The sequence below is a fragment of the Malurus melanocephalus genome, unplaced genomic scaffold (assembly GCF_030028575.1).
Source record: "Malurus melanocephalus ecotype Western Australia unplaced genomic scaffold, MMel_1.1 scaffold_223, whole genome shotgun sequence".
Classification (NCBI taxonomy): Eukaryota; Metazoa; Chordata; class Aves; order Passeriformes; family Maluridae; genus Malurus; species Malurus melanocephalus.
Window position 1 is genome coordinate 1011464 of NW_026623455.1, and position 104793 is coordinate 1116256.

General features: G+C 34.9%; 1 protein-coding gene across 1 annotated transcript; it reads right to left on the minus strand.

Annotated features, from left to right (window-relative positions):
- Positions 1–29166: 29166 nt before the first annotated feature.
- On the minus strand, positions 29167–92879 carry CDH19 (cadherin 19). The gene is made up of 12 exons (XM_057374312.1): positions 92745–92879; positions 64913–65139; positions 61339–61633; positions 55154–55273; positions 54347–54511; positions 53200–53384; positions 51791–52048; positions 49342–49474; positions 43453–43574; positions 35210–35327; positions 32995–33246; positions 29167–30579 (listed from the first exon to the last, which is right to left on the minus strand). Exons 2-12 carry the CDS (start codon positions 65108–65110, stop codon positions 30086–30088), a joined length of 2340 nt encoding a protein of 779 aa, XP_057230295.1. The 5' UTR covers positions 65111–65139; positions 92745–92879; the 3' UTR covers positions 29167–30085.
- Between the last annotated feature and the right edge of the window lie 11914 nt (positions 92880–104793).

Below are 104793 nucleotides of genomic sequence, written 5' to 3' on the forward strand. Positions count from 1 at the left end.
CTCTGGCTAGGAAAAAAATGTGCTCCCCCTTGTTTTGAATTTGGCTKATCCAGTAGGCCTGCAAATTCAGTTTAGATTTGGTTTTGATTTTTTCCCTCCCATCTTAGTGTCTATCTTTTGTCTTCTTTCATTTGGTGCTGTTAATTCAAGTGACCCCAGAATGTACAAAATGAGATGTATTTATGCTGTCTGTATTATAGCTTGTCTTTGTATATGTATGTGTAATCAAATATATTTATTTCGAAATTCAAGGATTTAAAAAAGTGTTTATCCATAAATACCCTAACACTTAATTTAATTTTTTGAAAATATCTCTCACCCATATTAAAATATCAGAACCATATTTTCTAAAGCATCTTAGAAATTTCTTTGTACAAAAAATATGCCTTATTATTTTACAGAATGCAAGAACAAATTCATGAAAGCAAGGAAATGTAAAACGTCGTGTTTTGTAGAACAGCAAAAATTGAATAGAAAGAAATGCATAAAATAGTTTTTCATAGTGAGGAAAAAAGTCAATTAATTATAAAATTCAACATAATTTAATCTAATCTTTTTATCAGGCTCATTCTGTCATGTACTCTGGTTTTGACTCCCCCAAACTATGCAAAAGGAACCTTGTTTCATGAAAATAAATTTAATGTATTTTATAATAGTTAACACAGTAAGTTGTTGGTCTCAGATGAAGGAGTTTAATAATTAAAACAATAAATATTTTTCAGCCTTTCAAAATAAAGATCCTGCTGGCAATGTAAAATTATTTTTAAGTGGTATTATTTATTTTTAATAACAAATACAAATGCTGTACTGACATTTTCAACATTACTATCAATCTCCATTAAAGTTGTTTTGAGTGGTTTGAACTTTATAATTAGACAGGATGATTGCATTTTCAATGAAATGAGATTGTATGCTTTCTTGACAAGCTTCCATGGGTTAAGTTTAAAAAGATGGAAGTATTTTCTTTCTGTTAAAGAACACAAATTAAAATATAAGAAAATTATGTAACATAGATAAAAATAGAAATAGATTTTTGATAAATTTCTTAAGAAACATATTTAAAAGTTTAAATTTGTGTTCTCTTAACTGAATTTACTTACATATAAAATATTTTAAAGTAGAGATTCACATTCTTTGACACATATTTCATAAGATGTATCTGTAGCATCTGTTATCCAGATTTACTTGATAAATACAGCATTCYGCATTTCTATACATATATTTCACCCTGAATACGGCAGATATAGTGCATACACTGGTAATAGAACCTCTTTGTTTGGTCAGGAMAGTTTCAGCATGTACCACCTGTTATGTTATCACCTAGGCAGGTTAAATATCAGTCAGACAWCTTGTTATGTAATGATGTGCCCATGGGCTGGTAGGCACACAGGTCTGGTTATGTGGCAAAAAGGGCTAAAAATACTTACATTCATTTTAGTGCTACAMATAATTAACAATCATTATTAACAAACTGAGCCCAGTACTTCAAGTTCACTGTGTGTTTTTGACAAACCATGTAACAACAATCTTGGAAAGGGCTTCTGTATCTTTTTAAGGAAGGTTTGCATGGTAAGTATTCATTAATCTAATATTCCAAAATTAATAATATTTTTTCTTATTTTAAAAAATATTCCATTACATTTTCTGTTAATTAGGAACAACGGATGCAAAAAGCAGATCTGAATGACTAGATACATCTTTGCAAAACCCTAGGAAGCAACAACAAAGTATTCTGGACATGTTATTGTTGTACCTATGCAATTAGTTCCACTTAAAATAATTATGCTGCAGCATTTCTGTTCTGTAAAAGCACAAAGGGCTCTCAGCTGAGATTAATCTCTTCTTTTGATAGAGAATCTGCAAACATATAGACATTGCACGTACTTCACGGACATGAAGCCAGTCTCATTGACAAAAAAATATATGCGGGAATCAACAATGGGAACTAAGTTCATAGAAAATATGTCTTTAAGTGAGACCTTGTAGCAATGTTCCAAACTCCAATTTCCAGATTCATACCACACCGAGGGGAGATTTTGGGCAATAACAACTCACCCTCCTAGATTTTAGAGAAAACAAAAGGGATCTCTTGCCTGCTGGGTGATATGATTTGGACTTCGACGATGTTGTTAAGATCTTATCTTGTGTGCATGAAAAACAGTAAATCAATGGTTCAGCCAGGAATAGGAGACAGATTTATAGACTGCTGTCTTTACCTTCTAAATTATAGTGTGATGTYCATGCAAGAGAGTGAAAAATAATATTTTCATTAGCATAGATTATATAGCCTGCGGGCTCAGATGTTTGTTTCTGTAACCTACTGGGGTATCTATAAGATTTTTGCTATAATTAACTTTGATTTCCGTGAAAATTGAAGGTATTCAGTTTTGCAAGAATGAAACTTGAAAAATAAATCTATAGGTTACATGTGACATAAATCAACATTGCTCCTGTAGAACCGTCTTGATTTCTAGCAACCAAAATACATTCTTCTGAAAGTTCCTTAGAAGTTAGAAGCACCTACTAACTTAATGAAGTAAGTTAAATTAATAAAAAATTACCCAGTTTAAATATTTATAATTTATTTGGGTAAAAGTACATTTTGGAGAAAAAAGTTTAGTATGGTCACTTAAAATATGTATTTATATCACCAAAATAAAGCTCTTAAATTTGAACACTGCATGTTTAATATATTTTTAAAATACATTATATTCTCTCATGATCAATTGAAATAATTAAACCAAAAAACTTAGAAAAGCCTTAAAAATTTTTATAAATTAGAGGAGGTATATCACTTTTTCTATTCTTTCAATAGCACTGAAGTTCAAATGAAAAAATATACTGAATTCCTATAATTTTGTTTCTGATTTGTTATTTCTTTTCCTTTCTTCATCTACTTTAAGACCTTCAACTATAGAACTTGAAGTTATCTTAACGAGATTTAATTTTATTCTTAAAATGTATTTCCCAGGCTGTTCCCTATAGATATCAAACACAGTTGAACCTTTCTAGAGGAGGTAATTTTCTTCAAATGTCAAACTTTAATGAAGAATCAAGATATTCCATTTTCTCTGTAGTCCTGTAACCCATATATTTGTCTAGAGGTTAGTGAATGTCTTAAAAGTAGGTCTCAGTCTGCAYAACAATACTTTTACAAAGGGCCTGAAGGTGACATGCTGCGAAAGTCTGATTTCTAAAACATGTGTCCATAGATTTTTGTATCTTCTTTTTTAGTGTTATTATTTACTTGCTGGGTTTTTTTGTTTGTTGGGGTTTTTGAACACAAAAAAAAACCCTCTCTATTATCTACCACAGAAAAAAGATAATGAATAGTGTGCTGTGGAAATGATACAAATGGATTCCATGGACAGGCAGTAGGTAAGGTAACTGCTAGACATAAGAATTTAATGGCAATCAGCCCAAAGCTGAAGCGTTGCTCTTCTTGGCAAAGATTAACCCTTGGTCCTTGGGCTTTGTTTCAGACTCATGGCACTGAGGATCTGTGTACATGGCARAGAGAGTTCTCCGAAAATGACTTATGCCCCAACTGTGGTGAAGAGGGAATATAGCTGGTGAAATCTGGAGTTTTGAATGATGAGACCTTTGCTGCAGCACTGGAAGAACCACCAGTGCCCTGAGTGAAAGACATCTCCTCAGTCCTATTGACCGTGTAAGAGAGAGCTCAGAGGGCTGGCCTGACACAGGTATTTTACTGAACAAGCCAATGAAAGGAAAAGAGCATGGAGAAGTGCAGCTAAATCTAGTTTACCTATTCTGATGATTCCCGAGTACTAAAAGATTATTTTTTTCCTTTACTGATATTTTTTCTCTTGCCTATTGAGTTAATTATCTTAAAACTGCAACTGAAAATGTTTTTGAAAGAGACATGAAAAGCTAAGACATAAACATTTTTGCAACACATTTTAGTCAATAAAACACACTTTGATTATTTTTAAAGTTTTTTTTTTATTTTTTTTCTTTTTTGACCAGTTGAATCCAGCTTCACACAACACACAATTCCATTTTTTCCCATTTTCTCACAGCTCTCTGACAAGTGTTGAAACACTTCTGTCCATCATTTCTTGATGACACGAAGCAGCAGTTACAAGTTTCAAGTTATAATAATAACAACATAAAATATGCCAAAATAAAGATTGTCAGAAAAATATTATGCAACTAACATTGCAGTTACAAGCAAGTTTGTTTTCATAAGCAGGCTTCCCTAGCTTCAAAAGAGTTAAAATGCTGGCATGGGTTCATAAACTAAATGTAGGAAATTGTTTCTAAGGAGCTGGTAATGAATAAAGCTTTTAAAATAACCAGATTATTAACAAATATGCCACATTATGATTATTATTAATATCATTRTTATTACTATTATCTCTTGGAGACACAGTCTTTTCCAGCCTGAGRCACACAGTAATAAAAGATATAGCAAGAAGAAATATCTACTTTTCCATTTTGCATTCTGGTACYTTTTCAGCATTTTTTTAACATGATAGAAGTGTTCAAAAGCTCAAGAACAAAYCCTCAGAATGTGAGATGGGGTCTAGAAAGGGCTGTGAGGAGTCAGGATGGGTCAGCAATTCCAGACACTGCAAAGACTCTTAATTTTACTGCACACCATATTCCATGAAGAGTTTCAGCTTCTGAAGTAATCCAGAACTATGCACGGGGGAAGTGTGGTTTAATGCTCCAGAATCCATCCTGCTGAAGGGTTGTGCACTTTGTGCCGTTAATCTGAACTAGAGTAGATTTACTGAACCATCCCACCATGTGTAAATTAAATGTATATGTCTGAGGGAGTGTTCACATCATAATTACAGAATCTGTAGCATAAGACATGGGAAGCAGCAATATAATTTTAATAATCATACATTTCACCATTTCAGATAGAAGAAAAACACTATACTGATACCAAATGTTTCAAAACCATATATATAGTGCTATATATTTATCTAGATAATTATCTGTGCTTCTTTACTGTTTTAAAATGGCTATTTCTTTAAATATTTCAATCCATTTTTATTTTACAAAGTAAAAGAAAACTAATTGCCCTATAATTTAAACAAATATGTCTCTAGGCACTGTTTCTGTGCTCCTTCTCTGGAGAAAAATCTTTAAATTYCCAAGAAATAATAATTTGCTATAACTGTCCATAATTAAAATATAAAAATAGCTAAAAATGCTCCATTACCATCAAAAAAAACATGGAAATATTGAAATTCAGACATGGAAAAGCATGGATGAAGATGAGAAAATATGATATATGCTTTTAATTTATCCTCAACAAATCTCACRTGCTTTGTTAAAAAGTGTTAGATAGGTAGTATATTAAATTATTATTTGAAAATATTAAATAAAAAATAYTCAAAATCTTTCTCCTCCTTTAAAAAAAGCCTAGAAAAATGTCAGAATACTTGTTTCTGATGTCAACAATTATACTAAAAACAAAAACAAAAAAAGAACCAAGATAGATAACAGTTGCTGTTTCTCTATTTAGTCAAAATATTGTCCTTATATCCCCAAAAATCATTAAGGATGCCTTTATAAAAAGGAAAAACATAGACAATTTTTGTAATAAAGGATTTATTCATGAGAAAATATTTCTGTATATATGTACATGAATCATCCCTAACAATATAAGATTWTTWTTTTTTAYGGCCTTAGCTGGACATCATCTGCTCATTAATTCAGATTAAAAAATGGGAGTTCATGGTGTTATGTTTGAGSATGACATATCTAGGACAAATTTGAAAACCATAGTATTACCAACAATGTAGGCATATGTTAAGTGCTAAGAAGGTTGAACTTCCCCATTTCAGGGATAGCATAGGTCATAAATCCATCCAGACAAATAATGAAAAATAAGATTTTTCTCTAGGTACGTACACTCATTTTTGTTGTCTGTCTGCCATCAAAAAATATGGAAATATTAATGGAAAAATACAAAAGATGCTRCTCTAGTTTAATGTAGCCTAGTAACAAAACTTCTTTTGATTTTATTTGGGCTGTTGTCTATGACAAATATAATAAATATAATTTAATGTATAACATATTTTATTACAAAGGGTATACTGCAGATGCATCAAGTACATTAAAATACAGCAAAAATAAATTTCCTGTTTCTTTGTCTTGGTTTAGGCTTTACAAGTATTCTGAAAACTTAAAATGCAGTTGTAATTTTCTTCATCATAGAAGCAGATATCTTTCACATGTCTTGCAGCCTACCCAGTCTGTAGTCCTGAGTAAACAGCCTTGGATTCTGATGCAATTTCTGGGGAAGATCAATTACCTTGAAACAAAAGAAATAAAGGCCAGTCTCTTTACTCTAAGCATAATCTACCATGGACAAATACCTGTAATCAGAGGTAAATCCTAAACAAAGTTAAAACCTTGTTARCTCAGGTTATCAAGTCAATACCTAGGCAAACCTGGCACCTGTAAGTCCATGGGCCTGGAAAGATGCTCCCACAAAGGATAAGGGAGTTGGCTAATGTAATTTCATGGCAACTTTCAATAAGATTTGAATGATCATGGTGAATGGGAGAGTTTCCTAATATGTCAAGGATCAAGGATATCAATTTGAGTTTTGAGATATCTAAAAAATGTCCTATGAGTTTGGCTTATCCCATAGGTTTAATTTATACACTTAACAACATATGAGATCTTGTTTATGTTCCAAGTGTCAGTCTTATTTTTATAGTTTAGATAGGCTGGAATGGGTTATCTAATTTTAACTTGTTGCTGCAGATCCTCAGATCCTGAAAGGTCAGTGTGGATTTCATAAAGAATGCAAATTTATACCAGTTCAGACAATAGCCCATTGGCAATAAAACCTCTACTTTCCTTGTGTGTCTATATCCTGCTGAGTGAAGAAGGTTAACTTGTCATTGCCTGGATCATTAACTTTTTGGAGAGAGATTTTTGAATGCTCTCATACATAAATTTACATGGCAAGATGAACTTCTCAACTCCATAAAGTAGACATTTCAGAATCTCCCAAGGATAGCATTTGGAAATCAGCATTTTGATAAGCCGATTTTTTTTTTTTTTCAGAATGTAATTTTGAAATGGCACTGAAACACTATTACTGAGRTACAGGGATGATGGATGCATGAGGTAAATGGAGAAGAAAAAGTTCTCTTTGTTTTCTTCTTGAAAAGGATCACATTCCCCACAGATAAATTTGTTTAACATRTGTGGAGCGACAAACAGCTACAAATAGTTGCTACTTTTTCTTTAAAGTCTGCTTTGAAATACAAGTGTAATGAAAAAAAAGAATGAACTCCTACCATGACTATTTTGTTTGTATTCAAATAATGTCATAGAAATTCAATGCAACTGTATACTGTCATAATTTTTCCACATTTCACCTACTCTATCCTACTGTTATCTGCTGTCCTGTAAACTTCAACAGCACTATGCATCTGCAGCTACATGCACCAGCTTTTTGACAGCAATTAAAATTGGCATGTAGAGGCATTCTGAGATGAAATCTCATAATTGACAGACTGAGACACTAGCCAAAGGGGTATTCATTTGGGTAATCCCTGGGCTGAAACACTGCTGGTCTGTCAGSCTCTGAAATTATTGGCAATCTCATAGACTGTATCTAGCAGCTGAGAGGAAGCTGTGCCAACTGGTGGCAGGCTTCAATAGGTTTAGAAACGCCATCAGTGTAATTGTCATCTTTAACACTGAAAAGTGCTTATATGCCATTGTGATAAGTGTGATAGGAACTGTGTAAATAGAAAAGAGCCAGCAGAGTCTTGGAAAAGCATTCTGCATTTRCTATCCCCCGCTGCTTTGAACTGCCTGCAAACAGAAACTTTAAAACAGCAGACAAATATCACATCCCATCGAGAACAAAGCATTATGAGAATGACCTCAGTGAATTTCTCTGATGCCTTTTGCTACATGGCAACACGGGGAGGAGGCCAAGTGCTGGCAGTTCTCTGGATCAGACAGCTGCAGGATGGKACTGTGTCTCTATTCCTGACATTGAGAGAGCCAAAAAGCGTGAGGGACAGATAAACACTTACTGGAGTGTTTTGAGCTATTGATAGTTTGCTTTATTCAGGGGAGGACAAAAAATCCACCATATTCTCAAAGCTTTAAGTACTTCAGCACAAGGGCCTTCAATCTAGCTCAGAAGTCTTTAAGTCATGACTCTTTAAGTCATGCTGCACAGTGTGAAGCTCATAAAATTTTTAGGTGTGTTTTGTTGGGTTTTTTTAACAACCAACCAGGCACCTCTACGGTTTTTCATTTTACAGGACAGTTGTATGCTGATGAATGGAAAACAATTGCTTAACCATCACCTAAAAGCCTGCAAATGCTGAGGCAAGATGTTAGAAAAAGTACGGATAATTATGAACTCATTTCATTGTTCAGTACCATAGCACTGAATAGAAAAAAGACAAGAGAGAAATRGGTGAAAGTTATTCTCTAGCAAAATGTCTGGGAAAAATCCTTAGTGTATTACCTATTTATTTAAAAACAGACAAATTAGAAACAAAGGAAAGAAAACTAATTCTGAATTGTTGAAAAAGTAATTGCTTTCCTGCTTTTTCTGAATAACACATACACACACTTGTACACACAGAGAGGAACACTATCATCTTTCAAACAGAATTATGTATAATGCTTGTCAGCCTCTCTTGCCCTAGTGCTTTACTTGTTGAGAGGTCAACTCAGTTGTGTTGCATGAAATTTCATTTTAGGGAAAATACTGTTACTTTTTCTTGGTTTATAGTATGGGGATTTTTTTCCGTCTAAGATGCAAAGTTTCATTTGTTGTGTGTAATATATTGGTCAGCACATATATGCTAAGTACATTCAAATGAAGAGATTTTTTAATATGTTAAAATTTCAGGAGAATTTTAAAAGTATTCTCCTTTGTGCACAGTTTATCCAAGGATTATGGGCTCACATCAGTAAAGATAATTAGGCACCCGCTATGTCACTGTTGGCCTGTATGTACACAGTCCCCATTCAAGTGTTGCCGTCTGTCACAAACCTGATTTCGGAAAGCATTTAAGTCTTTTGCATGGCATTTCCTGAGGTACCTGTAGCTCTGCTTCCAGGCAAGCTTGACATTTGTATCTCAGGCTCAAGAGAGTATTTGTTCTTATAAGTGGATCTGCTCATGCCTGCTGAATCTGGCCCTGTCCAGATTGCAGCAGGAACTAATACCTCCTTTCACAGAGACATGTTCAAAGAGCCATGGATTAAAGGAAGAGGCATTCAGCCCAGCTGGAACTAGAACTATGCTGAATTTGCTACTCTGGCACCTCAAATAGCCTCTAGAAAAGTGTGATAAAAATCCAGGCAAAGGGCCCCAAGCAGATAAAAATCCAGACTGAAATTAGGTAATTCCATTAAGAGATGCTAGAGATTCCTTAGAGTAGAATTAGAATGAGCCAAGGGTGATGCCACAGCTTTGAGAGGAGACTCCTCTGTCCGAGGAGCTACAGGGCTRTATTTGTGTGGACTCTGCTCTGCCAAGCCATGGTGGTTCAGTAGSTGGCACAGTTTGACAATCTGGCTGTGAGACCGGGCTGGCAAACACCATCTCCATGTGAAGTCAGTGAAGCACAACCAACATTTTCATCTAGAAGAGGAACCCCCATGTGTTCAACCTGCACAAAGTCTTCACACATCCACATCTTTAAGGAGATGAATATGCTGAAATCCTCCACAGATCAGAAGGTGGGAGTTCCTTTCCAGATGGGCGAAAAAAGAGGGTAAATTGGGACAGCATGTGTTTTTATTAGTGAAAAATAACAAAGAAAAGCACATTTTCTTATTSACTTCCTGTACAGGAGAATGGCCTTACAAAAATACCTAATACATTACTTACAAATTTACATTATTAAAGTAAAAAACGTATTTCTTCCTGGAGTATTTTCTGCTCTGCTAAGAGAAGGATGAATAATGAGTATTTGAAACACATGCATGATGACTGTAGCACAGGGCATACAAAGAACTGTTAGCAAGATTGCAGATAGCAGCAGAGTCTTTTCAGATCYCTTTGATTAGTAAAGTGAAGCTTTTCCTTTGTACACATAATGTTCCACCATGTATTTACACGATAAACGGAGATGAATCAACATCTTATCTCTAATGGAGATTAAARCATCTCATTCATAAAATAACAACTCAGAAGCATCTGCTTACACATCCTTATTTAGACAATATGAAGCACAATTTGGTGTCTTGTGGAAATGTAGCACATGCAAAATAGCACCAGTGGCATTCCCATATTTTACAGACTTACATAAAAGCATAATGTGTTACTGCACAACAMCCAAATTATTCTAATGCAACCACAAGTAAATATGTTTTTTTTCAGTGTTTCTCTAAGATTATAGTTACTTTGCACTTCATGCAAATAGGGCTAATGAGATTCACTAGATTACTAACATTTTCTTCTAATTTCAGAAGTAATTGCCATCAACCACTTAGTGTAGATTGGTCATTTGGTGAATATGCAAATGGTGATTTTCATTTGCATTCACTTTTAGAAAGTTCCTGAAATATTTAGGTTTTATTTGTAGTGAACAAATAAAAGAGCTGGAGTTTCAATTTTCCACAGGAAAAGGCTTTTATAAGAATAAACCCACAAATTGCACTGCACTATTCTTGGCCCGTCTTGGATGCTGTTAGCTTACTGGTATTGGTCAAGTTAAATGCCACTGTTTGGCCATAAAATATACTCAGTGGAAAGCCAGAAACCCAGTATAGTGTTTGAAATTTTTATTCATTTCTCTCAGTACAAACATAATCACCTATACACTCAGAGGAAGGTTGTGTTGTAGGTAGTCTAACCAGCATGCAGAAAACCTKAATGAATTTGTGCCAAGCAAAGATTCATTAACCAAAAATAAATACAAGCTCTATTCATTTAAAGGTATTCTGATCTCACTATGCCGTTTCTTTTTCTGCAAAGGCAGTTGTTTTTCAGTTAGATATTTCTCAGCAGTGCAGACAAGCTCTGATCGTCTAATGAAAATTTTGTAGAATTATTTGCACAGTATTTTCTGCTAATGATCTGAAAAGCCCAAAAAGTGCCATAGACAGAATATAATTTTTGAGTGCATTTTATTCTAATTGTCTACCACCTGTTTTCCACTCTTTATTAACTTTTAATAGACTTTTAGGAAAATGCCTAATAGGATTCTCTTAAGAAAAAAATATTCAAATATAATTTAATTAGCACAATGAAGCATGTGTCCTTGTGTGTTCTGAACAATGAAATCATAGAAATATGATAAAATGGTTTGAGTTGGATGGGACCTTAAAGATTATCTAGTTTCAACCACTCAGCAATGGCCGCTTTCCACTAGACCAGGTTGCTCAACGTCTTGTCTAACCTGGCCTTGAAAACTTCTAAGGATGGAAATCCCCAACTTCCCTGGGCGTATCTAATCTAAACCAACCTTCTCTGGTTTGAAGCTTCTACCTCTTGTCCTATCACTGCACAACCTTTAAAAAGTCCCTCTCCATCACTCTTTTAGGCCTATTTAGGTGCTGGAAGGYTGCTGTAAGGTCTTCCCAGAGCTTTTTCTTCTCCAGACCCAACTCTCCCAGCCTGTCTTCATAGAAGTACTCCAGTCCTCTGATCATCTTCRTGGCTCTTCTCTGCACCCACTCCAAAAGGTGAAGTTCCACAATTTTCTTATGCTGCAGGCCCCAGGACTGAATGCAACACTGTAGGCAGGGTCTCACCAGAGCAGAGTAGAGGGGCAGAATCACCTTGTCCTGCTGCTCATGCTACTTTTGATGCAGCCAGGCTGCAGTTAGAGGTTTCTGGGCTGCAAACACACGTTGCCAGCTGATCTCAAGCTTCTTGTCAACCAAGACCCCCATATTCATTTCCTCAGGGCTCTTCTGGATCCATTCTACAGGCTGTATTTGTACTTAGGAGTGCTCCAAACCAGGTGCAGGATCTTTGACTTTGCTGAGCCTCATGAGGTTTGCACATGCCCATCCCTCAAGCCTGTCAGGCATCTTTTCCCCCACAGCTCAGTGTTGTCAGCATAGGTATCAAGGGTACACTCAATCCCACTGTCCATGTCACTGACAAAGATGTTAAATGGTCCCAGTACCAATACTGGGATTGGTATTGCCCCTGGGCAATCATCCATCACTGGTCCCCACTTGGACATTGAGCTATTTACTGCAATTTTTGAGTGCAACCATCTAGCCAATTCCTTATCCACTGAGTAGTTCATCCACCTAAATCATGTCTCTCCAGTCTGGAAACAAAGATGATGTGCAGGATAGTGTCAAATTCTTTGCACAAGTCCAGGCAGATGGCATTGGTCACTCTTTCCTCATCTACCAACATTATAACCCTGTCATAGAAGACATCCAAAATTAACAGTCACAATTTTCCCTTGGTGAAGCCGTGTTGGCTATCAACAACATTCTAATTTTTTCAGTTTTCARGATGATCTGCCCCATGATCATGAATTTCCCCATGATCTGCCTGAGGTGAGACCGATCAGTTTGTGGTTTCCCCATCTTCCTTATTTCCCTTTTWAAAGATRAGGGTTATGTTTCTCTTTTTCCTGTCAGTAGGAACTTCACTATACTGTCGTGACTTCTCAAATATGATGGATAGTTACTTAATTGCTTCATCCACTGGTTCCCTCAGGGTCCATGGATGCATTTCATCAAGTGCCAGGGACACATCTCATCAGCTCCCATGGACCTGTGTACCTTCGTAAATTTTTAAATGAACTCAAACTAGTTCTCCATCTACAGTCAACAATGGTCATTAATTTTCCTAGCCCCTGCCTTACCGTCTTCAGTTTGGACAGTGTGGCTGGAACAAATGCTGGTGAAGACCAGAAGTAGCAAATAAATCACTGATTACCTCAGCTTTCATCATATACCAGGGTAGTTAGGTCTCCCATTTCCTTTCAGAGATAGTCCATGTTATCCCTAGTTTTTCTTTCATTACCAGCATACCTACAGAAGCTTTCCTTGYTGCTCTTGATGTCCCTGTCCAAATTTAATTCTTTCCAGGCTTTAGCTTTCCTAATCTGATCCCTGGCTATTCAGACAATTTCTCTGTATTCTTCACAGGTTACTTGTCTTTTCTTCCGTCCTCTGTAGGCTTCCTTTTTGTGTGCTTGAGTTCATCCAGGATGTGTTGGTTCATCCACGCAGATCTGCCAGGTTTTTTTGTGCAACTTCCATATTTTAGGGATTCATCATTCTTGAGCTTGCATAAGCTTGAATCTTAACTGGCATTCTGGGGYCTCTCTTCCCTTAATAAACTTGTTTTCTTCACAAACAAACAAAAGGTATATCATAAAAGGATGAAATACCCTGGATTACAAAGGTCAGTCGTCTCCTCTGAATTCCCAATACCCAAAACTTGATTGCTATCCATTTTCTCACACACTGCAGCACATATAGTATAAATACAGTCTTGAAATACTGTATAAAACTAACCGCATCTGAAGAATGTAGAGAACTGTTCAGTTGGTTTTGTACATTTTTTTTTCCTTTAAATGTTTTTCAGCAGTTACTCTTAAGATTTATCTTTGTAAGATATGCCTTTAAGTAAGTAAAAGGCTGAATTAAATATATATTGAAGACACACATTTCTCAGGTGTACTCTTAGAGAGATCCKAATCAATTTCTCCCCTTGCAAACCAAGAGGAATTCCTGAGGAAAACCGTAATGATTATCTAATAAAAGAATATGTGAAACAACCAAGAAAAAAAAATTAAGCCTCTTCTGTAATGTAGTTTACTTTGTAAACCCTGCTATGTTTTAACTTGGATAGAAAGAGATGAGTGAGATAACCTAGAAGAATTAAATGCTTCAACATGGCTTAGTATTTAATGGAGGCAAAAAAATAAAAAGAATAAAGATGAAAAGAAAATTGGAAGATCAGTTTTATGTGAGCAATAAACAGCAATGTTTTTTGAAATATCAGCTCAGAAAAGAAAGAATAATAAATAGCAAGAACATCTACGTTAATAAGAACAGTGGTTAACCAAGATGATTATAGTATTTTGCAAATTGTTTTCCATCACTTCCTTCCCTTTATATCTTAGAMTAAAAACCTATAATCTTTTGCCAGTAGATGAGAAAACAACAATTTTAAGCTCTTTGACGCAAAACTGGTTGATATAAAAACCAGCACTATTCCGAGTGAGGATGAGAAATTACATGACTGCATTTTATGATGTTAAGGTCATTCAGGGAACATATGCAGTTACCATATATAATTGGGTGGGAAAAAACAAAATTATGCAGGCATAGAATACAATTAAATCTTCTTGATATTACTGTTATTATTTTCCAAARAAATTCTCTGTTGAATGTTGATCTGTGCTGGATCTGGTTGTTTTTAATTTTTTTTTTTTTTTGCAATACAATGCAATCTGACATTCATGATACCAATGCACCTTGTTGATGAGTATCTTTTTTCTGAACTTTATGGTAATTAAAACCTATGGCAGTCATTTCAGGAAAACTGTAAACAAATAATTGAAACTAATTGACTTTGTTAAAATTGACAGTCAGGATGAAGTAAAGTAAATGAATATGACTTTTGTTAAATCATAGGAGGTTGCTGAATCTCTCATTCTAGGCTTCATCTGCACTAAAGTTTTGAAGTTATTAAATCATATTTCATCCATATCTGGTGACCCCATAACAGCTGAGGAGATGATTATCTACAATACCTACATTTCTTTGCCGTTATTTCCATTCTCAAACAAATAGAACACAGTTTGGACAATTTCTCTGTTATCTGGTGTTTTAGGGAGACAATATTGTGGACTATAACTCATCTTGAAATTTTCTGATTATATTATTATTGCATCTATTCATGTTGCTTTGCTTTGTGTGCTTGTTTTGTTTTCCTGTGACCACTACATATTGCATATCTTAATCTCAGAAGTTAGAATATGTCTTTCTAGAAATCAATTGCCCTGGGTTTCATAGTGATTAAGCCAATAGTGAATTGCTGAGTTGAGTAAATACATTGTCTAAGCGATTCAGGATGAAAGACACTTCCATATTCCATAATAAATTTAGAAGAGAGACCAGTTTAATTCCTAGTATATTTTAAAAAAGTCAAAATACTTAGTCTAGAGATTTTCTAATTTTGGAAGTGTTCCATTTGACAGAAATAAGTTGTTTATTTATTTGACAGACACAGCTGTAATGAACACTTAATGGTCCTGAGAAATTCACAGGGATTTCTGTGAAATTTGCTGAGATTTTGGTAAGAAGGCTGGTTTGGGAAGGGTGGTAAGGAAGAAAGGTAAGAAGGGCAGACTGCTGAGCTGACTCCTGCATTACACATGTACAGACCCAGCTACTCGTGTCTGCAGGACAGTTCAGAGGGTTCTCAAGCATCTTGTACTGCAGGAGAAAGATACTTGCAGCTGTGGCATGAAAAGATATAACTTTAGAGAAAGCCTGGKTAATTAGTAAATTTTCATATGATGGACAAAAAATTGCAACCAGGATTGGGGATTTCTCATATGCTATGGTTTYCTTTTGTCAGAGCTATGATGCTCTGATGTATTTCCCATGTGACATATCAAGTGATAGGCTTATTGCAAGGCTGAATCTTTATGGGGAGTGTTGCGTTTGTTTCCAGTTCAGCTGGAAAGCCATTAATACAAATTACCTAACATTTTCTAACATTTTTTAGCTGTTAATGTCTTTTAGCTGCAAGTAACTGCCTCAGAACATCTGAACTAAATGGAAGATATGTAATCAAGAGCCTCTGATTCATTAAAAAATGCAGGAACTTCAGCACAAGCACTTTAAATAATTTTTCAAAGGTCACCTCACAAACCAGGAAGATCCAGAACCAAAACCCAATTCTGCTTACAAATCTGTTTCCTTTTGTAAGGGAATAGATTTTTCTTTTTATGTTCTTTCCTGGCAAAGTAGCATACTAGTCATTAATTTTAAATAAAAGATAAAATCTTTATGTCTCTTCACACTGTGGTACAAAAGAAAACATTAATAAAATACAATCTAGAAAGGAAGCATAACATTAGGAGCAATACTTCAGCTACAGAGTCTTCCTTGATCTTCAACATTAGATTAGTGTTCTTTCTAATCTTTTACTTCCTTTTTTTTTTTTTCCCTGACTTTTAAAAATTCTAAATTTCAAGAGTTTGGGGATTTGGTCTCTTGAGTCTAACAAAGAGGAACAATTCCATTAATAATACTAAACTTCTAGCCTTCTACTCAAAACCAATTTTAGTTTAGATTTAAGTTTTCCTACCAATAAATCACACCCATGTGGTTTTCTCAGTTTTTATTCAGTCATCCCCTGGAGAAAGAATATATGCTGAAATTTGAAATAAATTCAGTGTTTATTCATTTGTTGGTTTGGCTTCTGAGTCCTTGTTTGCTTGCTTTTGTTTCCAGTGAAACTGGGACATGGATGCGTTTTTTTGGAATCCGATCATAGTTGAATTGCTGTAAAGGAAACAAGATAACAACTCCTATTAAAAAAAAATTTAAAAAGAGATGTTTTAATAATTGACTTATGCCTAACTTCATTTTGAAAACAGAACATCAGTGAAAATTAAATAATGGAAAACCAATGGAAAACCAGAAAAGATTGTGTAACTATGACTATTACCTCAACTATGCTCTCTTCCTTCTATAGATTTTTGAAATATTCCCATACAGATATTTGGTTTCTGAAGGCTGGATRTATTACCTTCAAAACTATGTTTGAGGCTGAGTTTATCCACACTGGCTGAACAGAAATAATCCTTAAAAGACAGACTTGGGGAATAAAAAATAAAATCTAGGCCTGGATAAAAGGAAAAGACCATTCCTAACAGGGCATATCACCAAAAGACTCATAAGATACAACTAACAGTTTGTCTTCTTCCCAGATGTCCTTGCATGTAGGTAGCAAATGTTTCTGGATTTTTTAATCTGTGTTGATATGTGAAGTCCTTGGAGCAGATATGATCGTTTGGATCACAATTTCCTTTCTCCTAAGTGCAAAAGGAACTCAGTCACGACTGGCTCTCTAGGAGCTATGACAATGCATTTCAAAATACATTTATAAAATTAAAATGTATCCCTACACATGTATCATAAAACTGGTTCTGCAGAGAGCACACTTTACTGCACAAGAATTGTGAGCAGAATATTGAAAATAATGCCAAATACAGAATAAAACCCACAGCTCTGTAAATKAAACACATAATTCCTTTTCTTGAAAAGAGGAAAAAATAGTGTGTGCTCAAGTTTAATATGGTAGGTGAAAATTAATTGATTCTGAAAATAAGAAGATAAAGTTTTCCTAGTTATTTTTGACATTATATTTTCCTAGTTTATTTATTTCTCAAATAGTTAATGTATTTTCTGTTACAGGGTAATTTTAGTGATGCCAATCAAGATATCTTTAGAGTAATAGCTACTATTGCTTACAAGTGTCAGATGTTTCATTGTAAACCAGGAGAGAAAAATGCCAACAAACAACAAGCCAACAAGTAACACCCACCACCACTCACTCCCAGAAAAAAAACAAAAAACCCTCTCTGCCCTCATTATTTGTGATTGTGGATAGACAAAAAGTGGAGCACTTCAAAATAGACAATTTTAATAGAAGCCACTATTTGAAATGAAAAGTGAACATTGGCAAGCCTTCCATCAAATTAATTATCTGAAATTTGTAAATAAATTTCTGGAAACTTCCCAAGTTCTCTGTAATTTAGTGATGTCACTTGGTTCTCATGTTTACAATTTGATGCTAAAAATTTCTTGCCAACCTGAATTTGGAAGCTAGCCTATGAAATCAATGCCTTTATAAATGACTGGAAAAACATTTCAATGAATGACAAGTTCAAGCTAATAATTTTCTATCTTTGAAATCCCAGATAATTTTCTATGATTCTGTTAAACTCGGAATATGACGCTTCACCAAGTTAAAAGCTACAGAAAATTATATTGTAAATGTACCATTTTTAAATGTAGTTTGTATCATTTTAACCTATTCTTGAGTAAAATGATAAAATAAATTAATTGATGTAAGATTGATAAAGATTTTCCATTTGCCAAGATATATCAGAAAAAAGAATAATAAACCCAGGGTTTTACAAAATATTTTGAATTCACCAATGAATTTAAAAGAAATGTATTCTGTTCTATACAAAGCAGTAAAATATTACTTGACCTATTTTACAGGTAGAAAAATCAATCCAGATTGTCTCAAATTTGCTAGTATTCCAGAGGTTTGAATGTTGGCCTGATTAAGATTCTGCTGTGAGACATAGAACATGGGGCATAAACAAAAGGTAAAATCCTAGAATTACTAATTCTGGAAACCAGATATTTCWCTTGTGGAGAGGAAAAAAGGGGAAACCCAGAATCCCCTGCCAATGGTAGATACAGCAGTACATGTCAGTGCCAAATTATGTGAATCTCAGGAGGAGTTGTCTACATAACAATAATCTTCCTGAAAAAAAATCATTCAAAGACATAGCAAAGTGAAAAGTTAAGAGTGAGATGTAAAAACATGTTACAAAATCTTTGAGCCAGAGAAGCTATTGCTAAACTGAAAAAAAAAACAAAAAAACCAAATTTCACTGCTTTGACAGCTGATTCCTAGAAATGGATGTTAATATATAACAGAACAAAAGTATATTTTAAAAGCAATACCAATTGAAATGATAAGACAACAGCTGAGGAGGAAGTTAATACTAAAAGAAATGTTTGAAARGTTAGAATATATGGAAGAGAAGCAAACCAGAAAAACCAGTATTATAGACTAAACTAGCCTGTTTTTTCTCTGGGCTCATGTTGGACTCCCAGCATACCTGACAAACTCAAATCAGTGTGGTGACMTTGCCTCAAATGTTCATTAGGAAGACRTATATATATGCACATACATATGGTGCTGATACAATAGTTGTAAAATATCTTACTTCAGAATCCTCGACTAGGAAGAGTAATAAAAAATGGAACTGAATGAGCAAGTGGCATCAGCTATGATAGATGGCGTCACATCCTGAACAACTAGAATTTCTCATTCTTACTTGATGCCAGCTCTCTGCCCTGGGACACCAGCCAAGAAGCTGATGGTCAATAGATCCTTCGTGTAAAATAAGTTAARGGGAGAGATACGAACTGCATAGGGCTTTCTATCAGAACTGCCTTATGCAGCAATTTTGAATATATGGGAAATTTTTCATTTCCCTTGCACAGACAGCATAGACAAAGCTTATCATGCTTTAGGGCAGTTCAGTCTGGAACCATGTGTTTTTCTGGCTGTCAGTTTCACTTTTTGAACCTAAGGTTTGGAAACTTTAGATTAATAATCTAGCCTAATTTACCATCAGCCAAGCAAACAACTCTGCAGGCAGTGAGGTTATGCTGAAAACCATGAAATTTTAGACAGTCTGAGGTCAAAGACTAAATTACCTGTGCCCTTTCTTGGTGGKCAAAACACTGCATGCAAAATGAGCAAATCTCACTCTATTTGAGAAACAGYTCTAACTGTGTTCATGTAGCAATGTTTTTCTTTTAAAACACACACATAGATACCTATCCCCATCATACAGAAAGTGGGTTTCTTCTGCCTCACCCTCCCCACAAACAAATATCCCTAATATGAAGCCTGTCATTTTATAGGATGAGTCTAGTTACAAGCTGTTGCTGCATGCCCCATAGTGCTGTGGGAATGAACATCTGCTTTCCCTAGGGGCCAYGCTGCTGAGAGTGAGGTGTCTTGTGTAAGTTCTGACCTCATTACCAATGAGGAGGATGAAATGGGTGCTCTTTGCCTTTCCAAAGCTCTGCCTTCTTTAAGGGAATGCTGGTTGTTTCATCTGCAGTTCCCTTTCCTGGCCTCTGACTTTCCTACAGAAGCCACTGCAGTCCCAGAACAGCAGGAGACCCATCATGGTGGAGAAACAAAGAAAGCTCAGTCCATAACCCTTTACACTATTTCCTTYTTTTATTCTTTTATAAGAATTATTGCTTTATTCTTAGAGATCTTTTCATACAATGTTCTCTCTTTGTCTGGTTTCTCAATTTCTGCAGTATTTCAAAGCTCTTCATTTATAGCAATAACATTTATTCTTTGGCTGGTATTGCTTATTTTTTATTCTTTATATTTATAACAATAATAATGTCAAAACAAAACTAACATCTGCTCAGCTGCAGTAAATTATCTGTGCAGAGTAAAAATAGCTGAAGTTTATTTTGTRAAGTGAATGCTTTCAGGCTGTAGTATGCCTGACATGAGTACTGCTCAAAGGCAGAATTTAATCTTCATGTCTGGTTTAGAGTGCTCAACCTACTCTCCCATAATTTCCAGCAATTTTTGGYCCYGAGTTTCTATAAGTCTTACACGAGCAACTAATTAGAAAACAGAGCACCACTTGAAGAAGCAAGTGATTTACAATGAAAGGTCTACTTTTGCAATTTGCTGTGTTATTGGATATCACTAAAATAGCTAACCCACAAAATACTGATGCCTGTTCCCCTGAGAAGCTGCTCATTTGAATTTGACCCCTAATAGTATAATAATCCTCACAGAATAGGTCAGGATGACGCTAATATTAGAGTACCTCTCTACAGAGAAGTGCAGGCAGGTAGTTGTAGATATGCCAAGGCAGCCACATGTAATCCAGTTGTGATTCCAATGGTGCACAGTGGAGCTGCCTTTAGAAAAAATTAGCACAATTTCTTTCTAATAAGGTTTGTTTACATTCTTAAATGATAATATGGCTTCTATATCTACTGCTAGCTGGCATGTGGACAGTTCAGGGGATGGTGGGAATATTCGCATGATGCTCTGCATATGTTTATTCATGCACACAGGCACATGAACCAGGGTGACAGGAGCAGAACACCTCCAGTGCAGAATCCTAGTTGTGCCACACTCCTTTTGCCACCTTCCTGGTAAGTATCTCCTACAGCAGAGCTCCATGACTCTTTTGCTGCATTGGGTACAACTTTTCATAGCAATTTTGGTGAACTCATCAGACATTCCTGGTGCCTTTCACAGAAACCCTTATTGTCTATGAATATAGCAAAGTAAATAATTTTCAGCTGTTGAAGGACAGAAATCAATATCCAGACTAACAATTTGTTTTTGTAGTTAGATTTACTATGACTATACTTTTAGGAATTGGASGTAAAAAATCTCATGGGGCAGAAAGATGTTTTACTTACAATGGGCTAGATAAGGAGGGGGAGGAAAGAGGATGTTAGTTTTGATATTCTATAATAAAATTGAAGTTATGGTMATTTTTGAGACAAAATATCACAGCTGCACAGAATGACCTTGAATTATATATGTTTTAAGAGGTCTACAATATATTCATGCCTAYCTCAAGAAGAGCATTAAATATTTTAGCATATCATATACAGAAGAGCAACAAAAATATTTATCATTTTTCTCCTCTCCTCTCACAGCTAAACCTGTAAAGGTAAGCCACAAATAAACCTGATTTGTTTAACAGTGGACATTGCATTAACAGTTAYGTGTCATTTGATAGAAAAATCACTTGGAAAGGAAAATAACTGAAATATTAACATTTGAAAGCCTTGTGTGAGTCTCAGAAATGAATCTGAAATGAAATTAATCCTTTAAGAAAGAATTAGGATTATTTGCAGAATTGGTTTATGAGAAGATGAAAAAGAGGATGTAGAATAAAAACATTTTATGTGAGAATAGTGTATTTCTAACCAAAGCGTTCACTGATAAATGACATAAACTTATTAAAACCTAGAATTAAAAATCCCATCCTGTTGCCACTGAAAAGTTAATCACAGTGTGAAGCTAATCCTGGATATCAGGATTTTCCCACCAGTAAGCTCCACAGTATATAATGCAGACCCTACTSTAGCACATCTATGCTTTACATGCTAAGACTTGAACCCATATGAGCCATMTTAAGTTAAAAAATAAATAAATAAAAAGAAAGAAATAAAATGAAAAAAGAACCACAATAATCAGCATTTAAGTTAATATAGGAGCATGGAAGGATGTATATAATCATCTACTTAGTGGAAGCTGCTTGTGCAGTAATTCTCAATAAGCWCTGGATCTTCAGGTCTTCAGTAAAGCAAGAAGAAATCACTGCTTAAATAGATGAAAAAGCTATTTTCTGCCATCATCATAAAAATAAATAAATATATAAATGAGGCCAGCAGACYTAGCTATATTTCATTGGGATTGTTTCAATAACTTTGCAAAATAAATTCAGTAGATGGAAGCTATCAACACCACAAATACTGTACCACAACAACAAAGATGTGTTACAGTAGTAATTCAAAAATCAAGAACTTAGTCCCACTGCTTGACTCCAATGTTGGAAACCCACTAGATAAATTATAAAGTCCTTAGTGAAGTTTTTAGGCTAGTCCAGAAATGCAAAATAACATTGATATAAAGGTATTGGGCAAACATTTTCCAAATTTTCAATAATACAATATTGCGTAAAACTGCTTAGTACTAAAGCATGTGAGTATAGTTTTAAAGAGCCACTGTGTTTCTACAGACACACAGAATTTCCAGCAGTGCAACTATTTAGTGACCTTCTTCACATCCATTAGTCTAAACAAACCTGCATGAAACATAATCACCAGTAAATAGCTCCACACTTAAAAAAAATCCTCTATAAATATCCCCAAAATGGCACAATAATAAGCACTTTTTAAGTATGGATTCTCAGTGTATGGGTGATTAGTTATTCCAGCTGAGAATCCTCTCTAAGTAAAAAGAAAAATACCTTCTAAGAAAATCAGTAGACACTTGTCTATTTTCCACTTGTTTTGCATAAGACAAGGTTAAGTACGCATTAGGGCTTCAGAATATCAGTTTCAGGTGGTAAGAATTTAGTGCATGTGTTGTAAATTGGATAATTAGCTTCTTTTTAATTAGCTGTTTTGATGAGGAAACATGCATAGTCAAAAAAGGCATCTGAGACCAGAAGAAGGAAGTTTTTGAAAGCTATAATGTCAGATTGTGTTGGACTGTTGCCTGGAACATGCTCAAAGATTAGCCTGAGCACTCGGAGTGTAAATAGCATTGAAGAAAATAGTTTTTCTGTCAGAAGAGTATGTTTTTCTTTCTTTACTCTGTTGCCACATATGTACTTTTGAAAGCTCAAAGGATRGATCAAGCTACAGTGTCATTTTAAAAAAAATCACAGAGGAAAGAAAATTGATCTATCTCAGATTGAACTCTAAAGATTACCATTTCATGTCTTTCCAAACTGAGTTTTTCCTGGTTTCTCTGTCTTTATGTTTTGTTATTGAAGATGACTTATGAGTTTATTTTCTTATTTTGGTTTTGAGATGCATGACATTTGTTTTCTCTCTTGTCCTCCCACGTTCTTCTCTGTGGTACAGGTTGCTGGGCTTCCCTTCGACGACTATGGGAGATAGAGGTAAACAGGTGGAAATACAAAAAATCCTTTCGGTATGCTTAGGTTGAAACTAACTTCTTTGGGTATGCCAGCTTCTGAAAAATAGCAGGGAATATTAAATTYCCAGGAAGTAAGAAGCAATAAAGCATATGAGAATTGCCTAACTGTGATCAAACAAAGAGATAAGCACGAACTGTTGAGATTGGGATAATGTTATTTATTTAAGGATACAGAGTTTGTATGCTTTCTCTGCCTACAGATGCATAATACTATTCAAACTTCTTAAATAATAATAANAAAAAAAAAAAAAAAAAAAAAAAAAAAAAAAAAAAAAAAAAAAAAAAAAGCAGATTTTTGGGTGGTTGAAATCCACTACAAGAAGCAATGGAACTTCTGTCCTTTTTTTTTCATTTCTGTGTGCAAACTGACATAAAGATTTCCTTATCTTTTCCTAAAACATTGCCTGTACACAAGGAGCACTCATTCTTAGGCACTGTTAAACTGCCTCACTTCTAATGTGAAATTATTATCTAATACATGAAAAGTTAATAATACTAAAAACCAAAGGAATATGAGGTCAKATCATTTGTGTTTACCAATCCTGATTACATCTTTGAACATTTTTCCCATTTACAACTCCTTAGTAAGGATTACAAAAATGCTTCCCACCACACTATCAGAAACTAAAGATCTGCAGGAAAATATTTGTAACRTGCCAATACAAGAGAACAAGGTAATGGAAATTATCTTTGATGTTCCAGGTCTCTGCAATAGCAGGAATGTTCTTAGGTGTCTCTAAGGGTATTTTGTGTCCTATAAAGGGAAAATACAGGTCAAAATTCTTCTTTTATTACAGTTTAAGTTGTAGAGCTCCCAGTATGTTCCATTTCTGATTGTCTTTCAAACTGCATTCCACAATGATAAGTCTACCTGCTTGCTGAGTTTTTGGTTTTCTCCTGGCTTTTCCCTTTTTTTTTTTTTTTTTTTTTTCATCTTTTAAAGGTGTACATTAAAGAAACATCAAGAAAATGCTCAGAGCAAAAAGTGCACACTTGTCAGAATCCTACAAGCCGGTAGATCAATAAGGAGGAGAAACTTGGAAAGCTAAAATTGTTCTGTATGATCTTTGGAGAAAACCAATAYAGAAGGCATGTCAGGAACAGTTAATTTATGTCCTGGATAATGCAAAAKAAAATTAGAAAGGGGATACAAACAGAATTTAATTTTTCAGTGCCCAGAAATATTACTTGTTTCCATTTACCGGGGTTTTTAGTTCTAACTTAATATATCAACTATAGTAATAGCCTGCAAACCTCTGCTTTATCCTTAAGGGATGAATGAAGTCTCCAGAGAGCTCTGCTACAACAAATAYTTGGTGCATTTGGCTGTCCCTACAATGGCTTGCATTACAAAGGTCTTTTCTCGGATAGAAAAAAAAGCAAACAAGAAAACATCAGCCAAGTGGATTCTTCTTTGAATTTTTGCTGTTCCAAAGTTTTGCAGGTTTTGATTTGCAGAAGCAATCACTTTGTGGATCTTTTTCAGGAGACCACTTCTCTAATCACCAGGTTCTTGTTGTCTCTACCAGTCTCCAATAATAAAGGAAAATAAATATTTCAATCCTCTTGCAATAAATCTTGAAGACTACTTGTGGTGGTTGGTTGGTTGGTTGGTTGGTTGGTTGGTTGGTTGGTTGGTTGGTTGGTTGGTTGGTTGGTTGGTTGGTTGGTTGGTTGGTTGGTTGGAGTTTTTTTTTTAGTGAATCTGAAAAAGCAGATCTGGAGTTTGTTTAGTGAATCCAAACCATCTGTCACATAGCAACAGTTAGCAGAAGATTAATGAATTTTCTGCTGTGCAAGGGATCTATGAATCAATTTACACGGTGAACAATTAGGAATTTCTTATTACACATATGCTCTGAAGAAATAACAAGGATGAAAACACATTTCTACAAATACTTAAAATTATACTCATTCTAAYATTGTTTAATTTTTCTCTGGTCGTGCAGACCAACAGAAAGGTAAGGTGTATCCTCACCTCCTTTCAGGGCAATTCCTCTGTCAGAAATACCTGAAATTTTAGGAGACAGTTAATTCCTAGGTTCTGAATGTGTTTTCCCTTTGAAAACCTTCCAGTGATGGTAGACATGTAGGTAGCAACTATGGAGATATTACTGTTTGTGAACAGTTTAATGTCAACGCAGGGGCCAGGACCTGTCAGCTGTTCTCTGGATTTATCTTGGCCTGAGTGAAGATATGTTATTGCTTGTTTAACCATAAGGAATTACCTAATGGTCAGGCAATTATTATCTGATTTGTTTCAGCTTTGCTTAGCCTACTAATTGTGTGGTGTAACAATAATTATATTTGTATTTTCATGTTTAATTATTTGAAAGTAATTTTTTGTAGAATGAACCTATGATCTCCGAATAAAATCTAGCATATAATAATAGTACAAAACAAGAAGAGGCCTTGAAAGTGTTGTCCCAGGATGCTGTCATTGGAACAGGATGCTGCAAGGTGCAAACAGAATCTAAATAATAAGTAAAATGTATGGRGAATTAAGAGACTTTGATATCCTCTTCCAGCTTCTGCTATTTGAGAGTTTTGTGATTGTTTCTAATTTTATGTATTAATTTTTGCTCTTAGTGTCATATATCTAGCTGCCTTTGCTGACAGACATCTTATATAGTCATACATATTTCTGACTGATGTTATCTATTTGCWCTGGGTACAGTGTTTCATACTGATRTTAGCAATCTCTCCATATTCATGTTTTATCCTTCTGTGCTCTACAGTTAAATGTTACTATTAAATATTGAATTATCTGTATGAGACGGAAGGCTGATATAGAACTACAAATGAAGAATTTATCTTTTTTCAAATACAAAAGCAACCAAATTATTGTTTTCAAATGTGTCAATATTTTTTAAAATCAACATTAGTTTTATTTTCCTTTTTTAAGACAAATTTACCAATTTTCTGGTAGAAGAATGTTAAACATTTGATTAATAGCTACTGGGTTTTTTTTCATAAAATATGTATTCTATTCGTTTGTAATCTGGATCAAGGGTGAAATTTCTTTTTTTTTTCCAGAACGTAAAATCACATGAACTACTTCAGCTTCTGCTCCTTAAAGAGTATATATTAGATCTGACTTTCAAGCATATAATACGCACTGTCTTCTTAATTTTTTTTTCTCTCATCTAGTAATTAAGAACAAGTGTTAAAACAACCAGTTTTACAGTGCTGATTTTGAAAGCAAAACTATGAGTATAATGAAAATACCTATAAGAAAATGCAGTAGAAAAATTATGTGATTTAAAGACTAAGATTATCCTCAGTAGTATGCAGGATTTCTTTTCAGTGTTATGATAATAAAAACCCTCATCAGGTTATATAAAGTGACTTGATTAAATTCTGATTTGAAACCTTTTATTTTGGCTTAATTGATAAACAAAATGTACTTTTCCAGTCGCAGCAATGAGTATGAAGCKGCAATATGCTATCAAGTGGGTTTTWTAAAATGTCAGATATCTGAATGTTAAGATTTATTATATATGCATAGTCTTTTTCCTTGGCTTTTAAATAATAAAACAAAAACCACAACACTCTGAATCCATGTGAGTGAGACTGAAACAGAAAACYAATCTTTTGTCTGATATTTCACCAATTCTTCACCTCTCTCTTCACCAGGTCATGGAAAAAGACGTATGAAGGAATATCTCTTCAAAGCATTMATATAGAAAAGTAGTATTTGTGATCATACTTCCTTTGACCAGTGAATAAACTYTTTTTATATTCCCTTGGGCAGGTCATGAAGAGCTGAATATTTATTTATCATCTGTCACCATACTCACACTCTTCAGTTCGGCCAATAACTTAGGGAATCCTACCTACCCATCAAATTTGAAAAGATAAAGATAATGGAGGATTTCATTGTCAAAACCATGCCACAAGTTAATAGATTTCATCATCAGAAACTCTGACTTATAGTTTATCCTTTATTACTTTCATGTTACTGATGACTGTGATGTCCCTTGTATGGTAAATTTTGCTTACTTAGGATGTTTACWTCCTTCAAATAAGAAGATAATTCTAAAAAAAACCCTTTTTCTATGCATTGTTCAGCTAAGAAGTGTGAAGTTACTGGGTATGTTCAATGGTTCTTTTCTCACATATGGAAACAAATTGATAAGGTTGACTTAGATTGAATATTAGGAACCCAATAAGGTGTGGCCCAGTAACAGCTAAGAATAACTTCTCACTCCAGGGCAAAACTTCCGTTTTCACTACTATGCAAAGATGATCTAAGGCTTTTTTTAGCTTAAGATCTTTTAAGATCCATTGCAGGCCATTATTCTTTTTCACATAGAATTTTTTGACAATGATATGTAGTGTTTACAAAAACTACGTGTTAGTGGGATGTACTAGATACAAAAAGTATTTATTGTTAAAATGCTTCACAGTAAAGAGAAAATTATAAATGCAAATATGGTTGAGTGTTCAGGGCTGTTTCCTCCCATAAATGGACAAAATCTCTGGATTGAGAAAGGATCAGACACTGTTATCCTTTTTGTACTAAATACAACCTGAAAGCACAAAGAATTCTCTTAAAGCCACTGGCACCATCTGTGAAATAAGGATTTGTTTAGGGTATAACCCACATAAATCTATAGACCTAATCCTAAACATGTAGTTTTCACTATTGTCAACAACCAGCAGTGTACAGTTGTTTTTCTCTAGTCGTCTCCATGGAGCAAATTATTAATATGTAAAATATTATCTTAAAAAAGAGGAATTTTGCCACATCTGTTTGAAAGCCATTGGAGTAAAAGGTTAGAATCATTAATAAAATGTTTTTACTTATGCATCTTTTAAAGCTATGTTGTAGCTTCTCATTCACACTGGCATCCCAGCATGAGACTGGCAAGAATATTTTTTTTCTTATGAAGCAGGTGCTGCTTCATCTGYTCCTGGTTGCATGGCCACTCTGCCTCCTTACCCCCTCCCCATAATTTTCCAGCTATGAATATAATTAATAATGTTTCTGTCCTTACCAGACCTCACAATGGAAATGTCTCCTGATTTTCAAACTCCTCCATGTTTTATTTTTAGGTACCAGGAATTTAAACTCTCTGTTTTCCACTTATCCTACATACCTAGGTTTTCTTCAGTGATGAGCAGCTGTAGTAAACATTGTGAAATTTGTTTGCTGCATGCCTTTTTTGATTGTTTGTTGGGGCTGATTTATTGTTTGTTTCTTTCCCGACTCTGTCATTCAGTTGCACTTACCTAAAACCTTACTTTAAAAAGTAAAAAAAAAAAAAAAAAAAAAAAAAAAAAAAAAAAAAAAAAAAAAAAAAAAAAAAAAAAAAAAAAAAAAAAAAAAGCAGAAAGAAATATGTTGCATAATTTGGTTTATCCAGATGCCAGCTTTAGGTGATTGAGTCAGTTGATTACAGGATGCAATTTCTGTAAAATGAGTATCCAATGAAAGAGAGGTGAATAAAATGAAGGTGGGTTGCTTTGACCAAACAGATGATTTTGAAGACATTTGATGAACTCAGTTCCAAAATTGCTGCTGGGTAATGTCAGAAGTAARGAAATATTCTGAGACAGCTTTATATTTGTTATGGAATAGTTAGGAAAAATACAGTGTGAAATTAATTTTGAAATCTTACTTGAGTCTTGCAGAATGATTCAGGATCATTTTCAAAGTGGATTAACATTTAAAACATTTTATTATCTTATTATCTAATGTCGTACATAAAGTTTTATAACCATCAGTTTARCATTTTAAAGATTCTTAATATTGTTATAATAAAACTGACTACTGCAGCTAATTTTATATTCCATAATAAAAAAATAAATCTGTGCTGGTAAATCAGTCATCCTTTAAACTCTTAATAAAAGGCAAAATGTCTGTATTTGGACAGCATTTTGTTCTAAGTGCAGTAATATATAATGTGGTCGATTGCAGTATTTAAGTTAAATATTGATTCTTTTTCCTATCTTATTTGCTAAATTAAGTATTGGTTTACACATTTTCCAMTAGCTTCATTAAAAACTAAAATGGCAGCAAATACTTGCTGATGTTGTAATGAGTTTTTATTTTTATACTGATAGGAAAAGACATTTGTTTTAGTTTTATCATTCTAAGAACAATAAATAGATAATTTTGTGAGCACTTCTGACAATGGTATTAGAATATCTAGGGTCTACTTTTCACACAATTATATTTATATAATGAAGCATTATACAAATATGCGTGTTTAACTTTGGTTAATGTGTGTATTGAACTGCAACAGCAAAAGTCTGTCAACTTTGGAAACTGTTTAAAGCTTATGGATGACAGAATGTTTACAACATCCATTTATGGCTTCTACTCCTCCTTTGTTGCAGATCTGTATTTCAGTATCCAGAAGAGAACCCAGATATCCAAAGCAGCACAGCATTCAAACAGCTTGATAATCACAAGGTTTTCAAACGAGAACCTCCACTCCTTCATGTCATAACACCCCTGGTGTRATTTTTCAAAAGATTTCCACATCCAAGACTTTCTATATTAAAACCCTTGGGGTCTTATWTTTCACGTTCATATGTGGGATGATCTCTTTTGTAAAAATCCACGGTTGCGTTTGGTTGCTGAGACTTAGGGAAATAAAAAAAAAAAACAAAGAGTGCCTAATCCCCCACACTTCTGTGGGAAGTGTACATTCCAGCAAGCTGTTTGAAGTGAGGTCCCCAGTCTGCAAGGTAGTCATAATTCTGATCCATGTCTGAAGAGTTTGAACCCAGCGAGCTGAGGGATCCTGCCAAAGAGCCGGTCCCCTCGAACGCGTAGGTCTGGAGTGAGTCATAGGGAGGAACACTTGGATCTGTATTTGCTTCTTCGAGCTTTTCTGAAATGAATTGCCTGAAGATTGCACTGTCTGGGCCGACCTGCAGAGACTGTCTGTAGAGGCTCTGGATTTCAGAGACCACCTTCTTCCGAGGTTTGTGCGTTCTCATGACAGCGCGTGTCCTCAGTGCTGAAATATCAAAGGCTTCCGTGTCCTCCTCGCCACCYCCTTCGTCATCGTAACTGACAATGTTCTCTCTGAATTCTTCCACCTTCTCTGAAAAGGGAGGCTTCTTTTTCTTTTGCTGCCTTATCGCTACAATTGCCAGAATGAACACTGACAAAATAAAAAGAACAGAAGAGAAGGGAAAAGGGAAAAATTAAACAGAACTGGAGACTTTGAATGTACTTGGAAAGATTTAAAAAATCTCTACTTATCTTAGTATCAATGCTGTTGCAAAGTGAAGCTATCTTTGCAAATTTATAGAGCTGTAATTTTTATGGATTTTATGGCATTGAGATGAGCAATGGGTGTGTTGGGAAAATGGCTACAAAGGGGCTTATAAAAAAGGTGGATGAAATGGAGCAGTTCTTTTGGTAGATACAAGTTTGAAACTGATGGAAACACAGGTTATGCTTTTTGAAAGTGCCTTTTTTATTACATAATATATCCATTTCACATTCAGAATTTAAATTCTTAATCTCTAACAGTCTCTCTGATAAAAGACCCAGGAAGACCAAATGAAAAATGAGACAATGAGCAAGACATCCTCCTCACATGGCTGAATCATTCAGTTTTACAGACTATGCAGAATGGTGTTCAACTATTTCTGTTATGCTAGTTTGCAAATTTGAAGATTCTCACTAAGTTCTGTGTCATTTTACTGTCAAGGCCTATGAATGAGATGATCTTTTTTCTTTCATAGGTAAAAGCTTTAAAAAAAWTATTTTRAATTACTATTTTTTAATCCTACATAATGTCATTTTAACTGAGGATCCCTTTGAATTAATCTATTAATTTCACAGAGATTAATTATTTCAGAATTAACTATATCTTGTTGCRGTTCTATTAAATACGTATTTTGTGGACTGTAGTTTTTTTTTTACTCAGGACACAAAATGATACAATTATCAACAATTACAGGATTTTACCTAACTTAAGAATATGAGGAACTGGAAGTAGACCTCTTTTCTACCTCTTTAAAACTAACTATTCAATTTTGTTGGGAGATACCAACACAAAACTTTAAAACAGTGGAAACAAGAATTTCTACAATATATTCATAAAACCCAGATGGTTTAAACTTTCCAAACTCTTTTTTCATGGTGAACTCATCTAATGCTACACATAACACTTGAAAATTATTTTCCAGAGACAAATGACAAACCCAYATGTAGAACATTTCATTATTTAGTTTTAAATAATCACAAATATCGATTCAAAGATTTAACTAATTTAAAATGTTTGTTTGTAAAGAGTGTAGTAGTAGAGTATTTTTTTTTCTTTTGGACTAGTATATATATATATATATATATATATATATATCTATCCTTGCTTTGACTTGTGTGATATGAATAGGCCCAGTAGGTGCCCTGGATTTATTCCACCAGGAGAGAGAAGCTCTCTGCAAACCCTTGATGAGTAATTCCCTCTGTGGCCTGGACAATGCAATGGTGGTTTGCCTGATCCTCAGTCCCTGAAGTGGATAACACAATGTGAACATGTTCAGGCACCCTGCAACAATCAACCAAAACTTGAAATGCATAATGACCTGTAAGCTTAAACTGACTAAAAGGCATAAGGCAGGTCTAAAGACAGACTCAAATAAGGTGACTCTGGAAGTGCAGGCAAGCCTAGAAACAATAAATTCAATTTTGTGTGTTCCTGTGTCCTCTGTTGGAATCCAGGACATGCATGTAGGGAAACCAGTGCAAACCTGGGCTTTGCTATGGACTCAAGAAATGGTTGGTATTGCCATGAGTTCTCCTGTTTAGACATAAAAATTATGTCTTGAGGCAGCCAAGGCCCCATGCAGTGCAGGAATAGCCAGGCTTGGATCGCTGGTTTGTTGAGTGTCATTTGCCAGCTGTGCATGACCCTTGACAGAGGTAGTGGAAGAACTCCTGTGCATTTGAAACACTCTCAAACCCAGCTTTCMCATCCACAAATTCCCAAATGTAATGGAGGTTAAGCTGGTGTCTCCTGACAGGAAAAAGGAGATGTCCAACATTTGGAGAAAATGCTGTCTAGAGGTATAACCTTAATTGACAGAGAAACTCCCTGCGTCTGGAGCTTTCTGACAGATGTCAGATTCTCTTCTTTTATTATTTGTAATTTATCTCAGTTTTACATTTGCCATTCCTAAGGCAGAATGAGTAGGATGCTGTTTCTTTTAATATATTCCTACACTTGCAAATTTTCTTGTGTAATGCTGTATTCAGCTTTACCTGAGATCAATACAGATTTTGGGCTCTGAAATCTTTAATATTGCAATGCCAGAAAAATGAAGAGAGCCATTACTCAATTACACCCAACTTTTGGGAAATTGTGTTAATTTTTTTTTTTCTGAAAATTGGAGAGGGGAAGGGAGAAGTTACAGATAAGAAAACATGAAAGAAATGAAACATTTTCCTTTTTTTCAATTTTTCCAATGGCCTGGTACTTCCAGTCTTCCAGTCAAGGATGCATCTTTGTTACTTAACAAGCCCTTCTGTAAAAGGAAGCAAACCAATTTCTCTTGCTTGTACTTACCTAGGAATAATAATATGCAAGCCAAAATAGCAACTAAAGCCTCTGTGGTGAGACCTAAGGAATACATGAAAGCTCCATATCGGCAGTAGAAGGTGTTCACTTCAGTGTCACAGTCGCAGACAGTGACAGTGAGGGTGTTTGTGCTTGTCAGTGGTGGGATTCCATTATCCTCAATTAAAATTGGCAGGTAGAAAAAGACCTGCTCCTGCCTCCTGAAGCCACTTTTTTCCRTGAAAATTCCAGCTGTGTTATCTGGAAGATAAATTATTATGATGATATGCATTTATATATTTTCTAACCACAATAGTAATATTCCACTAGAATCTGACCTATATAAAACCAATGGCACTCTGCAAAGCTACATATTTAGAAAGCTAAAAATGTAAAAACAGGCACTGACAGTTRGTGCACATTATGTCAATCATGAATAAATTGCATTTATTTTTGATGTATGTATTCCAAGGGCAATAATACAATTTGACTTAGGAACTCTGGTTTTAATGTTCAGTGCTAAAGAAATTGACATCTTATTCAGTGGGTGAAACCTGCTCAGACTAATTAATTGGTTCTTAAAATGGTTCYATATATCCAGCTGCTACCAAGCTGGCAGTTCACAGATAAAATATAGACAGTTTGCCAATCAAAAAGGTTAAAAAGTGTGTCTAGCAGCACATAGTGAAAACAGGTGGCAAGGGAAAGAAGAGAAAACAAGAAAAAAGTCCACTAAAATAGGCTCTTATTTCTTTCCCTGGCTCAAAAATTGGAGCTAGCTGGAATCCTACTACCTAAAATAGCAAAAAGATTTAGATGCTTTCACTTTGCTTTGTATTTAATGATTATTGTTTGGAAAYCTGTTTCTGTAAAAAACACAGTAAACAGCTTAAATTCAGCTCCTGCTGCAGATCTATCAATTCAAATATGTAACATAACTCATTACAAAACAAAATAGTTCTGTCTACATGCATGTGTAATGAAAAGAAGAAAAAAAAGTCTGTAAATATTTCCATGTCAGAATTGTTTGTCATAGCAGAAGTAATTACTGCATGTGTGCATATGTAGAAGTAAAAAAAAAGTGTTTCTACCATTATCTGTGTAATGCATTTATCCAAACAGTCTGCTGGAGGCAACTCCTGCACAYTGAAGTTGTTCTAAGTTTCTGCTATAGTTCAGAAAGTAACTCTGAGATAAAATACTACAGATCTATGGTCACTTTTTCTCYTCTGTAGGGCTATCACAATTCAAACAGCCATTTCTGTGTAATGCAGCAGAAAGGGACAGATTGAAAACTGATTGTATCATATTTTTTTAAAGTTTTGTTTTCCCATATAGTAGTCATCAAAAGGAACGGAATAAATTGTCTTGTGTGAGGGGCTGCTTGGGTTTTGGGCAGAAAGAAGAAAGGTGGGAGAGGCAAATGGTTCGTGCACAATTTGACCTTAATACAATGACCCAGCTCTTTCTGGCAAGAAGTGAGAGGTTAATGAAGATAGGAATTGAAATTCTTATTGATACATTGACTAACTTTGAAGATAATTGAGAAGCAGTTTGCCATTTAATGCAGTTGGAACTTTCTAAAACTTATTTCCATTGATTTGTTCCCTTAGCCAGAACATTCAAATAATTAGCGTGGTCAATAAGAATGATGTGTACTTCAGCTGAGTTTGAAAAAGCTTTTCTTTGTAGTCTCAGCAGACTGACTCTAAATGGTCATCTCCTTTAAAATTCCAGCAGCTATCACACCTATATTTTCATCTCAGTCTGGTTTTGCATTATATTACAAAATAAGATTGCACTCCTGTTATATGTTTTTAAAATTTTGATCTTGCTGAATTAATGAAATAACAGTCCCATACTAATATCAGTCTTCTCTTTCTAGTGATCTTATTTCTCAGGAATATTGTTTTAACAAGAAAGTTGGAATTGACCACCATATTCTACATTAAGAAAAAAATTTTAAGGAGTACCTGTGTATTTTTCATTTCAGCATTTTTTTTTCTTTCCTTGAAATAAAACTGTCTTCTTCTGTTATTCACTTGAAAAGGAAAATAAACTCTTGGATACTACTGAATTATTGTTTTGAAGTGGACCTCAGGACATGTCTAATTCTTACAATGAAAGTTTCTATTTTAGTGAAAAGTTGTAAGAAATTAAGGACCTGCTAGAAGCACTCATCTTCTATTAGAAAGGTCTTAAAGAACTGCATGAATGACACTACCTTGATTGTCTTTGACTGTAAAATGTGAGCCATTTGTGGCCTCCCGAGCCAATGAGAAATAAAAATGGTGACCTTCTGCTGAGTCATCTTTATCCACAGCACTGATGCTTTGAATTAGCTGGMAAGACAAAAGAACCGAGTTGTTAAAGAGTGAAAGAATTTCATTGTCCTATAAAACAATAAAAGGATATACCAGATATGTTAAACTACTGATGCTGAGGATGTGATCTGCGAATCTGTACTGAGTGCATAATATGCACATATTGACCAAATACCCAAATGAGTACTCTGCTTTAAGTTTTCATCAATATTTGAGACAGGCAGGCATTAAAACCTTGAGAAAATGTAAAAGGTTTTCTAGATCAAAGGACCASGAGCAAATGAAGTCTCCATAAATGAAAAAAAAAAAATCATATATATACTGTTTTGTGTAGGATTTCTTTTTCTAAATTCAAGGTGAAGAGTATATCATTCTACATTTGAAGAAATSCTTCTCAGCAAAACCCATTGTCTTGCAATCCACAAACACGTTAACATCATTCAACTGGTATATTGTAGCTCCAGAGAGTGACATACATTGACAAGTTAATGTGCTGATTTTTTTTGATTCTGGACATTATAACAGATTGATTATGGAAATTTTTGGCTGTTTTTTCTCAGGAGAACAAAATAGCCTTCATTTAGAAATATGTCAAAACAGACAGTCATTGCAAGATAAAAAATAACAGCATTCAAAAGAAATTTTTTTATATCTGTAAATAAACAACCACACAATTAACATAATTAGTAACATTTCTGGTTAAAGAGAGTCTATATTTCTTTATTTAAAGGTAAATATTTAATRATCAACACATATTAGTGAGCATCCTTGCTGATCGGGAGGAAAGTGAACTGCTGGAAGCCCATCAATTTTCAGAAAACAGAGAGTTCAATTTGCATTTGGGCTCTATTTTATCTCATGCCTCGTAGATATTTGCACACAAGACACCTGAACCCCCAATTTTCCAAACCAGAGATCACCTGAATGATTCAAGTTGTGCTTTAAAAGTGAAGCAGTAAGTCAATGGRAGTGACTACTACAGCTTTCCATCTGTGCCTTTAAAAACTCTTTCCTAGTTTTTCAGGAAAARCATCTAGGACTTTATCACACATTCTTTTTCTTTTCAAGGAGGCTACGTTTGATGAAATCWTCAAAGCAGAGTGCCAAATGTGGTTTACACACCAAAAGATTTTTTATTCTCAACACTGCTCCCTCTTTAYATGTGAAATTTATTTTAAATCTATACTTTCACTCTATGGAAACATGAGGACCYGTGAGATTTTTTATTTAGTTGCCATTGTTGAGTGGAATAACTTTTCAGTGATGTCACAGTGTTAAAAGGATGGAAATTCTTGAGGGATTTTTTTTCTTTCCTCAGAACTAACAAAATTACTGAGATGAATTCAAATACAGGTATAAACATGCAGGTCAGGAAATCAGTGAGGAGCAATAACTGACCACTAACATTACCTTGATTTCCACAGGCTTCATTTTTATAAGGAAATWTAGGTCCCAGGATATGCTCAATATGAACAGAAATACGGTACAAAACTATATATCCACTCTAAACTTCAAAGAAGGACACATTTTACAACATTTTACCACCTAACTCAAAAATCCTAAAAAAGGCCATATTGGCTTTTCTTGACAATTTGCTGGTTACATTTTCATGGCACAGATCAGAAAAAATCTTGGTATGCATCTATTAAAATTCAGGGTCCATTAAAGTTTACTAAATATGCAGAGTAATATGATAATCTAAAAAAGACATGTTAGCTGAATTTAATTTTTTTTTGTTTTGTTTTGTTTTGGTTTAGTTCAGTTACTTGGTAGAGAAAAATTACCTACCTACATACCCTAACCCCAAAACTAGATGTGATTTTTATACCCTGAATTTTCAATCAGGTACCAGCAATTTCTTTTGAAAACATATTTTTAGGAGTCTATCATGTTTGAAAATCATAGAATTACTGCAAATATGAATTAGGTRCTGCTTTTTTATTTCATTATTGACTGCCATATTTTACATACAGAATCTATTTGGCTCAATGCATTTTATCTATATTTGATCCAATTGATAAAATTCTAAGGGGCATGTGACTAGTTAAAAAAAACCCAAAGGACCTTCCCTTGCTTTGATCCTGTCTTGTTCTGCCCAAACCTAGGATGGTTATTCTGGGCAAATTCATGTGCCTTCAAAGATTCACCCTAGCAGCAGGAGAAAATTTGGAATATAAGAACAGGGCAAATCMTTATTGTTTACTTCTTGCTTTAGCACTTCCACTAAGATTCAACGAAGCCYAGACTAGTCRACAAAATATTTAGAAAGCAATCAATAGCTCTGATTTTATTGACTGTACAAGAGAAATTACTCTGAGTGAAGGAAAACTCTTATTTTTTCTGGTTTCCAAGGTTTTTCTACATCTAATCTAGGAGATTCTAGMCTTTTACCAGGGAAACTAGCATCACATAGTCAAAAACTACACTGCTTGCTCGTGTGTCAAGGTTTACAAACCTCCAACATTTTAGTGTGTAAACAAAGAGAATATGCTTCTGCAAGGTTATGTCAGTTGTTGTGCTGACTAGGCTGAAATTTAATTGCTTTAAAAATTCTTATTTCAAGTCCCATTCATTTAGAACTTWAACAATCAAGCAGTTTGTTTTTAAATGGGTATTTCTTTAAAGCAGAGATTAATTTACTTGATTCTTGTTGAAAAACTGATTTAGGTTTATGATGGCTTTTGAGGACTTAAAGAATGCAGTGAAATGTCTCAAAGAACTATCAAAGRAGGACATTTCCAYWAGATAAGCCACCACAACAGGCATAGACRGGAAACTGGAAGATGTTAATTTCAGGCCTAAATGGAAGTGAAGGCTTGGAATCAACAGCCCAGACTAAATTCCACTGTGGGGACTTGTCATGAGTGTAGATGGCAATCACAGGAGGATGCTGGGCCTGATAAGGCAGATGTGAGTAATCTATCCGGACAAAAATTCCTGCCCTGGCAAACTGAAAAAGAAAGAAAGTCCTTACACACCTGCCAGCCCAAGCTGTGGGAAGAGCACCTGCACTCTGTCTTGTAAATAAAAAATTGTGGATTATGGAGTAGTTGACTGCGAGGTAATCTTGATAAAAATTCATTGGAAATTTGTTTCCTCAACTCCAAATGGTTTTACTGATTTGGAATTATGTAGAGGTCCGGAAGAAAGGATCAAACCTTCTTTGTTACAGCCCTTTCTGCTTCTATGGGCTTTCTCTCAACCAAGTTGAATTTAAGGCACAGATTTCTCATCTGAACAACAATGACTATTGTTAATTTTGATTAACAATACTGTTAACAGTACCGTGAGTATAGAATTTTGAGTCCTTTGTGTGTTAGTCTTACCAATCCCATTAGAGAGATGGAAGGAAGCAGAAATATATTTGCCAACTCTTGCTTTCTACTTCAGGTTCTTTGTTTTGTTTTCCACTCAGCATCCTACAACAGGAGTTCTGCTGTGGATTATAGGATGCAAGAGATCTAATCATCCATCTCTTTGGGGAGTACAGAACTTGTTTTTRTTCAAAATTGGCAGGAGTCTTATGAGGAGTAAGATGTTTCTCATTCTCATAATATTTGTTGACCATCAGAGTTTGGAGCAGATAAAAGATTAAAGTGTTGATTGCTATAGTCAGGGCTGCATGTTCCAGGTAGACTTTCCACATCAAGACTCAGGTTCTCCTGTTGACTGTTTCTGTTTTGAAAAGCAAATTGGCATAGTTCTGAACTGATTTCTCTGGGCTACTGTAARTGTTTCTGCTCAACTATAATAGAAATTGTGTACTTATCTGCAAAGGATTAACAACCACAAAGCTCATGCTATGACACTGAGATACTTTTTCATGTTTGCTTGCATATGCTAATAAATTTATTCCACCTGTGCTATTCAGCTAAGAGATAATGTTGTTGAATCATGATCCACATAAAACAAAAAAAGGAATTTTCCATGGGCCACTGTGCCCACTGTTTCAAAGCATCACATTGCAGTTGGTGCATCTGCAGGTGTACCTTAGTAAAGAGTCCATTGCATGATGTGTTGCTTTCACAGCTTCATCATGTTTTTACACTCTAAAGGATGCATTCACTGTTGTTTTTTTTTTTAAACTTTGTATTTTCTTATCATTACTACTCTTTACTGATTACTATCATTATCATTGCTTTGCAGAAGCAAAGATGCCTTTTGTAAATGTTGAAGAAAACACACAAAATGAAACAATAAACATGATCTTGCTTCTCACTTTCTCTGCTAGGAAAAATCATTTTACATCATGATTTGTTAGAAAGATCTCTTRGCAAACTACTCATTTTTAACTTTAATCATATACTCATAGAATTTGTTAAAAGATTTCCTCTCTTTTCTTCTGTCAACATTTCATTATGTAGAGAAGTAAATTCAAATGAGTACTTTGCACTTTCACTGTAACTGATTATTATTTTATTATATGCTCAAGTACTGAGTAAATAAATTTCTTTTTTTCTTATCTCTGACTCAAAATGTTCTGCATACTCAATCACTTCTTTGAATCTAATAAGAATTGCTAAGCAAGCTGCAATATCAGTGTCACTTCATATGTGATCCCCAAAWTACAGGAACTCAGAATTACCAGAATAAATATGCATTAGAGGTGATAGAATTAATTCCAAATGTAGGTATGTTCAGTATACCTTATCTTCAGCTGAAATCAATTCCCTTTGTGATAGGAAGAAAGTTCATACTCACAAAAGTGCTGAAGTTATCGCATATAAGTACATTCTGGATGGTCAGTTTGCTTACATGTAATGTAAGCTTTTTATACAGTCTACATCAAACTTTCAAACTGTGTCTTCCAGGTGAGTCAATTTATTAATGTACTGGGAATTAAGCTTTTGGGGTCAAATCTATTCTTGCTGAGATATCTCTAATGTTAGCTTTGGGACTCTTTGGTCCTCCTGGTGTTCTGACAACTCGTATAGACTATTTCCTCTGAAGTTCAAAGGTTTATAGTTACTGTACACACCCATAAAYGGTAAATATAAAAAATTAATGAAACATTGTGGTCATCATTTACTGTGTTTACACACAAAGTCAAAAGGTCCAATCAAAAGGAAATAATGGGTTTGAATGTCTTACTAATATTGGTCTATTTGATCTGATGATAACTATAGCTGTAGCAAGAGAAGGCCATTTAAGAGTGCATGTTCAATTCATTTGGAAAAGAATTTATTTAATGGTGCTGATGCAGTGAAAGTATTTTTTCAATGTTTTAAAAAAACTTTAGCTGTTGTCTAGTACACAGCTGACTTTTGTGTTATAAGACCATACAGAACTGTAACACTAAATAGATAGTGAAAATTCCATTCAGAATATATAATAAACAGGATGAATGGATTCAGTGTGGTGCCAAAACCACCTATTCATCTTCTTTACATCCATTTTTTATTGTCAAATTTGGGTTATAGTCCCACAGACTGAAATCTAATCCTTTTGTTTGAATGACTTTTGGAGGCTAAGCTAAATGTAACTCTCACAAAAACATTATACAGGGGGCTGAAGATCAGCAGTCATTCAATAATAACAGACCAAAAATGTTTATAGTCTTTCAGAAAATCCAATACTTCAAAGCAAGCCCTCTCATCTAGACTGAAGCTATCATTAACTGTGTCTGAGTTTAGATAATGAGGACGACACTTGGTTTTACTCATGATGTTTCATTCTTTWTTATTAACCATCATCCTCTTAGGCTATGCAAAAATAAGTTAATTTTGACCTGTCTATAAATTACTTTTACTGTAAACCAGGCTGACACCAAGATAAAGTCTAGATTGAATAAGAATTTTTCAATTGTATCTTTCCCTGTGCAATGTCCTTCCTTCCTTTTCCCCTAAACWCTGCAAACTGATGCAAATATATTTTTGGGATATCCCATGAAATTAGACACAGCTCAGATCAGGCAAAGAAGGGAATTGCAGAAGTGCAGAACAACTGTGAGAACATCTCTCAGAATATTGATTCCAGTAAAAARGATAGCTATATCTGCTTTAGAAACTAAAATGTGATAATGCAGTTATACAATCCTTGATCTCAACTCAACATGTAAACAGATTCCATAGCTGTTTGAAATTGATTGAAGGAATATGGTTAAGATAAAAAGATATGTAATGTCCTGTTTAAGTCCTTTAATTCTTAAACTGATGCTTCTGAAATGTAAACTTTGTTATTCAGCAGACAACTAGGGCATCTATAAAATCACGYGTGAATCTTTTGGTTTCTTGCTGATGAGAATAAAATATATTTTTCCTGTGAGTAAAAGTTTAAAAGAAAAAGATTCATAACACCAAAAATACATCATGTAAMAATTCTGTTTAAATCATAAACATTGAATAAAATATCATAAACTCTGACTGTGATAATTATGCACACAAGTATCAGTTTCCTGTTGTTCTTTCTAAGACAATTTGTTAATGAGAAAATTATTTAACATTACTGCCACTATCTCCACAGGCTAAACTAAAGATGTCTGTGAGTCTCAAAAAAATATTTCCTATAACAATGAAAAAAACCCATAAACCTAAAGTAACTTTATGACTTTCTGTAAAATGAGAAAAAATATCACAATCATTCCTCATTCATATATTACAATGTCAAAGAAGAATTATTCAGTACACTATGCTTAAAGAGTTTATTATGGTTGTTAACACTGCTATTCTTTGCAGTATCACTTTAACCAAAGTGAGATTCTCAAAATACTTTATATATATATATATATATATATATATATAATTGATCTTGAAAAGTAGCTATTTATAAGTTAGCATATAGATATTATTTATCAGTGGAACAACTATGGAATACCAAAAATCTTGAGAAAAAAATGACCTGGTTTTAATCTTGCAGGCAAGTCCAAAACATGGATTACAAATAACCATTTTATAGGCCTCCATATTTAATTCATGGTGTCTTGAAGTCAAGGATCACAAAGTGAAGTTTATTTAATGCCTGCACTTTGACCTGCCAATAAGTTCCTTGAAGACCAATAGAAATGGTTTGCTCCAAATACCTCGAACCAGAGGTAGCCTTTGCAGACAGGAGAATTTCCAAATGCAAAACTATCAAAGTAGTTGCTGATAGAAAAACATAAATGGATGCAAGAGGCTATAAAAAGATCATTGGAGCAACAGGAAAAGCTTTATTTAACTTCAGACTAATCAAGGTCAAAGTAAACCAAACTGGCATGAAAAGAGAGGCTCTGTGATTCAGAAATCAAAASAGAGCAAAATGTTTGAACAGATCCRTCACAGATATCCCAAAGGTCTTTTTTGTATATCTGAATAATGCTTTAGAGTGGTGGAAAAACATATAGATTTTTCTCTTTACAGCTTTTTTTTCATTTGGTTAGGTTTTATTGATGTTGCTCATTTTGTATCCTTTTTTTTTTAAAAAAAAAAAAAGGAAACCAAACAAAAAATAATCAGAACCAACCAAACAACAACAACAACAACCAAAAAAGGCACACACATATAAAAAAACCCAAAGCAACTTGGAACATCCTAGGTTTTATTTTTGCAGGAGGAAAATGGAAAGACTGCAATGTACCTGGGAATCTGAACACCTGACTGATGTTACCCCCATTCATCAAGTAGGAAATAGAAAATAATCTCCTGGAAGGATGTTTAATATAACAATAGCTGAAGCTGTCTGCTAGGAAAAGTGTTGTAAGGCCTGCGCCTTAAACATTTTCTAACTTCCACTGAACTAGACAGGGTTTGAATTCAGTTCACAGCAAATGATTCCTAACTGCARGACACAATGAATCTGGTTTGAAATTGATCTAAGCCTGGTTCTTATGCTATTGCTGAGATTAACCAGATACAGGTTTAATATCTGTGACTTTAACATGAAACAAATTTGTGCCCTATATTTTTTTTTCCAAAGTTTCTGTCTGTACTTCTCTATTACCTGTTTTTAAAAACAAGTGAGACATACAGATTTTTTTTTAAAGGGAAAAAATATATGTTAGTGTTCTGAAATTTAAATTTCAAACTATGCATATATCAATGGAACTAATTCTGGAAATAGAAAAAATGCAATCTGTATTCACAAAACTGAAATAATCAATGCTAAACATCTCAGACCAAATCTTCATTGTAGTGAGAAAAATTATGGCTAACAACTSCATGCTCACCTGTCCAGAAACTGCATTTTCACAAACAAATGTTTCATAATTTTTAGGGAATTCTGGTGCATTATCATTAACATCGAGAACATGGACATACACATTTGCTTCTGAAATTTTTTCAGGATTTCCTAATGGTTAAGAAAGACAGAAATAAAATGTTATAAATAACTTACTACATATGTTAAAGTAATGTAAACATTAGAACATTTTACCTTTATTCTGCAGGGAAGAAAATAATCACAAAGACCTGTAGATATATTTTTGTACTATTATAATAGTATCATACCATTATAATAGTAKGTCTTGAAATAGGATATTTCATATAAAATTTTTGATTTGTTCATGCTTTTATTTACCAAGTCAGAAACTGATTTAAATGTAAAAAATAAAACCTGACCTGAAAAAATAAATAATATTTTGTTCATGAAGAAAAATTTACTGTACTGGCAATTTATATGGTTATGTGGTAGCCRAGTGTCAGTTCTTCTACGGCTATCTGGTTGAGGACCTTCTCCAGTGCAACAGGAGTTAATAAAACAAAGAAGAAGCCATAAACAGGAACATACAGGAACACAAAACTGAGGGGAAAATTGTCCCAGAGAGACTGTAAGAGCTGGTGGTGCTTTCTTACTTCAGGTAACATCATGGTTACCATAATGATTGGTCACATTCATTCCTTTAAGAAATTCTGTTACTCCTGCTCTTCTTAAATATTTTCAAATTTTGAAGCTTTGGGAGAAAAATTCACAAAAATTTACATGTTTTAAAAATATTTCTGCCACYGCTAGACACATAAAAATTGCAGTGGATACTGACAACCAACCTAGCCAAGGCAGAAAGCTCAGACATAATTTGGAAGAGCAGAGCTCTTCTATCCGCTTGTCTCCAAACACATACTTCCAAAGAAGTGTAATTTTGCTCAGGCATTACTGCTGACAGGCTTCACAGACTGATCTGTTAGTTTTGGTACAARTATTGTTGTTCCAAGAATTATTTACACAGCAGGTTTAATTCTTAGGCACTCTGTACTCMCAGGAGATGTACTGCCTCTGTTATACAAATACACTTTATTACTGTGGCTTTAGATATAAAAGATATGTCAGTGCAGCTTATTCCTGTATGCAAAGGAAAATGAAATCTAATAAGGCACTTTTCTCCTGCCTTTACTGCATTTACACAAGGTTCTACTGCTAAAACAACTTCAGACAAAGAAAACCTATGATACACTAGTATCATGATACAAAATTGCATGTAGATTAGGGTGAAAAAACTGGTTTTTGATGAAATAAAAATGCTTATAAGCATTTTATCTGAAAACAAGGAAAGGAATACAGCAGTTACAACATTCTGCTGGAGAAACTGGGAGTCCATGGATTAGACAGGTGCACTAATTGAGGGGGTAAAACTGGCTGGATGTCCAGGCCCAGAGAGTGGTGGTGACTGGAGTTAAATTCAGCTGGTGGCCACTAACAAGCGATGTTCCCAGGGGTCAATATTGGGGCTATAACTGTTTAATATCTCTATCAATTAACTGGATGAGGGACTGGGTGCACCCTCAGCCAGTTTTCCAATGACATCAAGGTGGGCAGGAGTGTCGATCTGCTGGAGAGTAGGAAGRCTCTGCAGAGGGACGTGAACAGCCTGCATTGATGGGCCAAGGCCAGCTGAATGTGTTTCAACAAGGGCAAGTKCCAGGTTCYGCACTTTGGGCACAACAAGCCAAAGCAGAGTTACCAACTTGATGAAGAGTGGCTGGAAATTTCTCCAAAGGAAAAGGACCTGGAGCTGCTGTGAACATGAGCCAACATGTGCCCAGGTGGACAAGGATCCCCTGAGGGAGTTGCGGTTGTTTAGCGTGGAGAAAAGGAGGCTCAGGTGAGACCTTGAAAGGTCTCTACATGTAGGTCAACTACATGAAAGGAAGGTTGCAGGAAGGTAAGGGCTGGTCTGTTTTCCCAAGTAACAAGAAATGAGTGGAAACAGCTTCAAGTGRCACCTGGAACTTTGGATGTTAGGAAATTTTTCTTCTTGGAAAAGGTTGCCTCTCTTTGGAAGAGGATGCTCAGGGAAGTGGTTGAGTTGCCATCCTTGGAGGTAGACACGTGGTTTAYGGGTGGACTTAGCAGTGCTGACTTTATGATTGGATTAAATGATCTAAATGGTTCCTTCCAACCCAAATTACTCTTTAATTCTTTGATTCTATATTGGATACCTCTTGGAAGTCCTTTACCAATCAGCACATTGAATCCTGACTTACACAGCATAGTTTTCTCCACAATGTAATTTACCATTCTAATAGGCAAGAAGTTCCTCTGCAATAACAATGCTTACATTGACATGGATGTGTTGTTGGGTAATTCAGATTTTTTCCAGTGAATAAAATAATCTTAAAATATTCCAGGAATACTGAACATCTATCAGCCTAAATGTCTGTCAATATATCAATCACTTATGTCTAAACAAGAACATCAGTAATTATAATTAAAATGTATYTCATGTTTGGTGCTACTGTCACTGCACCTGACCTGTTCAGAAGTGCTTAAGGCATTGATTTAAATTATTCAAATGGATCTTTAAGAAAAAAACAAAATGTACTCTTCTCTGCCTCTTTTCAGTTTGCTTCGTTCTTGCATTACTTTTTTTTTTTAATGTATAATTCACTAGTTGCTTGGAGCAAACATTTGTTTTCTTGGATCTTATGGAATCTATGCTGATAGCTCTGACTCTTTTGGCAAAGGAAATGGCAGCAATAGCAAGTACCACAGAGATAAAGGCGTAGATACTCAGCAGTTTCACATTTCCATTCCTCCTGTGAAGTCATTACAGTTGTGCTAATTTATCAAATCTTGTGATCTGTCAGACTCATTCCAAAAATACTTCTTTGTGTGATGACATTTCTCTTGTTGGATCAAACATCCATGATAATACAATAGGCAACATAATAGTGCTCAGCTTGTCTTTTAGGTAAACATAAAACGTAGCATGCATCCCTTTAGAAATAATATCAAGTGTGTTGGAGTTGCTTAAATTGTTTTACTGTATGTGTAGGGCAGAGATTTGACTGCATTGTCTTTCAGAGGAAGGCTTTGTAACCTTTAATAGAAATCAGGGAACACCTTTGGTGGCCTCAGTTGTATAGAGAGTGGGTGAATTCAGCTAATGTACTCATAACCTATATCATCTAAGTATCTCTCAAWTAGCATAAAAGATCTTTGTCAGAATCTCTATAAGAGAGATCAGGACTTGAAAAGCAAACACTAAGGGAACAGAATGTCAAGTGCAATAGGYTGGATCAGTGTGAAAATGAAAATGATACTTCAATTGCTGGGGACCAGAATTAGTAATTTGAAAAGAAAAGCAATGACCTTCTCTAGACACAAAGCAGAACTCAGTATTTGCAAGGCATTAAAGAAAGCTTGGCATTGACATCAGCTAGTAAACATAAGCTTGACATTGACATCAGCCAGTAAACATAAACTTGTAATAATAACATCAATACTAACACTACTACAAACAATAAATATTATTTTTGTAATTTATCATTATATTTTTATAGCATGATTGTAATTTATACTAAAACAAATTTCTTTTCTTCCTAAAAGAAATGAACATAAATAATTTAAAAAAAAATACTGCTCCAAAAAGTTAATCAGCACCCCCTTTACTGACAGGCAGCTTTCCAGCCACTCTGTCCMYAGCTGGTAACACTGCAGGGTTTGGTGTGACTGAAGTGCTGGACCTGGAATTTGGCCCTTTWGAATCTCATACAATTGGCCTTAAACTGTCAATCCAGACTGTCCACACCTCTCTGCAGAGYTTTTCTATCCTTCAACAGATCAACAATCCCACAGCCCAACTTGATGCCATATGCGAACTGAGAGTGCACTTGATCCCATATGCGAACTGAAAGTGCACTTGATCCAATCACCCAGATCACTGATAAAACATATTAAACAGGACTGACCCCACCACTGACTGTTCACCAACTGGATAATAATGACTTAAGGATTTCTTGCTCTCAGATGGGATTGGAATGATTCAGCCTTGTACTAAGTGAAAGCTTCTTRCAACCAAGTAAATACTGATGAAAGGAAACTTGATTTTTCTTGAACTTTAACTGTAAAGTGGAATAAGATTCAACAGGTCTCAAGTTCTCCCTGCTTACATGTAAATTCCAATAAACAGACCTAATTCTGGTTACTTTTAAAACATTCTCCCTCAATGGCTTGGGGACAGGATGATCCACACCACAGGTCTGCAGTAAGAGAGTCAAGCTTCTCTTACCAATCTCTGATCCCTGTGATCATTGCAATGGACTCCAACGTCTTGTGCTGTGTRTGAATGTCAGGGCATCAACAGGCTCCTAGGGAGGTTGCTGTTGTAATGCAGTTTCAATAKGTGTCTAAGGTGCAATGAACATCTTATTTGGATGATCTCTAATGGCCTTTTTTTATTTGGCTTCAGTGGAGCCACAATGTCACATCCACCCAATGCCTCATGTACACRGTATATGTAGTGACTATATTTCAAGGAATAATAAACTGCTAGTACCTGAKATAAATCCTTTCAGGTATGCCCAGACCAAGGTGACCTTACTTCTGTCCTTTTGAACATATTGTTATAGACAGTGACCTTATCATCCTTAAAGATATAAAGAATAAGAATTTGAACATAATGAGGTCCCTGTTTCTCGACAATAACTTTCATTACTGTGAAARTCTCGCTTTCTTTTGCTGCAGGAGATAGGTATTCATCTGTAATATTTGGTTTGCTACTGTGTTATTGTTCAACTAAACAAAAATGTCTAGGCCAAAGTTATCCTGCTGTAGGATAACTTTCCTACACTTGTTTCCATAGTGCCATTCAAGACATAACAAATCTATGCCAGAGATCAATTTTGGCAACACCTGTCAATTGCCTAACAATATGAGAATGAAACTCAGGCTTTAAACCTCAGAGAGAAGCTGAGAAGGAAGATAGTAGTATCAATTCCTAAATACAAATTACATGCTTCAAAGAAAATGGATACTGACTATCCTAWAGTAAACTTGCAGCATCAGTGTTCTAAAAGGAAGGCTCCCTTTTGGGAGCAGTGCAGTTTATGAAGGTATGTTTAAAGTGGTCATAGAAATAAATGGCATTTAACTGACATTCAGGATTAAAAACAGGTACTAAGCAAATTTGGCAAAACCTGTCTGATTTATTGAATGGACTCTAATTTCATATGGTTTTCCTCCTTCCTGAGGATGGATGGAATTCTTTTTTAAATAATATCTCAATAATCTTGTTAAACTGCCTTATAAATCAGCAGCTGTTAAATTTCTAGTGTTGTCCCAGATTTAGGGCAACTAGATCGCCAAAAACACAAACAGAAGTAATTTGCATTTGACTTTCAAACAAAATGGACGGGTGAAATCTATAAAAAGGGTGGTTCAAGGCTTTAATTGCTACTGAATAGAAGTCTAGATGATTTAGGCCTAAAATTCACAATTAATTTGAGCCACAGTTTTCTGACTGGTGTTAAATTAGACCCTGGCTAATTTCACACAAGTCAAAAATCTGGTGTGAAATTAACCAGGGTCTAATTTAACATAAGATCTTGCACTGCAGGAGCAATTCATATGCTTCAGTGTAACTTGAAAGCATTACACTCTCGATCCCATTACAATTTCTTTTTTCGTAAGGTCATCCTTTATGAAAAAGCACAGGACCTTGGAGCTCAAACATATTCCACTTCTATTTAACTAATCATTCTAATAATGCTCCTTAGTGCAGCAAGCAACAGCAATATAATGAGACAGAAGCATGTATTCTCCACTTTAAAGAAGGCACATTCAGAGGATAATTACAATTCACAGTACAAAAAAGCCAGCGTTCCTTAAATTTCTTACTCACTTGTTTCTGTGGCTGTAACAGTTATGTTGTGCCAAGAAACTATCTCTCGGTCCAGAGGTTCAGTGGTAATGATTGTTCCATTATGTTCATTGATGCTGAACAGCCTCTTTAAATACGTGCTGTGGACAATAGAGTACCTGCACCAAAAAAAAGGAAAGAGATTCCCTCATACTGAACTGTTCCATCAGAGGCAAGGACATAGAAAGCTATTGTCAGCTGAGAAAACACAGCTGTGTATATATGCATATAAATGTCTGCTGCAGCAACTCAGAAATCATGACAAATGTACACTTATAAACATTTAAAATTCACTGCTGCCAAGATCAAAGCTCTTCTTTTTATAAAACTAAGTATGTCTCAGATCTATATTAATGYGAACTGAATCTGAAATGCATTATTCATTTTTACTTCTAAGTCAGACTCACAGCAGGTGAATGACTTTGTTGAAAAGAAACAGCAAAAGTGCCACTTGTGAAATGAATAACACCAACATATAAGTGGAGTTATAATGGCAAATCTATTTTATCATTGCTGACGTGCTCCAATGCCAAGGGAATGGGCATTGTAAAGACAGACAACTCTCTGTAATGAGGTGACACTGAGGAAGAATACAAAATCCTAATGCAGGACATGATTGCAAATGAGTCCTCTGTTCCTGAATCTTCCCCGAAAAGGCTTCGGATGCTGTGGACACGTGTGCACATGTTTCACTCAAATTGTAGAAGTCTAACCACTGRTCAAAGGCCAGAGATGGACTGAAACAGACACCAAAGATAATGGTTCAAATGGAAAAGGTATTTATTAATGTTTTTAATGGCTTACAAAGCAAAAGACCATATGATGGAGTTGCTAATAGAGTCTATTTTACGGAAATAAACTTGAATTCAATAGTTGAAAGATTCTACTCCAATTTGGAATGCCCACATGCAAATATTCCCTTTTATTGTACTTTTAATTCTGCTTGACAAAGTCATTCTGTTYCTTGTTGACACTTAAGACTCTAGCTCAGACAATGTGACAGCAGTTAAATGACTCTTTAACTTGTTGCTTATAGCTACATTTGGTCTGTTTYAAAAATCAAGTAAGAAGAAAAATCAAAGACCAGCACAGCACTGTAAGTGAAAGTTCTCATAATTTCAGCCAAACTCTGGACATTTATAAGCTTCTATTTAAGGTATTTATAATTTTGTGACATAGTTTAGTTTTGTTTGGGCTTTTTTTGGTATTCTGATTCTAGATATATATTTTCCAGAGAAACTGTATAAAGTATTTGTTATTTTTTATTACTGATTTAGTGAGGTTTTGTTGCACATCTTTTTCAGTCTGAAACCTTGGGTGCCACAGAGCCACACAGGTGGTTTTCTGCGTACTATAAGTAATTTCTGCCATTTATGATAGCAAGGGTTTCAAAATTAGATTAATTTTCATGGCACTTAGCCCAATGCATATGTCTTTATATTAGAAATCATATTTTCTATTTTAAAGAAACSCAGTGATGCAATATCTGTGTCACAGTTTTGGTACTACTCACGCATATTCAATTTAAAACAAATAAGACAAAGAAGACATATATTTGCATTAAAGTGTAGTTGTTCCACAAGAGATGTTGCAGTCATGTAAAAAAAAAAAACAAACCACCAAATGAGTCCTTTGGGGGGGAGGGGGGAAGCACATGTAAATTTTTTTTTCTTATTTAATTTAACCTTTTACTACCTTACTAAATAGCAGTAAATGAATGGAAAATCATAACAAATCACTGCCTAAACATCTGGAGCTATGGCATAATATATATATATATATATATATTTCTGCTATTAGAAATCTACACACCATAAATTATTTTATGTCTCAACCATTTGTCACTGTATCCTAATTTGTCTAAATTGCACTGTACACAGTGTTGTCAAGCAATTCAGAAGCTATTTTAATTATAAATCTCATGTTAAAGATTAATTRCCAGTTTTCTCCCTTAAGAGACAGCAAAATTATTTATCACTGAGATTATCAAAAACAGAATCTGCTGTTGCTGGTTGAGTGGCTAAGACATTGGTTTGCATCTTTTTGAATCACTTGTTTCTCTTGGGGATTTGTTGTAGATTTGGGGTTTTCCCCCTTTATTTTCTTTATTATTATTCTTACTATCATCATTATTATTGTTAATAATAATAATACCAACAATACTAGTAATAAACAGCTATCTTTAACTGAACTGATGAGTTGTCACAACTTTACCCTTTCAATTCTCTCTTGCATCCCAGTGGGCGAGGGAGTGGGTAAGTGCCCATGTGATCCTTACTGCTGGTGTGGGTTAAACCATGGCATCTGCAACAACCTTGGCTATCAGTGAAAGCACAACGARCTGTAATTATGAGCCATGCTAAGGAATGGAAATACCCCTTGGAAATACCAGCTATATTTGCATTTGAGGCTTGCTCACATTTTAAGACAGGTACCTGACTGGACTGTCATCATGGTCTGGATCTCTCGCAGTTACAACCCCCACCACGGAGTCTCTCGCAGCCCCTTCATCGATCTCCATCACATAGCTCTCTGAGGTGAAAACTGGGGGCTCATCAGCATCTTCCACGTTGATTTTGACAATGGTTGTGTCTTCAAATGGCCCTTCTTTCAAAAAAYGCTCATCAATGTATCTGTTTACAGCTTTTGCTTGAATACTGTATCTCCTTCTCCTTTCATAATCCACTCTCTGTTAAAAAATAAAGTGARATTTGGAATATTTCTTTCTTCATATTTGAATTAAATATACTTCAATAAATGGTGTGAGATTAAAGACAAAATAGTGTTATGCTTCTTCTTGTAATGTTTGAAAAAAAAATTACTTTTAAAAGTAGKTAATTCTAAGGTTTCTTTTTATGTTAAAAACACTTTTAAATGAAATTGAGCTTGTTTGTGTCTACATTTAGGTTGGCTTTAATGCGACAGGCAAACAACACTGTAAAAAATAATTCCCAAAGAATGTCATCCCTCATAACACATATTTATATTATTATTTTAGAAAGTCTTTATCTTCTGAAATTTAAAAAAAAAAAAAAAAAAAAAAAAGAAATTTTAAAAAAACAAAAAAAAAAAAAAAAAAAAAAAAAAAAAAAAAAAAAAAAAAAAAAAAAAAAAAAAAAAGAAAAAAAAGAAATTTTAAAAAGACCTGCTAAATAATTAGCTTCCTAAACTAAGAAATCACCACAAGACAAACAGAAAAAGACCAAAAATAAGACAAAAAATCCCTCCCATTTACAGCATTCAGTTCTTCATGGTCCTAGGTTTCACTAGACTGTTGAATTCAATCTTAATTTCAGATGACGCCTCAAATGACCCAGAAGCTTGTGTGATTCCAAAATTAATAGCACACTATCAAAGAATATTCAATTTCTCAATTCATAAACTGGCATTTTTTGATTGTATTCAATGTCTTTTCAAAGCTATGTCATAACAAAATCCCTACTGTCTAATACGGTAATAAATTCTATTTTCAGTTAATAGGCGGTGTTGGAAGTGAGGTGAGATTGTTTGCAATATATTGATAAAGATTTTACAGATGATGCACAAAAGAGTTGGAACACTTTCTCACAATGGGATGCACTGCGTTGCACAGCTAGGGATAACATTAAGATACTCTGACTGTCACTATTATCAGCAATAATAGGAATGAGTCAAAAATGTAAACAGAAGGAAAAGTATTTTTCTTTTTATCCACTGTAATCTTCTAATCAAATCACAAAGACCAAAGGAAAAAGAAAAAATAATGGGATCCAAAGCAACAGACCTTTTTTACATATCCAAGTTGCTTGAGGAAGCTCTTGCAAATATTCAGATTTTTTTCCAAAGTTTCAGTCATCTCACCTTTTTCAGTAAGATAATTCCTTCTTGAGTCTCACTGTTAGTAATGATGTCAAAAACATCCGAGCTATCTCCTTCGATGAAATAGTCCATGGCTGCGTTGTCCCCTACGTCGCTGTCTTCTGCAGAGACTTTGCCTATAGTGGTGCCCACAGGGGCATCTTCAGAGACACTCATGTAGTAGAGTCCTGAAGAAACAAATTCTGGCAAAGTTTAGTGATCTGCCATGGTTAATAACTGAGGCTCTCAGAGAGCTGGAAAAAGCCCAGCTTTTACTACAGCAGTGGTCATAATCTGGTGTTGCACAGATCTTGGGGGCAGGGTGGGACAATCTTTCCCCTCAGGAGTCCTCCCGCCTCAGCCCTACTTCAGCACTATACAGATACAGCCAAGGACAAGAGGMAATGGCTTTAAACAGAAGGAGGAGACATTTAGATTAGATATAAGAAAAAGGTTTTTGACAGTGAGGGTGGTGAAACACTGGCACAAGTTGCCCAGAGSKAYGRTGAATGCCCTATCCCTGAAAAAATTCTGGGTTGGGTTGAATGTTGTTCCGAGCATCCCTGCCCAGTGAAAGAGGATTGGCCTAGAAGACATTTAAARGTCCATTCCRACACAAACTATTCTRTGTTTGTATGAATGAACAGGGTGAAAAACAGTGGAGGGCAGCACTTCCCAACCACATAACTTTTTCCTGACAGCCCAACAGGCAGCTCYCACATCTGCTAGAAAATCCCTGGATGGAGAGGTTCATATCTTTTGCCAAAAAGTTTATAGTGTCTGTCAGAAAAGAATGAAGAGAGGAAAAGAAGAAAGAAGGTGAGTGAAAATGGTGTTAAATATCCTGTTTTCCAGATTTTAGGCTGAGGTAGWGYAAACTATAAGRAAAGCARTTTAGTAAGTGATTTGTCTTGAAAKCCTAGYGGTAAGTAAAAACAGCAAGTCTGAGATCTTTTTCAATGATAGATTTTATTTTCCTCCTGAGTTCTGAGTTTTTTGGAGGACTTTTTTTTCCCCTATGATTTTACTTTTTTTAGAACTGTATGCTGAAGTCAAAGCACAGTCCTGTTTCAAAAACACCTATCAGCAAACCTAAAAGAGGATCATAATTTCCTCAAAACCTCCATTCCTGTCAGTAGCCTCTACTCACGYTGTGGAAATTTAGGTGGATTGTCATTGACGTCGGAGAGGTTGATGGTAACGGTGGCTGTTGCAGAAAAAGCTCCTGGYTGCCCAACCATATCTTTGGCTTGGATGATGACCAAATACTGATCTTTTGTTTCTCTGTCCATTTGGGAAGCCATTCTGATGACCCCTAAAAATGAAAAGTATGATATAATTGTAAAATATGTCTTTTTTTTTTTTTTCTCACCATCTGACAGCATAATATGTGTATGTAATGCAACTGGACCTATTTCTGGATTTACATTCCAGATTGTGCACAGAACACCTGTCCTAATACTGAGTATTAGTAGTCATGGTAGCCAGTACGTTGCATGTGAAATCCATTCTGAATATTTAGAGTTCTGGGGAGCAGAATATTCTGTATATTTCCTTGACAATATACAGACATCTCTCTTACTCAGAAATTAGGTTTTTGGAGGGATATCGCATATCTGTGGTTTCTCCAACATACAGATAGAATTATCACATAATGTGWCATAGAGCTGTTAACTGAGAAGTATTCCTAGGTTAATTTATTGAATGGGATATTCRGAATTCAACTCTTTAACARGATAATTTGCTAAATAGWGTTTGGATTTTCCAGRAAGAAGGAGTTTCAGCTTCCTATGRGAAAGCAAAAATTTACTTTATTTAGATCTAGGATCTATGCAGAGATGTAAGAGAGTACGGTGGCATCAGTTTATCTTTGTGTTGAAATCAAGAACAACAATTTTGCTTGAATCCATTTTATTAGTTTATGAATGCTTTCAATTTACAAATTCATTTGTAGTACCTGTTGTTGGCTCCACAGAGAAATAAGGCTGTCCCTGAATGAGACTGTAAAGCAGRCGAGCATTATTCCCATAAGAAGGATCATCAGCATCTGTAGCTGTTACCTGTGTAACCGAAGTACCTCAAGGAAAAATAAAATAGATTATGTTTGTTTACTTCTTGTATAAATTATCTCATAATTACAAAACATAAACTCTTTAAAAACCTTTTAACATACCAGCTACTTTAGTAAAACAGTCCTAAAAATTTACCGGACCAAATGGCACTTACTAAAATTTATCATTAAAAAGGAAAAATATTTCCTCAGCAACTATTCACATTGCTTTAAATTTTTCAGTTAAAATGAAATTAAATAGTAAATGATTTTTCAGCTCTAGATTCAGATTGCTTAAAATACTACATATACGTACTTATTTGCTAACATGTGAACGGAGCAAAGTAAATTGTTGCCCCTCCTCTTTTATGTTCTTCTAAGAATTTTATGAAAGTTTCTCATAGGAATAAGAAAACACAGTCACTCTATCATCAGTAGGCCCACTGGTGATAAAGAAATTAATTGTTAATGAGCAAAGCAGCCAAGAAGTATAACAAGGCTCTGATAAAATTTTTTGTCCTTGAGTCTTTAATGAGCTTGTCTCAGTGTAAAACTTGTGCCAGAAATCACAATGCAAAAACACAGTGGAATCAAACCGCAGAGCCTGATTTCTTCTTTGATGGGAGGCCGTTTATACCCCAGATAGAAGATTGACAGCAATCTCACAGCACCATCAGTAATGTCCTTTAACAAAAATATCCACAAGAACAAAATTTCGTAAGGTAAGCATTTTTGTTTGTCATTTTTTCCTCACCCAGATTCTGCATTAGAATACAAATATCACTTCTGGTGAGGAACAGGAGGAAATCAAGCTATTTTAAAAAAATTTCTGGTATTAGTTCACAGTTGCACCTGCTTATCAATACAGTTGTACAGCTATGCTGGAGGAGAAAAGAAGAAGAAAAGGTGGAGTGCAAAGAGTTAGACTAGCGACACCTTTTTATGAGAAAAACAAAGTTGGTGTTTGTCTCAAATAATACAAATATTTCATTTCTGACCTTTCTAGCAGTTAAATAGTTTTATTTTTAAATAGAAATGAAAAAGGCTTTCTCATAAAAGAAGATATTAAATATTTTGTCAATTTTAATTTTTTTTGCATTTCCTCTCAGTTTATTCAGCAACACTTCAAGTGATTCCATAACGCATGTTATCTTCTCTAAATTAAACTGTTAATAATTCCCACCAAATTTTGGACCTAAATGTCCTTYAAAACCTACCTACAGTGTGAAATATCTGACATTTATGTGGATTTTAAATGTCTGTGTAGATGTATAAATATATATACAGATCCTATTGTTCTGRAGAAATGTTAAAGTTACAAATACATATTTAATGAGTGCACATGTATGCCTCAGAGATAACAAAATTCTTTATAAGACTGAAGAGTAAATGGAATCTTCAGCTACACAACCGTTAACTTCATATCAGCTGTGATCTAAGAAAATTTCTCTCATGATCACAGAAAATTCATCCTCTAAGAAAATTTAGCATGACTAGAATGCCATTGCTTTGGAAAAAAAATTAAGTGCTAGCTAGGAAGGGACCAAGAACTATGGATGATCTAACAGGTTTAGTCCATCATGACAACCATTTTCTACTAAACAAACTCAAGTGTCCATAACTATGCCCAGAAATTTACTTATTTGTGACTTCCTATTTAGTAAATCAGGAAAAAAATCCAATACATATGGAACTTCAAAGTTATTATTACAGCTTTTCTGCATCTCACACACTTAAAGGCAGATATATTTTCTGCAGTGTTTCTAAGCATTATTAAAAAATTCTTAAATCTAAACCAGCATTTCCTTCTTCTCTGGGACCCAATCACATTTTTCTGCTTGTCTATAAACTCTTGTAGAGTATTTCAGAATGCAGACGTAAGGAATTTGTACTGCTGGGCTCTGAGATGCAGCTGGTGGATGTAATGGAAAGGTGAATAGTCAAAAGGAATCTAGTAAGGAGGGAGCTGACCTGGAGGGAMAGAAATAACAGATATCCTGCACTCACAGAAGGAAGACTATTTATTTCTAAATAGGGGTGACTTGAGACCATGTAAAGAGCAGGCAGTAATTTCTCGCATTTTTTTGGAACAAAGATTTTGTGATAACTACATGTCTATGTTAAGTATGGACTATGTAGCAAGCAGAAGAAAAATGTTACCTTGGCTTTAGAATACTTCCTCAGTTTTTATTTTTCACTGCCATGAGACCTATTTTTTWWWMMWTTWAMCAWYMRRAAAAAARMMAAAMAWYCMMCMAAAMCMAMTWAAMMAAAAAAACAAATGAAACCCCAACAAAACAAACCGAAAAAGCTTCAAAATGCAGCTCAAACCATTTGCAGAATGGAATAATGTTTATTTAGCATTAATATTTCAGTGGCAGAAATTGCAATGTTAATATTCTGCTCTCAAAAATTCCAAAAGGCCATTATTTGTAACTACCCAGTTGTGAGAAGAATAATTGAACAGATACAAACCATATCTTTTAAAACAATCAATTAACACATAACTGCAGGCATCCCCAAATAATCAAGGAACCCCAAAACCCCAGCCTGACATTGCAAGCATCACACAGTAAAACTGACAAATGAACTTTTTTATTAACTTTATTTAAGGCAAACTGCTGCTTTATATCTCTGCAGCCTTGGTTTTGCCTTTCTTGGCTAAAACACGGCAGTGCCATTTATGAGCTGCAGCCCTTTAGRTATACTATGGGGCCCTCATATGGCAAACAGCTGCTCATTTTTCTAACTGGAGCTTGAGATCTATAAAGACATTAAGTGCTGATAGATTATTGCATCTGACTCTTAACCACTCCATCAGATATACTGCATTTGTTCAAGTTTAACAGCTATAAGGAAGACACTTAATGTAAAATCGTACCAAAYGCCTGAGGGCAAAGCAGAGTCCTGTGCTCTCAGAAGAGAGTCCATTTGCTGACACGCTTTTCATTTACTGTGACACTTGCATTTAAAACCCTAATAAAATTTAGTACTGAAGATAAAAGAGAGCTAATAAAGCATTAAAATGTATTCTAATTTGTTGGCACATTAGTATATATATTGATATTTGTAATTAACTTCAGGCAAAGTTAGCAGTGCCTATTTTCTGCTTTTGCTGTGGTTCTCTGAGGCAAGTGGCCATCTCTGAATTACTCTCTCCTTGCTTTCTTAGTTCCAGACAACATGTGCACCAGCAATGGCCTGTATTCCCAAGTGTGACCGCACTTCCTAAGAGGGTTTTCTGTGAGGAAATTAATAGGAAATGAAGCATCAGTCACCTGAACCAATGGTGGAAAACTCTGAAACAGAACAAAGGGCAAACCTCTCTATCGCACTTTATCACTTAAATTAATTCTGTTCTTCRCCCCTTATTATGCAAGAGCATATTTTAGTTTACTGAGAGAAAAGCGCTGATACAATCAAATACTATGGTATCAATACTGCAAATTTTAGTGGGTTACTCTTTCTGCTACCAAGTTATAAATTTCCTTGTAAGGTTGGTTTAGAATGCACGCTGAAACAGAAAACTACACCTCAGTATTGCAGTCCCTACCTTTTGAGAAGTACTCATGGTGTGTGGCTCAGTTATTTTATGTTTTGAARCTGACCACTATCAAGGTACACTCTCCACTCACATTGTATATTACAGACATGCGCATTAGTATTCCAGTAGTGTCTCCATGGAAGAAGTAGGTGAAAGAATGATCTCTGGAAAAGCTATGATATTAGTGCTAGAGAGGTCAAGTGCAGAAGCGGTAATGCAGAAAATATTTCAAGATCCTGGATGACCAAGATTCATGTATCATACACTGGATGATCATAAATCTGTGAGTTTACTGCTCCAGGAAGTCCATGTCTGAGAGAGAAGGCAAACAGGGATCTTASTTCATTTTTCACTCATTCTGACAAATGGGAGTTGGTGTTACTTCTGATTTTTTAACCTTTTATTTTTCATTTCATATATTTCACTGGAATATTCTTTCATTTATAATATTACAGGAATACCACAAAGTAAATTACATTTTCTGCAGTTTAATTAATCTTATGCTGAAATGACATTGTATTTTAGGAATGTAAGTATATACATTTAGGAGASTGGACAATGACAATTGAGCCTTTCATTTTTAGGGTATCTCTTTACAACAAACTCTAGTCAGTATAGAGTGAAACTTCTCATTTGTCAACTGCTGATTGATAGTTTCAGGTGAGAAACAGAARTATATGGGAAAAGATTATTACTGTTGTTTTTGGCCTTAAGTACCACCCTAACTATTTTTTTTCCTCCCTATAACCAATGATAAAGACAGAAAGATGAATGGAAGAAATTMAGTTGTTCATACCCTTAAGTGAATGGTTACAAGTCTCTGTGAGTATAAATGAAGACAYACTAAATAATCAGCAGTTTAAAAAAGATTTTTATAAGAGATTAAGAGGCCTATAAACACCACTTTACCACTGGGGCAAAGAAAAAAGAAAGAAGTTATCAAACTCCTAAATTTGTGCAATCCCAGATAATTCTAGACAAYGAACTATATGCATTTTACTATGGGCGTATATTTACTATTTTTAGTARTAAATAAAAATTTACTATTTTTACTATTTTACTATGTTATTTTATAAAAAAATAAAAATGCTAAGGTCCTTGACAGAACGCCTATCTTCTTGTCTCCAAATCTATGTGAATGGGCAAGATGCAAAAGCTGGAAGAATCCTCTGAACAAGCATCTGATTATGTTAGAAAAAGTTATTTGACCAAGRGGTCAGATGCAGAATTAAGTCTGTCTGCAGAGAAGAAAGTGGCAGTGAAGAAACCATCAGAAGTGATTTCCCTGGTAGAAGGTAGAATAAGCAGGGTCACTAGCAAGTAAATTGATCAAATGTATGTCTCTTGTAACTAGTGCTGGCGGTGATGGTGAGAGGCTTTTTCCTGGCAGAAATTAGGATACTAACCCCACTTTTGATTCTACACCAGGCATGAATATCCTTTTCTTTCAGCTGCTATCCTGGCTGGTAGAAGAAGATAAAGTTTATGATATGCTGTCAAATATTCACCAATTCTACCCTAAAAGCTGAACAGATAATGCTTAATGAAATGTAGATTTTGGAATTTTTTTATGATCACTGGTATTATTACATTAATGATTCATACCAATTAAAGCAGCACARTATTTTAATTTCTTTTCAATATCCATTGCAGTAGAAATAACCAAAATATGTAGGTGYATCAACTTAAAAGATTACTGGGATYCTTTCTGTAAGATTTGAAGAATCCAGTTTTCCTTTGATTTTGAAGATAKTAATTTGGAGATACTATCTATAACATGACTGTTTACATGAGCTGTATTCACACTTTGGGGTTTTGGAGGGCTTGAATTTAATTCATAATATGTACATATATTATGAATRCATATGTGYAKRTACAGATAGAYRTATATATACACTTATATTTGTCAGATGTTGACTTTTTTTGCATTTGTTGTATTAAATTTTCGGATACATGACAGATCCTACTACAGGTCTGTCTGATCATGTGAAAGTGGAAAAGAAKAAGTGCATGGATTAAGTTGTTTCTTTTGACAGGACAATTGCAATTCATGTGTTTGGGAAATCAGAAGGCAGTCCTTCACTGCACACAATCCAATCCAAGCAAGCAGAAGCTGGCTGGTTGGAAAGAGGCTTGGCAGTGTAAATAGTTAGGCAACATGCAGAGAGTGAGGGTTCCCCTCACATCTTCTTTGCAAAGGGCTGTAGWACCCTACCTATTTTGACTGAGAATGTTATATTTTTAAGCAAGTACAAATTTCAAGGTTGAAYCATGGATGGAAAAGACAAATGTCASTCTAAGCGTGAATCCAGAATCTGTTAAAGGRTGTGGATAGATGTAGGTATCTAAATATTTAAAAACAAGAAAAGACAGAGGTGTCTGTAACCTTCAAGTTAAAAATATACCTTTACAAATTTCCAAACCTGTAAAAATTTGCTTCCTTTTCACTGAGAGGCAGTATATAAAATATACAATTAAGATTTTATATCAACACACCTATCCAGAAAAAAATCAGGGAGTAAAGAGTTTGGTTCGCAACATATTATACCTTCAGGTGACATCTCTGGAACAGTGGCCACATAAGGTCCATCCAAGAACTGAGGTTTATTGTCATTTATATCTCGAACCTTGATGATAAATTCTGATCCAGGYTCAACAGGAAGCTGAGTGCTCCTGTTAATTGCTTGTGCTCCCAGAATGTAGAAAGGTTTCTTTTCTCGATCCAGCTTTTGTGTTACATAAATTTTGCCGTTATATTCATCGATGACAAAAATGCTTCCAGCTCCCTCGCCAGTCAAAATGTATTTTAAGCTGCCATCCTGCTTGTCTAAATCCGTTTTCAGCTGAAAGTATGAAAGAGAAAACTAAGTCACACTATGGGAGGRATAAGTTTTGAAACATTCATTTTACGCTTTGTTTTGATTCCACAGTGAACTTTATCACTAATGAGCACTCTTGGATACTAACATTTGAAAGAAGGTACTGTCACATTTTCAGCCAACTATTTTTAATTTTAAAATATTTTAAGCTATTTAATTTTAWAGTACTGATATAACGCTCATAAATGCATGATAATCCTGAAATGAAATGCTTCAGCTACTTTGAAGGAAATGCTTCTAAGTATTTACTTAAGTTCATTGCTTTATTAGCTCCCCTACAATTCTGTTAAAAACAATACAAAGTTCATTAAATATGATCTAAATTTTTTTATTATTGCAGATTACATGCATACTTTGTAAATTTTTGGTTTTGTTTTTTTTTTTTTTTGCTCAACAACRCTAAGTGCAAATGTGCAACAGTGATATTCTGTTTCTGTTGAAATATAAAAGAAGTGGAAAGACATTCTGTGCTGTAAGTCTGTATTATTTATTCTGAAATAAATTGATAGACATTTTCCATTTCCTTCCAGGATAATCTACATCCTYTGTTGTATTGCTCAGATGAACTTTATGGTGATGATTCCTTTGATGAAGCTGAGCCTTGGAGACAATTTTGGTCCAGCAGCATTTGTTCATGACAACAAAATGGTTCTGTTAATGTTAGCGATATATAATAGAGCAATATTTTAAGAGCAATAACTGAATTTCCTAACATGTCAGGCATTCACAGTCAAATTTTATGGGAACTGCAATTTCAATCATATTGCTAATTCTCTATTTTGTCTCCACTTATTTTRGTTGTAGAACAAAAATATCAAACTCTCTAAGAGACTGGATAATAATTGAAAAATCCTAAGTTAAAAAAAAAATCAACTTGCTTCTCCTATGAAGCAATGTGGTTAAAATGCAAATAATATGCCTAACTGTTGAATTCAATTATCTCAATGTTTTGTTTATGGTTAATGACCCTAAATGTCACTATTGATTATGAGGCCACRGAACAGGAAAGAAATAACTATGGAGTATAAAGGGTCCATTTTCCTATTGGATCATTTCAAATATTTTGTAACAACTTCTAAAGCTGCAGAAATAGTTTTAAGAATAATGCYTATGCCTTTTACAATTTCCATAATGCATAATTGTCTGCATGCAACAGACAAATACTTTATTCAGAATGTGACCGGGACACTGCTCTTCAGATTTGAGGAATGGCTTTGAGTTCCTGCTCTGAGTTCTGTAAAGATATTTAAGGCTTAAAATATTCAGAGTTAATTATCCTTCCCAGTACAAAAGACAGAATTTCCAAATCTAAGGAAGTTTAGAACCATTCAAAATATGAACAAATTAAATATTTTCAATGTAAGTAGTTGTGTGCCAAACACGGGGCATATTACTCCCTTTATAAGTGGTTTGGTCAAACTCATTTTGACACCATCCAAATCTGGCATCCAGCTATGGGGTAACACAGATTATTTGTTATCCATAAATCTTGATTTCTTTATCATGAAACCCAGGACATGGGAGAGGTGATCTATATCATCTTTAAACTAACACAGGGCTCAGATGTGAACACCGAGTGCACCAAACCCTGTGAGCATTCCTTGGACTGGCTGCTCAGACATAACCTGTGCTTAACAATTTCACTCAGAATCATTTATCCTCAAAACACTTCATGACCTTGAACATGTTAAGTGAGGGGTCTCTTACAGATGACATTTGCTGAGAAAGGTTCTCAGTTTACTTGTTTTTTTTTAGGCCGGGCACAAAATAAATGGCCTTACCATTGTAAATGACAACTGAGAACAAGAATTTTTGTACTCGACCTAGTGTATCTGCCATTGCAGTGCTGATGGACACATTTATTAATCTTGATAATGAAAAAAGAGTCATGAGTCTATGTTAAATGAAATTTGAAGATTTAGTTCTGACTGTAAAAAGATTTTGATATGGAATAGTGATTTAAAAACAGAGACTGTCTACCTTTGTATTTTCGTTGATGCAGTTTTCTTCAGGGCCTTAATTACTAAAAATTCATGTGTTGATCATAGACTACCACTTCATTTGCTGAAAGCAGCGCATATTCTACTCAATAAAAAGACACAAGTAAATATGTCTGATTAGACAATGGTTACACTGCAATATATTAACAATAATCTTCAATAAAATTCCCAGTAAACCTGTGAGAAATAAAAAGGTGAGATCATGAAAATACATGACATTTGTGAAGTTTCTTTGCAGGAAACTTTTCAAGGTATTGGAAAAGTAATAGGAATTATAAAAAAAAATAGAACTTTGTCTTGACTTGTTCTTTCAGAAGTGAGATATCACACTTCCATAGTAGTTACTTCGAAAGGGGTGTGAAAAAGTAATTAATGAATTTTGAGCACTTCACCCTTTGGGCCCAATTAAATTTTAGTGCTAGTTAATTAGCAGTTAAACTTATTTTGGTTCATTCATCTAAAAAAGGCCTTAAAGAAMAGAAAACTAGATCTCAGGATTAAAATTACTTCTAACATACAAAAATAAATAATAATAATAATAAATATAATAATAATGATAACCAGAGAGAGAAGGGGGCAGATAAACCCTCATTAAGACAATTATCTTGAAGCACATTTTAAAAAGAGGGTGAAAAATAATTGCTCGTTGTGCTAAACCTACGTTAATCTAATGAACCATGCAGATTCCTGTAGTTTCTCAGCAGTAAAAGGATTTAGTATTAATCAGCTTCATTAAAAATTAATGAGGGGTAAATCAGCTGCTACTTAGTGTAATAGAAAATCATGCTAAATACTGTTTGTAAACTACACTACACTCAGTATGKCTGCCTTGATGCAGTGCCAAAAATAGCACGAGCAAATTGCCAGATGTTGATAAATGAATACGCAACTTTCATTCAGAGGAAAGAAAGGAACTTTTCAGCTTTMTRCCTTCACCTGCTGCGTGTGGAACTAGTTTTAGTAACAGCAGGCATGTGAAGTTTCCTTGACAGCAGTCCTCAGTTGAAAGAAAGTCCTTGGTACCGCCATGACTTGTAGCTCGTGGACTGCTGTGACCTTGAGAAAGGTCACAGGAAAGCAGAGATGCAGTACTACCTAATTGCAGCTTCCTGATCTCCTCTTTCTACATTTGTTGCTATTTCCACATCAGTGCAGATATTTGGCCCTCCAAGTCAGGATAGAAGCTGCTAATCAGCRTCTTAAATCTAACCTTGTGCTGTCCTTGAATCATCACTTATCATACCTGTCCAACATATGCAATATCCAGTGATATCTGTTCCTCAGTTACGAAAAGGGGCTCCCACAGCCAGGCACGTTTCACTCTTCGAGCTGCTGTGAAAGACTGAACTGTGTTTTGAATGCTGGAATTCAGTGTTCTGGGAGAGCAGGGCCAAAGTTGAACCAGCATCGCCACGAGATGCAGCCATGCAGAGAAATTCATGCTGAACCCTTCTTTCAATCAATCTTAATCTGTGAAAGAGGAAGAAAAAAAGAAAGAAAATTTTGACAAAGCATCACTTTTGTCTTTCTACTTTTATATATTGATTCCGTGTTAATGTAAGAGCTGATTTTCAGTGTTAAAAACCTCATGTCTCCAAAAGTAAAAAACTGAAACAAAGTCTGTTTCTGATTAAAAAGACATGCTTTGAGAATCTCTAACATGAAAGTCAAGTGCTTAACTTTTCTTTATGARTATCCTACACAAGGACTTTTTATGAAAAAAAAAAAAAAGGGAAAATAATACTTCAATTAATTCATCTTTCAAATTAAGCTGGGTAATTGTATTGTGTAGCCTAGGAATAATTTGATTGGAATAATTGTATGTTTCTGCTTAGACAGGGCTCATTTTGAGCTGCAGTCACAGAACTGCCTGAAGGGTGAACATCTAGCCTTGATAGCCCTGATGTCTGGCAGCTGAAATGGATTGGTGCACATATTTTTTTAACCTCTTCTTACCCACTTCCCTAGCTCAGCAAAATGCCTGATAGGGTACCATGAAGATGAAACAAAAATCTACAACTYGCTGTTTTCCTGGCCAAACAGCAACTTGGACAAGGCAGAGRTGTTTAACMCATTCTTTGTCTCTGCCTTCAACACAAGTGATGGACCAAGGGGTTCCCAGTGCCCTGAGCTGGAGGAGGACCATGACTGCTCAGGGTAATGAATCATGATCATGAATGATCAGCTCYCWGTTGATCCTGAAATTGTGCAGGATCTGTGGCTCCAGCTGGATCTCCATATATCTATAGGGTCTGATGGGATTCATCTGAGAATCCTCAAGGAGCTGCTGATGTCATTGCAAAGTCTCTCTCAAAGATTTTTGAGAGTCTTGGGAATCCAGAGAGGTCCCAGCTGACTGAAGCTGGAGAATGTTGTTCCACTGTTCAAGAAGGGCAAGAACGAGAACCCTAGGGACTATAGCTTGTCAGTCTCACTTCGGTGTCTCGTAAAGTTTATGGAGAATGTTATTCTGTGAGATATTGAAAAACACCTGGAGGACAGGACAGTAATTGGTCACAAACAGGACAGCTTCATGAGAGGAAAGTGCTSCTTGTCAAATCTGATTTCCTTTTATGACATGGTATCTCACCTAGCTGATCAATGAGAGCCAGTTGATGCAATCTTTTAGGTTTTCAGCAAAACTTTCAGTACTTTCTTTTACAGGATCCATCTGGACAAAATTTTCAGCACACAGCTRGATAAACACATCATGTGTTGGGTGAGCAACTCATTCATTGATTGGGCACAAATTATTRCAGTGAACTAAGTGAYATCAGACYGGTGACCTGTCACTACYGGGATTCCACAGGGCTCCATCCTCTGCCCTGTACTCTTCAACATCTGCATAAATGACTTGCATGCAATGCAAGAAAATTAAACAAGTATGCAAATGTTACAAAACTGGCAGGAGCTGTTGACTCCCTTGAAGGCAGGAAGGCCCTCAGAGAAAGGCAGAGAAACCTCACAAAATTAGAGGGACAATCACCAACCATATAAAGTTCAACAAGGGAAAATGACAGATTCTGCACCTGGGATGGGTCAACAGAAAGGGACCTGGAGGTCAATGCCAAGTTGAATGTGAGTCAGCAGTGCCCTGACAGCCAGAAGGGCCATCTCTGTTCTGGAGAGCATCAGGCACAGCATCACCAGCCAGGCAAGGGAGGGGATTGTGCCTCTCTGCTCTGATCTGGGGCAGCCTCACCATGAATGCTGGGAGCAGTTTTGGGTGCCATAAGGTAAGATAGGCATTAAACTATTAGAGAGCATCCAAAGGAGGGTCATGAGGATGGTTGAATGCTAGAGGAGGAAGTCATATGAGGAGTGGCTGAGGTCACTTGGTTTGTGCAGCCAGGAGGAGACTCAGAGGAGACCTCACTGAAGCCTCACGATGGGAAGAGGAGGGGCAGGCACTGATCTCCTCTCTGTGACAGGAGCCCAGGGAATGACTTCATGTTGTGTAAAGGGAAGCTTAGTCTGGATATCAATAAAAGGTTTTGCATCCACAGGGGAATTGGGCACTGAACAGGCTCCTCAGGGAAGTGGTCAGAGCACAAAGCCTGACAGAGTTCAAGAAGCATTTGGACAATTCTCTTGGATACATGGTGTTACCCTTGGGGATGGTGCTGTGCAGCACTAACATTTCTACTCAGTGATTTTTGTGGGTCCTTTCCAGGCCAGCATATTCTGTAATTCTGTGAACAGAAGTTGTCTTAACTGGTTTTTCCACCTTTAACATTATTTTCTGCAATTAAACTGACAAAGGGCAAATGCATCTTGAAAGTTGTAGGTTTCCCTAGCTGATTCCCACTATGTATGCTTTCAGAAAATAAAGGCTTTTTTCAAACTATAATCTGTTACTGACTTTTCAGTGATTTTTGGCACAACAAAGGAAATTTAATTTTAAATATAATACTATGTTCAATTAAGAATTGCTGTCTTCTATGAATGAAAAAGGAAAATTTTGAAAATGCCATACACATTTCGAGTCTTAAAACCCTATTTGGCAATGACATTAGCCATTCTTTTCAAGGCTCTAGCATTGAAGAATAACAATTCCTATGCAGGAGCAGTCTGGTTTATGAATTTGTGACATGCTAGTCAGTTTGTTAAACACACTGGGAAAAAATATTTGTATGAATTTACCTTAGGCCGAAAAAATCCGTAAGTCTTTTAGCCATCCAGGATAAAATATTTTCAATCCATTATTTAAGTATCATTCTTAAGTTATTTAAGCATTAATGTTATAAATACCCATCCCTATCCAAAGAGAAATGCCACAATTGCTTAAAAAGACAGACAGATAATACAGAAAATTATTTATTTCCTTCCAGCAACTTTATAAGATGTTGGACAGCATTTGTTAAAATGTAATCTACAGAGAGGGAAAGAGAGAAAGAGAGAGAGAGAGAGAGAGAGAGAGAGAGAGAAAGATAGAAGGGGGTTCTAATAGTAAAGTCAAATAGAACCATAGAGGTTCAAGTGTACATTCCAATTTCTTCACATTTTTTGGTTTTTGACTGTAAAATTGTTACTGTTCAAGATGAGTTTTGAATAGAAGGAAAGTGACTTGGGTACACTCTTTTTTCAGTTTCCTGTAGAAAACTGCTTATTTTCCTATAGCTGCAAGAATAATATTTGTGCCATGGAAGAAAAGGCCAACAAAGCTCAACTTGGCTCTGAAATAAGGCTTGAGTGGAGTTTAAACAGCCTAAAGACCTTGGAGAGTCTCTATGCAACRGGCGTACTTAATGCTAAGCAGTAATCTGCACAGAAAATAACCTTGAAAAGGAACATTCATTTTATTGCAGTGCATACCAAAAGACAGACAATTCAAACAGCAAAAGCTGAACAGCTAAAGAGATCTTTCTGAGGAGCCACAGAAAAATGAATTTCAGTCACTGTTTATATGTGGAGACAGGTGTTCAGTCTGGGCCACAGCAAATACATCTTTTGCTGGTTTTGATGCTTGTTCTGGCATTGTTCACCTTATTTAACAAAAATATCTCAGGCTTATGGGGCAATAWTTCATGGAGAGTGAATGTCAAACAAACAGTCATCAAACTCATCTGATGACAATTTATACAGACAACAACACCATGAGGGTGCAGAACATGGCTGTGTTGGTCTGCTGCTGGCCACCTTCTTTCAATGTGCTCAGAGGTTACATATGAACAGCATAAAGCAAGTGATCAATATTTAGGAGCATGCTGGTGTCTCATTTTTTCCTAATTTATGTTAATCCCCTGTGTTACATGGAGTCAAGCATCACGTCTCAGACAAACTGGGGGTAACTAAATATTTTTAGATTCTGATAAGTTGCACACACTGTTAGTGTATAAAGACTTTACTTTGAAAATACAGATAGTAGGCAAATTCCTTAAAAAATATATAAAGCTATTTAATGGAATTGAGGTCTCTATGTATTTCTGTTTTTCCTCTGTTTCCTGATCAAACATTCTCAATTTGCCTTTACTTTCAGGACCTCTCAAAGCCTATTTGCTTCCAACATCTTCCCACTCATTTGGCATTGAGACACTGCCTCCAGCCTCTGGCCAGCACATGTTGCCACTTTTTATAAATCTAATTGTTCCCTTGTGAAACAATCACCTTCTTTCTCTTCCGCTGACTRTAACTCAGTCTCAGAAGTTATTCTCATAAAATATCCAGCAAGTAATTTCTTATTCCCTCATCATTTTCTAGTCTTTTCTTTAAAAATCTAAATTTCAGTAATACCTACTTAAAGGGGAAAGAGAAAAGAGCTCACGGTGTTTTAAGGTGATTCCGTGCTGAGACTGCTGCCTATCACTGTTCCAGCATTGCCTCATTATTCTCTTGTACTTTCCTGTCTTTCCCTATCCATCAGCTGTCTCTTGTTTTACACTCATTTGCTATGGTCCTTGTAAATGAAATGACCTTGTATTCTGTSTTATAATTATAGCATGCAGCAGAAGGGAGGATTAGTAAAAGCACTGAGCTTTTGGATGCTGTAGTAATATGCACAAATAGATAATTTTTAATAGGCTAGTTTCTCATTTAAAAAAAAAAAAAAAGATAAATATATTTTCAGAGATGAGCAAATGATCTATCATTAAAAATTTCCCAGGGAGAAGAAAGAAATGGGAACCATTGTTGTGCTCCTCTCCTTCAGGAAGTATGTCTCCACTTATTCTCACATGCAGTGGGTAGCAAAAATAAAGACTGATACTCAGAACAAAGTAATGAGAATGACAATTGCAGTTGTAATACGTGGGCTACAGCTTTTAAAGCTTTTAGAACAACATCTTCCTTTCATACTCAATGAAAAAAATGTAGATGAGGAACAGATTTGCCTTCTTGGAACAAAGTTGATGAGTCCKTTGTTAGGTTTGTTCTGGAATCTTCACCAAGTGAAGATTCAAATGGAGAATCCTGTCTCCATTTGAAACTGGATATTGTTTTAGGTGTGCTGGTAGTCTGACTTGGTTCTGAGTTCCCTTTGTTTTAATTTTTTTTAAATTATGACTGTGTAATTACATTACAATAATACCTGCTACTGCCTAGCATTGCAAGAAAAGCAATAGAAACAATAAGTCTAAAAATACAGCTTCTGAAATATAGTGAATTTATATATTTGTAGATGGAGAAAATAAAAGGCTAAAGGTAGAGACAAACCACAGCTTTCTAAAACATTTAAAAAAATAAAAATCCAGCAGATTAAGGTGCAGGAGATGAAAAATTCTTTTCCAGTTCTGTTACTTGAAGAAAAAGGAACAACCAGCTTACTTTTGTAACAAAAGTCTCATAATTTGATATAAGTAAAATCTTTTATTTGGGAGGTAACAAAACACTGAAATATGGTAACTATGAATGTGGTAGATATTCTTTAACTAGAGACCATTAGAACCATCTCTTATATTTACTTGATCCTATTTACAGCACCATTTTGAAAGAGTGACTCCTGAGAAAAACAAATCTCTCTGTCCTTGAAAGTATTCAGCAGAAAAAAACAAAACAAAACAAAACAAAAAAAAAAAGCCTGACTGAAAGACATTCCTTTTGTGGAATWTTGTGTTGTCTTTACTTGATTTAATAACATCAAGCAAACACCGAGGAATAATTCATGTAAGCCAATCTAATTCATTAACATGCAGCTTCTGAAACATTTCTTATCTCAAGAACAGCCCTAACATGATGTTGTTTCAGTTGCATGTTCTGTTTTATGCATCAGTGTTATTATGATGTAGTGAAATTTGTCTCCCTTGTATGTTGCTATCTTTAATTTTCACTTAATAGGATAAAGAAGAAAGGGAATGTGTAAATAACCCCTACAGATTACCATATTATAAAAAGCTTAGAGGAATAKAAACCTTCATATTTCTCCACTACAGACTTGTTAATTTATACTATGTCTACTGGATATTTGTCCTAATTTCATTTAATGTGGTTGAATACTGAGCATCCTAGAGTATTAGAGCTCTATTTCTCTATTTTTTTTTCCAGAAAACACCAGATATGGRCTCATTTTCACTGACTAGTTTAGGCCTTACACTGTATGGTAAACACCTAGATTATATTACTTCTGGAATTCTCAGGGAATTAATAATATGCAATAATATATATTGCAATTATTTTAATTAATGCATGTGTTTTGTGGGTCTCCTTGTTTGTTTTTGGATTTCAAATCCAAACATAGAACAATGATAAAATCTTATGGTGTATGCAGAGTAGTTGATTTAATCCTCTTCTTGTTTCTACCACTGCTGAATTTCAGCTAGAATAGGATAGTAATTTTTACAGATTTGGTGTGTTAAAGCTCTGCATTATCTTTTTCACTGATTTTATCTGTGACTTGGTCTTTTTCAATCAGTACCTAGATTTTTTTTGAAGTTATCCATTCTTCATGTATTTTAAGTATTTTATTTGGARACACTAGAAAAAGGCATAGTAAACTCTTAAGGAATAATTATGGCATATCTAACTCCAGCTATGGTGGAAGTCCCAGTTGTGACAGTAAGGTTTAACTAAGTTTATAAAAAAGCAGTGTGAAGAGAAAGTACTTAAACTTACAAGAATTTAATTTGTAATTTGAACTTAATTTTAACTAAATGTAATCCCAGTTGTTGTTTACTTTACATATTCTGCGACTGACTGATTGATTAATTAATTMATTMATTCATTCATTCATTTCTGTGACTGGATTAAAATGACACCAGTCCTGCTGCAGCTCAAGGCACCCTTTCCATGAGCCTCTCAGCTTATGTCTATCTGCCTGAATTMATTTCTTTATGGTTTGTCTAGTGTTAAATGTTATTTTTATTGAATCTAAATATTTTAGTCTATTTTAACTTTCTGGTCTTTCACACATTTTTCTAATTTAAATAAATTTGGACTGCTATAATCTAACAAGCATTCAGAATTTAATTATACTGTGATTATCAGAACTAACATCTAATGTAAAATTCTCTTCAGTCAATTAATTAGAGGTATATCAACAATTGTCTTTCTAGTCTGCTACACAASTAATACTTTAAAAGATACTACTTAACCTTGAGAGGTGTTTTCTTTAATGCASATCTTGATGTGGCATTTGACCAATTATGTTGACTGGTAGTGCATATTAACGCARTGTGGCTGCATGGATCTCCACCAGTCACCCAGAACTTCACCTATACGGAGAGCAATTACTTAGATGCTATGAATGCATTYAAATTTCACTTCTTTAATTGGCAGATTATTTTCTTTATTTTGCAAATATACCATTTTGCCATTAGGCAAGGTCTTCAAATTATTGTATAGAATTAGCAGTGTAATTATCTGTCAGATATACACGGACAAAATAGCTTAGAGAAATTAATTTTTTAGTTGATTAGTGTCTTTAAGGCTGTGGTTTTTAATCAGTGTAAAGCAGACTCACTAGAAATCCTGTCATTCTTATTGTTTTATATGTATTAACATCATATGATACACATCCCCCATATTTTACTACAATATCTGTTGCACTGTACAAAATGTCCAGATGACATTTTGGATGACAAAACCCTGAGTCTTCAAAGCATGACAAGCAGTAGCTGGATGGCTGKCTATATTCAAAACATCTTTTGCAGTATCAGATTGAGCTATTTATTGCTTGAAATGCTATGTGTCCCATTAAAAACCTATGGCAACTCTAGGGAAAGGGAGCAGTTTTTTTAAAAATGAGGGGAAAGGGGTCTAAGGTGAAGGATTAAATTTCCTGCCATGACTAAAGAAAATAAGAGCTGTTATCTGTTCAGCCCACAAGTCTAAGGAGATAGCATGGAGGATGTGACGATATACTGTATATAAAACAGCCTATTTTCACAGTATCATTGGTAGCTCTTATTTCCCTAGTGGAAAATTCCWTATATTAATCACCAACAGACATGAGTAAACTAATATTGAGAAACAACACTTTAATGAATTAAAGTCAGTGACTGTTTGTGGTATTTTATTCTGTTTGAACTTTAGTATGTAAAACTGGCTTCACAACACCTATTTCCTGATGGTCATGAGCATACAAGATGATGTAACCAGTCTCTTYCCTKTTTCAGCTCTGRTCCACCAGTATTTTTAGAACTGATTAACTGATTGCTGACCTGTAACTTTGCTGAAGATATATGTATCTGGGACCAGCTCAATATTTCTCTGCCTGGTGCAGCATTGTTATGTTTGACTTGGGGGATTGCTGCTGCCCACTGCTGTGGTTCTGTGAACAAAGATTCTCATGATTATGGAAACACAAAAWCATTATTTCACTACCGTTATCAATACTATAACATAGAACTGGAAGCACAGCCTCAAACATTTCAGTCCTGCCTGAGTCAGGAGACACAAGTTTTGTCATTGTAAACTCTTTGATTGTCTTTAGAAAGGACCTGGAAAAGATGTCCCAATCCACCTAAAAAGCCTCTGGGTACAAAGAAACCCACCGACACCATACCCACCAACAAAATAGAGTGTGTGTGTGTGTGTGTAAGGAGGAACTTCAGTTGGACAGGACTGTCAGACTGCTTTTGCTCTACAAATATGACCTTTGCAATTTCTGGCTAAGGTAAACGCTGCATAGGGATTGAGCCAGAGGCAAGCCAATATTTCKGTAAACTTTCTCTGTAAGTGCTTGTGATACTGTTTTTTAAGATATTAAAATCTTCAAAATCAGAAAGTAATAAAGTAATTTTTTTTATGTGGAGTGTACCAACATCCCCCAAAGGGACCCTCAGGTATCACCAAGAACATCACACTGACACAAACAGAGAAGCAGGGGATTTCCCCAGAGGCAATTAAACCTTTAGGATTGCTCCCTGGTTGATTGATGTGGCATTTCCTTTTCTGGAAGCAGAGCTTTTCCACATGTTATTAACAGAAGTATGAAATTACTTGTTGAATAATTTTGCCAACAAGAGACACAGATATTCCAACCTCACTTTCTTGGGGGGAAGAAAAATAAAGTAGGAGGAGTATCCGTGTCTCTTGTCCAAATACTGATAAATTAATGCCTATATTTTGTTCTTTTTCACAGACTTTTTGCCATACAGCAAAATGCTACTTCAGTTCAGATGCTTCTCAGCAAAAGAAAAATTGAAATGCTTACCTTAGAACTTAACTTTATGAAAAATTATGTTCATTTTTTGCATTCATTCAATAGCTTCAGCAATTTTATTTTGAAGTAAAAATCAATTTGGTAAACAGACACTGAGATGTAAAAAGATTCAGTTATGGCAGTAGTTGTTGTACACTGCACTCTCTACACTAAAAATAATCAAGCATTTARTCTTAATTGTATCTTTCCTTAACTGGGACTATTATTTATTTATAAGATAGTTTGCACTATAGAAAATGATGATTAAAACCATGTATTTTAGCATAAGTATTTTGCTGATTATAAAGACTAACACATGTACACAGTAAAAACATAAATTCTTGCCTTCTGGCATTTGCTTTTTATTGTAGGCAAGTAGGAAATCCAATTACAAGATGTTTGATTCACTGGGCAAATCCTACTGGRACATTTTTGGCTCTGCAGGATACCACTCAATACTGAAGAACCACTTGTCAACATAATGATGTAAAGGACCGCATTCTGTGATTCACACTTGATTCTGTTTGCCAAATGATTTTCAGGATGGCACTTCACGAACTCTCTTTAGGATTTAGGTTCCTTTTATCACTTTAATTCATAATTATTCTTTGCATACATTAAAACTAATAGTACAGTGAACTCACCTTTTCCSTGGTTTTGGAGGAGATTTAATTCCTCCAAACATGAGATAAAAAGAAGCTTTGATATTTAATTTAAGAGGATGCTCTCTGCTAGAATTTGACTTATGTTAAACTTCTGGGCTTGGTTTTAGAGTTAATTTTCCACATAAGATGAGTTAAATCAGAAACACCCTGAAATGAAATCATCCAGTGTATGTCAAAGGAAAACCAGAATGAAATCAGCTATTGATGTTTATATTTCAGGACACTTATCAGGACTAGTTTGTAAAGTAAATAAATGGTGAGGAAAGTAGTGCCTTCCAAGCAGCTAAGGAAACCATATCATTACAAAGAAAAAAAAAAAAAAAAAAAAAAAAAAAAAAAAAAAAAAAAAAAAAAAAAAAGAAAAAAAAAGCCATTTTTTCAAAAGTTTTCATTTTTTTTACTTTGTTCCCTGTTTATTAAGGTAAATAAAACAAGCAACTTAACAAGCTAGAAAATCTGCTTGATACATAGTCCAGTTATTCAATTTAAAGKTATAATTTAAATTCATGGACAGAAAAAGTCTATGCACCACCTCAGGGAAGTCAGTTGGAAAAATATTGAAAGAATGCACCTGCCTCAGAGAGACTGTATTTGAATCAGATAGGAAAGGGTAGAAATGGCCTTGTTTTTGAAAGAGATGACACATTGAAGGGTATGCTCTTTTTTCAGAAAAGTAAGAAATAAATGGAAAACACTTAATTGACAAACTTTCTAAAAATACAATATTTTTTCTCTCTTTTTTATACTCTTAACCTTGATGAATCTTCTTTTATCTCTGCAATGGAATGACCTCATTTTCAGTTTTACCTAAGTCTCAATGATCAGATTCCCTCTCTCCTGATTTTAATATTTCATTGTTCTGCTTTGCTACCAAGAATATATCTATTCTTTGCTCATTCTGTAAATTACATTGAAGGCTGATGTACTTTTCCAACCTCTCATATATCAATATTCTTATTTGATTCAATTAAACATTTTAAGCACTTTCCAGGCACTGAGGTGTCCAGAACAGTAAAGGAGAAGAGCATTACRTCATCCAGGCAACATAAGGATGTTGTATAATTAATTTCACAACAAAAATTYTCAAAAAGGATTTATTTTCTTTTCTGTTGTGTTTCAAGGTATGGAATAAAATTTTCCACATAGAGTCCAACAAAGCCCATCAGATTTGCAAACTCTGGGGTTTTATTTTTAAAGAAATAATATTTTATGAGTCATATAGAAAGAAAATTGTGAAAATAGAATGAAGCTTCCAACTACTGATATTGCAGTCTTCAAAAATTCTTGACTTAAAAGCTATTTTTAAAAGGTATGCTTCATTTTAGATCCCTCTGACATTCATATATTTTGACATAACWTTGAAGAATAGTATCAGGTTAAGCAAAAATAAAATCTAAGTTGGATAAYAAATGGGACTTCAGTCTCCATAGTCAAGTTGCTTTGTGATATCTCAGAGCATAAATTTGTCCATTACTTCCATGCTTATCAATAAAATTTCTCTTATTATCTTGCTACTTGGTACATGCAACTCTTCCTATAAAGAGGAGGGAAAATACTGTTTATACTTCCATTATCATTCAACACTTCTTACCATGAATCAAAATAAGATCTCTTTGGAGATTCTCATTAATTCTCTTTGACTAAAAATCATGAATACCACTAGAATATGTATTGAAAGTTGCCTTTTGAAAAGTCATTGTCCGGGTTTCACTCTGTTAGTTATTTGTTGTAAGGTATTATATCTGTGTAGAAAAGAGCCTTTGAAGAATTCCTAGCTATCACTGGTGTCTTGAATCCCCACACATGGTGCCTCTTCAACACACATTTATCACAGGTCCTTACATTCTGATCATTCTTCAAGTTTTCCACTGTTTTAGAGGAGGGAAMAAAAAAAAAAAAAGTGTGATAGCTATGGAAAATTGGATTAAAAATTGCACATGGCTAAAGACTTCAGAGTAATCCCCAAAATTCAGATTATGTTAATTCAGTTAATTGTAACAGTTAGTTTTCAAGATTGTTTAGGTTCTGGACTAGTGCTCCTGACAGAAAAAAGCCAGACAGTCAAATCTACTTGAAGCTGAACATAATGGGTTTTATTTCTCTATATTTTTCATTCTGATTTTTTAAACTTTTCATTAATTCCTTTCCTTTTCCAACGAGTTTCTACCTTACTACAACATGATTCCTCTTCTTTCTAGCCTACATTGAAGCRTCCTTTCTCACTGTGAAGCTGAAACACCAAATGTTCCGCCCCACTTTTTTTCCCTTTCTTCATTTAAAAACTTTTCCCGTTTGCACCCAGGATTAATGAATTACCTATTCACCTGCCAGCTCTGTCCCCACTGCTGTAGGTCATCTGCAATAACTATTTATTGCATCGTTTTCTCTCTTTATAATCTTTGTGTGTCATTCTCCCCTCATTACCTACGTGACCCTCTGTTACTTTTCTGCTCAATGTAATCTCTCAAACAGACCTCTGTGTGCAGATTTCTTTTGATATTTTACTTCATTGAAGCCTATTGTAAAAAATAAATTGTGATCTATTATATGGTTGAGCCAAAGTCCCCGTGTGTCATTCAGAGGGTAATTTTGCCAGTTTCAAGAGCTTTATGTACTTTGTAGCCTTAGCTTTTGTATCTCCAACTGAGTCATCAGGACTTTATGTATTGTAAGAGTATTAAAATGCACAATCAGACCCAACATTTTTACATTTCATCACCTACTTTTTCTTTCAGTCAGAGAAGATTCTTCATTCAAGAAGCAAGTGGAGGAGACAGGCAGAAACAGGAGGAGATCACGAAGAAAATAAATCCTGTCTAGGATGACTTTAATAGGGTAGGAATCATGRTGAAGAGTAAGTGACAAGAAGTGAGATACTGGAGGAGTCAGATGTTTAAAATGCAAGACTTCATTTTCATGCAGTGATTATGAAAGAGAGGAGCTTTACATGGAATCAGACCTACATCAGACCAAGTGTGCTGAGCCAGGGCCTTTTCTGTCCACAGGAGACATTCAGAGGACAACTTCCCTCCTAGTCGGTATACAATTCTGTTGAGCAGGGCTTTGGAAAAGTTACAGAGAAGTGCTTTGCATGTTTCAGTTTTCCCTTCAGCTTTAAAAACCATAYTTAGCTAAAATCTATAGATATATCCAGCATAGCTCAATTGAAGATATTCAGAAATATTACATACAAGTTTTGTGTCCTTTCACCTGAAGTATTTATGAGATGTTGAAGTTCAGTGCCAGAGACTCATGTCTGGGAGAAATTGGCAGAGCAGAGCACTCTGTTAAGTATGGATACTCTCAGTTGCTTTAAAAAATTATTAAAACCAGTAAAGGCTGGTGCTGATTGCTGTGACATCAGTGTGATGCACYGGATRGTCAAAGTAGAGTCTTCAGAACAAWGGAAGTAAGAGAAAAKATTAAGAAAACTACACAAGTTAYGGTTAYCAGACCTTGATAACAAAGTGGCYCAAGATGTACTACCAAAATTAATTGTTCAGTCAAGAAAGGAGCAGAGTTTGTGCAAGGCAGAAGTGATCTGAGAAGATTTCAAAGACCCACGAAGAACTGTGTTGAGATGCAGGAGGCAGAAGTCTWGGGAGTTGAACTAAGTTTCATGTAGCCAACTGATTCACAGATGACACATGTTTAAGGAGCTAACAGATCCAGGATAAGGATGAATAAAGGTGAAATATTAGTTTCCTGAAAAAAAGAGTTCTGGATAAAGGAATAAAGTAACAATGTAGACTTGGAAATGAAAAGTAGAATGTAAACTTAAAGAAGAACAAAAGCCCCAAAAAACCTTAAAAAAAAAACAAACAAAAAAAATAAAAGAGGAAACTCACCTTACTAAACTAAATTAAATTTAAAAATATATTATAGGTTAAATTGACTCAATGCAAGTAATTTCATACCATTATCTGTATTGATTTTCTTAAACAGAAGTGACTATATAATAACTAATGTTTGACCTTGGAAACTTTCCTATAAAAGTTAGAGACTTATGATAATTTGTTGGCAAAATATGACCAGGACTATTTCTGTAATATCAATTGCCAATTTTTATTGGTAACTTTTGTCTGTCTCTGTAAATTCAGGCAACAACAAGTGGAGAAGAGCAGGAAGAGCATGGATTGTGATTCCCATCCCTCATTGCTTTAATYATTAGGTTTGTGAGACACATGGGGGGATTTCCTCTGGGAAGYAAAGTTTTAATAAAATCTCATGATAGGAGATAGTGTGCCTCTTCATGGATGCACACATATATTTTTTTAAAGTAAAGTGAAAGACTTTGGGTATTTCTTTTGAAGTTAATACCTTCAGAGTGGCACATGGAAATTTGTGTTGAAGAAATAGCGTTCTGAAGTTCATTAATGAGTGGATACTTTTCAAGCCACTTCTTGGCCCTGGACCTGGACATCCACTTGCCTRTTTTGTAAACTTTTCCTTTCCTTCATTGGGCTATAGAGCTTTATTTGGTTCCTGTGGAGCCAATTGGATAACTTCAATGCATGTAAAGATATGAATAGCATGAGCTTTCAGAGATTTACTAAATCAGAATGATTGAATTTGTCCCTAAAATAAGTTCTCACAAAAGAAATTACTGCAATAGGTTTCTAWGGATAGCTCACTTTTTTAAAGCAACTTCATCCATATAATTCCCCTTCTTTCAGGAGTCTGTCCAAGTTTCTAACTTTAATTCATTGCAAGCCAACAGAGACTGGGAAGTCCATGAAGTTGCCATAGTAACTCAATGGAAAAAAGACTTGATTCTSTAGTTTATATAAGCCAGAACTCACATCCTACAGACAGTAATGGGGTGAAATTATTTAGGTATATAAAATCAATGGATTATATATATTTAACAAATAAGTGCCAGTTCCTTAGTTAGTGAAGAATGGATTTTGATTGCCCCATGCACTCTCAGAAGTATTTGTATGTGGAATAGTAAGCCAGTCAAAAAGTCAAGGGGAATGAAAAGGAACAGAAACCAGAGTGTGGTGAAAATAGTTCTTTTTATGTTGAGAGGCTGTGAGTTATGCTATTAACTGATTAAGAATTTATTTTGAAGAAATTCCTCAAACTGAGCATTTAGGGTTCATAGAGGAAATTTGGATTTAACAGAAATAGGAYGGCACACTGGTAATTTTGCAATCAAGTGAAAACAATGGGACTGGAGTCAATTGTTGTTACCAATTCACAGATAAAATTTGCAGTAGCAGTGCTGAAGTAAYAAGTGGAAAAGCACAACTGAAGAACAAGTCTGTTGAAAAATGTGTTATGAACCACATAGCTTTCTCATGGGCAGCATGGTTTGCTGAGGGGCACTACATACTTTTGGGTTAATCAACATTTATGCTGGRTTGTATCAAGATGGATGTGACAAAAGTAATAAAAAAATAACTAYATATTTGCTTAGTACAGACAATTCCCTGCTTCTGAACTTCTTGATCACAAATTGAATATCTTTCACCTAGAATTGATTTGAGATCATYCACTGAGAAAAGTAACAGATTTCTTTCACTGTCTGTTTAATTTTGCCCACCTTCCTCACACTTTCTGCTTTATGCCATATTTAGCAACTGGATAGATTGAAATCATTAGCCAGGTCTGCTGCATTGCAACTTGCCTAAATTACTTTGATAAATATAAATATAATAAACATTCTTTCGGAACATTGCACTAGTAAATTTATAGGGACATTTTAATCATCAAATCTACCAATAAYTTCAAATGTCTTAGAAAACAAATTCTATATAATTTAATTCTTCAATTAATTAATTCTGTAGGCCTTTTTCATAAGATTCTCGAGCACATCAGTTATTTATTTTAATCCTGCAAGTGTAAAAAAGAACAGCTCATGTGGGAGTTGCCACTACAGCTTTATTGTATTTTATGTTGCTTTATTTCATTGGTTTGTTTTTTTTTTTGTGTGTGTTTTAGTTCATATGCCAGGTTTTGATAAGATATTGAGCCTGAAAGTTTTCCCTGCACATTTAATTTGAAGAGCAGACTGACATCYATATTCCTTCCTGGATGGGAGCTCATCGTGTTATCAGACTTTATCCTTATATTTACATTTTATGTCATTATGACTATCTTCTCTTATTCTAATTATTTGGGTCGTTTTATAGTTTCCTGCCCAGGACTTGTAAACAGTAGATAAATGGCATGAGAGGCAACAGGACATGTAAAAATTATTCAGACAAATAAAAAGAAGATTGTTAACTGCAATCAAAGAAAACAGGTAACAGTTTTATACACCACTATCATAAATTTCTTTATCTTCCATATAACAGAAGGGTTGGGGTTTTTTGTGATTTTAGGTAAGTTTTGCTTTGTTCAGGAAGTTGTCATGAGCTGTGAGATACCATAGGCAGTGGCCTTAATGACAGGTTTCCTCTCATCTCCCTTTATCCAACMTCATCTGCTATTCAGCATATTTTGAGTTTTTAAGGGTTTCTAATGGAAAACACCGTTTTTTATTAGAAAACGCCCTCCAGTTCTGAACTTCCTATGTATACATGGGTTTGGGTTTTCTTTTGGTTATATGTTTTTGGTGCTTTTTTTTCTCTCAAAGGCTGTTATAGAGCATATGAACTTTTTATTGTGAGTGCTATAGCCTAGTGAGCCTTCCACTGTAAGCATTAATGAAATTATTTGTCCTCTGGACACTCAGAATCAAAAGACCACTCAGAAACCTGGTGTCTAATTCACTGCTTTCACAAAGGCCATTGTATGCCAATGTAATGAATGGCAGACATTTGCAAAATACAGATATGTGCTTACTTTACTTGGGATGGAATTTCATTCARTAGTGCATCATAATTGCAGCAGTGTTTTGTTTAAACAAAAATCAGGTTAAGGTTTACAGACAACTGGCTGAAAACTCAAGGAGAGAAAAACTGGGATTGCTCCCTGCTCTCACAGTTTTGCTGCACAGAAACATGTAAACAAAAGAGTAATAAAAATATTTTAGTYGTGAGTTCTTGCTGTTATTGCCAATGCCTGTCAGCCAGGAAAGTAAATTCTGTACATTTTCACTCTCATTTTCCTTCAAATTACTTTTGTGACCTCCTTGCCCCTAACTGAAATATGACTCCAAATTTACGTCGCTAATGYAGATTATGTTATTGCACTATTTCACCTTCGCTGTTCAGTATCAAAGGAGCAGAAAAAGGGACAGGATATTGGCATGGTGCTATGAAATCTTAAACACAGCACAGAAATCTCACTCTTTGGGAAGGGGCCAGGGCCATTATCCATGCTAAGAGAGCTAGAATAGCAATGTGAAAACAAAACAAAAAATCCCTACTGGATAGAAAGTGTCATTTCCCAAACAAATAAATGCAAAGGTTTCAAGTTTTCTTAGTAGAACATTAAAATAAGCTCTACTCTGTAGAGTAATGAATAAATCCAGTGTGTTGATTCTACTCGTTGCTGAAACAGTGTCAAGAAGGATTAGGTAAAACTAAAAGAAACAAATGCATGAAGCCTTCAYACACAACCTCCAAGAGGAAAGAGGTAACATCCAGCTAGAACAGGGAATAGATAAAGGATTTTGGATCATCCAAATTTGTCTTTTAGGATGCCTTGCCATTTCCTTTGCTTGATATCCRATGAGCATAACAGAATGCAAATAGCAGTATTTAAAATAAGCAAATATGGAAGTTCTAAAATTGAAAACATGCTTGAATAAAACTTTACCTTCATAAAATGAATTAACTCAGAGCTATTTCAAAGTTGAAAATTTCCAAGTTAATAAAATAATCTGAACTGTTTAAATGGAATATCAATATTCAATGGTATTTTTATCTGTGGATCACTGCTTGATTTTTTTTTTCTTTTTTTTTTATTTTTTAAATGATGTCAAATTGGATGCTGAACTATTTGCAGCTAGGATCAAGTAGAGACCAAGTAGGCTTTGTGAAAAGGCAACCTTAAAATAAAATATGAACTATTATCAGGATTTGTGCATTTGAGTCTATTTGGATTTATAACCTCTGTGAAAACAGCAACTGATTCAATATACAGGGCACATAATTCATCTGTAATGAAAGCACTTCACCTTGAAGAGCACTCTCACTGGCTCTCAGTAGAACATTGTTCTGTACTGAGAATTCAGAGGGGGAATTGTGCTTAATGGTAAATGAATTTTAAGAGCCCCCTTTTTATCTTGTCAGAGAACTACCTTGCTTTTCTGAAATCTTCTTAAAAAATAGTTTGCAGTTTATACCTTGTAGTTTAATAACTTTTTTTTTCACTAGTCTACCTTTTCCCTCTCTTCTTACACCAGACAGTTTTGCTGCTCCTGGTCAGCCCCTCTTGTTCTTTGAATGGAGAAATTGTATATTGTGAGTTGAACAAACAACTAAAAATATTGAAAAGTTTTTTTTTTTTTTTTTTTTTTTTGACAGGTTATTTGCTACTTGTACAATAGAGGAGGGGGTATGAAGGAAGAAAATGCCTAATAAGGTAGGAGAGTGACTGAGATGCTAACAGCATGTTTTATGGCTTCAGCTCCTTCATAAAGATGGTTTCTTTTGGAGGCTAAGGTTAATCTCCTGTCACAGGGCTTTTTCTTGTATAGTGTTGAGCTTGTTTGAGTTGTTTGTTGATCATTTTAATATAAGGTCTAAGAACTACGTCCAACATCACTACATATAAATCCAAATGTTCAKTCCTCTTTAGAATGCCTACACAATATCACCAATCCTATGAGACTGATTTCTGCTTAGGAAGCAGAGGGATCAAAAGAACTGAAAGAAAATTATTTCAAGTTAATGTAATTTTATATTATTTTAGCACAATTTCCTAACTGATATGCAAATATCACAAAGATTGGAACAATTCCATGCAGATTAGAAAGTACTTGGAGCTTAATTCCTTTATCCATCTSAAAACCAAGATCCTTCCTGACTTTCTCGTTCTTTATAGAAGGAGGTCTGACTAGGTTGAGTTCATTAACTCCATAGTTTTGCTTAATGCTATCAGAAAATGACAAACTAATCTCAAACCTTGGCAAAGAAGTCCCCAGCTGTAATTGTAACCTGTTTTCTTTATCATAGGTGTAGAAATGGGAGAGCTAGAGTGTATTATGACTACTGGAAAACAAAACATGAACGTATAAACATCTATACAGAAATAGTCTACATTTTAGAAACAGTTCAGAAATTCAAAGTATAAATTATCTTCCAGCTGTAGAAGGGATGTTTTTTAACACACCATTAGCAYCACTGGTGCACTTTTTCTGCATAGTCAGGCTGTGGCCCTTAAGTGGCCAAAACAAACTCTAGTTCATAAGTAGCTTATRTGTGATTTAATGGAAATGCTATCAAATTACTTATCTTCTATTATATATATATATATAACATTTTTTAAATGATAGATAGCAGTAAACTCTTATTATGAGTTGCTAGCTAACAACATAATGGGGCAGTCCTGAAGACCAAGAACTAAAAAAATTACTGTTGAGTTATGCCGTCTAAAAATCTTTTTGTCTTCAGTGCCAAATATTTGAATTAATTTTTCTTTAATGCAGAAAATTGTTTCAATGGTATTTTATGACCATTATGTATAAATATCTTGGTATTTAAAAATAAAAGCAGTGGGTTTTCTATATGAAAACCATAGAGTTTAGCACCTGGGTTTTACAAAACTTGTCTTCAAACTCATTTCCTCTCTTGAGAGAGGGATGTGAGAATACACAAATTTAAATTTGATTATTTTTTTAACTGAATTTTCACTAATTATGGAGTAATTTCAAACCAGTATTTAACTAATTAAGTTGATGCAGCAATCTATCAGGCAAGGCAGGGCAGGCTGTGAGTGACACTCCCCCTGTGGTTTGTCAGCAGCGCAGCCGTGGGCTGAGCTCGGCGGTGTGACTGGCAGCAGGGCTGGGCTGGCTCAGCATCCCAGTTATCCCCAGTTATCCCCGGTTATCCCCGGTTATCCATCTCCTTCCCCCAGCCCTGGGAGGCAGCAAGCCACCAGTGGCTGCTGGGGCTGTCACCCACTGCTCAGTGTCGCATCAGCAATCGATGTGTCTGATGGGCAAACACCTTGCCGTGTCTTTCACACAGATGAATTTGCTGCCACTSGACAGAGTTCCAGCCCTTCACACCTATTAAGGAAGGAAACAATRCTGCTGTCCTCTTCTCTCCGGGGTTTTCTAGATGCTGCCCCTGACTGTGTCCTAAATGAATCAAGAAATCAATTTGCAGCCTCTCTGCCTCAGTTAAATCAAACTTATTCAGTTTCTGCTGAGTGAAAAACATCCAGTGCTTCTCCTCAGTACCCACTGTCATTTTAACAAGRTCTATCAGAGCCTTGGCCTAAGCTACACTATCCAAAATGTTTAATTTTGCCTTCTTTTTTAGCTTTCCTATTACCTTTTTACCATTTCATTACTATAATTTTATTACTATTATTTGTGTAAATTTCTTCTACTCCGAGAATAATTGTCTGCTAAATACAGCTGCTAAATGARGTATAAAATTAATTTTATCACCAGAACAACAGGACCTATCATGGAATAAAGTTCTTTTATTGACAAATAGTGACTACAAGTTGAAATAYCACTCTGTTTATTGTGAAGTTATAAATATTACAGACCTGGTAATAACCAAGGAGCTTATCTAATATTTTTCATGCAAGTGAATGTTTAYCTTTTATGGCATAGATAACACTTTTGCTTTTAATTGTACAAAGCCTGAAGGATACAGGTTTTCTTGAGACGTCATTTATTAATTTAAGCACCTGAAAGTTAAAGACCTAGTGTAATGTCCTATGCAACCTCCCTAAATAGTCAATGGAAAGAGAAARATATCTATGTTTTACAGCACTGTAAATAAGGTAAGTAGCATATGGAGTTGAAACCACCATATTTCTGTCCGAAAAGAAAATTGATGATTAACCTAAGCTATTAAATTTCTTAAAGACATCTGCAGACAAGTCATAGGGTCCTCTATTAGRAATGTTTTCATTTCAGGTAGGGAAAGATGATTCCAGTGAAGCAAATTAGAYGAGAACAAAGATGTTTCATAGATTGACCAATTTAAAAAAAATGTTAAAGTTCTTAACAAATGTGCTATTTACCTTCTTAGTTCACACTACTTTGAATTATARCAGAAGCCTTTTTTTAAAATCCATTTGTTTCTGGATTGAACAAAAGGAATAATGTTATCCAAAGGAGTTGATATTTCTTCCTTTTCCCCAGYATCTTAAAAAAAAACACAAASAAAAAATTCCAGAAAACTTTTTCTCACACATTTTTAATCCCTGCTTAACACAGCTGATTGACAGAATACTTCTGCATTTGATTACTAAGATTTTTGATCAATAGGTTCATAATGTCATAGTATTATGGCATCCTACTAGGGTATATAAATCCTAAGCACTATGTCATGTAGGAAAGAAAAAAAAAACCAAAAAAAAAAAACCTAACTCTTTCTTTTGGGTATGAGAAAATATCAAAGCAAAAAATCAAGAGGTTTTATTACCTCACTTTAGAGTTTCCTGTGATTTTGTCACACATACATTAAAATTCTCTCATTTTTCGTGCTTTAGAGGTAAATATGATTTCAGTCTTTTACTGACATTAATTCATTCTCCAATAGGTTCTGCAATATCAGCCTGTAGGATCAACTCATTTGCCTGGTTTATGTATGGTGAACATTGCTTCAACATAGCCAGACATAAAAAAAGAAAGCCTACAGGCAACAACCATGAATTCCTCGAAATCTAAAGTTGCTGCCTGTGAAAGGACACTGAAATTTTTCCAACAGAGTTTATCTTCAGATATCCTACTGAAATAGTGTGCATTTTACCATCTCTGACATTTATGATTAGTAATACTCAGGAATACACTCTATCATTTTTATGATGCAACAGTTTTTTCTGTGCTGTCTAGTTTTCATTTGAAACAAAATGGGCTGAATCAGATTGCAGTCGCTCAGACTTAAGCATATTTCTCCACTTGGAAATCAGCTATTATTCTGAAGAAGCTATCTATCAGAAAATAAATAAATAAATAAATAAAAAAAAATATTAAATAAACAGGCTAACTACACAACAAAATCCCGGAGGAAAAAGCAAAAATCCATGATTTGTGAGAACTTACTTAGTCATATCTTTGAATTGTTTACTTTTGTGGTTTGTATAATACAGATGGAAAATGTGAACATAGATTTATATTTGTATTTATTCCAAAGTTTCTTTGAATGTTTCATGCATGAGAGTAAGTTCTTGCTCTAAATTCTCTTCTGAGAGAATAATTTCATCTGGGGGATGTAAACAATCCTAGCCACTGAAAATAACTTTTTTTAAATAGGTAATTATTACAGGGATTTTAGGTTAATTGATTCTTAGGTTTGGTCTGTAGGACTGTGCAATAGAAACTTTACTTTTCTTAGTGCTGGGTTGGTCAGAGCACTCAGTTCCATGTCTGGGTACCTTCAGATGGTGGTGATGGAACTGACTAACTCTGCCCATCAAATGAGGATGTTTCATGATCCAGCCTTGGATCACCTGAGGGTGGCTCGGGCTCCCATTGTAAGCAATTTGTGGTGCTGCTCTGTAGGAGCCACCAGCAGAGAAGAACTCCCAAAAGGCCCCATTATAGCCTCAGTCATGGGCTGGTGCGGAGTGCTGAGTAATTGACTGGGGAATTCAAGCTCAGATTCATCTGTGGAGTTGATGGGGCTGGGGTTCTTCGCCTGTGGGAGGGACCCTTCAGTGTGTGGGGAGAGAAACTCTCTGTRTATTTGTGGGAGTCTCTAAGAGGGAATAAGGGACACCCATCCAATGCTGTGCTCTGTGTGTCCTGCCTGAACTTCTTCCTGGAGGGCACTGTCACTGCTGCTGCCACGGGCTGCAGGACAGAGGAGAAGTGTCACTCATAAAATTTCATACAGCTCTGATTAAAACATTCAGGTAACTGAGCCCATTTATTCCCCACAAATTGTCCTTAAGCTGTGACAGTTTTTGAGTCTAGGCTCTGTTTCCCTGTAATCTTTAAGTAGAAAAAAAAATTCATAATATGATCGTTTAACAGAATAGTTGAGATAAAGAATTGAGTAGAAGAAAATTACATGTGAGGCACCAGAAAATGGGTCTAATTTTGCAACTTTCGCACACTCCTGARAGCGTGCATTTGAAAAGCCAAGCAATCATCACAGTTTATCTCTGTGTGACATTTCCAAATGCTATTTATACATTTTCTGGGTCAGTCTTTTATGAAAATAGCCATGTATACCAGCTATCTAATGACCTGGCATTTGAAACCAATTCAATTTAAATTTGATGTTAGGGGAAAACCAATACACTTACCACATTTTCGTTCTGTAACTCTAGTTGTCATCTTAATTTGTCTGGAAACATCTTTTTATTTTCCAGGGATACCTCATGGGATACAAAGTAGCATAAATCATTCTAGCTCATCTACCACTGGGAATTMCTGTTGAGGGTAAATTTTGGCCTAGTTAATATATATCACAGTGGTACATAAAAACAGCTCCAACATTGCCCTTAATTTTCTCCAGCAMCTATCTGCATCGCATGGAGAAAGAGTGAGAAATCAGCTGTTCAAAGCTGAACTGGGCAGCAATTGAAAAGAGCACTGTTTTGTAATTTGTTAGCAGAGATGGAAAGTTTATGGTTTGCATTACGTTGGCACACACCCTCCTCTCTGTTCTACACCTGAAGTTTTCTGTAGGCTCCATGGGAGGCTGAAATGTCTGGGAAGGCATGYCATGAGTGTGACATGGCTCAGGGACTCTTGGACAATGATCTCTTTTTGTGTTCTCCACCTGAAGCATGAAAGAGAGAAGGAATTTGCCTCATTTAGAGGGAAAAAATCTTATTTCATATTGCTTGAAGTGTCATGGATAAGTCAAAAGGCAAGCAAAGTTGGGACCGCTCCTGACTTTTGTTTGTTTCCATATTCCCAAAAATACATGACAATGCATCARGGCTCTAGGGATCTTCTAGACCAGTTTGCATCAACATGCTGATGCCAGCATTTAACACAGAGCATGGGTTTGTGTAACAGTGTGTGTGCTGTATGATTAATTTCAGTGCATTTCTAAAAGAGTTTTTTTGATTATATAAATTCTCACAAGCTGCTGTGTTCTGATTTTGTTTATGAAGTCTGTTGGCATATTTATTGAAATTGTCAGAGTACTTCAAATCTCCCAGAAATCCCAGCCTAATGATTTAACCAGGAGTCACAATTTTTTTTTTCATTTTGGATCCAATGTTTAGTTTTACCCATGGAGTGGGCACAACTCCTAGGCAGGGAGCTTTATTCACCTGTGACTGCATCCAATGAACCACAATCTCTTTGCAAAGCAAGATCAGATATAAATCTTTGTTCCATTTCCTGATAAATTCTGCTTAGGATGTAGAGATCTCATTAAACAATTTAGAATTTTTAAAGAGATGTTAAAAAAATTCAGCTTTCTTTGTAAAGGTTTTTGATATTTCTTTTTAACCAGTTTTGACATACTGCATTATCCCACCATAACTTATGAATCACAGGAGGTTGATATTCCCCGYATACTCTTGATATCCTATTCACCATTCTGAAAAGGTTCCCTACAGGGAAAGGAGTGTGTAACCACAGTGTCTTTATCATTTGACAAGCATTGTCTCTTCAAATCCCTTTTAATTTTTATAATCTTTGCAGTTAAAGAAAACTCATCATTTTGGCTACTCCATCCGAATGTTAACAATGAAAAGCACAAACCTTCTTTATTCTGCATGACAATGAAGGCAGAGCATTTAAAATATTTGTTAACATAATAGCAATATCTATTATTGCTTAATATACTTGTAAATCCAGTCTTAAACAGARATTTTTAAGCAAAATAAAACTTCAAGAACTTTAATTTTCTGTTTTATTTAATGCTGTCTAGAATATCTGTAAAATACTGACAAATTTTGCGGACATATTTTATCCTGGTTAGATTTTTTTTTCAAATTAAATACTTAAAGATAGTATTCAGTCACACTTAAGTCAGTTACTCTTTTGTTATTTACATTTTTTTTTACTTTATCACGATGAGTTCTGGCTTCCAATATGTCAAAATTATGTGCAAGAAATAAAAACTGGAAGTTGTTCAGTTAACAATTTTGATGTTGCAACTGTCACTCACTAACTATAAAATTTATATGTATACAGGGCCAATGAAAACAAGAATTTGGTCTCCACAAATTTAACCTTGTATTGTAATACATGTATTAGGGCTCTCCCTCAAGATAGCCTTAGCAATCTTCAGGTATTGTATTTTTAGTTCCAGTGCTGTATTTGCAGATACAAAGTCTTTTACCAAGGTGTTACTTTCTTTTTTTTCCACTTTTATCCTAATTAAATATCCCGTTTTCCTTAATTATGTTGCCTCAAAAGGAGTTTGCTTTAACAGCTAGGTCAGTGGCCTGAGAAAGAAAGATTCTAATTTAATACCACCTTCCTTTGGCAAGGTCTTCACCATGTTTGTGTCCTTAACAGAAAGCCTGGGAGAAATGTTCTTTTGCAAACATTGTTAGCAGTTACATCTTGTTAGCAGCAGCAACTGCAATTTCTTTTGAGCTCCAGGCAATGCACATGCGGAGAAGAGACCTTGACGTKTGCATCCAAAGCAGAATTAAGTTCCCAGGTCTGTCCTGTGTGGTCTTGATCCACATCAACTTCCTCTGTAATGCAATGTTTTCTACTCAGCAGGGTCTGGAATTAATCCAGGATAACCAGGATAGCTGATGCTACCGCAGACACTCTCTGGCCCTTTAATTCACCCATTTTCAGAAGCAAAAATTTTGTTGGTTAAAGAAAATCAGTAGGACTGATATGGAAGACATTGTGCTGAACCTCACTCCCTTTAGCATCAAAGGGGTTGGAACACAGTTGAAATAAAAAAGAAATTAAGGGGTTGTGGTGGAACAYATCTCTACTGTCTGTGGTAAAAATCAAAACTTTCTGAGACTTACAAGGTTAAAGGAAAATAATGGTTTTCACCTAAAAAGGGTCTAATACTTTAATTCAGTATTATCTGTTGCATTGTTAGATCTGTCGACACAATTACCTTATAAATAAATTGATTTAAGAAATAGCCAAGACTTTCTGATYAAGATAAACAGGAAGTTTCCAAGTATATTTATGGAGAACATGATGCAAAGGCTACACAATGGCAACTTCACCCAAATGGATTATAAAGTATCAAAGTGAATAAAATAAAGAGTAATGATGAACAGGAACAAGTAGCTTAAACCATGGACATAATTAAAATCTGCCTGTATAGCATATAATATATTGTTTTCTAATTTTAATATCAAATWGTGCTGATATTGTCTGGAAATAACTTTATATTTGTAATTGTGAAACATTCTGACACGTGAAAAAGTGTATTGAGTTCATTTTAAAGATGCCATATATTTTTGCAGGTTTGAATGTAAAGTATGTAATTTCATAAATTACCTTACACTAGGTAAAAGTAGTTACATTTTGCTTCTAAAAATGCATGGCTTTYCACAGTAGATTTGTGACTTTGTTCTTTAATTTTAAGCTACTTTTCTTAGAGTATTTTGTGAGCAAGTCCCTCTTTCATCTTCTTTCCATTACCTAAACATAATTCCAAGAATGGATTTTCATTGTCTAGCTCTTACACTGATGCACTTTTTATTCTGTAAAAATGCAGAAAGTCTGAACTCCAGATACAGCCCTATATTCATTTTATGTAGGTGCTTGGTTCAACACTTCTAAGAGAAAAATGTTGAACATTGAAATGTAATATTATAACTCCCAAAATTGAGCCCACAGATCAAGTTTTGCACCTTAGTGGAAAATTTATCCAGGTATAATATAAAAGTATTTTATCTGGAGTGTTTTTGCAATCACAAATAACAATCTATTAAAAAATAATGCTATAATCTAAAAGCTGTGTAATTCCCACCAGTTTCATAGCAAAATAATTTGCAGAAATGAACAAGCTGACAGACACTTAGCATTTTAATAACAAATCAACAGTTATTAAATATCTCTGGGCTATATTCTACTGGYTGTTTCTTGACTACAGTCTATTTGAAGAGTCTGAGCTTTGAAATAAATTTTAGCTATACCTCCTAATACAAGTGTTACAAAAGAAACATGCAATGCAAATATTTTCCAGGTGTATGTACTGCACTGCTCTTTGAAATTCTTATTTATTAGCAAATTGTAATTTCACACTCGAGATCTCACAAAAGTAGAGGCACACATTTTCTGTGGTTTGAAAGACTTTGCATTTTCTAGGTTGGGAGGTATAAAGAGAAATGAGAATATAAATGTGAATGAATATAAGAAAAAAATTATTTCTGTTACAGTAGAGCGAAGAGTATCAAGACAGGGAGTATTTCCCAATATTCCTTTAAAACAAGAGAATTTTCACTCTTCTTGTTGCCACCCCCAGAAATTGTAAACACACTTCCATGMCAATCACTTGCAGAAATGTAGGTGAAGCAATTGCAAGCACTCTGTCAGAGCTGAGGGTGTTGCAAAAATGGATAGATAATCAGCATTAAAATTTTAATGTGCAAGTTGAACACAAAAAAAACATAGTTAGTGTTTCCTTTGGTAAATCCAACTTAGAAAGTTGGACTCTCACAGATATTAGAATTTCACAGAAGTTAGAGAGTAGATTCTGAAGGAACAACAAAAGCAGATTTCTTTTTCTAGAGATTTAGAGAGGCTTCTGGGTTTGTCTTTGCCTTTTGTGGCTTTTGCACTGGAGGCACCCAGATAAATGTTTTAAGTTTGATTTTAGAATATAACAAATCTTTTAAAAAATAGATCTTACCTGTGTAACTTCAGGGCCTTCTACTTATAAAGGAATGAATATTGCAAAACTTGCATGAAACATGGGATGCAGAGAAGTAAGCAGTTCTGTTTTACTTCACAGATCCTCAGAAAGCTCTGGGAGTTACAGCTTCCTGCCAGTGTAAGTCACTTCTGCTTTTACTTTTGAAAACTCACAGTATGACACTGCTTACTGCGTGCTATTTTGGGTGCCCTGAGTAAAACTATGAACACAGGCACTTTTGTGCAAAACATCATAAGGCCTCTCTGATGTTCATTCAGAGCTCAGAATTAAAATGCAGAAGGCTCTAGCAAGCAAAATACAAGCTGATTTTCTTCTTCCTAGTGGAAAAATAAAGTACTCCCTGGCAAGTAACCAGGGTGGTGGGAAGGTAATTCATTTTGTGTGAGAGCATTTTGCAAGTGAAAGGGATATGCCCTCTGTTTAGAGATTAGTCAGGGAAAAAAGTGGTCAATTTAGAGCAGTCACAAAAGTTAGTTGAAGAAGAGAGTTTCTACAGTCTGGATTTTGCCCTCCGGCCATTTCTTTCCCACCAAATAATTTAGTTTCAAGAATGATAAAACTTTCACGCAGAGAAAAAAAACACATGCCAAGATATTTGTTTATCTCCTTACATATTTTTAGAAACATTAAATAAATTTCTTTTCTTATAACTCTCTGTGAAAGTTGACTTTTATGTACTAGCTAGTGTTGGGGTTTTATAGCCAAATGAAAAATTATTAAAAAATAATATAATCTAAAAAGGAAAAAGGAAACAATCCCCCCTAAAAATGGTGAAATAAATATGCAACAGGTTATAATTTTTCATAGAGATCATCTTTTATCCAAARCAAATTTAGGAAATTTTGAGCAATAATTAAAATCCTCATTGTACTTTTATAAAGAAATGAGTATATTTGGGGAAAAAAATAACAACTATGTGTTGCAGTAACACTTCAGTAATTATTATGGAGAACATTTTATGGTGGAATAATTTAGAGCCTAGTGCTACATCAGTTATAGCTCCGGGCCAAGAAGATTTCTCAGAAGTCCTAAATGGAAAAATAACAAACTTGACATTTTGTCAGACATAAAGTATTCAGTTAATGGTAAAACTAAAACTAAATAAAAGCTCCAACTCATCTCAAGGAAAGTTCACCCTCCCTTTTTCTTATTCCTCATCCAGTATCAGAAAATTTACCAAGTGGTTCTGTGTAGAAATAGAAAACCTCTTGTCTATATTTCGGTCACATTTATTTTACCTTCCTCTTTTCTGGAAAGTAAATAATTTCTGACCATCCCTGCAGATCTTAGTCAGACATTCAGGAATTTCATGGGCAGAACATGAGAGGTGGSAAATGAGGAAATGTGACTCTTTAGYGTGGGTAATGMTGTWAAACARCACGATTARAMCATGGTCWGCAAAGGGWGAAGTTCTGAWTGATGCAGATGAGCAGTCTGGTGAKCACTGAGTCGCTGTTTACTGCATTTATGTCCAGGTGTCAAGGTCAGATTAGCTGCTTCCAAATAAACACAAATYCCCCTAATATCACAGACTTTAAAACTTGAACTGAATGGGCATGAAGAAATACAGGAAAACTGWCCACCCATCATGTGCATCTTGACAGAGTCAGAAAGACTTGTTCTCTATAGAAAAGTGTTGTGGAAATTTTCTGAGCAGCTGGATATTTGTAAGATTATTCAGAATCCCTTGTCAGTCTTTTCACGATGATCTGATAACTCCTTGYGGATTATCTCATCCTAATGACTTTTGTATAAAAAACAGTTTCTGTATCAGGCTGGAARTTAACATACTATTTATCAACTTATATGCAGTTTTACCTCTAAGTAGATAGATCAGCTAATACGGTTTTATCAAATCAGAGCAAACATGATAATATTACACAGCTTACGGTTATTTGACAATACTGTGTTCCTAGTCAACATTATTTAATTATTTATGTRATTATATATCAAAAACAAGCTGTCAGAATTTTTTCTGCTGCTCTTACCTCAAGCATTTTTGCCTGTGCTAGGCAAAACTTGATTTCTTTGTGTAAAATTTGACATTAGGTTTGAGTAATGGGATTAACATGAACTAAGAACCCATTTTCATTTCTTCTGCACTTTTTATCATGCTTGGTGGGGTTTTTTTGGAGATAGGTTTGGTTTTTTTGTTTGTTTTTGGGGTTTTTTTTAATTATTTGTTTTTTCCAGTTTTTTGTTTGGTTTTTGTTTTGTTTGTTTCTTTATTTATTTGTTTTAAGGCGCAGGAATGTTTGGGGAGAGCTGTTATTTAGTAAGAATGATTACATCTTGCTGWTGATTCATGTTCTGACATCAATTGTACAGAGTGAGGTACAGCTGATGCAAGCCAGAAAAAATGTGAAGGGGAGAAGAACACTCCTGAGATCTATGGAAACTGAAGAAGTGTAATTRGAATTCAGAGATATTTTACCATTTGCCACCTGAAACAACACTTTTTTATAAACTCTGCTTCTCACTGACTTTCTACCAATAAAGAAGTGGTGACATTTCATTCACCAAGGCAGAATGAACTAGACRTAGATGTAAGAAAAGGGCAAAACCATTGGTGACAGTAAATAAGATATTCTCATTTACTCTGAGAATCCTGGGTCCTGTCACAGGGTGTAATCTAAGTAAGATCTGCCATGTGAAGGAAACATAAATGAACACTATGAAGCAAACGAAAATGGAAGTTTCTTGGAAATACTTGTTGAAGAACTGATGAGGGGAACTGCCCAGAATAATGGCAAGGTTTTTGACAAAGTGAAGATAACATGCAGCTATAAGAAAAAAAAAAAAACCACAAAAAAAGAGGTAAAACCTGCACCAAAATAAAAAAAAAAAAAAAAAAAAAAAAAAAAAAAACACACAAAAAAAAAAAAAAAAAAAAAAAAACAAAAAAAAACAAGTAAGAAGGCTAATTCACACAATTACAAGAAAAAGTTTCTCAACTCATAAGAAAACACATATGTATTCCTAGAATAGTGTTCTCATGTGATAAACAGCCTCTGCTTCTCTTTATGCAGGTGCCTGTTAAAGATCAGCAGGCTTTTTGATATTACTATTGGAAGGAAATAATTTGGGCTGCCACTTATAAAGGAAAACTTTTACTCTGTTAGCTCTTTCCTGATCTCACAGACTGTGTTGTCTCCTGCAGAGAGAGACCTCAGCAATATGGGCGAGTTCAGTGGAATAACTCTACTCATCACCTGGGCAAAACCTTACGGAAGATTGGAAGAGATGAGTGAACATATTTTTTAACTTAATAAATAAATGAGTTATTATATAGACAATGGGGACTGATCATTCCAATTAACTGCTTGGAGTATTTTCTTTCACTGTCTCTAATGTAATTAAAAATAGGAATTCTCTGCATCCATGTCCTAGAGCTTGAATTAGATGTTTGCTTAGAGATAAGAGCATGATAATAAATTTGGAATGAAAATGTCAATATAATTTAAAACATGATTATTGATGAGCTAATTACAACATGATATTTATTAATTTCTTTTAAAGGTAAACCTTGGTTCAAATATATGGGCCAATCATATGCTATGGATATACCTGTATGTGCTATAATCACTTGAAGAAATAAAGTCCTAAGAATTTCAGTAGGGTTAATTATCTTTTTTTTTTTTTTTTTTTTTTTTTTTTTTTTTTTTTTTTTTTTTTTTTTTTTTTTTCTTTTTTTTAGGGAAAGTGCATTCCATTTTCCAGAAACTGAATAAAACATTAAGATGGGAAAACCCAGGAAAATTGCTGGGTTTTTAAAAAATAAAGAACACTGTAACAAAAGAAAATAAAGGGTACATTTTGTATTCAAGGAGATACGATCTTTGACATTTGCCTAATTGGACTGATCTCATAAGATTTCGCTCTCTTGGGTCTCTCAGTGGTCTGACACCAGAGCAAGCTGAATTTACGCAGAGAAGGACAGGAAGTGTGGGAGGGAGAGGGATAGAACCCATGAATTCTAGGGGGATGATTCTCCCACGCCACCTCTACCCTAATCATGGCTCTTGTGTTTGGAACTTGCATTTGGAATTTGCATCAAGCTAAGCAGAATTACTCCAGGACAGGTAAATAGCCAGCACAATACTGCTAGAAGGTGAAAATACTGAGAAAATAGGATTCTCATTGTTTGCAATAACAATGAAACCATTCATAGCAACTGTTATCTCTGGAGACTTGATACTGAATTTGTGGGATTTCTGCTATTTGTTTTGTTTTGTTATTGCTAGGATCCTTGCCATTTCTAGACTGACTTTTTAATGGGGATTCTGATAGACAGCTTTTCCTAAAACTACTTACTCATAAAACTGCCTTGCTCACAACCACTTAAGGGAGATATAGCACCAAGAGGATGCAAGTGGAACCGAGACAGAAAAGAGAAGTGAGACCTGGAGGGCTTCATAGTACAATGCTGAATTAATTTCTTTTTTCTTTTTTTAAATGTAACTTTCTTTTTCTTCTGCTTCTRCTTTAATAATTCTGCAACTAGAATTCCATTCTCCCTAAAATATCTTACAAATCACAGCTTCTGGAAGAGAAGCGACAAACTACACATGAGTCACTGTAAATGGATTAACCTACAGTGAGAGTCTTTTCCATTGAATTGTCTGGATTCAGTTTAATAACAATTTTGTGTCTTTTTTTTTTTTTATAGTATTTAATGTTAATTTTGTGTATTTTCTTACTTTTGACATAGCAATTTTTTTTTTTTAAAAAAAAGGGGGAAAAAAGTTTAATTAGTTACAACAAAATGTAATTACTTAAGTGTGTACTGAGTGGCTTGTGTGAAAACTCTGTTGAAATGGTGCATAACCTTTCATTAAAAGAATCTGAATATCTCACAGTAATCAGACCTTTCCAAAGATGTTTCTTTTCTCTTTTACTCTCCTTTTCCCTTATCTTTTCTTTTCTCAGTGAATACTTTTATGATAGAATACACTGTGTTTGGAAAATAATATGCAGCCACCTGATTGTCKTTTTCCCCTCTGTTTCTATTTCCTTCACAAGATAGAATCAAATAAGAATGAATTCAGAGCAGGAAAATCTTCGAGATGATCCCCTGAAGGAAAGTAGTTCTCTTAYTGTCTTACGATTAAACACTGTTTAGACATAAATTGAATGAAATAGGGGATGTCATCTCATCTCTGTCTTTTGCCTGAGGTCTYGTGTTGATGATCAGATCCTAAGAGCCTGAATTGCACTGGTATCTGTAAGTAACCGGTTCATATTGTCCCACCTGCCTCCTGCAGAGAGGACGGCTCCCATCATGAGATACAGATCATACGTAGTGCAAGTCAGAGTTCAGCTGTGAATTATAAAATACATTGAAGAATAACAAGACAAATATTTTTTTTCATTTTTTTACATAACCCTCATCCACTTTTTTACATACATTATCAGTCACCTACAAATGTCAGAGCTATTCCCCTTCCATGCAAGTAGCAATGTAAGTCTTAACACATCCCTTTATATGCAGCAAAAAATTAAGCATGAYGATAGAAAAATTATTAGAAATACTAAATATAAGTTAATGAACAAAATGTATAACTGTGTCTAATCTGCCCGGCATCCTGCTGCATTATAATGTCCCAGTTTGAAAATTAGTGCAGAAATTAGTAAAAGAACTGAAATGAGGACTACAAGGCTGGGACATTTACGGAAGAGACATTTCTGCACAAATTTCAGTGGCAGAAAAGTAACCCTTTTGGATTAGTTCAGCAAAACTAAATTAAATGTTCCAATTTCAGAAATGTCAATGTGTTTAGGTTTGTTTGTTTTGTTGTTCTTTTTTTTTGTTTATTAATTCTCATGACATTTCAGTTCTGAAAAATGAATGAAATTAAATAGACCAGTATGAAATGAAGGATTCTCATCTGAAGAATTTCATAATGTCAACATTTCTTGCCATATCCCACCAGCAAAGCCTAAATGACAGCCGGGAAGACAATTGTGAAAAGTTAAAATTCTTCGAGATGAATTGCTAGGTAAAGATCCAACTCTCATCCCTTCTGCCATGAGGAAGATCAAAGCAGAATCCAAGTTTTTACATGGTAACCCCTAAACCTCTACCTTGTTTTGATTTCTAGGAGGAGAATAGAGGAAAAGAGTAGAGCAATTTTTTTGAGCTCTCTGATTTCTTAGAGTGAAAGAAACAGGGTTTTGTAATCCACTCTGAGAAAAAAAATTTTCAGCCAACAAAAATGAAATTAAAAGAACCTTGCTTTGTTCAACACCAATAGCATGTTATTTTGTTTGTTTTGTTTTGTTTTGTTTTGTTTTGTTTTGTTTTGTTTTTTGTTTTGTTTTGTTTTGAAGAATCCTCCTCCATTAATTTGTTTTTCTAATTCAGAGGGGAAAATATTTTGGATTTTTTTGCATTGAGGTTCAGAGATAGACTCTTGACACAAGAGAATTTAATACAGTTTACAGTTGCATTCTGTGCACAACAATTTAACATAAAWCAAGATTATAATGCAACTTACACTATATTCTTTTTTTTTTTTTTTCTGGAGGAACCTGTGACTGCGCCCGCAGAATCTGCCCTGATGGGGGGTCAATATCTCCATCCAAATGGAGGTGTTGAGAGGAGTCTCCAGTGCAGATCTCAGACTTCAGCAAGTGCCAAGATCTTTCTCCTGGAGTAGGGACAGGCAGCAAGGAGGGGAAAGGCTTTACGAAGGGGTAATGGCTTTAGACCAAAAGAGAGTGGATTTAGATTAAATATTAGGATTAAATTCTTTACTGTGAGAGTGTTGATACATTGAAACAGGTTGCCCAGAGAAACTGTCAATGYCCCATCCCTGGACATCTYWWTGACCAGGTGGCCTGAGCAACCTCCTTTAGTRGAMGGTGTCCCTGCCCATGGTGGGAGGAGTTGGAACTAAACGACCTTAAAGTTCAGCTTCCAAACCAAACCATTCCGAGCTTCTTTTCTATAATTCCATGAACTTTAAATATCAAAGATGAGGCAGATAGGAATGAGTAACTGCTGTTTGCAAAATGGTCCTATTTGAGCTCGATGGGCAAATGCGAACGAACCTCGCTTCATTGGCCACTGTGTAGAGTCTGCCAATTAGACCAGCTGATTSCCTGATGTGAATCCTACATGAGTAACAGCATGGAAATGCATTGACCTCACAGATTCAGAGTCAAGCAACGACAAGACCTTGTGTGACAAAATCTGAAGGAGAAATCTGCCTGCTTAATGAGATATTTTATAGTAAACTGAAAATATTCACAAAGGCTCTTGCTTTTTAAAACATCATCTCTTTATGTGTTTTATTCTTAGTACCAAAGATATGTTAATGTGGAATTATTTCTGTGAATCTGTTGTTAAAGTCTTTACCCACTGGAGAGAAAGGAAGTGATATATGTATGTAATTGATAGTATCATAAATGTAATTGATTCTATCAAAGGGACAATTAAAATACAGTAMAAATATGAAATAGAGATTTTAAGCTGTTCTATTTTTTGGAAGCAGGRTTTGTGTTTACAAAACAGCAGAGAACAAGCAGTAAAGTTGTGTAATGATGCTGAAGTGATCTTGTGATGACAATTTCACAGTATTTAGGTAACTTTCTGCTACTGGAGGACAGAACACCATCAAAAGAAAAAAAATTTGGAGGGGGTGCAGGGGGACAGCCAGATCTCCTCTCCACAGTAAGGCAGAACTCTAGCCAAAATTGAGTATAGTGTAGATGAAGTAAGTAGACTGAGGAGAGAGGTTAGGAAGAGATTGACTATTCTAAATGAAAACATCCAGTTTGTCTTTCCAAGAATAAACCAGATGGAGAAACTGTGACTGGATTGGTTTGGACATTAGCCAGATGGAGGACCAGTTATTCTGGCAGCCAGGAGAAAGGGGAGAGCAACCTATGAGAAGCACAGCAAGACCCCAGACAGATGAAGATGTGAGTAGCCCAGGAGCAAGGTCAGCCGTGCCTTGGGTGCTGGCCAGCTCACCCGCAGCACGATGGAGAACAGCTTGTGCAGCGCTCAGGCTGCTGCCTTCAGGAGCCAGCCCACCTCCCGTGWAAATGGCAAGGCTGTGGGGCTTCACACAGGGATGGATGTTGACAGGAGAAGCAAAGATTACTGTCACTGGATGACTCTACTCTTCAGAGAAGGTTTAGGGAATCAGGAAGCTAAATCTAGCATGAATGCAATAGGGCGCTTGGATTCTGTTGTTTTGTGAAAAACACTTTTTGACTTTCACCTTGGCCAGATGGCTTGCTTTCTGAAGTGTAAATCCAGATTTCYCAGTGCTTTCAAGATCACCCACTAGTAACACCTATTTTAGGCCCAGTCTCAAATTTGATTTATCCTAGCATTGCTATTGTTATTGCTATTAAAGGAATTAAAATGATCTTTATGTCACAGGGAAAAACAAGAAACATTTTTAATGTCCACCTTAAAGTCTGGTATCAATTTCAATAGTATAGTACTGTAATTTATTGCTGATACCATTGTTTTAATTCCAACATGATGAATTTAAGTCATACTTAAATTTCAGCCCTAAAACAGTACATTTGACCATTTCGGCAAAAGTTTTCTCTGTATCATGTTTTTCTATATGTGAATATTTTATATGCAGTAAAGGTTAAATCTTCCTTTTGCCTTAACAAAATTCCATGCCTGAAAGTTTGCACCATAAAACTCTGCAAAAATGCATGTGACAGAGGAAAACTGAGTTAGCAATCTAGAAACTAAGATACATGGATGATATATTTGTAGCTTCTTTCCCTGGTACCAGTATATTAAAGGTAAGAAAAAGCCAGTTTTTCTKCTGGGTTGCACTTCTGATCCAATGTGATTGTGTGTAACCTCATAAAGTTGATCTGCTTTGCAATAAGATGACACGGGAATAGTGATTAGTATAGATCTTTATCTTRTCTCTCATCTTAGTTTCAGTGATGAGTGCTGTGTATCCCAGAAAGTTAAATATGTCCARTGATTCTCTAGTGATGGCAGATGCCTGGCCAGAGTATGGAAGTTCACTGAAACTGGTGTGAAAAGGAATATGAGAGCTAAATTTAATCGTGAGTGAAGACATTCCTGATTAGTTCTGTACTGCATTATATGGACAATTTTTTCCTTCAGCCCCTGGTATCCCCATTTTGCCATCTCTGTAGAATCATAGTTTCCCAATGAAGTAAATTCTCAAATGTAAGCATTGCTTCAGGTTTTTGCTACCATCACTCTGGACCGTATKAAGAAAGTAGCAGTTTCAAGATTTAGAGCTTGCAAACTATGTTATAGAAAACAAAATAAAATGGCATATGCCATTGCAAATTCTGTATTAAAAGCATGCTCCAGGCCTGACCTGCAGAGAATAATTTCTGTATAGTCTCTCACATGGCTCTCTATTAAATAAAAAAAGAAAAAAAATCTACTATGATGGAATCTAACAAGACAATAATTTTATCAGATTTAACAGATTTATCAGATTTCCAAGGCCAATGACCTAGTGCCTGACTTCAGAATATTTAGTTAGTCAGGAATCTTATAAATGTCCTATAAATGGACTACATCTTCTTAGGACCACCTTTTTCAAGAAARCAAGCTCAGCCTTCAAGCTCTGTAGAATGATGTCATTTCTTGAAACAGGCTACAGGTTTTGTGGAAACATCACATGCTCTAGGACTTACCAGGCTTTCCCTGGAGTCACATCCGAAAATCTTTCTTTTTAGCTCATTTAATCATAAAAGGAATTATCCCCTGATCAGTTTAATAATTATCTGATTTTGTTTTTTCCTATTTAGCTTTGGAAATTGTGCAGCTGTGTATACCCACGCATCCGTGTGTGCAGCTATACGCCCTTTGGTAGCTGCTTGATATCAAATTCAGCAGCTGTGTTTGGTGCAGAACGAACTCTCCATSACCCTGCTGAAATGCTGCATGGAGGAAGGGAGGCACAGGGTAAGAGTGGAAACCTTAAAATTGCGGGCATGGTATGGTAGCAGAGATGACATGCCAATGTTTATGAGAAAAATGTGACCTGGTAACTGGGTAAGCATGTAAAACATGCCATATGTAGCACATGTGGATGTGACATGGTCCTGCAGAACAATGATGAAAGATCAAGGTACTRCAAATAAAAAAAGGAAAAAGACCTCAGGCAGTGAGGGGGAAAATGTTATCCATACCAAGAGTTAGAGTCTTCCAGTGAAGGGCTACTGATGCTGATGTTTCAATGTAAAATTTCCTTTAACCCTCACTGAAGCTACCAAGCTCAGCCCTCAGCAGGCCACCAGAAAACACTTATCAAAAAAATAAAGGGAACATACTGTGAAATTTGGGCATAGTAATTTTAATTGTCCACATTTTGAACTAAGACTTCTTAATATGGTAATTGTGATAATATTAGTTATTATTTCATTTGGCTCTTGAGACTATAATTTGAATAAAAACTTCTTTATTTTTAAGATAATGTTTTTTGTTACTCTTTCGTGTTTATAACACGATTTTGTTACCTTTTCGTGTTTATGACATGATTTGAGACCAATTAATTCAAAAGTTATTTAAGGAACCCATTCTACAAATCAGATKCACCAAACTGGTAGCACACGCATGTATTTACTACAATGTTTTGGAGTTTGAGATTCTATGTTCATCAGACAAGTTAACATTTGCCCTGTAGAATTAAGTTTTTGGGGTATTCAAGCAAAAAAAGGAAATGCTTATAAGTAGTTATTTATATGTCTTTTTTCTGCATTCTGAAGAGAAAAAATATTAAGTTCACACAGAGCAAAACACAATACAAATAATCAATTAAAAAGATTGTAGTCTTCTCATTTCAGTTAAGAGATTCAAGATGAAGATTTAAGATGTTCATACCTTCAGTTTTACAATCTCTTCCTAGGTCAAAGCAAATATTCTGCATGCTCAGTTATTGAAATGAAAAARGTAATTTTCATTAATTTAATAACTTCATTTTTTTTTTATTATAAGCAATAAACTATGTTCTCAAAAAAAAAAATGGTATGGCAACAATATAACACATCAGTTGGCTGATGGGTAAATTGACAGTTTCTCCTAGATCATAAAATTTCCTGGAACCTACATTAGTAGGATTATTCAAACATTTCTTCTTCAACAATAAATAAATTTAGTTTGTAGTCTAGTAATGATATTTCCAGAGGAAGGTAGTTGATTTTTTCCCTAAGGGTCCAAAGAACCTCTGATACACACATCACAGATCAGCTCTTCACCTGATACAATGGGTTTATGAAACATTATATGCCTCAGGATTATTTGTAAAAGACCACCTTTGACTAAAGTAGAAACAAAGTACACAGAATAATACCCTCAGATTCATCAAACAAGGTAATAAGCCTTTCTCATCTTCCTTTTTTAAYGTCACATAACATAATATTTATAACTTATACCATAGTGGTGTTTATACATATACTTTTGAATTCATTCTTAAAATAAGAAATATAGAAAAGGAATGTAGAGCTGTTCAAAATGYAATTTGTAGCTAATAAAATTAACACAGAAATATTACAAGGAATAATATTAATTCTGTAGAGGTCAATGATAAGACATTTCATTTTTAGTTGTGTTTGACTTTCTGCACTTTTTGCTTCAAATGCAAATACATTGTCACAAACCAATTCACTCTTTCATATTACATCTTTACCATTAGATTTTATTCCATAAAACCTTCGAACTACTAAAAATGTAATTCTGTAAAAAAATAACAGCACTGCTCAAGAAATAAATTTATTCTGAAGTGTTACCCCAGTAGGTTATGAATATTATTTATTTTTAATACTATGCACAGTAATGTCTAGGAGACTCTAACAAATTGTATTTTCAGTTAGGTATTGTACATACTGAGAATAAAGTCCCTTTATGCAAAAAAGTATAAATATATCCTAAATATTTTAATTAAAAATCAGTGGCTATGATACTCTTTTTAAAAGCTTACGTCTGATATTCATAAATTACAAACAAAATTCACCATCTGTATTTGATCTGTTTGTTTAAGCACAATAAGAAAAATAT